The sequence below is a fragment of the Lissotriton helveticus genome, chromosome 8 (genome assembly GCF_964261635.1).
Source record: "Lissotriton helveticus chromosome 8, aLisHel1.1, whole genome shotgun sequence".
NCBI classification, from domain to species: domain Eukaryota; kingdom Metazoa; phylum Chordata; class Amphibia; order Caudata; family Salamandridae; genus Lissotriton; species Lissotriton helveticus.
Window position 1 is genome coordinate 1495667539 of NC_136069.1, and position 144179 is coordinate 1495811717.

Sequence of the window (144179 nt, forward strand, 5' to 3'; positions counted from 1 at the left end):
TGCGCATGCGCATTGAGATAGGTCGCTCGACCTAAAAACAGGACAAGAAACGAGTAGTTTCTTGCCCTGTTTTTCCTTTTCTGTTAGTTTTTCAGCCCTCCATTTCTACGAGCAGAGGAGGCACAAACCGAGAGCAGCATCTTGACAGGCAGCATTGAGGGTAGCGGACTGTGAGCCAGCTGGACAGGAAAACTGTTGCAAGGGGTGCTGGCACGAGGCATGAGGACACGGACGTCACTTCAGCCGCCGCCACCACGCAGAGCTGACCGACACTAACTACTGGTGCGCAGGGGTACTACTCATGAAAAACCTCACGGATCTAGTCTGACACCTGGGGAAATTCAATGGAAAGGAATATGTGGCTAGATATTGTCTCTACCAGATAAGGCGTTACCGAAGGTAAGTAACTTGTTCGACTAGCACAAGATATTTTGCTAATGCTAGATCATCGTGAAACCCATGGCAGGACTAAAAAGGGTGAAGAGTGATAAGTCATTACTGGTGTTAATAAGAGACCAGTAGAGTAGAAAAGCAATGTAGCAGAGAAATGTATCAGTTGCATCAGCAGTTATATCTCACATACAAAAATCAGCTCTCAGTTTAATGGCTCCACAGGAAACTCTGGGATACGCAACAGTTTTTCTAGTTGAGGTACTGCTATGTTAAAATAAGGCTAGAAATGAGAAGAGGACACGTGGGAGATCAGTAGGGAGGTGTTCTGTGCAACAGTTTTTCACTCAATCAGGATGGTGAGCATCTTTCCCAAGGAAGAAGGCATCACCAAGGGAAGCGCTATCTCTTCTTGGGGTGATGCACAAACTCAGCAAGTCTGTAAGGGTAATGGGTATTGCCCTATACGCAAGACATAGCAATAAGTGATGAGAGTGAGGTGGGGCTGTGTTGGACAGGGACACTTTTCAGCCTGACTTTCATTATGATTAATCTTGCAGAACAATCGTATTCCTGTATGCGGTAAATATCTTTGCCAGTCTTCAGCTACTGGTGTCTTCGAATAGGCAAAGGGCAAGCAGAACCGCAAAAGATATGGGAATCACATTGAGCTGTGGTGAGGCACGGCTAGCTTCTATTTTTTAAGCCACCTTGTTCCCACAGATCCTGGTTTCACAAGTCTGACATCAACATGTCAAATACCAACCAGGAAGTATAATTTTTAACGTTTTAGGGCATGAACACAGGCCTTGGAACGTCTGAAAGTGAATGAAAATATTTTGGGATTTACACCAGGAAAATCACCACTGCTGGACTGACTGTTATGGGAGGCGGCTGAAATGATCAATTAGTCATTTGTTTGCTTGAAGTAGGTTTATTCAGATACTCAGTAACAACCTCAACCAAACAGTATCTTTCCTATGTGTCCAGTAGTCTCCCTTCTACTGACCTCAACACATTCTTATCACTTCAAATGGCATTATGTTCTAAGAATGCCACTCATCTCCCACCTTTACAAAAACTAATTATGTATGTAAATATTTACACCAAACATATGTACCTAGAAATAGTACAAAGATAAACAAACATTAATATGAAGTAAATAACTTGTAAAAAAAGAAAGTAATTCCTTCTTATTTGTTATAGTCCTTCACACACTCCTCCTTATACCACTCACCATATCAGTCTTTCCCGACTCAACATTCATCCTCACACTGAACAAGATTCATGAACCGTAATTTCACTACCATGCTCAAATTCTATGATCCTTAGTTTTGATTGCGTTTTTGAACAGTTTTCACAACTATCATTGGTTTCAAGAAATGTTATTATAAAAAGGACCTTTTCTTCGGTTCCTGATTTTTACCATATCAGTAACTCGCACATCAGTGGTCTTGACAGCTATACGTTAGTCAGACTTCTTTCTTTCCATCATTTTTATCTTCCCTGCTTACCCACTCCTCTCTATTCACAACTTCAACATTCGCCCTTATTTTTTTCTCATTTGCCCAAGAGGGACACACCATGGTTGTTGCGTTTCTGGTCCTAAAGAGTTCAAAATATGTTACTCCTCTTGTTGAATGCGATGTTACCCTATCCATCCTTACTTTATTCTTTACTTCATGAGGCCAATTCATACCACATACTAATGACCTCTGAATAGTTTCCTTAATCACTTCATTAAACCTTTAGTCCTTTTCGTTCACCTCAGGATGATATAACACAATCTACTTCTGTCCAGTTCCTCTCTCTCAGAAAAACATCAGTTTCTCTTGAGGCCAGTAGTCTCACTTCAAGTGACCTCACAACATTCATTTCACTAACTAAATTACATTATGTTCTAGACATGCCACAGCAGTGCACTTGCTGGCCATTGCAGCAGCAAGGATTCCCTTGGTCCCTCTGCAGCTTTGGTTAGCGTTATTACTCCACTTTTTTCCTAGTGTTTGCTCAGGAAACCATATTGGAATAGCAGCTTTTTCTCACTTAGATCATCAGAAATATATATATTGCATTTATAGTGCCTTTATGTAAGTGTTAGAGACACTATAGTAGTTTGGGCTTATTTTTTAATATAATTATTTGATTTTATGTAACAATTAGCACAAAAGTTTTTTTAATGCATTTAAATACTTTAAATTTGTTTAAGTATGGGACATGGCTTCGGCGCGAAGCGGAATGGCTGCCTATTGAGGGAGCTCCGCTCGCCGACATAATTATCCTGTAACTTTATCCTTTCTCAGCGCCCCTATACGCCGCAAAATCACCGCGGGACTCGGAGCAGATGGTGCTGAATGTAATTATTGCTCTGGTGTCGGCGGAGCTGGGTCATTGCCGATACACCGGGCTCTATGGGCGGCTGCGGCTGGACGGAGAAAGTGGCGCGGAGCTGGACACGGTCTGGATTTTGAGACCAGGAGCCTGGGACGGATCTCGGCACTTGGCGGTGTGGACGGAGCTGGGGCCCTTGCTGGTGGTAGCTGAGTCGCGAGGTGGTGACTGCGAGCCGCATACCACACGATATAATGTGCGGCCTGGAGTGAGAGAGACGCTGCGGAGGCCGGCGGAGAGAGAGCCTGCTCCAGTTCTCAGCGTGCCTGTCTGGTGATATTGCGTCATGGGAAAATCGGAACACAGGCAGGCCAAGCTCCAATTTGACAATAAGCGCACTACCAGAGCTGCGGACGGAATGGGAGCTCAGAATGACCCGGGAGGCGCTCAGGGCTCGGATGAGACTGCTGCAGATGACACCAGGTCAATCCTGCTGGAACTCCGGGCCGGTATGAAAACAATCGACAGCAAGATAGACGCGCTGGCAGCCGGATTGGACATGGTTAAAAAAAAGGTGGAGAAACACAAACACAGGTTGGATGTTCTGGAGAACCGAGTCTCCGACACACACGATGCCCAGGCTGAATCTAAAACACAGCTGCTGCAAATGGAAAAGATTCTCAATGTTATACGGCTGAAAAATGAGGATTTGGAAGCATGTTCACGACGCAACAACCTACGCATCCTTGGTTTGTCGGAGTCGACGCTCATATCCAAAATGGGGAAATTCATAGAGGAACTGCTGCGTGACCTCTTTGGTTCAGTGTTATCCACTGTGATGATAGTGGAGCGGGCACACCGCTCTCTCGGACCACGACCTAAGCCAGGCACACCACCACGCCCAATTATAGCGCGCCTCCTGAACTACGCAGATAGAGACGCAGTGCTGCGGGAGGCGAGAGCCAAGGACCCGGTTATCTATAAAGGTTACAAGCTGTCATTTTTCCCGGACTATACACCAGGAGTACAGGCGGCACGGAAAGAATTTGTGCCAGTGAAGAAATTGCTGAGAGAAGCCTCTGTCCCATATGCTATGTTTTAACCGGCCAAGCTGAAGATCACACATGAGGAACAGTCCCATTTTTTCACGGACGCAAAATCGGCGCTGAAATTCACTACATATCTGTATGGGAAGACCGAAACAGCCCGTACAGACGGAAATGCCTGTGGTGTCTGGGCTGGATGACGCAGATTAGAGAAACGCGGACGCCCTGCCACGAAGTTGTTGGCTGTGGAAGTGGCTAGATCTACTGAGGGCGTGTTAAGAGCAATATAGGACTGCCTGTGCAGCCTGGTGGGCGTGTGCCCTAGTTGACACTGAACATTGGATGTACCAAAGGTGACTATACTACATATCCAGCAAGGTCTGTAGATGTGAGGCGTATGGGGGGCTGGCTATCGAGATTCGGCGACCGCACCTCGGTGTGGGTACTCGCTGCTGAACCACCTCCCCTAGCGGGTGTTCCCCAACTGTTGAACCTAAATGGTGCTAGATGACATTTTGAGGGTGGGTGCTGGGTTTGTGTTTCGACCTAATTGGGAGGTTGAAGTGGGTGGATGGGGGGGGGTAGAGTTATGGGGGGGATGTTTTTCTTAGCTTTGTTAGTTCACAACACATCTTCTTGCAAGTACATATTGATGGTCGGAATGGCTGTTTTAACTGTGGGGACACTGCATCAGCGAGCACAGCGCTCCTCTGCGACTGTATACACTGATTTGTATCGGAGATGCCCGAGACATAATGGCAAATTACTGCAGGTTCTTAACTTGGAATGTAAGGGGCCTGAATTCACCTGTAAAAGTGAGGCAAGTGTTAGCGTATCTGAATCGTCATATGGTACATGTTGCAATATTGCAGGAGACGCACCTAACACACAGCACGGAGGGTGGTGTGGCAAACAGGTGGGCATGTTTTCGGTTGGCTGCATCGTATTCCTCTTATGCACGAGGGGTTATGATACTGGTCAAGAAAGGAGTGGAATTTCAACCGCTGCATACGTATGCGGATGCAGAGGGTAGATGTGTTATGGTATGTGGCCGGCTTAGTGAAAGATTGCTCACAATAGTAAACATGTATGGCGCTATAATAGATGATACGTCCTGTGTGGCTCGTGTATGCGGAGTGTTGAGAGAGTGGCCGGACACTCCTGTCATTTGGGGGGAGATTTGAATACATATTTGGATGCAGATCTAGACTAGTCTACAACTATGTCCCACCGTACCCCCAATGTTGCTAAGAGTCTACACAGTGCGAAGGAAGAATTTGGCCTTAGGGATGTATGGCGAGTGCGCAACCCTCGGGTGCGGGAGGGTACCCATGAGACACCTGCACACGACAGCTGGTCGAGGCTAGACTATTGACTAGTGGAGACGGAGGTGATAGACTGGGTGAAGGAAGTCCAACCTCTGGCCCGTACATTGTCGGACCACAATCCGGTGCAGCTAGACATCAGCTTTCCGACAGCCGTTCGCCCACCGTTTACATGGCGCTTGCGATCGGAGGCACTGCTAGACCCCATTTACGAAGCGACTGTGAGGGAGGCTATTATACAATATTTTGAGTTAAACAAGGGCTCTGTCGCAGATGCCACTACGTTGTGGGAGGCCTTTAAGGTGACAATTAGGGGGGTCTGCATTGGCACAGCGGCAGGCATATTGAGGGATATACGCCCACAGTTGGGATATAGGGATATAAGCCCACAATTGTAGTTGTGCCCTGCCCTTTTCTTGTTCTGTTTTGGTAGGCGCCTTGACACCTTCGGGTTTTAGTAGCGCAATACAAATTGCCCTCATTCATTCATTCATTCAGGAACACTGAGGACACCTTACGTGCCTTAGAAAGAGATTATGAGACTGAGCCCGAAGCGGACAAGTTAGCTAGATTGCAAGAGCTACTCAAGGAGTTTGGGGAATTAGCAGACACTGAAATAAAATATCTGTCTCGAAGGCACACAGCTAGGCGATATGGGGAGGGAGGCCGACCTGGGCGCACGCTAGTATTTAAGATAAAAGAGCGCAGGGAGCAACCACGGACAGATAGACTTGTGGATGAACTGGGAAGGGAACATCTGGACCAGGGCGATATATTGGATCAATTTTGGGAATTTTATGCTGATTTGTATAGATCGCGAGGTCAGGTGGCGGAAGTTGAGCTGGAACACTACCTGGAAGGCATAGCGTGTGCCTGGTTCTCTGATGCTCACCGTGAATACCTCAGTTTGCAGATAGATGAACAGGATGTAAGGAGTGCGATAGCGGCATTGGCTAATGGGAAGGCGCCGGGTCCGGACGGACTTGCGGTCGAGTTTTTATAAGAAATATGTGGATATCCTAGCGCCTCATCTTCTTGAGATGTATGCGGAGGCCTATGACTCCGGTAAATTACCTCCATCGCTGAGGGAGGCATTGATGATCACCCTCCTCAAAAAAGATAAGCCGCCGGAGAGGTGTGACTCATACTGCCCGCTGTCCGTGCTTAACATAGACGCCAAGATACTGGCGAAGATATTGGCGGCCAGACTCCAGCCTTTGATGCAGAAGTTGGTACTGCCAGACCAATCAGGTTTTATACCTGAGAGATCTACATCCCATAATCTTCGGACAGTTTTCTCTATGTTTCATGGGTTGGAGCCATCTCTGCAGGCGGCGGCTGTGTTCTTGGACACAGCCAAGGCGTTCGACTCGGTTGAGTGGCAGTATTTATATTTCATACTGCGGCGAATGGGGTTTCCTCCGATGTTCTTGCAATGGATCACGGTGCTATATACGAAGCCAAGTGCGCGTGTGCGTATAGGGGGTCTCCAATCAGAGCCAGTGGATATAGGGAGAGGCACGCGCCAGGGATGTCCATTATCGCCATTGATATTTGCCCTAGTACTGGAGCCACTGGTGTACTGGAGCCACTGGTGGTTCGGCAGAGACACCGGGAGGCAGCACTTAATTTTAATCTACGAGGAGGAGCTTCGCGCGCAACCAAGATGGCCGCGTGAGCTTAGGGCTCCCGAGACCCTCGCAACCTCCCGCATCTATCCTGTCTTGCATCCTGTTCTTCATCGATGTTCTCGTGAAGACGAACCACGCGTGAGGCGAAATCTGCATTCAGATTTTGAATCGGACCCCGGGAGCCGGAGTTACGGTGCCTTGAAGATTGTGGCCTACGCCTCCGTGATACCCGGCTGTGGAGTGGCCATGCTACCCGAGCTGTAGTTGAACAACATCGGCCCAAGGGGATTGGTATGACCGGTCCTTTCGTTTTTGCCTTCAAAGTGACCTGTGACTGGGAACGAGCCCGCCCCTGTGCCCACAGACAACTGCCTGGTCACCCACGAATGTGATTCTGTCTGTTTGGCCGGTTTTGGAGAACTTTCGACTTGTGCCCTCTGGCTGGGGCTGCTTTCGCCCGAGGAGGCCAGGGGTCGCCATTGTCCTGCCTTATTTCATCGAGTCACGTTGGTCCATCTCCCCTAATGGCGGGGAAACCGGAGGGTGACAGGCTGAAACCAAAGAACACTCGGCGGGGTGGTTCTACTCAATCTAATAATATGGATCGATATACCCAGGTTAAGGGTTCTCTCGGTGGAGCTGGCCCGAGGGAACCGCCGACTTCGGCGATTGAGCCGACCTTGCAAGATGTCATGGCCGCGATTGATGGAATCAAGTCCTCATTAGGACACCAAATTGAGGCTCTCGCACATAAACTTGACACTGTGGCGATTGATGTCAATCCGATCCGTGCAGATCTGGGCAAAACTAATGAGAAAGTTAAATCTTTGGACATTAAGACATCCAGTCTGACGGGTGATGTCACTGATCTGCAGACAGATGTCCGTAGCTTGAAGACCAACAGCGATCTCATTATATGTCGTCTAGAGGATTATGAAGGAAGGGCTCGGTGGAACAATGTCCGTATCATAGGGGTCCCGGAAAAAGCGGAGCATCCGGCAGCTGACCTCTTTGTTGAGGACTTAATTGTTCGCCATCTTGCACCCAAGGGACTGAGTAAGTTCTTTACGATCGAACGTGCTCACAGAGTTCCGGGTGGCCAACCGAAGTTGGGTGCCCCGCCGCGGCCTATAATAGCCAGAATCCTCAATTTTCGAGACAGGGACGCTATCCTGCAGGCCTCACGGATGGGTGGTCCTACAAAGTTTGAGAACACTACTATCAGCTTCTACCCGGACTTCACCCAATCGGTCCAGAGGCAAAGACTTGGCTTCATGGGTGTGAAGAGAAGATTGCATGACATGGGCCTCAAATATGCCATGCTTTTTCCGGCCAAGTTACGAATTGAACATGCGGAGCGGACTTATTTTTTCGATCGACCGGAGGGGTGGTGGCCGACTGGCTTGACACTATCGAATCAGCCTCCATCGGAGGAACAGTCTGGAGGAGCAGAGGGAGGACCGACAGAACAGGAATAGGCGCCGGCAGATGCTATCCTGGGGTCTCTTGCTGGCCTCGAACTGTGGTTCGATAATCCTGACAATTGACTTGATATATATTTTGGGGGTTGCGGGGTCAGTGGCGGGTATTTTTCCTCCTCTGTGTTTCTTCTTGTAGCTTAGTTAGATGGGGGTCGCCAGGCACACTGCAAGTCTGGGTGGTTTTCTAGTATTACGCAGGGGTGCAGGGTGGGGGGTGTTGTAGCGGATGTTGCTGGGGGGGTTGGGGGTTTTTGTTGGGGAATGTGTGCGTTTCTTTGCAAGGCAATGTATCCATGTCTAGCTTGAACGAGGTTCTGTGTTCTTCCCGGGGTTGGATCCTCTTTCTTTTTCGGGATGGGGGGTAGAGGGCTGAAATTGATGAGTTGGAATGTAAATGGGCTGGGGGATGGGATAAAACTTGTGTTGTGTTGCAACTGTTGAAGCGTCTCTCCCCAGATGTAGTCCTCCTTCAGGAGACGCACTTGATTGGCAATACTTGTCGTGCTATGAACAGGAAGGGGTACCGTTTGGTTGCAGATGCCGGGTTCTCCTCTGGCTCCAGAGGGGTGGGTATCCGGATTAAGAATTCTCTCCCACTCGAAATTGACTCCACGGTCCTCGACGATAGAGGGCGCTATGTTGCTCTTACGGGTAGATGGGAGGGCCGGACCATTTCCCTGGTTTCTGTGTATGTCCCCCCTGGCCTGCAGTCGACTACTTTTGCGGACTTGGGGCAGGTTATCCTAGCTCTCCCCGAGGGGTCGTTGCTCTTAGGTGGTGATTTTAATGCGGTGGTTTCTGGTATGGTGGATCGGCACCCACCCAGGGATCTGAGAGGTGCACAGAACTGGCTATCTGATTTCCTTGATACCCTGGGCCTGGTTGATTGTTGGAGAATGTTACACCCGGCACAGCAGCAGTATACTTTCCATTCTGGTGCGCACGGTAGCCTTCCCAGGATTGACTATGTATTGGTACAGGTGGCACAGGCCCTCTCTGTCACAGAGGTTAAACATTTGTCCCGTGGTATTTCCGATCACTCTCCTTTGTGGTTACGGATGGAGCTGGGCTCTGAGACTGAGGGCCGGGTGGCCCCGATCAACCCCTGGTACCTCCGAAACCCCAAAACTCGTACAGCCTTGGTGAAATCTCTTGACCAGTATTTTTTGGAGAACGAGGTTTCGCTTTCCTCGGCTGTATCTCTTTGGGAGGCTTTCAAGACCATCCTCAGGGGTCAGGCCCTGTCATTAATAGCGGGTGTTAAGAAACAGAGGGATGAGGAAGTGGTTAAGATCGAGACGGAGATAGCGGACTTGGAGCTTGATCTGGAGCGGGGGGTTACCCGTGCTGCAACGCATGTATTACGACTAAAGCAACTTGAATACAGGGCTTTGGTCACTGACGCAGCTAAGGCCATAAGTAGAGAACAACAGGGGCGCCTATATGATGTTGGGGATAAGGCTGGTAAATTAATTGCGTGGTTGGATAAGAAGGATAGAGCTAGTCGGGTGGTGCCTGTGATCGAGACAGCTAGTGGTGCTCGGGTTTCTGACCCTAAAGAGATCGCTCAGCAGTTCGCGGATCATTTCCAGGCGGTGTACTCCTCTGTGTCGGATAGACCAGAGGAAGACTCACATCTCTTGTTACGGGATATATCTTTGCCGCGTCTCTCTGATATTGATAGGGAACAAATGGACGCTGCAATAACAGCTGATGAGGTGGCTCTAGCGATTCGTTCCCTGCGTTTGGGGAAAGCAATGGGTCCCAACGGCCTACCTATTGAACTCTACAAGTTGAAACCTGATAAAATTGCTCCCTATCTGCGAGATATGTTTTTGGAGTCTCGGGAGTGTGGCTCTCTCCCCCGTGATCAGCGGTTAGCGACCATTGTGGTGATTCACAAGGAGGGGAAGCCCAGAGATAGGTGTGCGTCGTACCGTCCCATTTCCTTTTTGAACGCCGAACCTAAGATTCTGGCAAAGGTCCTGGCTAATAGATTGATCACTGTTATTGGTGAGCTGATACATCCTGATCAATCCGGTTTCATCCCGCATAGGAACACCGCCCTAAATCTCAGGCGACTGCATGGTGTTCTCGCGAGAGCATCGACGTTGCGTGAGCCGGCCATCTTAGCATCATTGGATGCCACGATGGCCTTGGACACTGTGGAATGGTCATACTTATGGGCCGCGTTGGATACGTTTGGGTTCGGACCAGGTTTTATTGGTTGGGTTGCTCTACGAGGACCCCCTCGCGCAGATTGTTGTTAATGGCCGTGTCTCTGCTCCGTTTGGTCTCGAGAGGGGAACTCGTCAGGGTTGTCCTTTGTCGCTGCTCCTGTTCGCCCTGGCCCTCGAGCCCCTCGCCGCGTGGATCCGGTGGGAGCCCTCGATGAAGGGTATTCTGTGGTCCTCTGAATTTGAAGATCGTATCTCGCTTTATGCGGATGATATTTTATTGTATCTGACTTCGCCACGAAAATCTTTGATAGTTTTATGCGATGTCTTGAACTCATTTGGTAGGAACTCGGGCCTAATTATTAATTGGACAAAATCCTATTTATACGTCCTTTCGGGTGACGTCCCTCTTCTCCCACGCAACTGTCCCATCCGGATTGCGCAAACGGGGTTTAAATACCTCGGTATTTAGATTTCATTGGACCCTACGATTCGGTACGAGCAGAATCTCCTCCCGCCTTTGTCCAGATTGAAGCAAGATGTCGCGGGTTGGCGTAAGATTCCACTTTCACCTCTTGGTCGTGCTGCCCTCTTTAAAATGATGTCTTTACCTCGTTTTCTCTATGCTCTTCAAAACACTTTCGATATAGTTCCCGCTAGCTATTTTCGAAAAATTGAGGATCTTCAAAGGAAATTGATATGGGACGGTAGACCTCGTATTTCGCTTGCTAAGCTGACGCTCCCGTGGTACGATGGGGGTATTGCTCTCCCGGATATAAAGCGATACTATTGGGCGTCCCAGTTGGGAACTATTAATCATGGCATGTATGGTCCCGACTTGAACCCCGCCTTTGCCATGGATAGGTGGCTTCTGCCCGGTGGCAACTACTATAGGGCGCTATACTCTAAATCGGTGGTCAAGGCTTTGTCGGGACCTACGAAGATAGCAGTACGCCTGTGGCAGGACGCGACCAGCGCGACGGGATAGACGGATCGTTTGACTCGAGCGACCCCGCTTTTTGGTTCTGATAAACTTGGCAAACTATGGAATACCAAGGGGTTCAATAAATGGGACCTCATTGGTATTAGTAAGGTGGGGGACCTCTGGGTTAAGGGTCAGGTAAAATCGTTTCAGTTGTTACAGGAGGAGTGAGAATTAAGTAACTCTGAATACTTCCGTTATATCCAGGTTCGCCACGCTTTGCGGTCGGTTTTCCCGGTCGGGGAGGTAATTCCGGAGTCGTCTCCGCTCGAGGACAGATTGTTGGATGGCTATGTGCCTGATAGCACCATCTCCCTAGTCTATAAAAAACTAATCAATGATAGATCAGACCTCCTATTGCATCTTCGAGACTCGTGGACCCGTGACGGCCTTGAACTGGATGACGAGGACTGGCAATCTGTGATCTTCTCTCCTAAGGAGGTCGCAATCCAGGCTCGACCCCGGTTGGTTCAACTTAAGATTCTGCATAGGATTTATGTCACGGGCCCCCGTTTGGTCCACATGGGTTTTTCTGAGGATGGTCTGTGTAAGCGAGGATGTGGACAGGTGGGGACATTCCTCCATATTATCTGGGAATGTCATGAGATCGCGGCCTTCTGGAGCGAGGTACATGATGTAATGAATGAGGTGACGGGGATTGCCCTCTTGCCAGAGGCTAGACGCTGTTTACTGAATGTTTGGGAACCTACGGATCATAATGTAGCTCAGACACAGTGGGTGACCCTGGGGGCCATGATTGCCAAGAGAGATATTGCTCAATTGTGGGGGTCCCCGAGATCGCCTACGGTTGCGGCATGGAAGGAAAACATGGACTGGTGCATGTTCAGGGAAAAAACAGTGTACTTTCCCCCAGGGCCGACCCCGGAAGTGGTGTAGAGTGTGGGGACCCTGGAATGGCTACCGTGGAGTTTTATGTACGCCACCTGTAGTAGATAACCCGGATGTCCCACTTTCCCCCTGAACCTCCATTCCACTTAATGTACTGTATGTGCCTTGACTTTGCCCTGTCCTCCCCCCTCCCCCTCTCATACATTGATTGCGGACTTCGTTGTATTGCTTTTCCTTCCCCGTCTTGGAATCAGAACGTATGTAATATATTTCTTTGCCTTGCTGTTTATATAAATTTTTCAATAAAAAGAAATATATAAAAAAAAAATAATAATAATCTACGACCGGTGGCCATATCGCTTTATGCTGACGATATGGTTCTGTTTGTTCGGGATCCAGCTAGCTATTTGTCGCCATTGCTTAGAGAATATGTGCGTTTTGGACGCCTGTCTGGTCTCTGTATAAACTGGAATAAATCATTCGTGATTCCGCTGACACCAGCCACAGTTCGTCCCGACTTGGAATTCCCACTGGTATGGACTGCAGACCCGGTGAAATACCTGGCAGTATGGGTTCATCGTGACCCGAAGGTAGTGGTTCGGGAAAATTACGGGTGGGCATATGCTGCATTGGAGAGCCAGGTGGATACCTGGATTGCATTGCCACTGTCGCTGGCAGATCGCATTGCTCTGATAAAAATGGAGATATATTGCCCAGATTCCTCTACCTCTTTCTCAACATCCCAATAGTGCTCACGCTACAATTCTTTAAGTCTCTAAGAAGTCAGTTGATAAGGTTAGCATGGGGGGGGGCAAGCATGCGCGTGTACAATGGACGGTCCTCACGAAGGGATACGAGAGGGGAGGGTTTGAGGCCCCTGATTTTTATGTATATTACCGGAGTGCGCAGGCCCAATACATTTATTACTGATATAGACCACATGCATTCACCCCGCATGTTGCGGTGGAGGAGGGCGATGCGGACCCGATCCCGCTCCACGGTGTGATTACTCACCAAAATCATGATACTCCAAAAACGGAAATTAATGCAGTGGATGCAACCATAGCTGCTTGGTGGAGGATAGGGCACTTAGCGCAGAAGCTTCCGATTTATGCACCATATATGTACCTAGATCATCATGCTGCCCTGTCTGTGACACAGGAGATGCCGTCACTACGCTTACTGCATGAGGCGGGTCTCAGGCATATGTCTGATGTATACCCGAATGGCTCCTTCCTCACACAAGAAGATCTAGATTTTGTTAGCAATCAGTCCCTACTGTTCCGCTTTGCAATACACCGTTTGAGGCATGCGGTCAAAGGGCATTATGACACTTTTCCACAGGAACCCCCGACGTTGGCATCTCTACAATATGCGCTCACTGCACCTAGCAATAAGAGTCTCATATCAAAGCTGTACAAAATGATCAAGGTGGAAAGTGTAAAGGCTCGAGACCGGAGCTGGGAGCGGTGGTCTGAATATTTAGCTGAGCCCATATCGGAGGCGGACTGGAAATACATTTGTGGGCTGACGGGGACACTTAATATGAACGGAAATTTGAGGATTATACATTTCAAGTACATACATCAGGTCTACTACACCCCAACGCGCTTGCATGGCTATGGGTTGCGAGCATCTGCTAGCTGTGTGAGCTGTGGACGAGAAAATGCAGACTTTATGCATCTGGCTTGGGACTGTCAGAAGATATGGGAGTTTTGGGAGAAGGTGGTGAATTGCTTGAATGATATGGTGACGGTGGATCTTCAGTGCACTCCGCTTGTGTGTTTATTATGCTGCGTGCCGCATGTTAAAGGAGTGGTTGGCAAGTTTGTGCGTCTGGCCCTGCTGCTTGCGGCTTGGAGAGTGGCACTCGTGTGGGGGTAGATGCAAACCGAAGGTTAAGTTATGGTTGAAAGACCTGGTGTATTGCAGGGATAATCTCGAGACATATGCTGAAGAATTGCCCACGATCTCGAGGCCCAGGGACATTTGGGAACCACTTCGATTGTATCTGCTCAGTCAAGAGGTGTCGACGGGTGAATAAAAGGGAACGCAGAGGAGTACATTGGCTTTCTGAGTGTTGCTGGGGATTACTGCAGAAGAGGGGCACCACGGTTCGAAATCATGCACTGCAGGAGATGTGAATTGTTTGTTTTTTTTGTTTTCTTTTCCTATTTGTTTAGATGGGTTCTTTTTTACTGGGGGGGTTTGTTCTTGCAGTCGTGGTGAATTGTGCTATGTTATAATCGTGATGAACTGCATTAGTAGGATTGTGGATATTTTGCTGCCCTGTGGTAAAGGCAGATTCATTGCACGACCAGGATGGAATACAGATAAAGGAAAAAAAGATAACGTTTTGCAACATTCATGGTGCACATAAGCGGTTTATTTGATTATAAGAGATCCTGAATTGCCGCCGGACCTCCGGGTTGTCGGCTCAATGGCTGCGTTGCTTTCGAGAGAAATTGCTTCATACATGCTGCCGGCCCCAGGGTTGTAGGCGCAAGGCTGTGTTCCCTGTGCAGGTGCATAATAAAGGTGGTTGGAAGAAAAAAAAAAGAAATGTGTTTAAGTATGCATTTGTTTATGATGGAATGTGTTGCTTTCAGTGAGGGGAGCCCTCTTTTCAGGATGGCTCATGGGTTCAACAAATAGTACCTGCCAGCTGCTGCTCCTAAAAAGTATGCACCTCATGCACTGCAATAGAAGTACTTCCTTGGGGAACACCTCAAAGCCAAAAGCAAGAAGGCGGGAGAGAAGCACCCCTTCGTCAAAAGATCAGCCAAAACGGTACGTAGTCAAATCGAAGAGGCCAAAAACTGGTCTAAAACCAAGTGACTAATTGGCTGATTTAGAATATGTGTGAGGGTACTCTCCTGCAACGGTGATGGAGTACCCTCGCTGCCAAACTGAAGGTCTGCCTACCTTATTTACACTTAGGTAGATCTCAAGTATGGCAGTGAGTAATTACAATCCTCAAAACTCTAAATCAGGACCCAAGTCTACCTGGCTTTAAAACAAAAAAAAAAATGCCCCAAAAATGCATTGAAACATTTATTTCTGGAAATGGAGTCTTCCCTTTACAGAAAGTGTTTTAGGATACTACACTCGGGCTGAGAGATATTAGAATATAAGAAAATGACTGAAAATCATGATGAAGAACCCCAAACCAAGTTAGGGAGATAAATGGATTCTCAGACACCTATTGGTCACTTATTTTTGCCCGGCCAGTTCTGCTTCCTGGGGAGAAACTAAGTAGTACTGTGAAAGTTGCACCTTCATCAATTTCAACTCCTGACAAAGCACACGTCTCATAACTCGATCTAGTTCTTCCCTGGCCTGTAGTGCTACCATACATACTCAATGAATAATTACCAGAATGGCATTTTTGAGGTTTTACTTGGGATCAAAATGGGAAAAAGTGTACATTCCCTAGTGAATGAGAGCATACTGAGACTTTGCTTGTGCCTTTATCGCATTGTGAATCTCTTTGTAATGTGTTAATGAACAGTTTACTATGAGGAATTGTTGGTAATGAACATGAAGACAATTCAATTTTGAGGAAAAACAGACTTTATTTTGCAAAGACAAAAAATATAAAATACAAAAAGACTTTGTGCAGAAATGGAAAAGCAACTAAAGGCTATAAATTCTATAGTTTCAAAAGTTTAGGCGGTTATTTGGGAATTCACGTATATTGTTTAAATTCCATGCCATTCACAAAATGCCAAAAATGCACACTTAAAATTCTAGTGTAATCTGTCAAATTACATCTTCCTGAAAATACACAGATGGTTTAAAACGAGAGGGAGCGAGAGAGAACTTAAGTGAAAAAGTATACAGGAGTAGATCATTTCAGATAGGTTCTCCTTAAGCGTTTTTATTTCTGTATTATTAATCATTGTGTACTCACTTTTACTACTTTATTCATATAGACTATATTAGTCAAACCCATGTCCATAGAGAAAAGACAAATCTTTCATCTGAAAATAAACATCTTGGTTGCCTGCAGGACTTTCTCAATACTTGAAAAAATGCAGCAACATCTTGTCAAAGGTGAAATAATGTCATGACACACATACAGTGAGATAACAATGAAATCATGCATCATAAAGAAACCGATAATATAGGGGTTCATTTTAGGTTCTGAGCTCTGTGATTATGTTATACATGAGTAGCAGAGGGATATTAAATGCCTTAATAGCATTGCCTCATATGTTTCAATGACAGATCAGCATGAAAACGGTACTTGGTCCCAAGTCGTTGCCAAACAATGATTTTGCCTGAAGTGTCTCAAATGGTCAATGTGTGCATGCTTTATACCATATTGTGCTATGTCTGCTGGGGGTATGAGTAGGGTCAAGGAGTGCATCATTAGATTATCAGTAATCATTTTTATGAATAAGCTATCTGATAAATATTTATTTCTGTTCATCACTGGGGATAGTAGCGAAAATTGTGAGCCCTTTTGATAATCCTTCAAATGCCAAGTAGAAGCCGAAAAGAATGTGAAAACTGTGCCCATTTATTCCCTCTTAATTACAGTTACGTTCCGATTTTAAACTTGTCCTGCTATACATCTGTAGGAAGTTATTGAAGATCTGCTTTAATTTGGAGAGTTGAAAATTTCTACAAGGTGCATTCAAATTAGTTTATTGATATATGTATAACAGCCTAAACATTTGATATATGTACATAAAGACACACTTTTTTTTTAAACATAAGAGGTTTTGCAGTCTATGCTAGTCCATTTAGAACTCTAAATTCATGAACCTCTTTGGTTTCCGTATTTGCATGTCATAGTGGCCCTGGTTTCTTGGAATATCAACAGAAATAAAAGAATAAGAATCCCTCAAGAGAAGATACTAAAAAAAACAGCTAATGGTGTCTAATTCGTCTACTGAATGCAAATGTTTTTCTTAGGTTTAAAAGAGAAGAACTCTCAAAATGCTACCCGACTCAGTGAAGGTCGCTCAAAGAAACAGCAAAAAAAATCTTAGATTATGTACGGTTAGATCTTCAGCCAATTATATCAATCTTTATATTTACAGGAGTGCCAGGTAGCAAGGGCATTGATCGCATGCCTGGCTTTGACCTGTGTAAAGAGTACCACAGCGCACCAAGAGACGGATACCTTTCTTTTCCTGTAAAATCATACTGCAGGAAATATTCTACTGACAAACAAAAAGGCCTAGAAAGATTCGGTTCCAATGCTACAGCCCTTAAAATGGCGTACGGGAGCCTACATCAACAGTTGTGTACAGATCGAATTTGAAGAGTCAAGTTTCAGGAGGCCACATTAACATAGTATAGTTATGAAATCTTGATAGCAACAACGATAAAACTAACTAAACAGAAGGTTTAACACCACCACTAATGTGGACCGCCTTGCTGTACGGTTTCCACTGAATCCAAAAGAAAAAACAATAAAGTTGTGAACAATGAAACTAAGTGAAGGGACGTCTATCTCCATCTCTGAAGAAGGAAAAGCATACTCTTATGCTAAGGAAATTATAATATATTTCAAAAGTGCCTGGAAAAAACATTGGTTGTAGTGTGTGCCATATGGCTATCTCACTCACTTAAAGGACACTCTGTTTATGATGCAAACAGGATACGTTTATGGCTCGAAGTCCAGGAGTATTCAGAACTAAAGAGTTTGGACAATCTGTTCAAATGTGTACGTCCCTCATTTCAGAATGGCAGAATGGCATTTCTCAAATATCTGGAATTGAAACAATATAATTACAGAAAGGCATGGGGAAAACCTTAAAACAGGTTAAATGTGTTCGCCATTGTAAAAAAATGTCTTATTGGAAAAAACATATACTGTTGTTATATACGTGATATTAAATACTTTTTTTATTACCTTATTGACTTCACTGAAATAATAATTCAAACTGGACTAATTTCTCAGTAATTTTACCACACAAGTGTCATTTTGAAAACCAAAGCATATAGCAGATCTCCTGGAGTTCATGTTTTCCAAAAGTGCGGGTTCTGAGTCATTCTTCTTTGAAAGTTTTCATACCTAGAAAACAACAAGTTTATTATTGTTATGCACTATATACATGTATTACAGTCCTTGAATGTATGTGTGTTGCATGGTAGCAGATGTAAATAACTGTTTTGCTCTGTTAAGCAAAATATATTTTCACGCACTGTCACACATTCAATGCAGTTCTTATTAATTAATGAAGCAATCAAACGCACAATCATAATTAACAGTGAAACATGTTGTATTAGGAGGAGGACAATTTATGTGAACACGTGCAGCTTACAAGTATTTCACGGCAAAAATCCAATTCCGATGGAAGCCCAGGAAATCAGACTAGCAAAGTAAAGATAAAAACACAACAGCTATAAAACTGTAGGTAAAGGCATGTGTTCCTCAGAATCCAGAATCCAAAATCAAAGTCAGAAGTGAGGAGCGGGTGGGAGTGGCAATGCCACTGTTCCACCATAAAGTATGGAAACCACTCTAGCATGGCCAAGATTCCCTTTTCTAGTGCAACATCGCTTTGGCAGTCGTGTGTTGTGAAGGGAGTTGGCAAGATTTAAACTGTGAAATAAGGAGTGGGTGCACGGAATTGAAGCCAGAAGGATCAGATTCATCCTAGCATCATGATATTTCTTGCAAATATAGCCAAGATGTCAGCAATTAGTAAGTGATGCTTGCAAACACCAACACCACCTGAGCCATTAGTGTGCTTGAGTTGATGCTGAAGTGTGGTATAATCAGTGACCATACTACACTGGTGTCTAAGTGACTCCATCATAAAAGTAATAATAAGTAACAGAAAGAGCACACATTTTTTAAAAAAAATCTGAAATGCAACATTTAGAGAGAGAGACACTGTTGACAAAAACTTGCATTGAAAAATGCTGCTATCGTTCCTTTCCGCAAAGTTAACTCTCCATGCGGTGGGTATCTTGAATGCAGTTCTTCAAGAGTAACCACTTCCAGAATCTTCTGGGAGTGGGTTAGGTATGCCTTTATAGACGTTACTGGTAGGGCCAAAGCACCACAATAGGTACGTCTCAAAGAGAGGAGGTGGCTCTATCTGAAAATGCATTAAGTATAATTTAAAGTTAACAAAATTGAAGGTAGTTGCAATGTGGCCGGGTCTGGTTGCTCAGTGGACTAATGCGTCCATTGCAGGGGCCTGTGTTCGACCTCATGGTCACAGGTTCAAATCCCGGCGGGTCCACTCAGCCTTTCATCCATCTGAGGTCGATAAAATGAGTACCATTGAGTTGGGTAACAATAAACATCTGTTATTCAGCGCCAAAAACACCTACGGGTAATCGTGCGCTTTACAAATACACCGGTTATGTTATCAGGGGGTCTGCAGAGGAAAATAGCAGCAAATGTGAGAGGACTGTTCAGTTACTGCTTACTGCTGTAAAATCCTTGATTTTATGAAAAATAATTTCATCCAAAATTATTTCTTTGATTTCTGGTCTTTTACAAAGATGCAAACACTATGGAATAGTTCAAAATAGTTTGCAAGCATATCTGTGGGCATAATTACAAGTGGCCGGCAGGTTAGGACATGGCCCGTTACTATGAGGCGAACACACCTACCCCACAACACTGTTCATGGTTTACCGGTCACTAAAATGAATCTTGTGTCCTAGCAAAGCAACTAAGGCAAACACAACTTATACTGTAACACAGAATACAAGTTTCACAGTGAACACTTAGATCATGTGCGTAAAGAAAATACAGTAGAAGTCCTGGTAAAAGGGGATGGCTGAAGGGTAATTCAGCGATGGAGAGTACGGAGGAAAAATCTGACACAACTAATGTAAATGACTATGTAGTGCATAAATGAGTAAAAGCCTGGTTCTGATGTCCTTGGGCCAGGCTCGAAGTGTAGAAAGTCTACATACAAAACAAAAATGACTAGATGTAACCGTAGTCATATTTTCCACCCCACAAGGGTTAAAGTTTGAGATAGCACAGCCAGTTATAATTTCCGTAGCCTGTGCTCTCTGGACAGGTGATTTGGTAAATGAACTATTTTGCAGACTATAACAGGCGTACAAGATTAGGAGCACACGATGGCAAAGAATCTCAAAATACCTCAAACCCCTGCATGAGCAGATGTGTGGTGTTGCATACAGTGTTCGTTTGAGTATCTTCTGGGATACTGGGGTGAACATAAACCACTCAGGAACAAATGGGCTTGCTATCACTGAACTTACACTGTCAGATTCCTCTTGATACCACCTTAAGTGATCTCTGGACATTTAAAACAGAGCTGGATTCATTACACCGGCAGCAAACATAGAACAATTGTCTTTTGGACCTTGACATTTCTTCCCAGATCCAAAAAGTTAGCCGTGTTTGGTTAGCGATTTTGAACAAGTCTTTTAGGCATGTAGGGCACAGAGAATCATTAGAGTTGCACTTTAATCATCATATTAGACTGATATAGTTTTCTTCAATAAAGTTACGTTTTTGTTAAGTTTAATGAATGACTGTAAATAGGATGGTTTATAAATACTATAAAAATATAAAATGAAAAGGCCAAAAACTCATCAACACCTTAAGGAGGCTACATACCATAAAGAGGGAATAAGAGGAAGGAATGGAAAAGGAAGGAATGGGTGGCATAACAATGGTGGTCTAAATACAAGTGGAATATCAAAATTCTAGTTCCTATCTTGCAATTAACGTACAATATAAAGTTGTCGATAATGTGCCACAAATACTACACATGGCTTTCTGATTTGAATAGGACTCTTTATTAGAGTCGGTGTGTTTGTGCTTAAATATATTGTAAATTGCAGAATTTTAAACAACTTATATTTGAAGAATCAACAAGGCCAAGTAAGCACTCCGGTATTTGATCAGAGTGCCATCAACTGTCATCCTCACTTTCCTTGGGATTCTCCAAATTGTTGTGTCAGCACTGCGGGTAACTTATCTCAGGTGGGCATGAGGTATGTTTCTGAAGAAGAGACATGGCATAGAAGTAAAAAAGGGACTACAAACCGGATAAACAGACGAGAATATGAAGATGCATAGACCAGAAACTAACCTATTTGCTCTGTTCCTAGGAAGTTCACAAGTTATATAATTATTAATTACTTTCAGGAAACAGCATCCTTTTTGTGCTTCAGTGTTCCACTGAAGACACAGGAACCACCCGAAAAAAGATACCACACCAGCATGGACAAAGAGGCACTCTAAAGGAAATGTTGAGCAACAGCATGCAAGATTAGTATGCCGCACCGTGCACATGTAAATTAGACGGAACAGCTACTGACCCTAGACAGATACCTTTCACATACGGTTTCTCTCATTGTGCCCCTCTCCAATATTCCTAATGATATCATTTCAGAAACATTGAGAACTGCCACCCTCAATTTTCCAGGGATCCTTCAACTTAATGTGTTACTGCTGCTGGTTATTTGGCATTATCATTTATTCGTTCCTTCTCTGCCAGAAGCAGAATCATGCTGAAAGAACTTTACGTGATTATACTCTCCTGAGTACTCAAAGGAATTCAGATCAAGTACAGATCATTGATGGCACGTCAATTCGAACCCCAGGGTGATAACAGCATGGAATGGAAAGCTGAGGGACTGGGGCAGCCACCTGATGTAGCACCTGAGCAGCAGCCTTGGGCGGACCCAGGTGGAGAAGGCAGGCTGTGGTGCTGGCAGGGAGAGCAAGGGTTGGCTGAGCTCAGACTTGGAAACCACAGCAACAAAGCAAAAGAAAGTGCAGCACCTTTCGCTGCATAAGCTGGAGCCCTTACCAGAGGTAACATACACAATCAACACCCAATCACAGAAGAGCATTAGGGAGTTTGTGCTCCGGGAGAGGAAATATTCCTGTGAGCTAAACCACAACCTAAATGACACTTTCACCAAGAAATGGCTGAAGGAGGCTGGTCCAAAGCCAGTCTCCTGTATATTTATTTTCAATATGAAAGCACTGGCAAACAGCAAAGCAATTTTTATCCTTAAATTAACAGTTTTTAACACTATGATTGTTATTTGGGATCAGGGTCACTACTTCCCAATAGTATCCAGAAACTGGGCGGATGATGTTGGGTCATATCTTAGTTGTATGCTAATAATAATTACATCAAGTATTACATGAATGTTTATCCAAATATGCCATTTATCTTCCCTCCACAATTTACAATTCCTTCAATGTGTGCACTGTCAACACTCTTGAGAGACAACCACTATAGCCAGGGCCACTAGAATAATGTAATTCGGAAGCTGTAGCATTTTACTGCACTTCCCACACAATCCACCATCTGCTGCATAATACGCAAATTTCAACAGCCATAAAATACATGTTGGTTCTAACTCACAAAGTTCAAACATTATTCAGAAAGTGCTACAAGGTCTAGTGGAGACCCTTTGCAAAGGTAAACTGGTCACTTCTCAGTAGCTGCAAGATATATTCCGGTGTTAAACTGGTACTAATGAGTATACACATTACCCAGAAGGCATTTGTGTGTGTTAAAAGGACAACTGCAAAATAATACTGCCATAGAATATGCAGTAATAGGCCACAGAATTGGCTTTTCTTGTTGCTTTATTTAGTCCACACTGCTGCAAATGTTGGTTCTCCAAGGCTGCAGAATGTCAACGTCCCCGATTTAAGGACTACAATAGTAGCACCTTGGCCTAGCACTACACATTGAAAGATACTCTGTGTAAGAAGTTGCATCCTTACCATTTTAAAACTACATTTGCAGGGATGAAAACTTCAGAAGGATTTGGTGTCATCTGTGCCTGGGATACAGCAAACGATGTAGCAAAATTGTAGAAGTTGTCCAGCATCTTTTGAGTGAACTGAAAAACAGAATTGGTAAGCCAGTCAGGGCCTTCTTAGCCACACAACAGTATTTACACTTTTTATTATCTATTAGGTTGTATATAATTTAAACTACATGATAATAAAACAAATACTTTTTTACATTACAATCGGCGGTTGCCGTTACTAAAATATTTTGTTGAATGAACTAAAGTAGGTACTCGGTCCCCCAGTATTGTGCATGTAGTCCACACCATACAAACAAAAAGTTATATCCCAGGTGTTGCTAAAAACAAAGGGAGGCCTTTTGCTTTCATCATGAAACATCACTCACATAATTGCCTCACTATAGATAAAAACAGCGACCATAAATACTCGAATACAACCAGTTATGTACAAGCTTTTCACACTGATCTAATATTTCGGCCTAAGGCGGTCTACCAGATGCCAAAAGAGAAACAAATACTGGTTTGACTCTTTGTTAGAAGAAGTGTTTGGTAACAATTCGGTGGTATTTTATGTGTTATCCTCAGCTGTTCTAAAAATATACATCTTGGGCCACAACATAAGCAAGATCGGAGTAGGGCCTCTTTTATGAACAGGCAGCATTAGCTGAGGTAAGCGGTACACTCAAAGAACAGTGTTAAGAAAAGGAATTAGAAAACGGATGTAAGCTGTGAACTAACAAGGCATACATACCAGGGGCACAACTAGACCCAAACTTCGTGGGGAGAGGAGGGGGGGGGCCAAAGGCTCCCAGCCAGGGATGGCCCTAGCACTGGTCGCGCACAATGCAACAGTCTTTTTTGGCACTCCTCCCCCATTTCCTCCTTCTCCATGAATTCCCGCACTACCACTCGCCAACAATGCACCTCATCTCTCTGCAGCCCCTTTCTGACAAACATTTCATTTTTTGATAGGGCTACTCATAGTTTACTCACACTTGGTTCTGTGATCTGCTTGGTACACATTATTTGTAGCAGGCACATTAACCCTCTTCGTTGTGTGGGTGACAGGAGTGCCCTTGTGAGTGCAGGGTGAGCTATGCGACAGTGTGAGAATAGGGTGAGAGGAGTGACTGCAGGGGGAGCGAGATGACCATATGAATTTGGGTGCGGATGTAAGTGCAGAGTGGGACGAATAAATGTATAGACAGTGATGGACTTGTTTGAGTGAGATTGCAGAGTGCGCACTGAGTGGGGCAGGTGAGTGAAGCGTCTCATGGGTGCAGGGTGAGTAGTGTGCTCCTGTGACTGCAGGGTGAGGTACAGGGTGAACAGCGCAAGTGCACTGTGAGTGCAGAGTGAGCGGTGTGCTCATGTGACCGTAGGGTAAGTGTAGGAAGAACAGTGTGAGTTCATGGCGAGTGGCATAAGTGTTGTGTGGTCATTGCGAGTGCATGGTGATCAGTGTGAGTGCATTGTGATCGTTGTGAGTGTGAAAGTGAAGGGCGAGAATGAGGAGTGAGTTGTCTGAATGCAGGGTGAATTCCACTCCCCCCACACCCCCTCCCAAGCCCCACTCTCTCCCCAGTGACCGGTCAGACTCAATTGCCAAGGTAGGTTTGCTTTCTCAGTCCGGCCCCGTTCAGGGATCGAGCGTGGAGGAAATAAATATTGTGCTCATCCTGCAACAAACTTCCTGTCCTGTGATTAGGGTTGTCAGCTCATCATATTGATGTCCCAGACATTACAAAAAGAAACAGTCACCTAAAGTCTATTTTCAGCACTTATCTGTGAATACTTGAAACAGCAAATATAAATAGAAAGCATTTTTAATTGTGTTCTAAGGCTGCCTGAATGATTCATGACTGATAATTAAAGGGAACAAAGACAGAAAAGTCACATTACAGATGAATACATATGATTTTTTTTAGAACCGTAGTTAGTGTCAAGAAGAGGCCTTTGCAGGCTCTTTAAGCAACAGATGGCTGGTATTTTTCTTTTGCCAACCCTACTTTAGGTTTCTTTTCATGAAATGCATTCTCACACTAGGGTAGTAAAAGTAAAATCCAAATATAAGGAATAGGCGAAGTGGGGGCCCAGGGGGTACGGAAACGAGAAAAAAAACAAAGCCATGTTAAATAGTTTACAAAAGTCATGTAAATATGCAAATGGTATTTAAAGACCTGTGAAAAAATAAGGCGCACCGGAGATTAAGGCTCCAGACACTGCCCAGCCGAGCCCACAGCAGCTCGGGTTTAGACACATGACTGGGGGAGGGGAGACTGGAGCCCTTTCAGCGCCATGGGCGTTGCGTGCCTGATACATACAATGCTAATAACTGCATTGTAGAAACTTTGAAAAACAGGCGGTCGCTGGACCTGCGGTATTCTCGCGGAAGCCCGCAAGGATGCTTGTGAGATACCGCGGGATTCAGCGCAGACCTCTGTGTCCGTCTGCAGGAGTCAGTCAGCCCCTCCCCCGTGGTACCATGGGACTCAAATATATATATTTTTTTAAAGCAAAATGTGGGTTGCAAATTTGTTTTTTTGTTTTAAACATTAAGTTGTAACTGACATTTTCAAGTATCACGTCACTTTAACTGTTTTTTCAGGTAATAACTAAGGATATTTTCAATGTTAAGTAAAACATTATTCCATCAACATAAATGGAGGTTCCCCAATACTCTGTGTTACAGGGAGGGGGAAATTCAATCCGAAAAAGAAAGTCCCTGTGAAGGGTAGCAGACAAGGATTGCTGTGGCAGAAACTCAGGGGGGATTTTTTAAAAAAAGTGTGACCTCTAACAGCTATATCACCCAATATCAATATCAAACTCTCTAGGGTATGCAGTACACTATGGCTAAACCAATGATTAATAATGATGCAGAAATTTATAAAAATATGAAAATTTATTCATATGGGCCTCCGACTTGGGTTACAATCTAATACATAATTTAAACATTTTTAAAAAAACATTCCGGATAGCACCACATATAAAAAATCTACAATCAAAGCAAGTTATATTTAAAAAGGTCTTAACAAAAAGTCGACGCGGCGTTTCGGTGTCACTTTATCTTGGCACCTTCATCAGGACATGTAAGACTTTTGACTTTGTATCTGATAATTACGGTTGAGGAAGCTTTTCAATTGCTGTCCGTTTAGCGTACTTTCTCTGGAAATACTCTCGAATCACTATAGGTCAGGTGTTCTAATACGCACCGTACAACTCTTAAATGACTTCGAATTGACAAGGAGGATGAATCACGGAGAAACAGGGAGGCCGAACTGAGGAATTAAGACCTCTAAGCACTGAAGGTTGAGCCTAAACCAGGACAACAGGAAAATTCTGTCCTATCTACACCATATACCAAACAGACTAAGGACACTCACAAGTGAGCTGATCATTACAGCTTGTTGAAACTATCGACATTGATCCCCAAACGGTGGTTTCTCCGTGAAAATTGACAAATAACAAACTCCATCATTTAAGAGTTGTACGGTGCGTATTAGAACACCTGACCTATAGTTATTCGAGAGTATTTCCAGAGAAAGTACGCTAAACGGACAGCAATTGAAAAGCTTCCTCAACCGTAATTATCAGATACAAAGTCAAAAGTCTTACATGTCCTGATGAAGGTGCCAAGATAAAGTGACACCGAAACGCCGCGTCGACTTTTTGTTAAGACCTTTTTAAATATAACTTGCTTTGATTGTAGATTTTTTATATGTGGTGCTATCCGGAATGTTTTTTTAAAAATGTTTAAATTATGTATTAGATTGTAACCCAAGTGGGAGGCCCATATGAATAAATTTTCATATTTTTATAAATTTCTGCATCATTATTAATCATTGGTTTAGCCATAGTGTACTGCATACCCTAGAGAGTTTGATATTGATATTGGGTGATATAGCTGTTAGAGGTCACACTTTTTTAAAAAAATCCCCCCTGAGTTTCTGCCACAGCAATCCTTGTCTGCTACCCTTCACAGGGACTTTCTTTTTCGAAGTAAAACATTATTAACATACCTAGCTAAAACTTCACCTTAACCTTTGGTTGTTTCAGGGAATTTCTAGGATTTTATTATTTCTGAAGTCATATTTTAATACCATATATAATTATGCCAACCTCCGGGTTAGCCAAAGGGCCAATCGCCCCTATGCACCATCCACCATAGATACTTCTGCCCCCTTTCTTTTGGCTGGCCTAAAGACCACTTTAGCTGTTTGCCAGCCTAATGTTTTCCCAAAAATATCACACAAAATGACAGACATATGTAGGGGCTTAAACTAACACTCTTTCGCCACTGGTCTGTTCAAATGTCACTCAAATTATGCTCCCTCCCACCACAGCACAAAGTATAGATCAATGGACAAGCCCAATTCAGCCACTGGATGCTTTCACTCAGAGTGACTGATTTTTGTTCTTGCTTTTGTATAGACAGATCTGTAACTGGGGTGAGTGTCAGAAAAAATGTCAGCGCTCTGTCCATCATCTCCTTGTGTTTGCTTTGTTCGCCTTAAGTTGGCAGGGTATGCCCAGACGTGGGTCCCTTCCTCACTTTGCCACTGGATTCAAGCTAGCCTGGCTGATGAGGGCTGTTAGCCGAAACCGGTCCCAGGATGCTTGTTTCCGGTCCAGGGAAGACATGGCTTGGCAGTTCGGTCTGGACTGTTCCCATGAGGTACAGGGTCAAGACTGATTTGCATATAGCTGTGTCTGAACTGGGGTGGCGAAGTGAGCTAAAGAACGATGATGGATTCAACCCAGATCTGTGGCTAGGGGTGAGGGTCTGAAAAGTTTCAGCGCTCTGCCAATCATCTCCTTGCGTTTGCTATAGATAGATATGCGCATGTTTCCAGGAGTCACTTGCTGTTTTCAGCCTGAAACAAAGCAGAGGTGATTTTTTTTGTACTAATGAATGGTTTAACCCCTTCGCTGCGGGGGTTATTCCCCCGCTGTGCTGGGGGGGGAGGGGGGCGCGCACATCGCCCCCATGCTCATGACGAGCTCAGCTCGTCATGAGCTACGGCGCTCCGGTGCTCATGACGAGCTGAGCTCGTCACAGGTGTATTGACTCCCGTGGAACGCTCAGCACAGCGGGAGAATTCTCCCCGCACCTGAGCGTTCCACAGGCCATGACGAGCTGAGCTCGTCATGAGCACCGGAGCGCCGTGGCTCATGACGAGCTCAGCTTGTCATGAGCGTCGAAGAGGTTAAAGTATATTCTAATTGAAAAAACACAGCACAAATCCTTTTGTACACTCTGCAGCCTAGTGGCCTCCCCACACACTGTGAAAGGCAGTGCTGCTCTAACTGCTGCATTTGCTTCTGCCCCTCCTCCAATGCAAATGTGAACACAACTAGACCCCTTTGATCTTCACCACTGAAGTGGAAACCAGTTTAACTTGCAGGCTGACAATACACCTTGAAAGGTTAACTATTGAACTGTCCAGTTAGTTCACAGATCAGTCAAAGAACCAGATGGCCACCGGCTATATGACCTTGCTGAGGTTTCAGAACCATTCTGGAATGTCCCAGACATTGTAATAATCTCACAAATGTTGTTGACATTACACAACAAAGTCTCAAACGTTTTTGACACACTGGGACTGGGGGAATAAACCTTCTTCCTTATCCCTGCAACTAATGTTGCTGAACATTCAGAAGGGAATTACCCATTTCTCTAAATTCCTCAGCAATTGCTGTACCAGCAAGTCTCTCTGGGCGCAGAAGTTCACGTGCTCCTATGGTGGCACAACGCTTTCTAGATGCCAAGGCTGCTTTGCAGCTGATTCTGCTGAGATGGCTTGAGGGAGTCGCATGTCCTACACAACTAATGTGTCTGCTACTGTTGGCTGTGGCACAGCACTTGATGGGGTACCACTGAGACTGACGCGGCAGTTCGGTCTGCTGCTGGTCATGGGGCATGTGATCTGCATCATCTGCCGCATAGGCAGTAGGCTCTGTTGGCAGAGGTGGAGCATATCTTAAGGGGGATTCACAGGTACCGATGCATGTTTGCACAAGGCACATGGTGAGTTTTCAGGAGGTGAGCCTACATTAAGTTTGCTTAATGCACCATGTTCTATTTGTTATTTACTGAGTGTGAACTAGCATCAGAATATATCTTGACGCCAATAGTTCATTAATATCTCTATGCAGAACAAGTAATAAAACAAGGAGGAGAAAACGAAAAACTGCAAGACAGCTGGTCTTCAGCATTTTCCCAAACTTATGCAGGTCAGATTCGGATCTCAAATGCAACTCCATGGCCTCGTTATAGGATGGTACAACTAAGCAGTGGTTCTTAACGGGGGGGTCCAGACACTCACTGAGGCGGTCTGCAAATAATATATAGAGTAATAAAGCAAATACAAATTTTAAAAAAGCAAAATTGAGAATGTTAACATTTTCTGTAAATGTGAAGGAACTGGAAATTGGAAGCTAAACATTAAGTTAGTATGCTTAGCTTGATTAGCTGGAGTAGGACGTGTACAGCAAATAATATAGTATAGAATGCGTGGTCTCAAAGCACTGACAGAAGAGTGGAAAATGCATTAGGAGAAAAAAGGACAAAGTGATATGCTAGAGTTTAGCATCTCTCCACCTTCTAGAAGTAAAAAAAAGTAAGAGAAAAGTTTTAACTTTCCCATTAAAATACGGTTACATTTTCTATATTGTGATTGTAAATTAAATATTCCCATATATATGCTTTTGTTTCATGCATACGTGTTTCTGTGTTTTGTGTACTGCTTTGAGGTTCAAATTGTAGAAATCACCTATGCCGGGGTCCCCGGCTTCCTATAATGACTCCGTGGCAGGGAGGGGGTCCCCAGAATCCACCAGTGATTCCATGGGGGTCCACAGAAGTCGAAAGGTTAGGATGCGCCACACTACAGTAATACATGCACCTGCTCTGAAGATGGCTGAACCTGTGATGTCGGTGTTTGCTAAGTGAGGCATCACCTTGTTAGACATTCATTCATGAGCTGTGTGGTGGGACATACTGCCCGTCAGTTGCCTTTACTATATTGGTGGAAGGGAGGGTGGGCATTCCCCTGACAACGTGGTTTCACACACAGATATGTCAATGTTGCCTGATCCTGTATGCTTTTGATTGGCAGGCGCTCTCGGTAAGCTCATCCATAGGAGTGGGGAGTTGTTGATGTTTGGTCCAGACCCTTTTCCTACTGCTTCATTTCTTTTGATTCCTTGGTAGGGGAGTGCACGTCGTGTTTTATTACTCCAGCGGTATGTAGGCACTCCTCTGTTTGTGCTCAGATTTACTTGCTGCCCCGAGACTCTCAGGGAGGCCCTGCCGAACGGTTTATCATTTGCACGCACACATTCCTCGAAGAGGAGTTCCAACTCGGTCGGTCAATATCCGCTTCCTTTCCTTCCACCCTCTCCTCTGCAGTCCAGGACTGCTAAATGCAGCTCGCGGTGCAAGCCCGGTTTGTGGTAACTGTCAATGAGGCAGGCAACGTTTAGGACTGCTTCAGAATTGCAATTTGGGATGCCCTGTTTAGAAATTGCGAGTAGATTTCGCAATTTGAGGAATCTGGTGCCGTTTCCCAATGGCAAACTCGTGTGTTCATGCACAAGGTCCTCCTCCTCGTTCCCTAATAAACCTTTACAAAACCCGATTTTGTTGCATGCTACTACCGCAAGAGGGCGATGTAGTTCACTAAATCAATCTATGCCATGCGTTACGGAAGCAGCGTTTCATCTTTCCGCGTTTTTCCAGAAGTGTCATTGGAAAAAAATTAAACAATCAAATATTGTTGCTGAGAGGTGTTTCTCTTACATGGAGGTTTTAGGCCAACACCGTATTATTCAAGGCTTACAATGTAAAAACACTGGATAAATGTGAGCAGGCATTTCTGTTTGTACGTTGTTTCCAGTCTCACGTCTCTACTTCACCCCTCTAAAGAACACTACATCACAATGCATTAACTGTCCACAACACAGCTCCTGCTCCTATCACTCGCTGGCTTTGACCATGTACTGCGCTCAGTTGTCTTTTGGGTGGGTTTGTGCTATAGAACTAGCTCAATTAATCAATTCCTTTCAAAACAATACAGTAAATGCATGAATATCTTAATGAGAACTACCTTAACATAACTAATCATCACTGAAACAAAATAAAATACTAATCTACTATCTTGTCTCCAACTTTGGGTTTCGGAGTAGCGTGCTACGCACCGCAAATCGCTTGAACGCTTAGTCAAGCACAGTAAGTGTTGTTCCAGGTAGGTCTCTCCCCCTCCGCACAGCACCGCCAGTGCCTCCCTGCCCCAGCTGCCGCTGCTGAGGAAGTTCGAGGCCCTCCACCACCCGCAGGCTACCACCTGCGCCTCATCCCTGGTGGCCAGTGGTAGGCCGTAGGTTTGCTCATCCTCCATTGTATTGCCTGTATTTTCTTTCATTGCTCCCGTTGTAGTGACTGCATTTTCATTGTTGGGTCTGTGACTGCTGTTGTCTGTCTCCCCCGCAGCCTGTACGTGGTCTGTGCCCATTCTCTCCGTCTGTTCCCCTCGCCGCCCCCTTTCTCTCTGCCCGGTCTCCCTTCTGCTCCCCTAACTGCCCCGTGTCTCTCTGCCCGGTTTTCCTTCTGCTCCCTCGCGGCCCCCGTGTCTCTCTGCTCGTTTTTGCCTTCTGTTGCTTAGCTGCCCCTGCATATCTGTGACCTTTTTACCTTCTGTGCCACTCGTTTTTTCCCCCGATTGTTGTGACCTTTTTGCCCTCTCGCGACCTTTTGCCTTCTGCGCCACTCGTTTCCCCCCATTTTTTGTGACCTCTCTGCCCTTCTTGGGACCTTTTGCCTTCTGTGCCACTCGTTTCCCCCCGATTTTTGTGACCTTTTTGCCTTCTGTGCCACTCGTTTCCCCCTGTTTTTTGTGACCTTTCTGCCCTTTCTTGTGACCTTTTGCCTTCTGTGCCACTCGTTTCCCCCGGTTTTCTTGTGACCTTTTTGTGACCTTTCTGCCCTCTGTGCCACTTGTTTCCCCTTTAATTGGTGTGCCCTTTTGCCTTCTGTATCCTTCGTCGCCCCTTACCGCCCCCGCCGCTGCGTCCCCTGCGGCTCTGCACCCTGACTGCCCATTCGCTGTCCCCGCCTCCCGGCTGCTCCTCACTCCCACCTCCCCATACATGCTGGCCGCTGCGCGGTCAGGCCGCTTGCGCGCCGAAGGCGCGCCTAAGAACAGTCCGGCTACGCCCGTCCGCGCCTGGACCGCGCCAAGCGCCAGAACCCCTGGCCCCCGCACCCGCTACAAAGCCAGCACTCTGCACGCTCTCAACCCCGGACGAACCCACAACTGCTTCAAGGCCACCCCGAAATGCACACACGTTCCCTTCACATGCCGGAACTGCAGCTACACCAGACACAGAGCCAACGAACCACCCGCCAAGAAAGACCTCAACCTCCCCCGATGCATACTACTGAACACCTGCACCGCACGCAAACACGCCGTCGAGCTCTGGGACCTGCTCAACACAACCTCCCCGGACGTTGCCTTCCTGACAGAGACCTGGTTGAACAACTCCTCCGCACCCGACATCTCCATAGCCATCCCAGACGGCTACAAGATCACCCGCAGAGACCGCACCAACGGAGTCGGAGGAGGAATCGCCATCGTCCACAAGAACAGCATCAGGGTCTCGACTAGCACAGATGATGCGCTCAGCACGGCAGAACACATGCATTTCCAAATCCACACAGACCCCAACTCCACCCTCAGTGGCACCCTCGTCTACCGACCCCCGCTCACAGTTCAGCGACTCCATCGCCGACTTCATCATCACGCACGCCCTGACCTCCAACGACTACATCCTCCTCGGAGACCTGAACTTTCACCTTGAGAACAACAACGACAACAACTCCACAACCCTGATCGAGAACCTCGCCAACCTCGGACTGAGACAGCTCATCACAATGCCCACCCACTCCACCGGCCTTACGCTCGACCCAGTCTTCTCCTCAAGCCTGCACGTCTCAGTCAGCCACACCACCAAACTCCTCTGGACCGACCACCGCTGCATCCACTTCACCTTCCAGAAACCCACCACACATCACCGCACCCAACAGATCCCCCGCCGCCGCTGGAGCAAAATCACCGAAGACCAACTACATGCAAACCTCGCTCTCAGCCCACCCACCAAACCCTCCAACACAGACGACGCTGCCCACAACCTCAGACGCTGGATTCAGGACTGCGCCAACACCCTTGTCCCGCTGAAGAAACCCCCCCCCACAGAGACACCAGCAAGAGGGCCAGCTGGTTCACCCCAGAACTCCTAGATTCCAAGCAAGCCTGCCGGAAACTAGAGAAGAAATAGCACAGTGAACAAACAGCCACGCAGCACACAAGGACGCCGTCCGCAACCACCACCACCTCATGAGGGCTGCCAAGAAGATCTCCTTCAAAGACCGCCTCGACAACAACGCACACGACAGCAAGGAGCTCTTCAACATCCTGAAGGAACTCTCCAACCCCAGCTTGAACACCAACGACATCCCGCTGTCGCAGGCCCTGTGCGACTCCATCGCCACCTTCTTCCACCGCAAGATAGCAGACATCCACGACAGCTTCAACACCCAGACAGGCCCAACAGCCAGCAACACTACAGACCCTCCGCACACCATCGACCCCTTGCTAGCCTGGACCAGCGTGAGCGTCGATGACACCATCAAGACCATGAGCACAATCCACTCCGGCTCTCCGTCAGACCCATTCCCGCACCACGTCTTCAACAAAGCAAGCAGCTCCATCGCACCCCACCTACGCAACGTCATCAATCTCTCCCTTGAGACCACGACCTTCCCTAAGACCTGGAAGCACGCCGAGATCAACGGCCTACTCAAAAAACCCAAGGCAGACCCAAAAGACCTCAAGAACTTCCGACCCATCTCTCTGCTCCCCTTCCCGGCCAAGGTCATCGAGAAAATCGTTAACAGACAGCTAACACAATAGCTCAAAGAGAACAGAATCCTGGACCCTTCCCAGTCAGGGTTCCGTAGCAACCACAGCACCGAGACCGCCCTCTTCGCCGCCACAGACGACATCAGGACCCTGCTAGACAACGGGGAGACTGCAGCACTCATCCTCCTAGACCTCTCTGCCACCTTCGACACAGTCTGCCACCACACACTAGGTGCACGCCTCCACGCCGCAGGGATCCCAGACAAGGCTCTGGAATGGACCACCTCCTTCCTCTCCGGCAGAACCCAGAGCGTCCACCTCGCCCCCTTCCGTTCCAAAGCCTCCGAGATCATCTGCGGCGTACCCCAAGGATCCTCCCTCAGCCCGACACTGTTCAACATTTACATGGCCCCGCTCGCAAACGGCGCCCGACCTCAACATAATCTTAATACGCCGACGACACTCAATTGATCCTCTCCCTCACCAAGGACCCCATCACCGCCAAAGCCAACCTCCACGAAGGAATGAAGGCAGTCGCCAACTGGATGAAGATCAGCCGTCTGCAGCTGATCTCGGACAAGACGGAGGTCCACATCCTCGGCTCCAACCCGTCAGCCTGGGACAACTTTTGGTGGCCAACGGCACTGGGGGCAGCCCCGACCCCCACCGACCACGCACGCAACCTGGGAATCATCCTCGACTCAACGCTCTCTTAATGACCGAGCAAGTCAATGCCGTCTCCTCTCCCTGCTTCAACTCCCTCCGCATGCTCCGCAAGATCTACAGATGGATCCCAACAGATAAAAGAAAGACAGTCACCCAGGCCCTCGTCAGCACCAGACTCGACTACGGAAACGCCCTCTACGCGGAGCCCCGACCAAGCTCATCAATCGACTACAACGCATCCAAAATGCCTCAGCGCGACTGATCCTCGATGTACCACGACACAACCACATAACCCCCCACCTGAGAAACCTGCACTGGCTCCCTGTCAATAAGAGGGTATCCTTCAAGCTCCTCATCCACGCACACAAGGCACTCCACAAGACCGGCCCAGCCTACCTCAACAGACGGCTCTCCTTCTACACCCCCAACCGCCAGCTACGCTTCGCCGACCTCTCACTCGCCACCGTCCAGCGCATCCGAAGAACAACCACCGGCGGGAGATCCTTCTCCCACCTTGCCGCCAAGACATGGAACACCCTCCCACTAAGCCTACGACAGACCCAAGACCTGCTGACCTTCAGGAGGATACTAAAGACCTGGATGTTCGATCAGTAGCGGTACCCACCTCCCCCCAGCGCCTTGAGACCCTCGGGGGTATGTAGTACGCTTAACAAATGCCTGATTGATTGAATACAATTTATCATTGCCATTACATTATATACAAATAGCATCAAAATAAAGTATAAATTCTAATCACCTTTTCTTTTAAATATACAAATGGCCTTGCAGCAGTCTGGGCTAGCGTTTTTCTGAGGTGAGAGCAGTGGTCGAAGTGGGCGGGATCTGAGAGGCACGACATGCCTATAAGTTTTTTGAATTTAAGAAAAACAGTTCCCCAACTTTTTGTGGGAAGACAACCGTACCGGGACGGTTAATTTCAACAGTTGAAGTGCTTAAGTGAAGTGTAATTACAAAAAGGGGGGAATTTTTCGGGGACCGTTTTCTGGCATTACAGCCGTCTTCGGCCCGGCTTGCTTGAATCCTGATGGTGCAATGAGCAAGGGACTCATGTCTGAGCATACCCTTCCACACTCATGGTGACCAAAATAATTACAAAAAGGGGGGCTTAAGTGAAGTGTAAGGCAGAGAGTCTCCTGTGCTGTGACAGCGAGGGAGGGGCAGACAGCTAAACAAACCTTCTGGCCAGGGAGACTGCTTACACGAAAGAAATGTAAATGTGAACAACTAGTCAATCTGCAAATGTAAAGGGTTCTTGGAAGCCAGAATTGGCTTTAATTAACAGAATCACCTGAAAGTTCCTGATAACACAGATTTATTCTTTTTGAGTGGTATTTCAAGGGAGTTACCATCTGAGCTATGAAGGGTGTGCTTTTAAAAGACAGTAATAAAAAAAGAATTGCACTACAGTGTGAGTATTACTAAAATCTATTTTCTTTTTTAAACACTTTTTTTATCTTAAACTTTTTTGAGCATTTTGTAGCAGCCTATCTTATAATGTGTGTAATGCAATTATAAAATAATGACTTTCACATTCACAGTGCTTTCCGTCACAGACTGACCTAGTAGCACTATACATATACAAGTCACTATTCTCCACTGCACCAACCAAATTTCAATTCTGTGGCTCTCTGGTTACACTCACAGACCTTTGCAATGCATTAACTAATAGAGGTTTTCATAATGGACGATGGTGCATTTCCCACATATTAACTTGACTTACATTTAAGCTGTGTGTTATTTTATATGTAGTTAGTTACCTGAAAGTGAAAGACCGAAAAAAGTTACAGAAACACATTTGACCCCGCCCCCATGCACAGCATCACAATTCCGCAACTTTTTTTTTAATGCACTTCGACCGCTGGCTGACTCGGCGGAAAATATAAATATAGATAGTGAATACGAAGTATATAGCTTGGATAGAACAGCATGCATTAGGCCAAGGTGGAGTGTACTCTGAGCAGACTGAGGCTAACCCCACTACAAGTACTCTCCAGGCCTCCCAAAATCATTGTCGTTCAACGGCTCTCTAGTGCCGCTGGTGCTCTTCATGCGCCAGATGCACCATTAATGGCTTCAGGGTGGGGAGCTACTCATATGTCTAGGATACACATGTTTCTGTGTCACTTTTGCTGCTATTTTACCGATGCTGTGGCAACTGATGTCCCCATCAGTGTAGCTCCTTGGTCCATATATAGGGACCATCACTGATATTTTATAGAGTAATGAGCGCACCCAATTGGCACGCAGGACTTGTGGGGGACTTGTTGGATTTATCTGCTCCATATTCTAGTTTTGGAAGGACGCAGGGGACAGATCTCCCCACATTTTAAAGTGGAAAAGAAAATCTCAATAGTGGAAGACCGAGCACGTCTCCCTGAAGACATGTTGCACGTCGCCTAACTCCTTGAAGTCCTCAGTCCTCTAACTTGACCAAATTTTGTGAGGCTCCAATATATTTGTTTTGTTAATTATTTAAGTAACGCCATAGAGGTTGCGCCTCTCCTAAATGGGTCTGTTTGTCAAGCCAGAGGAGCCAGCAACGTAAGGGAAGCAGAAGATGCTATTTTTTTTATGATAATGTTATTGTTGGCTTAGCTGACTTGAGAAAAAGAAAGATGTTAGGGTAGGCTTAACACCGCAATTAAATAATCTGCAAAATGACATCATATTATTCCAGATGTTTTTCTGTTATGGCTGAAGTGCATCTCTAATTAATTTCTGGCTGTTTCCCAGAGAAGCGGGTGCAATGACTTGCCTGTCAAATGACGTGCCAAAGAGGAAAAAAGCAAGCATCCATAGAACAGAAGTAATAAACTGCATAAAAGTGCAGGACTCAGTCTCATAAAATCACTCCAGTGCCTAATTTGTACAATAGTCCTGTGCCTACAGTTTTTCTGCTGCCTACTAATGTCGGGATTACCGAATACCAAGGTTGTGTTTTCTTTGTTCCACTCATGCCTTTTTCTTCCCCCACTATATACTTTCTTTCCCTTTAATTCACTCTAAGTGGTTCTTTTTCCTCCCCATTTTCCCTTTGACATTGTTTTTCAGCCTTTTTCCTCCTTATCCTTTCCTCTCCAAAAAGATTGCTAGAGGGACCGACTTGCAACCATTGATTCAAATTAAGCACTATCACAACCCCTTTCAGAAGACCATATGGCAAGCAGGGTATCTGGGCCCAAATGTGGGGGCTGAGGCCTTTTACTCCCGATGTGTCGGGACCTAATCTACTATGGGTCCTGAGCAACTATGCCAAGTACTACTCCTACCGCACTGGACTCTCAATTGAAGTACAGGTGGAGCATCCCCAGGCTCTTTGTGGGGAGGCAGGTACAAGGTTAGCAAAGGCAGAAGACCAAACAATGACCACCATTAAGTTGATCGTGCATTCCAATACTTACTTTTTGTAAGAAAATAAGTATTTATTACACACACAAAGTCTACTACAGCACACTAAATAAGACACACTACAGTTGGTCAGGGATTCTCCTGGGGGCAGATACGCATACCATAAGCTTGTATGCTGATGATGTGGACCTATCCTTGATGAATCCCGCGTCTTCACTCTTGGCCCTGGTAGATGAATTCAGTTGTTTTAGTGGGGTATCCGGGTTCAAGGTAAACCTTTCTAAGTCACAAATCCTAAATCTCTCAACCACCCCTGATACGGTGGGGGCGTGGACTACTCAATCCCCATTTACCTCGGCCGGTGACCATATATCATACCTAGGTATCTCTCTGCCACGTACTCGCAGGAAAACACGGTTGGCCAACTATGGCCCACTCTAGGAGCAAACTACTAAAACTCTAGCCACATGGACCCAGACAGACCTCTCCTGGGCAGGACGTATTGCTGCAGTAAAGATGACGATCATGCCACCTATACTTTATGTCTTTCAGACTATCCCCCTCTCCCTACCCTCGGCCATCCTACGTAACTTGCAACGAGCTATCAATCGCTTCAAATGGGGCGGGAAGCTGCCACGATTCAGCGCTCATCAGATTAGTAAGCCTAAAGCACGAGGGAGAATGGTGGTACCAGTGGTTTTGAGATACTTTCAAGCGTCCCAACTACACTTTATCTTGGAGTGGAATCGCCCCTCTCCGAGAAGTATTGGTCATTCATGGACCAATCTATCGCAGGGGTGAACAGATCCGGCTTCCTCGTAATCACAGGGCATGGGGGCTCTATTTCTTCCCAATAATGGCAACTACCTTAAAAGACTAGGATGCAACAGCGATCTGCCATGGTTTTACTACATTAGCCTCCCTGATGACCCCGTTAGTAGACAACCCTGACTTCCCTCCTGGATGTAAGCCAAAACCAATTCAGCTGTGGCGTAAGAAGGGCTGCAAGAGGGAAGGCTCACTATTTGATCAGAATGGGATCATTCCCTTCGACCAGCTTCAGCAAGACTATGCAATCCCAGCACCTTATCTCTTGACAAACAATCAGGCACGTCGCAGGGTAACTTCCCCGGATATGAGACCAGGAGACTCCCGTCAATTGACGCACTTCGAAAAGTGACACATCACTTCAAAACGATGTCAAACGCATCATATCAGAACTTTACGTTCTATTCACAACATACGCCACTTGCACAAAATCCAAAGGGCAGCTGAGGTGAGAGGAGGAAATACTGCGCATGATATCCCGGGCACGGAGGCAGCATATAAGGTAGCCTCTTATTGGTACTTAACACGGGCCCGACTGATTTATTGGAATAAAGACCATCTAGCCACTTGCTGGCTTGGGTGCGGGCAGACGGGCTCACTGGTACATTTACTATTGCATTGTCCCAAATTGGTTACATACTGGGAATTGATTCTTCAAGACATAAATGAAGCCTTTAATACGGATACTCCGTGCTTCCGAGCCTATACTCTGCTAGGTCTCCCCTACCCGCTGACCTTTCCCTTGCGCTGCCTAAGAGGAAGGCAGACAGCCTTAGCTCTTAATGCTGAAAGATTAGAACTACTTGCTTACTGGGGTTCCTCAGTGGTTCCAGACCACACTGCATGGTTGGGAAGGCTGGGGACTGTGCTCGCGATAAAGCGCATGTCTATGATGGTGACAATAAAGCTAAAGCATACACAGAACTTTGGGCACCATTTATCACACTGTTAAGCAAAGAATTCAGGAAGGTGACTTGCCCCAGGTTCCTGCAAATCCTACGCCTCACTTCCACTACCCAGGATACGGGCACATAAAGGTGATGTGTGTTTAGGATCTTGTCTGTAGTTAACATTTTAGGTTGTTACAGGACCATATTCGGGTGCAGAGGAGACACAAGTGTTGGGAAGGGGTGGGTGGAGGTTGGGGGTTCTTCTTTCTTGATTATTGGGCTTTTCCCCCCGTTTAACATCCCAGGCTCTCTTTTTCTTTTTTCCCTATTATGTTTCAAAGTCCATGGCGTACATAAGGCAGTTTACTTTCCACTGGTACAAAATCTGATAAGCATGCCACTGATATTTTGAAACTCGCTGCCGGCCTTCGGGTTGTAGGCGCACAGCTGTGTCTCTCTCATATGCATTTAAACACTAAGCCGGCCAGTGGTTGTAGGCATATGCGATGTTATGATATTGTGAAAACGAATAAAAGAATTGTTCCATAAAGTATATACGCATATACAAAATCAAAACTTAAAACAAAAAAAATGGAAATGCTCTGTAAATGTTAAAGAATTTGAAATTGAAGGTTAAAAATTAAGTTAGGATTCTAAGTTTGATTTGTAGAGCAGACCAAGAGCAGCAAATCAAACGCAGGATGGACAATTGGTGGGTTCAATTAAAGTACTAGTAAGTGCCGGCAAAAAGGGAAAGTGCATTTTGTGGAGGAAAAAAAAAAGACAACGGCATAAGCTAAAGTTTAGCCTACAGCTGCGTCTTTGGACATAAAACCAAACTCTGAAAAACTCCAACCGTTCTAATAAAGAACAAGTTACTTACCTTCTGTAATGCTCTTTCTGGCGGATACTCTAACTGCAGATTCCTCATCTTGTGAATATCCCAAGGCGCAAAACTGGATCAGGAGAATTTTCTCAGGAATTCCCACATGTGACCGTAGGTGGTGTCGTGCGGATCCATGTTGGGTTCGTCTCTCACAAGATGTGATATCTAGGCCCTTACATAGCCACCACCTTCGCACATTGACATCAGTTTCTTTCTGATATTGGTCTAAGGCATTTGACACAGTCTCGTCAATAATCAGATTGTGCCAGTGTCTAGATCTCTAGGCTGGAATCTTATTGGTATGGACGAGATGAGTCCATTCCACAGAATGTGCAGGTGAGTGGGTTTGTGAGGATTCTGCAGTTAGAGTATCCACTAGAAACAGAGTTACCAAAGGCAAGTAAACTTTTTTTCTAATGCATATTTCTAAACTCAGATTCCTCACCTAGCGAATGTAAATTAAAGGAGTTCCACCCACAGTGATGGGTCTGTGGAATGGTTCAAAGTAAAAAATCATGCAGGATCAAGCGGGCAAAACGCCCATGTTGACAGACCTGACTGTCAAGGTGGTAATACTTTGTGAACATGGGAACTGATGCCAAAGTAGCTAAGTGCCTGACAAATATCCAGGACAGGCACTCCGCGTTGTAGCAGCCTTGGCCCTAGTAGAGAGGGCCCCTAGGTCTTCTGCAGGCTGCTTCCTGGCCAATGCATTGCATTTCTTAAGGCAGAGATCTATCCAACGTGAGACGTCTGTTTTTACAACGCCTTGCCCTTCTTCGCCTCAGGATAACCCACAAAGAGCTGATGTGCTCTGGTACAATCAATATAAAAACCCTGCTGGGATCCAAACAATAGAGTCTCTATTAATCTTTCGAGGGATGTGACAAAGCAAAGAAGGTCAGAAGTAGGATAGCTTGTCCAATGTAAAACGATGTCACCATGTTTAGTAGGAAGGCAGTTTGAGTTCTAACACCAGTTTGTCCAGAAAAAAGGTGGTATAGGAAGGCTGGACTTAAAGAGCCTTAAATTCACTCACCCATTGTGCAGATACAATCACAACCAGGAAGACCATCTTAAGGGAGTGTAGGTGCAATGGACACCTGTCCTCAAATGGGAGGACTAAATTTAAGTCCCATTGTGGCATCACAAAGGGCATAGGTGGAAACATGTGGAAAACGTTTTAGAAAGCGTATCTCAACCTGTGATTTGAGTAAGAACAGTTGGTGTGCAAACATAAGGAGGCCGAAACGTCCAACAGTTAAACATTAACGGTGCACAGAGCAAGATCATTCTGGGCTAAAAACAACATTTAACAGTTTTCCCTGCAACGGGTCTAACTGACAAGGACATCACCAAGCCACAAACTTTTCCCAGAATCCAGCATAAACAATTTTCATTGTAGGGCATCTGGGCACCGAGAACATCAAATACCTCGGGAGGAAGGTCAAAGAGGATCAATAGTCACCATTCAACGCATGGAGATGCAGGTTGCGCACGCTCAAGTGCAGGATCCTCTCAAAGTGGGAGCCTAACTGGAGGACAGATGCTCAAAGCCCATAAGCTCCGGGTACACAATCTCTAAATTCAGAGCCACTAGAAGGACTTGAGACTGGTTGTTCCTGGTCTTCAGTACTCTGGGCACGAGAGGTAGTGGCAGAAAGGCACACGAGTCCTGTGCTCTATGATCGGCAGAATGAGCCTCAGAACAAGAGCCTTCTTGGGAACCTGAATGAACTTAAGTGGTGACATTGCTCGCTCTGTGGTGTCAGCGAAGAGATCGAGCCAGATGTTGGAAAAAGTCCTGTGTCACTTTCCAGTGTCTCACTCGACCCTCCTCTTAGTGTGTATTCTAATACCAGGTTCCACTGACCATCACCAATCCTAGAATTCAAGCCTCCCTCCACTGCATCCTCGCAAACTGAAGTCCTTTCCTGGAATTGTCTCCCCTGCAAGTGCTTTTCAGTTCTGCCAAGTGCGACGTATCTAGGGTTAGAGGAATGCATTTTTGTCATTTTCACCCTATCACTGCAAACACCCGAGATTGCCACGCAATTAGGCTGACCTACAATGTCGAGTGTGCTTGCGGTGATGCAAGCCTTAGTAATTCATTTTCCTACTGTGTTGGGCTGACAGTGAGATATGGCTACAGCCTGGGTCAACAGTCACGAGAGAAAAAGGAGGTAGAGGTGTTAACCTAGCTGATCAGACAGATCCTTTGTATGTGCAAGCAGTGTGTATGTGCGACCAGAACCATTGTGGCTGTGTGCTTACAGAATTACTGCCTAGGTCTGAACATGAAATGTTCCCAAGTTTATTCTAAAAGTAAGATAACGAGGGAATCGGGAGAGGGATCTTTAAGAATGTTTAAGGAAACAAACAGGAGTGGAAGTTGGCTTGTAAGACCTGATGACCTCAGTGATCGAACTAAATGATATAGCCTGAGGGAAATGCACTATACCACTAGCAAATAAAGATGTGAGGTTGTGTACCTTTATCGAGACCAGATGGTTTCATCTGCAGCATGCCAAGTTATGGTGCAGTTATCTGCAGAAGGATAACAGGTGAATGGACGGTCATTTAAACTTTTAAGGAGAACACATAATTTGTTTTTGAAGAGTACTCCAAAAACTTGGTCACAAGATGAATCTTTCAAAAAAAGTTACTGAATGATAGAACAAGCGAAAGAAACCAAACGAGCAAGTGTTAAGCAGGATACCATGTAAGGTTTGAACTTGAGCTGCCTGAGAGTGTACAGAAACTAAACTGAGGAGCTCTCACCCACCATTAAATTCTATGTTTCTATAATTACCTGGGTGAATGTATCAACTGTTGATACAGCTGCACTGGCAACAGGAGTCTGCTGGGCTAACTGCTCCAATAATTCAACAGAAATTCCAATTTGGGCAACAGATGGCGTTTGAGGAATGTTCATGGCTCCAAATGGATGCTGGCTTCCTTCTCCTAAAACAAATAAGAACATGCTATGTTAGTACAGAGAGGAAAACGGTCTTCATACAAGTCACAAATACAACACTATTTACTTGCTTCCCAAAAGTCTGCCCTCCCTAGCCCTTTATATTCTATCTGCACACTTATAAATGCTGTTGAAAATGCTGGTAAATGCATGAAATGTTAATTGTAAACTTTATCTATTGAAAATAAGTCTTCTATAGTCGTTTCACAGTAGGCAGCAAGCAACAGTACTTTGCAGACACTTTTAATTAACTTAATTAGTGGCAATTTACCACATTTACTCTACAGGTAACTCTTATAACAAGCACTTCAGGCTATCATTTAGCACTAAGCAGGCTTTTTGGACAAGGAAATCTAGCAGGTCAGTGCATTAGAACAGATGGGTGTTTTCAGACTATCAGAGCGGGAAGCACTCTGGGAAACCAGTGGTTTAAGAGTTTAAGTGCTAGCACTATTAAAACGCACTATTCAGATTATGAGAATCAATCAGACGAGAGCACAACTCCGAACAAACAGCAAAACCACCATCAGAGGCACCCTCACCTACAGACCTTTGGGACCCCTCCCTGATTTCTGCAACATCATTTCCGACTTCATCGCCCCTATCGCCATTGGCTTGAATCTGTACATCTTCCTAGGAGACCTCAACACGGCCGACCTCCTAGAAAGTATGACCAACCTCGGACTCAAACTGGTCACCAACCGCACCATATTAAACATGCTCGACCCCATCTTCTCAGCCAGCAATAGAATAAAATACAACCACACAGAGGAGCTCACCTGGACCGACCACCCCTGCATCCACTTAACTTCGGAACCCCCCATTCCCTGCAACACCCTCTCCCCACTGCCAGTGAGACACTGCACAGCTGATCAACGGTATCAGAGCAACAAATGGACCAATGCCCTCAACTCCAGCCAACCCACCACCACCAAAGACACAGAACATGCAGCGAACTACTTTGCAGACTGGATCATAGCGAGCGCTGATGAAGTCGCACCAATGAAACCCACCAAATCCAAGAAACAAACACTAAAATGTGCTTTGGGGTCCCCACTCATGGGTGGAACTATTCAATGCTTAGGATGATCAGTGGAGATCTCCGGATGGAGAACAGATAATCTGCATCGAAGGGCAGGTTGAGCAGGTGTTAATAGACCACCTTAAATGCGGAGTGAGGCACAGCATCCTCTAGATACAGTGTCAGCCGTGCGGAGTGAGGCACAGCATCTTCTAGATGCAGTGTCAGCCGTGTCGAGGGAGTAACTGAAGGTGGTATTGGAAATAGTTTTACCCTCCTGAACTGTTTTCTCCCCCCTTCTTTTTGAATTTCTCCAGCAGATGATAGACTAGCTCCTGCATCTCAGCCCACTAAACCCGGTCATAGTGGGAAAGGAGGCAGATGGAGTTGGCCATCCCCCAGTGGGTAGAGGCACCTACGGCTACCCTTTTATAAGCTGTGCACAGCTTCTTGCTCTCTTTATCGGGCAGGGAGGTGTCACACGTGGTCTGAGCAGAAGCCCACTTGTGTGCTGTATGGAGGACCAGAGTCTGGTGGAGTATGACCCCTGATGTTGACTGGGTAAATGGGAGAAGGTTTGCACTTTTTCTGTACCGTGGTGTTACCAACCTGATCTTGACAGGCCCCTTGAATGTGTTGGGCTGATCTGAACATGCCCATCAACATCGGGAGGAACTGGACGGTACTCTATGACTTATAGAGAGTTTCTATGTGGAAATTATCTGCCTTGTGGCGGACACTGTGGAAAGTGTCTGCCCTTTGGATCACCCTGTAATATGTTGTAGTGTTGTTTGGTAAGAGACAGTAGGAGGTCCACGAGGTGGCCCCCTTGGGGTTCTTGTTCCTAGGTCTGCTATCCCGCTGTCTACTGTCAATGGACTTTGATATCGTGTACACGCTCATGCTGTCTTTGTATGTTTTGTTTATTTCAAATGCCAATAAATTTGATTAGCAAAAAAAAGAGACAGTAGGAAGAGTATTGGTCCAGGTCTGGATCCCCTGGGGTTATAAACTTGGTGGTCGCCAAAAGGTCAGCCTTATAACGGTCAGCAGGGTCAAAGGGACTGCCTTCTCTATAGGCGGAGTGGTGAAACCCCTCTTGTGACTGTGGAGGCAATGAAGGTGGTAACCTGAGAGAGGGTGGCGAGGGGGAGTCTGTGAAGGAGATGGAAAAGGAGGAAGAATTGGAACATAGGGGAAAAGGATGGTGAGCCTATCCTTGTATCTTAGGCTTAGGAGCTGGAGTCGGCTCCAATGCGAGCTGTTTCGGAAAAGTCCATTTTTTATTTCAGAGAAAATCTCCAAGGGCGTGGTTGATGGGAGCTTTGTGGCGATCTTCCCTATCTGGGGGATGGATGAACAGTTGCTTTTGCCTTGCATCCAGCTGCTCCTGTAGTCTCTGTAGGTATGTTTGCTCCTAATCGTCTCAGTCAGCCTCCGTGCCGATGGCAGTTCCAGCATCAGTGGCGACCTCAGATAAGACAGTGGGTTCAGCATCAAGGTCGGCCTTGGTGCCGGCGCCTAGGGTACCTTCTGCTTCAAAGATCTCCAAGCTTGTGGAGGACCTTGGGTCTCGGCGACCCAATAATATAATCCACATTTGTAAAGCTCGAACAATCCCCCGTAAGGGTCTCTAGGCGCTGGGGGCTGTCTGGAAGAATAAGCAAGCTATTGCCCAGAGTCACATGGTGCTGGGCTAGCCTGCCGCCGGAGGGTCAATACCCGGAGCTGGGACCAGCGTCAGTTCTAAAGATGTTCGGAGCGGACTGTAACCCGAAAATGGTAGAGCCCCTAGTCTGTGTGGTGGTGGTAAGATTGGATGCCGGACCCGTTCGGTGGTGGTGCTATGCCTCTGTCTGAGCCCTTCTCTGGGTGTCAACCATACTCCTGACCCTTAGAGAGGTCTTTGTTCAAGGGCTGAGTCAAGGAAAACACCGCCTCTAGGCAGGCTGGGTGGTGGCTGAATCGGTGGAACGCCCGAGGGTCCAGAGTCCTCACCTTCTTCAACGTCAAACTGGGTCTCGACTCTGAAGAGGTCATGGGTGTCGTCGGAGGTTTGCAACCCCATCTTCTGGTCAGCCCACCTTCGTTCTCATAGATAACAGGTGGTCTTTTTCAGGCACATGGTGAGGCAGGCCTGGCACATAGCAGCGTCTTGGTCAGTGGTAGGGGCAGAGATAGGTCACCTAATGGTGATCAGACCACTGATATTTGCCGTGGTTCTGTGGGACAGTAATATAATGGAGTCCGTTCCAGCACCCTGAGTGCATTCTCGGTAGAGAAGCAGTCAAAGATGCAGGCACATGGCCCAGTAGAGGGCCTGAGGCCCTCATGTCAGGAGTCAAGGGTTAAATTGGACAAATGGAATCGAATTTCACTGCGTCGGCCCAAGCAGAAGCATGAAGAATGCGATGAACTCGCAGTCCTGGTAAATCATGTTCAAACCAGATGGAAGAAAAAAAAATAACATGGAGTTGGTGTCTATGTATAATGCCAACTAAGGGAGACGTCAGTGCATTGTGTGATTCAATAGACTTTCTTCGAAGAAAAAACAGCTTGCAAACCCCCAAGTCCAACACTCGCGGACATGATTATGTACAGCAACACATGGTATGAGAACGCATTTTCCCCTGTTAAGAATAAAAATAAATGATGCTTGGAGGTTCTGGAAGGAGCAAGTTAGCTATTCTACACCAACAAATCTGACCTACGTTAGACATTAACTGGAAACCTATACAATACTTTAACACCTAGTCGGGGTAGTAAGTGCTATATAAAAGCAATTTACAATTACAATTTTACTTAAACATAGTGAATACGAGCACTGAAAACAGGACCATCGAAGTTCAATCTTACATACTGAAAGACATTCTAACTACAACAAACAGTATTAACCAGTGGCCAGTTTTAAAAAAGGATCAATGGAAGTTTAGTAAATATAGTAATTATTTTATTGAGAACGATTGCTGCATTATAATGTGAAAAACATAACTGCTTTTAATGATTTTCTAATGAAATTAAAGGCTGGCCACTGAAACCTAAAACTGACATGTATGACTTGTCCGCAGGTATTTGTACGGCCTAGTATGAATTATGGCAACACTTTCCTCACAGGTCTCCTGAAAATCTGGACCGCCCCTAAAAATATATATATATATATATTTTTTTTAAAGCATTGGCATAGCCAATAGCTCTAGCCTTTGGGACCTTATAAGTGTTTAGTAATGCAGCACATTATTCTGGGTGGTTCAATTATAGCTTAATTTCTGAATATGTGTAAGGTTATATGAAGCCCAAATAGGAATGTGCGGAAGCTCACAGCATTGGGAGCAGTGCGGGTAGCTTGCAGTGGTGGTGTAGGGGCAGCCAAGGGAAGCTTGCAGAAGCGAGGGACGTGTGGAAGTTTGAGGCAATGGGAGCAGTGCTGGGTAGCTTGAAGTGGTGTAGGGGCAGTCCAGGGAAGCTTGCAGACAAGGAAGTGGCAGCCTCCATCATGGGCAAAAAATTAAAGGTGCGTCTAAATCGTATAATAGAAGGGGCAGCATTGAAGGGCTCCCATTATATGTCTAATCTACATTAAAAATGAACTCTGAAGGGCTGAAAGTTCTTATTATGTCCTACCAAAGGACTATCCGGAAACATTGAGAGTTCCCTTTCATACGTGCAAGCAAAGGACAGCACAAGACTGCTCAGAATATCCATACAACCAGAAGAGGGTGACTACATTAAAATGCAGGTTCATCCTCAACCCAAAGCACACATCACCGCCTAAACTTTCATCAACAAGTTGATCACATCAGATACATTTTTTTACTGATGTGGCTGGGAGGGGGGGAAACTCCACCGAAAACTTGTGAAATAGCGGTGTCCTATCTAACAACCCTGCAGCAGCCATAATGGTTTGCCCACATTGGATGCTCATAGTCTGCTATTGTCTTATCAGAACAAACGTATGCACAATGCGGGAAAGTCTTGAGCTTCCATTGTGAGCCAGGCAAGTGACTAGTCCATAAATGGCACATATTCATTTCCACGTAGCACACCTATGCTGCTTTCTTTAGCACATACACATATCATTAATTTGACACAAGCTTTGGGAGCTAAGGTTTTGGAAACATCTCATTACCTTGGCGTATACAAACACTTGTGGGCAACTAGATAACTTTGAAATCCTTCAGTCACTAGCATTATATAAGCCATACTGTTAATATAAAATATTACACAAAACAATTTTCTAAAGCAGGGTTGTGCAAAGTAAACAAACAACAGCAAGGGTTCGTATCGTTGGGATTACGGTACATTCCTAAGTATTAGCTGTATGCAGGGAAAAAAAGAACACAAAAAACAGTTTTTCTTCTTCTCCAATCGGCAAATCCACTAGCATGCAATCGCAAGCAGCTACTTATAAACTTAGTAACTGCTCTGTGGTTGCTTAAAGTGCAGTTTATTTTCTTCCAAAAACATTTTATCTGCAGACGCTTTGGGTCTGAGGGGCGCCTGCATGGACATAAACAGTTCTTCGCCTCCCTCAAAGCACAACAGGCTGGAGTGTAAGAAACACAATTACCTCCCCGAAGCACCGCTCCAAAGACTCCATAGATCCCGGCATAATTCCAAAATGCAAATCCTAGTGCGCGAGCCCAGTGCCTCCATTTGGAGTCCAGCAGCCTCCATGAGGAAAGATAACCCACAATCCCGACCGCCCAGGTACGACCCCCGCAGTTGGATGCAAGTACTCTCAAACAAGGGGAGGGAGCGGAGGCAGCAACTTCCGTATGCAGAATACAGAGCATGTGACCCACATTTGATTCTAAAATGTCAGCAACAAGCAGGCAAGAGAAGGAGACAGCTGCAGCCCGAGGTGAGGGGCAGTACTAGGAGAACAGAGAGAGCAGGGGGAGGAGTGCCAGCCAGATAAAGTGTGGCATCCGTGAAATCGGCACTGCGCTGAGCCAGGTAAACGCTCACTGGAATACGAACAAAAAAAAAGTTCCTTAACAAAGTAAAATAGAAAAAAAGTGAAAGCCTACAACTCCTGGGGCAATACTCCAGAGGAGTGAATTACGTGCAAAAAGGAGGTACCAGAAGACAAATTACCCACTGGCAAGCAAGGGATTTTAAAAGACAACTATTTAGACAAATGAAAAGCGATAGGCGGAGTTCAAGCTCACAAAGTCCATACAACAGATAGTCCTGACAGCTCAAACGCGGTCTAGGCTCGACCCAAAAACAGCAGTCAAGCTGAGATGTGTTACCAGCATGTATATAAGGATGCGTAAGGCGAGCTGCAAGTTGAGACGACATGTCAGGACAGACCCAATTAACTGTATGGGTAAAAGAGGGAAAAACAGGAAGGCCAGCGGAAATACTGGCAAAAAGAAGAGAAGCATAAACAAAACCAAAATTAAGGTACATAATACCGGATTCTTGCAACATTCTAGAGATTCCCTGAACATGTGAAAAGGTTTCAAAGACAACAGCCCATTTAAACGAGTATACTATAAAAACCTGACAGACAGACTTCGCAAAAACACAGGGCCTCTTCCACACACTTGGCGGTTGTTAATGAGAAGATTACGGAGACCTTTTTCCAGATATCAAAGTAAGGCTCTCTTATCTTAATCGAACAGTAAAGGCAGTGTCTAACACGCAATAATAGAAAATTGTAATCAGCAAGGTTTGAAGGTGGAAATTTGACAATCTTCTGTTTGCATGCACTAAAGGAGTAACAGCTATAAGGAGAAAAGAGATTATCTTTTCTTGTCAACCTCCTCTATCAATAGAGAATTTTATTATGTCCCCATTTTAAAGGAAAAGATGGCTAAAGCGGGCTTTGCAATAGCAGTTTACCATCTTTCTTTGCTGGTCTCATGTTCAGAGAACAATAATGCTTCTCAGGTTTTCTTAAGAATATCAGGTCTTGAACTGCCATCCACTCTAGCTGTTAAGGAAAAGTAGAAAGCTAAGAATTGTCTGAAAAACCAGTGCATGCATGACAATATTCAACAGAGGCACTACCTATACTATAGTATGAAAAACAGCTCATCGCAGAAAGAACAAATCAGATAGAACAAATTACTCACAGTAGTATGGCTCCCGTGGAAGCCACAATCATCAGGATGCAGCGATTGAGGAATCTCAAACTACCTGGGTGCCCAACCTCGTCATGGCCGCCACACAAATAGATGAAACACCTAGGCTCCTACCTTCTATTTTTCTATTCCTCACCCTTGAAACCCCTCCACCCACACCGGACTCCTCGGACTGGAACTTCGAGCTTACTCTAGCGCGGCTAGGGGTGCTCTCCATCACCCCCCCCCCCCCGGTTCACCCACCATGACATTGATTTTGGGATCTTCCTCCAACCGTTGAGACCTATCTAGCTGACCGATGCCCGGTGGAGCTACCTGTTCGCTAAAGAGGAGATGGGTTGTGGATTTCCCCCTCAGCCATCACCTACCCAGCCGGACCTTGGGCAGACTTTCCTTCGTCTCTCTGTCATATTCTCCCCCTACCCTTTTTCCCTTCCCCCTATCCTTCTACGCTACACTTTTCTCGTCTTCCTATGCTCTTTAAATTGTTTTGCTTTTTAACCTAGAACTTGCTATTTGGCCTTGGCCCGGTGGAGCTACCCGATAGCTAAAGAGGAGATGGGCCGTGACTTCCCCCTAAGCCGTCATCTACCCAGCCAGACTTGGGGCAGGTTTCCCTTCGTCTCACCGTAATTTCTTCCTCCTACTCTTTCATCCTACCCTTCTACTCTCCATTTATCTCATCTCCTATGCTCTTTTAATGTTTTACTAGAAACGTATGTAACCTGTTAACTGATGTAATTTTGTAGCTTTGTGGCTCTTCATGTAATGCGATCTGATACCTCCAGGTCTAGCCAGTGCTATATAAAACTCAAATACCAAATAAAATAGTCATTGTTACTCCTCATAATAACTTATTTTTTCACAACTTGTGTTTCTTCAAACGGACAGAGCTTGGTTCCACTACCTAACCAAATGTGTGTCACCCTTCAGCAGTCCTAAACCACATATGTGTCTCTCCAAATAAAACGTTTTTCAGCTCATATGACCGGAACAGGGTAAACAGATTAGTACCATGCAGAAGGACTCGTGCTAGGCTAGTTCAGAAGAAAGCGTGTGTTGAGGTCTACGACTAAATGTCCTTAACACGAAGTACTTCAAACTAAACATGTGCCACATTCAATCTCCTGGGATAGGAAGGGAGCATGAGCTTTAGCACCCAACATTAAGGCATCTGCACATACTAGCACTATCTGGTACTCAGTTCCCAGATGCAACAAATTGACAAATTAGTTGCATGATAAGGGGATCCTAGGACAACGTACTTGTGTTATTACAGGGTGAAAAATGTCCTTACACATGAATACCAATGCACAATCCTGTTCCTAAACTTAATACATAGTGGACAGCGGCAGTTCAGACTGTCAGATAACATCAGCTAGAGTTGTGTTTTAACAAGACGTGGCTAAAATGGCCTGAATTTAGAATACAGGCCTAGAATATAGTGTTTGCAAAATTCAAACAAGTAACTCACATCACTTCACAATCCACAACCATCCTCAACCTACCCTGCGAAGAAACTGGAACAAAATCACCATCGACCAGATCTCCTCATCGCTTCTCCTAAACCCCCCCCGCCCACTCCTCAAACCCCAACCAAGCAGCCACTAATCTCACCCAATGGCTATCCAACAGCGCCGACATCCTAGCACCGTTGAAAAAACGTCAAAGCAAACTAGGCAGCAAAAACGCCTCTTGGTTCAACGATGATCTTAAGAAATCTAAGAAACTCTGTCGATCCCTTGAGAAGGCCTGGAAAAAAGACCCAAACACCAGCACCAGAGACGCCTTCAAAAACGCCACCCGCATACACCACCAACTAATCCGATCTGCCAAGAAAGCCGCATTCAAAGATCGTCTAGATAACAACGCCCACAACAGCAAGGAACTATTCAACATCGTCAAAGAATTTACCAACCCTTCAGCCAACTCCAACGACATCACCCCCTCCCAAGCCCTCTGCGACTCCCTAGCTTCCTTCTTCCACAACAAAATCGCAGACATCCACAACAGCTTCGACAACCGACCCGGAGACCTACCCACCCAACCTTCCGCAGGACCTTCACCCCCCTTGAACATCCTTAACGACTGGAACCCAATCTCCACCGAGAACACCATCCGCCTGATGAACTCCATCCACTCAGGATCCCCAACTGACCCATGCCCTCACCATATCTTCAACAAAGCAGACTCCATCATAGCACCACACCTCCGAGATGTCATCAACTGCTCCCTCAACTCCGCCACCTTCCCGGAAAGCTGGAAACACGCAGAACTCAGCGCCCTTCTGAAAAAACCCACAGCCGACCCCACCGAACTCAAAAACTACCGCCCCATCTCGCTCCTTCCATTCCAGGCCAAAGTCATTGAGAAAGCTGTCAACAACCAGCTCGCCGCCTTCCTCGAAACCAACAAATCACTCGACTCCTCACAGTCTGGCTTCCGAGCCAAACACAGCACTGAGACCGCCCTCATCGCAGCCACAGACGACATTCAAACTCTACTGGACAATGGAGACACAGTCGCCCTCATCCTCCTCGACCTCTCCGCTGCCTTCGACACAGTCTGTCATAGCACCCTTCTACAGCGCCTCAGAAATGTCGGAATCCAAGGAAAAGCACTGGAATGGATCACCTCGTTCCTCACCGGAAGAACCCAAAGAGTCCGCCTCCCACCATTCAAGTCAGAGGCCTCTGAAGTCATCTGCGGCGTTCCACAAGGATCGTCACTCAGCCCCACCCTCTTCAACGTATACATGAGCCCCCTTGCGGCCATCGCTCGCCAACACAATCTCAACATCATCTCCTACGCTGATGACACTCAACTGATCCTCTCACTTACCAAAGACCCTAACACCGCCAAAACCAACTTACACGAAGGAATGAAAGAAGTAGCCGAATGGATGAAGCACAGCCGTCTGAAACTGAATTCAGACAAAACAGAAGTCCTCATCTTAGGCACCTCCCCCTCCGCCTGGGACGACTCTTGGTGGCCAGAGGCCCTCGGAAAAGCACCCATCCCGACGGACCACGCACGGAACCTGGGCGTCATCCTGGACTCCTCACTCTCGATGACCAAACAAGTCAACGCCGTTTCATCTTCTTGCTTCAACATTCTTCGCATGCTCAAAAAAACATTTCGCTGGATCCCCACCGAAACTAGAAAAACGGTCACCCACGCACTGGTCACGAGCCGCCTGGACTATGGAAACACCCTATACGCCGGTACCACCGCTAAACTCCAGAAAAAACTCCAACGCATCCAGAACGCATCAGCCAGGCTCATACTAGACATCCCGCGTAAAGAACACATCTCTGGCCACCTGAAAAACCTCCACTGGCTCCCCATACATAAGAGGATAACGTTCCGCCTCCTCACCCACGCACACAAAGCACTCTACGAACTTGGACCCGAATGCCTCAACACACGACTGTCCTTCTACACCCCCACCCGTCAGCTACGATCCTCCAACCAAGCCCTGGCCACTGTTCCTCGCATCAACAAAACCACCATGGGAGGTAGATCCTTCTCCTACCTGGCAGCTAAAACCTGGAACTCACTTCCCACTCACCTTCGCCTTACTCAGAACCACCTAGCATTCAGAAAGCAACTCAAAACTTGGATATTCGACAAGTAATTCCCCACCCTCCCTCAAGCGCCTTGAGACCCTATGGGTATGTAGCGCGCTATACAAATCTATTGACTTGACTTGACTTGACTTGTATTGCAGTTAATTTGGATGGAATATTGCCTCAAAAGCCATGCATGTTGCCTGGACTATAACTTTGTAAGATATTAAGGCATTAGGCTGGTGTTGTACACTGAATGGTTTAGCACTCTTAAATATAGGTCTATACGAAGAAAGATGGACTACACAATCTAGAATAACTAGGATGTATACAAACACAAGCTGTGAAGTAGTTTGTATCTTTCAAGAAATATAGTCAAAGTAAGCAGAAATGTCATAACTGAGCAAGCTACTTATCTTCTGTCAACAATTATTATCGTTTTATCGTAACCGTAGGTGGGGGTACCACAATTTACCTCTTTTTTTTTTTTCACAATACATTTTTATTGATTGATCAGGTAAAAGCATATATGCGGCTCTCCACAATCAGATCACCACCAAATATTGTGACACGTTTCAGTATTATTGCATAGCCTAATCAATGAAGAGGAAAATAAGAACCACCCCCCCCACCTCCACCCCCTTACCCCAACCACCCAACTTCCCGTCTACCCACCCCTTATCCCTCCCTAATCCCATGCACGTGATCACATTAAGCCTTCAGCACTTGGTCGTAGTGTGCCCGGTATGGCGCACCGCCCTAGGCCCGAGGGTCCTCCTCCACCTGTAGTCCATCCTCCTGTTCTGCCGGAGGGTCCAGAGGCAACCCCCTATACTCCGCCCACCTTTTCCAGATTTTATAGTGCTTACGGGGGCATCCTCTGGCCTCAAACACTGGGCGCTCCAGCCCCATAAAGTAGTCCAGGCCAGCCTTCCATGCACACAGTGGGGGGGCTCGCACTCCCTTCCATGCTCGTGCGTGCCAGGTCCCTTTTTGCAACGACCAGACCCAGTAACAATAGATGGCGCTTGTATATATTTCCTCCTACACCTTCCAATACATGGAGGAGCCCTAATCTGGGGGTGCGGGGAAGATCCCACCCCAATACCTCTTACAAACAACTCCATACACCACTCCAGAATCTGGTCAGGCCAGCACAAGACCACACAGTGTGCAGCAGCGTACCCCTCTCAACTCCACAGCGCAGGCACTCCGGAGACACAATCAGGCCCGCCTTCCACAACCATTCCCGGGTGTAATAGGCCCTGTGTAAGTATTTGAACTGGATGAGCCTGAGTCGTATCGCTATGGCAGTCCCTCTTGGGGACTCTAGTGCCTCCCTCCAATCACCATCATCTAAAGGTCCAACGTCTTTCTCCCAGGCATCTTTATGGGGAAGTAGGGAGGAGGAGCAGTGCGTGGCTAGCGTCTGATAGATTCGGGACACTTTCTTATCGCCGAGGTCTCCCATGAAGACTTTCGCCTCCACTGGGCTGAATTCCGGTAATGACTCCAAGCCCGCAATGCTAGGCGCTAGCGCATGACGGAACTGTAGATAGCGAAAGAATTGGGTCTTGGGCATTTGGAACTCGGTACTGAGCTCCTGGAAGGATTTGAGGGTGACCCCGGTCATTACATGTCCTAGCGACGAGATCCCGATGGCGTCCCACCCACCGAACCCCGTCAACGAGGCCAGCCCGGGGAGCCTCCCGTTCTTCCACAGCGGAGTCTCTGCTGTTAATCTGCCCCACCAGCCCATGCGGCGCAGCGCCTGTCGCCATATAACAAAGACCACTCGCGTGGTACATGGCAGCTTTCGCCGTAGCTTGGCCGAGTATAGGATCGTGTGTAACGTGTTATCACCCATCAGCGAGCGCTCTAGGGCGTATGCTGGGTCTCCTCTGTCCCCATACCACCATTCGTTAAGTACCAGCAAGTGGGAGGCCTGATAAGACAATAGGTCCGACGTGGCCAGGCCACCACAATACGTGGACAGGAAGCACGTCCGCAGCGCCACCCTGGCTGCCCCTCCAGCCCACAGGAAACGGCTCAAGACAGAATTAACCTGCCGAAACCATTGGGGAGCGATAAGGTGGGGGTGATTCTGCAGCTGGTATAAGAGGCGCGGGTTGCGACCATTTTGCAGATCGCAGATCTACCAAAAATAGTAAGAGGCATCCGAGACCACGTTTTAACATCCGTCTGGACCCTTTCCCACACCGGTACCACGTTGCGTTCCCAAGCAACGTCCGCGGACTCGGAGAGGAACACTCCTAGGTACTTTAATCCCCCGGCCGCCACCTGCAACGTTGATGCCCAAGGGTCCGCCACTACCCCAACACCCACAGGGTGGACTTACGCGGGTTTAGACAAAGGCCCGATACCTCCCCGAAGATACGCATTATCTCAAAGACTCGGGGGCCCGATCTGTGTAAATCTGTAAGGAAGAAGAGGACATCGTCTGCATATAGTGCAATTCTGTCGGTGAGGTTTCCACCCCACTCAAAGCCCCGCATCTGCGCGTCGATGCGTACCCAAGAGGCCAGGGGCTCCATAGCTAGTGCAAATAAATACGGGGAGAGCGGGCACCCCTGTCGGGTCCCCCGGCCGATTGGAAACCTCTCGGAGACCGCCCCGGAGACACGTACAGATGCCGTGATATCGGTATAGAGCAGTTTGAAGTAGTAGATAAACACCGGGCCCAGGTTGAGGCGGGGCAGGAGCGCGAACATGTATGTCCAACTGACCGAATCAAAGGCTCTATCTATATCCGCTAGTAGTAGGGCCGCCAGTTCTCCCTTGGCCCCAACAGCATCAACCGCCGCCTGCGCCCGCCTGATATTGTGCCGCGTCGCCCTATTTGGCATGAAACCAGCCTGGTCCGGGTGGACCAGGGCAGTCACGTACGGAGAAGGCGGTTCGCCAAGGCCTTAGCCAGCAGCTTAGCCCCGATATTGAGTAAGGAGATTGGGCGATAGGAGTCCGGCCTGTCTGGGGGCCTGCCAGGCTTTTGAAAGACCACAACTTCGGCGTGCCGCCAGTCAGCTGGCAGTCTACCCTGCGATCGCGCCGCCTCAAGTGCGGTCCGGTAATGGGACCCCATTTGGAGGTGGAATGTCTTATAAAATTCACACGGGAAGCCGCTTGGCCCAGGCGCCTTCCCTGTGTTGAGCTGTCCCAACGCGTCTCCCAGTTCCTCTGCCGTCAGGGGATGGTCTAGCGCTGTTCTGGTTTCATCTGAGACCGCCTTCGGAGGTAAGTCCGCAATGAATTTATCAATCGCGTCCGCCGATAGGTAATCCCGCGGAGCATATTGCTCCCTATAATAGTGGGCGAAGCTCGCCGCCAGTGCAGCCGGGTCCATGATCGCCACACCATCCCCATCGGTGAGACCCGGTAGCGTAAGCGGTTGGAGGGTATGCTGACATAACCTATGGAGCATGGTACAGGACTTATCCCCCCACTGATAGACTCTACTCCGCGTGGCCAGCCACGCTTGTCTAGCCTCGTCTAGTAACACAGACGCATATGACTGCTGTGCCTGCAGGAGCAACCTCACCGCCACCTCATCCCCCCCTCCCCGGCACTGCTGTTCTAGAGTTTCCACCTGCGCGGCCGCCTCAGTGATGGCCTCTCGTCGTTGTCGACGGGCCGCCGCACACCATGCAATGTCTATCCCTCTTATGGTGGGCTTCATGGCTTCCCAGACCACGACTGCATCTATATCCTCCACCAGATTCTCCTGCCAATAATGTGCAATCGCACCCCGCAGGTGCTGGACGTAGTCGGCCTGCTGAAGGTGCCACGAGGACATCCTCCACCGGAACGGCTGACGTTTCTTATGCAGCCCAACCCTGACGGCCACCGGGGAATGGTCAGACAACCCTCTAGGTAAGATTCCCGCCTCCCCCACTCTGTTCAGGAACGCATTGGGCACAAATATATAGTCCAGTCGCGAGAATGAACCATGCACCGCCGAAACATACGTATATTCTCGCACTTTGGGATGCATATGTCGCCACACATCCACCCAGCCCATTCCTTCCACCATTACATTCAACCGGGTAGGGGCAGCAGCTGTCAGCATCCCCTGCAATCTCCGACGGTCCATACACACATCCATTACCTCATTCCAATCACCCCCCAGCACTGCCAAGGACTCCGGGATGTCCGCCCACACCGCAAACAACTTCTCAGACAAGGCCCATTGCAATGGAGGAGGGGCATAGATACTTCCAAAAACTACTGGTTCAGAACCCACCATACCCTTGATAAAAATGTATCGACCCTGTGGGTCAGACCACTGTCTCTCATGGATGTAGGCCAACCTGCGATGTACCAAAACAGCAACCCCTCTGGACCCCCTAGAAAATCCGGCATGATAGACTTGCTGATAGCCAAATCTCTGCAGGCTAAGCACTTTCGTTCCCATCATGTGTATTTCTTGCAACAACAGTACATCCGCAGCCTCCCTCTTCCCCCATCGTAAAATCGCCCCTCGTTTGATCTTGTCGAGCATCCCCCTTACATTCCAGGATATCACACGCATGGACTCTCTGGGGAGCCCTGGAAGCGGCGCGTCAGCCATAGTCGAATGGAACGAACCCAGCGGGCCCCCGGAGCCACGCCCAAGCACCCCGCACAGTCATTGGCAAAGCATTAGAAATCACGTGCAATCCCCCCATCCACCCCTGCGCCCCCCAACAACAACCTCCCCACCCACCTTGTCCCAAACCAGACCCCCCCATTCCCACCCCCTCTTCGCCCCTTGCCCCCCACCCCTATACCTCATAGAACACTGAAGTATCTGTCGCAGCATGGGCAACCTCGGGCCCAAAACAGAGCGCCCAAGGCCAACGATACCAATGGATCCCAACTACCCCTGCAAACAATAGGAACCCCCCTCCCCTAGACAACTCCCACTAACGTAGGAGGCAAGTAGCCCCTATATAGGAGCACCCCGAACCCCTCCCGCCAACGCCACACAATGGTATACGAACAAACAAGTCATGGCTGTATACGCAGCAGTCAATCATCAATCCAGTAGAATACAGCGATACAGCCCCTCTCAGTCGGAGCTCACGGCATCTGCAGCAGGGCCTATGTCCCCACAGTCTCTCAGCGGCCCTTTCCAGAATGATCGGAGTCGGTAGGCGCAGCAGTGGGAGACCCACTTCGAGAAGCAGAGCGTTTCCGCGATCGAGACCTTCTATTCCTTTTGGTTCGGGCAGTCTGGTCCCCTCGGTCCTGCGACGGGTCCCTCGAGAGTCCCGGGTTCAAACACCTCCTTATTTTTTTGCTCATATTTATGGTTTATATATTCAGATTTCTGTGGTGTCTGACCACCTGACCCTTCTTTTATGTTCCAGGAATGTTAGTCCTCAAAAGCAGTTTCTTCTGCCCATATGATACAAGCATTTGCAATGCAATAGGTCTCGCATTTACGCGAGTTTGACCTATTGGCATTGTAAATGACAATGACTTTTATTTATGTTTCAGAAACCAAAACCTAAATAAAAGGCAATGTCATTTACAATAAAAATAGCTCAAACATTGCAAATGCTTGTTAAAAACTGTCTTCAGACGTTGCCACCATTTTCTGTGTCTCAAATTTCTTAATAACTGCTTTAAAGCTAAGACTTACCAAGGGCACTTGAAAGGAGAAGATTCTTTTTTAAGGTTGTTTTATAGTCTCTGACCACTTTTTTTAATCAGATTTTTCCTTTTTATTTTAAATTGTTGTGGTGGTAACCCTCCTTTATGACCTTAGTTTAATGTGGTTTTGATGAAATTGTATCTTTTATGGACCTACTTTATAAGCCGAATAAAGATTATTATTATTATTAAATGTCATTTACTATGTTTTTCATATCTCAATATTTGCCAATATTCTTTCGACTTCACGTTGTCTCTAGTCTTACTCTGTGCACTGCCCCATTGCTCTTTCAGGTGCTTTTTGATGATGATAATAATAGATTGGTCTTATGTAGCCCTTGTTACCACATATTTGGAATTTATAAAACAATAATAACAGGTGTTACAATCCCCTACCTCACTGGTACTCTTCCTACCTCTGCGACCTTCGGGCTTCAGACACATCTCAGCAGCTAGTGCTAAAATGTGTTGAGCTACCCCAGTGGCACTACAAAAAGTATTACTCAAAATAAAAACAAATCTATTATTACAAAGAGAGCTAATGCCCTGTCAACCCTTCGCTGCTTTGTAGATTATCAACCAATTCAGTTTTGAAACAGATATATTACTAATTCAGATTACAGATTCCGAAAAGCATTTTCGTGCCTGCTTATCCCCACTTGTGGTATACTCAATCCTATTATCCCACCTGCTTTTAGTTACTCAGCAGTGGAACAAAGTTTCTCAATCTTTGAGTTGCAGCTGCCGTTTTGTGTTTGCTCCATGGTAGCACACCTTTCTGTTCCTAGTCCCAAGTTTTCTTGACACAAGTTAGGACATTTGGGGATTCATACATTATTTATTGCTTCTATTCAAAGTGAACAAACTCACTTAATAAGAAGGAAAGTGCAAGAGAGGGACCTGGTAACCGGTCGGTGACTGCACAGCTGAGAAAATCAGGACGCAATAGGACCCCACGGCACCCAAACTGACATGCTGGGCCATACCACTTTTGGAGTGGTGATGGTAAGGGCTTGAATTGAAGGGCTAAACTAGTGTTGGAGCAGCATGGCGTGAGGCAAGCTCCGCAAAAATGAAAGATGTAAAAGTGGGTGTGGTCGGTCATCCTGTCAAACGTGCGTATGCAGCAGAAATGCACGAATACCTCACAGGTGGTGACTTACTTGCACGTGTGGTACGGTCGGACAACTCTAGTGCTATTGTGTTTCCCAGCTCCGCGTCTAAACAGCACACCGATTCGTTTTTTTTCCCCTTTTCATCGCATTGTGGAACTAGAAGTAATGTTGGTCCCACTTTAAAATGAGCAGTAGAAGTCCTAGAATGAAAAGGGAAAAGCTGGACTGGATGAGCTGCTTACAAAGGGACCTGGAAAACGCGAGTGTTCCCGTCTGAAGGAGCCTTCACTGGAACGGGTTCTGTGGCCTCCAGCAGAAATCTCAAATTTCCCGATCCAAGTGTGAGTATTTCATTCACACTCCAGCTTTTGGCTTTCCTTTTGGAATCTATAATGATATAAATGGGACTACGAATACCAGAATGTACAGCCAAAGCCTGACTTGGATAAGCTCCTTGGCAGCTCGCGAGCTCTGCAGTGCCTGCACCCACATGCATCGTCACGGATAGGAAACAATGGCCGCCTCTCACAGTCACTCTCGTTAACCGAAGCCTCACCTCTCTCCTCGTGCTCTTTACATAACCTGACCTGAAACTAAACAAGCCAATTACATCTGTTTTCTTTCTACTCATGTGTTTCTAGTATGGACACCAAGACGGTTTTTAACAAAGGGTGGATTCCCATGAACTACCGGCTTTTATTAGCATCTGGTTCCTATTAGGGATGAACGAATAAAAGACGAGTGATAGAGCCGGCGGTGTGTTCCTACACGCCGCGTTTCTCACTCAGCCACCCATGTGTTTCAATTTACCAATCAACCCATAGAGCCCCGCCCTCCAATAAACTGCATTCCATAACTCGCATACTTCTGATTATTTTGATAAACGTAGCATTTCATAGATAACAAGCTCAAAGGAGAAGCGTTTGGATTGCCAATTCGCTTCTCGAGGAAAAGTGGCCTTGGTGCTCCGCTCTGAGACTTTGTCTCCTCAAGTGTTTGCGTTGCCCTCACCTGCAATTGTTCTGTGCAGGCTGAACTCAGCCTTTTGTCTACACAAAGCTGCTGACTCAGTATTTTCAACCCTGTGTATTATGGCAGAGGGCGACTGCTTCATCCCTGGCAATCACTTCTGGAAAGCAGCCTTACCTGCCGCAACAAGCTCCACTCATCAAGCCGCTCTTCACGTCACGAGTGAAGAGCACCATGAATGGTTCGGGAGCACCCTTCATGAAAACACTATTTTAGGAGGTACTGATCCGCTAGGAAATCCCCACCCCCATCTGCCACCCCATGGGACCAAGTGCTCTCCAAGAACAAAAAGCCCTGTAAAACCAGTGGTGCGTGCGCCCCACAGAGGAGAGGAACGCAGCAATCTAAACCAGTGGTGAGCGCGCGCAACACAGAGGAGCGGGACGAGGGAGCCTGACGTCTGTGCCGCGCGCTGATGCGCGTCCTAGACACGGACGGGAATTGGCGGAGCAAAGGCAGGACATGCACCTGCCCCTACCCAATTGCGTGCCTTTTTCTTTTTTTTTAAAGCACGCTACAGCCAATGCCAGTCTACAAAAGCGAAACCACACGCACGAGCGTGTGGTTAGTTTTCTGAAGCCCATACAAGAGGTCTCGCGCTGCAAGAGCAGCGCTGCGCACTGCTACGCTAGGCACGAGACCTAAAAAAGCAATGGAGGAACATTAATGAGCGCAAAAGCCCATGCAGTGATGCACACTTGTTTACAAAAAGGAAGCTGTAACCCAGAAAATTAAGACACCTATGTGTTCACCACATTGGATTCACTATTTAGGTTTATTCCAAGAAAAGTTCACAATAATGCCACAATCTGAAGTCGTTTTTACCTTCCTTCATCATAGGTCTTAGACAGCGGACATGAAACATGCCCGAGACATGTTCCGCTGTCTCAGACAAGTTTCGATCAGATTCCTGCTCTGGGAGAAAGGAATTAAAGTAAATGAGAGAAACTATTTAGAGGGTTTAAGGTTTGAATTCCATGGATGGAGGCGGGGGGCCTACAAAACATACAGAAAGGCAACAGCATGCCAGTGGACAAAATCCCCTGAAAGTTAAAACAGTGTGGTTCTATGCTTAACACAGTCTAACAAATTCACTGGACACACTGCAAGAGGGAAGACACAATATACCCTACCTTACTTCTCTATTAGATATATGATTTATAACAATCAGTACAAAAAAAACCTGCATATTTTGTTAGCACTGGGAAAAGTACGTTTTTGTCTATTTTGGGGTATAGGCAGTTGAATAAACACTGATAAGCACCGATTTCAAAAGGTTTGGAAAACACAGAGAAAAAACACAACTGAAATCCACCAAAAATAAACACTGAATACAGAACAGCCTAGCAATTTGTTTCCCTTTCAAGGAGGGTAAGGTGAACGGCTGCTTGTTGGAAAGGCTTACAATACTGCATGTTGGGAACCAAGAGATTTGGGTATTGAATATTAACTCATGGTCACCAAGAACACTCTCTCAGTAATTGTTTAATTTGGGGCAATGCCAAAGGGGTGGAGCAGTGGATATGCATTCCTGCACCCTTTTTCAGTATTCCGATTTCTCTGGGTGCCAGGTGTGTATTCTGGCAGAAGTAAGGTATACAAGAGTTTGTAGGTTTTGCAGAGCATTTCTTTTTGTAAAAAGCCATTTCTCAAAAGTTGTCAGTGGTCTTCATACCTATTTCTGCTTTCACGGTTTTGTTGTTGTCCGAGTGGCTGCACATAATGCATTCTTCTTGGTTACTGGTAGAGCCTACTCTAACTTAAGCTGTTCAAATGGGAGGAGCCCTTCTTGATCACAGAGGCTGCCTGTACTCTTATACCCCAGTTCTTGCCATTTGATAAAGTCTTCTACTTCAAGGGCTGGGGGAAAATCTGGGTTACTCAAATTGGGTTGATGTGAGTAAAATATGTAAGACCTCATCTTTTCGCCACCCTGTCTCAAACTGCCAATGCAGCTGTTGTAGCTGGGGAAGAGTACAGTTCCCAGTATCCCAACGTTCTGTGTTTACTATCTAACAATGGGACTTTCCAGAAAAGGATTTCTGCCACCAACTAGTCCACCAAGCAACAGCGCCTTTCTGACTCATCTTTGTCCCGTTCCACGAGGTATCTTAACTGGGCTGCTGGGAAGTATTGTGCGACCAAACCCTCCATCCTCTGGAGGGTTTGGTCGCACAATACTTCCCAGTGGGATGCATGGGACAAATATTAAAAGATGAATAGTATTTTAGGAAGGATGTTAATTTTAAATCATAGCTATCGTGCCTAGCTATATTGTTGCCATGCACAGTAGTCTTTGCATACAGTGTGGAAAAGATTGTTGTAGCGAAGGGAAACAGTGGACGGCAAAGATGTAATTATCTCTTCTCCTATTAGCAGCCGTGGCTGTTTGGACCAGGCTGTGGATGCTTGGCCCATTCGATTGGGATTTGGGGGATGAAGCGAGTCGTGTTCCTGCGGGACAAAGAGATTAATTATTTGTGATATTTTGAGGGTCAGGAAAAAGGCTGAGACGTCCCCAGAATGTGTTATCTCCTCAACCAGGGCTGGGAGAGATTGGGTCAGGTTAAGGAGGACCACTAAAACATCACCCACAAATAGACTTAATGTGTGTGTCTGTACCGATCTTAACTCCTGTGACGTTTGCACTTGCTCTCTCCGCCAATGGCTTCATAGAGAGGGCAAATGGCAAGTGAGGGAGTAGGAAGTCTTGTTTTGTCCATCTTTGTATGTGGAGGGTGTCCGATGGGGTTTTATTTGTGCTTGATCGATCTGTGGGATTGTTGTACTGATAGAAAAAACATCTGTAAAATGCACTGCCAAATCCAAACACTTTGAGGATTTCTATTAAATATGGCTAGTATATATTAATCGAACCCTTTTTAGGTGTCAATGACTAATAGCAATACATTTTCTTGAGTACTTTGAACCTTTTTAGGTCTCGTGACCTACAATGCACGCAAGCGCATTTGGGATCGAGAATTCAAGTGCTCGATCGACTAGTGAAACCACTGCGGTTTCTTCACAGTGCATGTGAGGTCACGTGGCCACAAAAGCGGGTCACGTGACCACACAAGCACGCGCATCTCCCTATTCCGCCTGCATCAACTTCTCCTCCCGTCGCTCGTATTCCCGCCCCCCCACCAGGCTCTCCCGCGCTCCGGCCTCCGAGAGCTTCAAAGCTTCCCCGCCCACTGCTTCACACTTCACGGCCGGCAGGCCGTGAGATCCATTCCTTGCTTCCCGCGCTCCGGCCTCCGAGAGCTTCAAAGCTTCAAAGCTTCCCCGCCCATATGCATATGTAAATCCATCTCACCGCCTGGTATTAGCTATGATTTACATTCTCTGTCTGCTTTATGATGAGTTGGCAGTTTTATGCTGAGAGCTGTGGATTAAGGGTGGGTGTGTTTTAAGAGACGTTAAAATAACAGCATTACTATTTCAAAATAAAGAACTCTGCCAATATATACAAATGTGATTTAAAGTGTAACACATCTTCCAGCTATTTTACTAGATTTTTAATACTAGTACAATTCTGTGTAAAAACGCTAGTAGTCTTTTGTAGCTAACAATACTGGAATTAAACAATTACTATAGCTTACCAAAAAAATTAAAATCAACATTTTCTGTCACTTTGGTTACGAGAATGTTCCACTTTCTAAGTGTGGGTTCTGGTGCAAGTTTTTTTTTAAAGTGATGTCACCATTTCAAATATGGCTGCTTAATTCACAGTAGTAAACCAATCAATCGAGAGAGAGGTAGACAATCTGCTTACACGGGAATCCGTTTGCCTTTCTTGCACCCATAGGCAATGTGGCATGAAGCACTCTTCAAATTTAGGGGCAACATCTAGAGCATATTTAGGGTCCCTGCAATTATTTGTCAATTTGGGGTCAAAATATGCGAAAGTGTCCACAAAACTACGAGGCAAAAAAAGACAAATAAAGCTGCAAGATGTGGCACAATCTGAGGCAGTATTATTCTGTTATTTGTTACTTCGACAACTATTTGCGAAAGTTAAAACTATTGGCATTGTAAATGACAAAGCTATTAATTTTGCTATTTTCAAAACCAACACATAAATAAAAGATTTGTCATTTAAAATACCAATAGCTCAAACTTTCCTAATGCGAGACCTATTGCATTGCAAATGCTTGTTAATGAACAGTAGTCTTTTCGTATTATCAAATCATCTTTTAGGGATAAATCAAACTATATCATGGTCTATTAGGCTGGGCATGTAAGGGTTCAATTGTTGGACTAGGATTCCGGAGAATAATTTTACATCTATGTCGAGCGAAGAGATCGGCCAGTTTTGGGATAACCAAATTGTTGCTTCTAGAATGGTGTTAGCATTGAATTGTCTATGAAAGAATTGTACAATGAGTTCTACAACCAGTTCAAAAGTATGATAGAATGTTTTCTGCGTTATGAAGCCATCTGAACAGAGTGACTTCCGAGTTTGTAGTTTGGCTCTGGAAGATATGTCTTGTCCGCTCTTATCGGCCTTTCTAGGATAGGATCTCACCTTGTAATTATGTGATTACATGTGCCTGCTCTAGATATTCCTTGATTTTCCAAGTGGATTTACTTTCTGCTGTGTACAGGGCTTTTTAAAATGTTATTTTTTTATTTATTGTATTTCAAAAAGTAAACACACGAAATGCATTATAGTAACCGAATGTACAGATTGATTCCCGCCCGTCGTTTCCTGTGCCATTTTCCTTACTTCCATGCCCCCAATGCCCCTCCCAGGACCTTCCTAATAGAGGCCACAGCGCAGTCGCACTGCGGGTGGCACACCAAAGGCAAGCCTGTCTGTGTTGTCCACACCATGCGCCAGGAACCCTGTCCCTCCAGACTCCCACAGGTACTCCACCGCAGAACCCTGTGCCCTGGTCGCAACAACTGCTGTCTCGCCTCACCGCGATACACAACGGGACCGTTCACCTACCTCCGAGGCCAGTTCACCTAAATCGGCCACCCTCACAGAAGCCGGGGCCACGGACTCTCCGCCCTATACCACTCCCCTGGAACCACTCAGATGCCTACTGATCAACACCAGATTGCTGTGCAAGCATGCCACTGATGCCTGGGACACCATCTCCACCCTCGCCCCAACATGACCTTTATCACAGAGAAATGGCTCACCCCTGCAGAGGCCCCCGTACATAGCCTCCGCACACCCAACGGCTACAAGATAAAACACTAGGATCGCACCAACAGACACAGACGTGGCATCGACATAGTGCACAAGGATTCAATCATCTGCACCACCACCAAAGACGAAACCACGACGATCATGAAGCACCTGAACTTCCAACTCCACACCGACAACAAAACCACCATCACATGCAACTACTTGGCCTCAACAACTCCATCACAGAAATTCAGAATTTCGCTCGCCATTGAATCCGACCACTGTCTTCCTGGGAGACCTCAACTTCCACCTGGATGACCCCCCACACACCAACTATACGGACCTCCTGGAACGAAAGGACAACATCGGTCTCACTCAGCTGGTCTCAGACCCCATGCTTAGAGCAGGACTCATGCTGGACCCTATCTTCACGTCTATCAACAAGTCAGATACAGCCACACCACGGAACTCGTCTGGTCCGGCCATTCCATTGTCCACTTCACCATTGGTGGACCACCCTGCGCCACCCCCAACCCCTACAGTGCCCCCTTCCACAGCTGGACCAAAGTCACACAGCACCAATGGACTGATTCCCTCAGAATCACCCAGCCTGACATCTCCACCAACTTGAATCAGGCAGTAGAGAACTTCAACATTTGGATCACCAGCGCAGCCGATCGAGTGGCCCCTACCTAACCAGTTAAAACGCACAGATCCACCAAAGGAGCCAGCTGGTAGACCCCAGAACTCAGTGTGCTGAAATGCTGATGCAAACAACTAGAAAGGAGATGGGGCGTCAGTGCGACACTGAGGAGCCCATTTTCAAGTCTGCTCTCAACAACTACCACCACTCAACTTAAAGTTGAGAAAAAGGAGGCCCTGTCAAACTGCATTGAAGCCAGCGCCAACCAGACCAAGGAACTCTTCACAATCCTTCACCTGCCCATCAGCCACAGAAAACTCTGTCCCCTCCTCACAGGAACTCTGCACGCTCTAGCAGACCACTTCCACAACAAGATAGCCATGATATACAGAAGCTTCGATCCCTAATCTACTGACCTCCTCAGCCTTCCCCCCTCTCACGACGGCAGCCAGCAGTCACCCGCTCAACACACAGGCACAACTCAACACACCGAAAACTACAGCCATATTGAACTCTACCCACTCAGGAGCACACTCCAACCCACGCTCCCATACATTTTTCAAGCTTGGAAGTAACAAGATCAGCCACTAGCTCACCACCATCCATCGCCACAGCCACCTTTCACGATGTCTGGAAACACTCAAAGGTCAGACCCCTTCTCAAGAAACCCTTTGCATACCCGAGCGATCTCCAGAACTACTGTACATCTCACTGCTTCCTCGGATGCTTGTTTCCGTTCTGGGAAGGACATGGCTTTTGTAGTTCGGACTTGACTGTTCCCATGGGGCACAGGGTCAGCGCTGATTTGCATATCGCCATTGTCTAACCCAGGGTGGTGTGGAGTGGAAAAACGATGGATTTGGGCCCAGATCTTTGGACTGGGGTGAATGTGTGACATTGATCCACATTCTGTCCATCACTGTTGTGTTTGCAATTACCGCTCTAAGTGTACTGGGGATGCTCAGACGTGAGTCCCAGGCACTCCACACCACTGGAATCAAGCTAGCCGGGCTGATGAGAGGTGTTACCTCGAAACCGGGCCGGTCCTCGGATGCTTGTTTCCGTTCTGGGAAGGACATGGCTTTTGTAGTTCGGACTGGACTGTTCCCATGGGGCACAGGGTCAGCGCTGATTTGCATATCGCCATTGTCTAAGCCAGGGTGGTGTGGAGTGGAAAAACGATGGATTTGGGCCCAGATCTTTGGACTGGGGTGAATGTGTGACATTGATCCACATTCTGTCCATCACTGTTGTGTTTGCAAGGTCCTGGAGAAGGCCATCAACCTGCAACTCACCGAACACCCAGAGAGAAAGAACCTGTTTGACCCCTCCCAATCAGGTTTTAGAGCCAACCGCAGCAAAGAGACAGCCCTGATTGATGCGACAGACGACATCCCCACCCTAATCGACAGATGACAATCGGCCACCCAGATCCTTCGCGACCTCTCCACAGCCTTCGACACCCTCTCCCACCAAGCACTCTAACAACTACACCAGAATCAAAGACAACTCTCTCGGATGGAATCATTCCTCACGGGGGTTCACCCAGAGAATACGCACCCCACCCTACACCTCATATCGCAAGCGCATCATCTGCGATGTCCTTCAAGGTTCATCCCTCAGTCCAACCCTTTTCAACATCTGCCTGCCACCGCTAGCAGACATCATGACAACCCAAGACATCAACATCATCTACGCAGACAACACCCTACTCGTCCTCTCGCTCTCAGCAGACCCCACCACGACCAAGTCCGACTTTCACAACTGCATGAAAATCGTTTCAACCTGGATGAAGGACAACTGCCTGAAGCTCAAAACCAAAGTGCTGACTTTCAGCAACCACCCTTTCCTCTGGAACGGCTCCTGGGGTCCATCAGAACTTAGACTCACTCCCATTCTGACACAGCATGCCTGCACCCCGGCATCACCCTGAACAGTGAACTCACCAAGGTCAACGCAGTCTCCTCAGCCTGTTTCCACACTGTCCACAGAATCTTAAAATGGCTCCCCATCAACAAAACAGTGATGCAAGACCTCATCACCAGCCATCTGGACAATTACAACGCACTCTATGCGTTCAACACTGGCGAACTCTGAGAAGACTACAGACGATCCAGAACGCAGCAGCCAGACTGATCCTCAACTTGCCCAAAAGCACCCACATCACCCAACACCCGAGAGACCTCCACTGAATCCCCATGCAGGAAAGATTCCAATTTAAACTACTGACCCACACCTACAAAGCCCTCCATGACCTAGGGCCTGCATACATAAACCACCGTGAAAAACCTCTGTTCACCTCACCCTCAGATAGACATTGTGCATCCGCCGCTGCCACACCGGAGGATGCTCCTTCTCCCACCTAGCTGACAAGTCCGGGAAAGCCCTTCCCTTCCCACTACACCTCTGAACTTCACCCTCGCTGACAGGATTCATGAAGGGACTCTAGACCTGGCTCTGCAACTGAAACCTTAAGCCAAGTGTCTAGATATCCTCACAGCTGATAATCTGTGTTATACAAGTAGCCCATGATTGATTGAAAAGGGGCACTGGGCCCGGTTACTCAGGACCCATAGTAGGCTGGGCACCAGGACATCAGAAGTAGAAGTCAAACACAACGGTTTAGGCCCAGTAGTCCCTATGACTCTCTGAAAGGGATTCTAACACCCCCTGCCACTAATAAACCAGTTTCTTACAAATAATTATTCTTTTTACTAAGTCTTGAGTCTGAATGATGTGATCTCCCAGTTGTTTCCATCGCTCCACAAAATTCTAGGAACTGTGAAATTGTAGGTTGAGTGATATGGAGGCATAATCCGATAGCAAAATGTCTTCATTATCCTCCTATTACTCTGCCCTGAATTTGTGGGAGTACCCAAAACAAAAAGTCCAGCCGACCTAAACTGCAGTGTGAGGCAGAGAAATGTGTAGTTTCATTGCACCCGAACTCTGCTGTACCATCAACTGCTCCATCATGTCCGCAGCCTTCCCAGAAGACTGGAAGGATACAGAGATCAACCCCCTGCTGAAGAAACCTTATGCCAACCCGACTGACCTCAAGAACTACAGACGTATCTCTCTGCTCCCCTTCCTAGCCAAAGTCATCGATAAATCCATTGACCCCTATCTCTCCGAGTTCATCTAAACAAACAACATCCTGGACCTCTCTCAATTGGGCTTCAGAAGCAACCAAAGCACTGAGACTGCTCTCCTCGCCACTACATACAAAATCTGCACCCTCCACAACTGAGGCGCGACTGCTGCCCTCCTCCTCCTGGACCTCTCAGCAGCCTTCGACACAGTCTCCCACCACACCCTCTGCGCAAGACTCCACAATGCCGGCATCCGTGACAAAACCCTAGAATGGATCCGCTCCTTCCTCACCATCCGAACGCAGAGTTAGACTTCCACCGTTCAACTCAGAACACACAAAGATCAGCAGCAAAGTACCTCAGGGCTCTGTGCTTGAGCCTCGCCCTCTTCAGCATCTACATGGCCCGCTTACAGCCATCGTCAAAACCCAAAGAAGCAACATCGTCTCCTACGCCGACGTCACCCAGCTGATTCTCCCCCTCACAGACGAACCCACAGCTGCCAAGGGCAACTTCCACAACAGGATGAAAGCAGTTGCCACCTGGATGAAGGACATCTGCCTCAGGCTTAACTCAGACAAGACTGAAGTCCTCATTCTGGGCTCCTCCTCGTCTGCCTAGAACAACTCTTGGTGGCACACACCCGTTGGAATCCCCCCCACGGACCATGCATGAAACCTCGGTATCGTCCTGGAATCCTCGCTCTCAATGAACCACCAAATCAACACGGTTTCATCCTCCTGCTTCCACAGGCTTCACCTCCTTCATAAGATCTTCAAGTGGATCCCCCCCTAGTCCAGGAAAATGGCCACCCATGTGCTCGTCAGCAGCAGACTCTACTACGGTAATGCACTCTACCCCAGCACCAATCAAAAAACTGCAGACCATCTAGAACGCCTCCCCCAGACTCATACTTAACATCCCACATCACATCATCACCGGCCACCTGAGAGACCTTCACTGGCTATCAACAAAAGAATCTCCTTCAAGCTTCTCAAGCACGCCTACAAAGGTCTCCACAACGCCGGACCTGCATACCTCAACCACTATACTCTCCTTCTACACTCCCACCAGATATCTCCGCTCAACTGGCCCTGGCCACTATTCCATGGATTCGCAAGACCACGGCTGGAGGAAGATCCTTCTCTTACCTTGCTGCGAAGACCTGGAACTCCCTCTGCCCCTCAGGCAATCACCCTCGCTGCAGCAAATTCAGGATGGACTTCAAGACCTGGCTCTTCAACTGAACGGCAAACCCCCCCCACCCCCCGCCCCCCCACTCAGCACCTTGAGACTTTCACGAGTGAGTAGTCACGCTTTAGAAGATTACGGATTGATTGTAGTCTTGTTGAGTTCGCCTAACATCCTCTAATACTACCTCTTTTAGCCAAAGGTTCCCACCTTTAGTAATTGCAGCAAACCCGGTTATTGTCCACACCAAACTGAAGTTCCCCACATTAGTATCCCTTTGTCTGGTTACTGTAAAATATTGGATAGTACTTGTTTCCGAACAGTTCTTGCTCTTTGTTGTAGGCATATAGATTTACAAGGGTGAATGTTATTGCTTCTTGAATCAAACAAAATGTTCATACTGTTTCTCGTACCTCGACTCTCGCTTACCTGTCAGTATATTGGATAGCTACTCCTTCCTTTTTCCCAAGGCCTGAAAACATACTGCCTTGGAACCGATCTCAATCCATGCCAATCTTCTAAAAGTAAATGTCTCTATCAGACGAGGCAGATGTCAAAACCTGAATTATGTAACATAGATGGAACCTTTAGCTGCTTTGGCATTGTACTAAGGCACAAGATGTTTAAACGTCTTCATGTTTCATTACCTAGTTCAGGACAGACTTCCTCTTTTAGTTCTTTTTTTAACTCTTTTTATTGGCATTTCAATACAAAATGCATACAGAACACTGCTATTCAAGGACAATCCCATAAATCTCTTTGACATTGTCACACAGATTTTCCTCTTGAGCGATGTTGAAGGTGGACTTCTTCCATCAATATCTCCTGAGGTGTAAGCTGGTGCTTCTCTGTGATGAGCTTTATGATTTTCGATATCAGGGAAGTCCTGAATGCACCTTGCTTATGTCACTAAGCGCAGGTACTGAAATTGATCACTCCACTGAATGATCGTTCAAAAAATGGTGATTCCACCTATATCAACTGTCTCTTTCCCTCAGGCAGTCTATTATAGACCAAATCTCTTTAAACTTTTGACCTGACCTCATGAATAAGTTAGAATAGAGTAAAATCGTGTGACCTTCAAAGCCAACCAAGCATTTGCCTCCAGATCTTCCATGATATCCTCCTTAATGTTGAAGTTGTGGACGCAGGTGAGGTCTGGGGCCTGCTTCCTAGGTTGATCGACCCACCTGCTCAGTGTGTTCTGTCTAGTTTGATTTTAGCAGTTTCTCCTTCAGGAAGTACATGTCAGAAGAGTTGTATTCGAGAACACTAGAGGGATTGAGAGGAGACTGGCCGTCCCAGCATATGTCCTCCTTCTAAATACACAAACTGCAATCAGAATGTGCAGAGTGTGAAGAGTTGTATTACCTAGTCTTCCATGTTTGACTCTTCGTTTCAATGGTAGCCCTCAAATTCTTATGTTTTGTCTACGAGGCAAAATTTTCAAGTCTTCTGTGTGTACCTGCAAGTCACTGTACTGCTCTATCATTTCTAGGATTTCATAATGGAGTATTTCCAGCTTCTCATTCTCCCAAGCGCTGGTTGAGCCTTCAAATGGGGATATGTATTCCAATGTCCTTTAGATTGTGTATATTTTTGTATAAATAAATGGTCTAGTTAAGAGAACTTCCTCTGCATTTGTATCCGGCAGTGGTACTGTCATAGGTGCGGAGTGTTAGACTGTCTGGTTTGGGTATCGCAGATCTGGTTAGCAGGTCTGTAAGGTTTACCTCATTCTTATGTTTTGCAGGGGCCACTGTTTTTGCTTTTGATTCCTTGGTATTGCACTGTTCGCATTTGATTACACTCATGATTCCAGGTATTGCAGGTCAAGTTGATTAACTTTCAAAGAGAAGGGTCTTCTCCTTTATTAGTCTGCCTATATTTTGGCCCCTTGAGATTTTTGATTTAGATATGAGGGCATATTTAACCTTGCGATGCTTGCATGATCCCAGCAGGCTTGTCTTTATGGTGCTAGACTGGAAGTGCAGTTGCTTCAGTGTGCTGCTCTTTATTCTTTCACCCCTCCTCATGGGTGTGTTGGTTTGTGGCCCCATTGATGTAGATCTATAGAGCTTTCCCTTCATTGTAACATGGCCACAGTCCTGGCTCCCAGTAAAGTGGCCATATTTGTTCACCACCAGTGGCGTCCCAGAAGAACTTGCTCCTTCACCCTGACATACTTTACTCTGTGCCTCGTGCCCTTCGGGCTGAAATGTGGTGGGTGCCATAATGCCAATTTTGAATGTTTGTAAGAGGCTTTTCTAATGTACTCTCTTCTCTCACTCAGAATTTGTCTCAGTGTCTGAGAGGGGCTTGCTTTCTGGGTTCTGTAACTGGTACTTGTTGGTGGGAGGCAATATGTTTTAAGTTAAGGAGGCCTTGGTATCTTACAGGGACATACCCCCCACTGCTGTTCCGTCCTGCCTGTTACTCCATTTTGCTACCTTCTTCCACATCTCCTGTCTTACCACCTTGTCTCGTCCGTTTCCTCCGAGTTCCCATGCCTTGGCCCATGCTCACTTTTACTGTGGTCCGCATCTGCCCAGCGACAACCATCTCTATATAGTCGCTCACTTCCAGTTAGTCTTGTGCTTCTCACAGGGGCCTCAACTACAAAGCAGGCACTGCTTAGTCTTTCTCAGCCCCGTCTACTATCTCACAATGACCCGTTGAACATGCCCTTCTCGTGTTTTAGTTTTTATTATTTTTAGCCGCCATTGTTGGTATATCATGGCCAGCTCTCACCTCTAAATATCATTCTGATCGAGGTAATTATTTGTCACCCCACCAAAGCTAATTTGCTTGTCCATCTGGTTTTTGATTACTTTGTGGCTCTGATAGCTCAGGACTACTGCTTCTTTGTGCCAGCCGTGGGCGGAGGTGCAGCAGACACACCCTCCCTGGTCACCGTCAATGCAACACTCCCGAACTTGATCTTCAAATGAAGCCAGCTCCCTTTGTACTCCTTTCTCATTTTGCCCACATGAGAAAACAGAAGGACCCAATACCCCAACCATCTTACTTGATAATACAAAAATACTGACAAATCACAACTTCATTGCAGCCCTGAGCCTGCACCACTTTCGCTACACAGAAATGCCCCCAGTATATCCACAAATGACATAGCTGTTCCTTTGTAGACAAAAACATTTCTTGTGCCTGTAAACCACCTTATGGACCACCTTATGTGCCATACAGTAAAGAAGGGCTGCAATGATATCCAGTAAGTTCATATCTTTTTTAAATGATCAGCAGAGTCCTCTTCCCATCTGAGTGTATGCCTGGAAACAGCAGGATACAGATCCCTCAGGAAGACCTCTCTTTATATCACTTTGGCAAGAGTGTGTTTTCTTAAGGCCTGCAGAGCGTAGCACCACAATCACTGACCATCTGGAACCAGATCCAATGTGGCAGTGATGGAGCGGGATAGAAAACAGAATTCTGTTTAAACCCGTGAAGTCACACTTCCATAAATAAATTAATAATGCTAACAATTTGTGCTGTGTGTATAATAATTCAACCTAGTTTAAAGTTACATTACATTACAGAACACGTGGGAAACTAATATGTGTGCTCATAAATGTGCATTATGTTGCATTCTTATGTATGTGGAAAATAATAAATTAATTTTGTCTATTGTCATGTCATAACTAATAGCAGCTGTTTTTGAAATAATGGCATGTGCTTATTTTGCTTCCCTTGTCTATGTGATGTCATTTCTACTATTCTAGGTGCACATAAGGCTTTATGGATTTATGAAGACTGGTAGATATAAAATGCTGCTTTATTTGTGCTTTACTGCTAGGTAATTTAGACTAATGGGTTAATTATTAGCAATGATGGGAGGCAACAGAACAAACTGTATTTCTTTCACTAATTATCCTTTTTGTTTGTTTATATAATAGTTTTACAAGTGAAGCTTAGAGATGACTGCAGGAAAATAGTACCCTTTTAAAAGTGGCGCAGGGACAGTGGCGCAGAAAATTGACGCTTTCTGAAAGAGGCCTAATGATGAAAATGGCTCAAGTGAAAATAATTCTGAGAAGGATGGAAAAGGCCTCTGAGCTTTTATTTTGAAAGGTTTTGGATTGAACTGCTAAAAAGATGACTTTTTGGAGAAATTTGCTAACGTTTGCTAACGTGCCACGGGAGTTCAGAGCTGACTAGCTCAAGGTTAAAAGGAAGCTGTCGCTACAAAATGTAGCAGCCTAAGGAAGAACTGCCAAGACTTCTAAATGAACAATGGACTAGTGAATTTGCCCGGGCATGTAAGAAGGAGGTGTCACAGTTTACTGTGGTACGAGGTGGCTCAGCCAATGGAGAATTAGAATTCGTCTGCTGGAATGTGAAAAATAGTTAGCTCAGCTAAAATTAGAGTATAAGAATAGGTTCAGAGAACACATAGTTGGCTTACGCTCGAGAAATCTGGAGGACGATGTTATGCTGATGGACTTTACACGTGAGGACAGGAGTTTTTATTAATTACTTTATTACTAGGTGATGAGGGTAGAGACAGAGATATAGTTAGGATTTTGGAAAATGCTTAATTTTACTTATTCCTGCTATTGAAAAATAATTCTTGATTTATGCTCTTTTTATTAATACTGAATAAATCTTTCTTTATGACATTTTCTAATGCTTGTTTAATAAAATACCAAAACCTAAGTTTTTCTAGATGTGTTAAAATAAACTTTCTAAAATGACAAGCTGGTCTTGATTATTGCAGATAGTTTAAACAACTATATTTAGATCTTATCGCCTCATGATTCAGGCGCTCTATTGTTGATATGGGCCTAGTGTTGTATTGTAAGTTTGTTGGTAGTAGATAGTGTCATTTGTGCAATATATTTTGGTGAGAGCGCTGGATCAATTTCTGGTAGCCATCGGACGGTTTATATATGTTGTTTTTGACATACATGTTACATGCATGATACATATATGTTGGTAAAATCATAGGATTAAGTTTTAACACATGTTGTTTGTTTATTTTGTGCTATGTGTGTACCGGTACAAAAACTGTGTGATGAGAAGGTAGTCATGCAGAATATCTGATCTGTTTCTGTGATATCGCCGAGTATCACTGTTGGTATCGCCGTGTACCAGAAGTATTGTCGCCGTGCAATACAGTGTTGTCGCCGTGCAACACAGTTTTAGGGCTAGGTGTGAATCTTGTAATAGTGAGGGTTTTCTAAGAAATTAGAGCAGCATGAGAATAGGGACAAAGCGCCTTCCATAAAACTCACTGTGATAAGAGTATTAGTTATATTCAAGCTTGAGTGAAGGGCAGGGTAATGTCGGTGCATGATTATCTATAAACAGGTTAGAGTCCTGTACGGGTACATGTTTTATATCTATAAACAGGTGAGAGCCCTGTACGGATAACGGTGTTATTTTGCTAACGGTGCATGATTTCTATAAACAGGTGAGAGTCCTGTACGGATTTCATGTGTGTCTGAAGTTAGGGAATTTTCAGTGTGAAAGTGCGTGATTGTTTTGTAAGGTATGTTCAAGTGGAACTCTTAGATACTGTCACTTCGCGGTGCGTTCAGAGGAAAATGAGTTCATATTCTTACGTGTTAGAAGGGTAGGGTAAGAGTTGCTCTACTGGCAAATGTAAATTATCCTTAGTGTGAATAGCGCCGACTATTCCGAAGTGTGGATACTTGAATGTATGTAAACTATCCTAATTAGAGAAGCAGACAGATGAGTTTCGTTTTATGTATTCACTAAAATGTACCAAAAGTAATTCTAAGGTACTTAGGAAAGTTTAGGATAAAGTCTGTACCATTCTAAGACTTTATAAAGTATGTGCAGTGTTTAAATACATTTAAAAGCTCTGCACGTTAATAAAATTCAATTCAAAAGTGTTCAGCATAGTTGAAAAGTATAAAAAGGTGAACTGTGCTATTTTAAAACATTCAAGAGCATTTTGGAATGTTCTGTGTTAATTAGGCTATAATTAAGATATTCCACGTTGTTAAACATTTTAAATAAGTAAAAAGCGAACAGAATTAAATTTATAAACATTCCTCGCTTTAATTGTAATAATAAATCGTTCTCCGTAGTTTAAATCCATTAAAAAGTGCCCCGATCGAAAATTGTAAGGGAGGGGCTGTTTTAGGAGTGAGAGCGTGTGGGGAGAGACAGAAGCTGCAGCAGCTGCCTACGTCAGAATTGCCGCGCTCGGATTGGCTAGAGCGTCAGCATTGTTAATGAAAAGCTGCTCTCGGATTGGTTGAGGCGTCGTTATACAGTAACTAACTAAGCCTTCACTTTTGTTGGCTTCGTTTTAATTATATTACTAAATTAAAAACTGATGTATGTGACAAGCGCGCTGTACAAAGAATAAAAACAGCTGTCAAACAATCAGAAAGCGAATCAAAAAGCGTCACAATAAAGTATCATTCCGACTAATTAAAGTGTCTGGTGCGTCAGGGCAAGGGAACGCTCTAATTGGCTGAAGCATTCAACAAATAATGGCCAAGCCGTGCTGAAAATGAATTAAAAGAATTTTCAACAGCACTGAATTTGAATGAAAACGCGTTGACTTTTCTAGTTATTTACTTTAAGTGTCCCCAATGTAGTCTTTTCCTTTATTTTGGCAACGCTATTGTAAAATAAATGCATTTTGTGAAGGAGGGGGGCTGCTAAGGAGCGAGTGGGAGAGAGAGCTGCCTGCAGCGGCCGTCCACGTCATAGATAGAGCCGCGCTCCTATTGGGCGAGGCTCCGTGAGCCCCGCTCTGATTGGGCGAGGCTCTCCCATTTGGTAATACATGGTCTGGAGTGTCTTGAGGCTGCCTCGCTCTGACTTGTTAAAGTTTTCAGAGTGTCAGAACAAGGTAGCGCTGTCATTAGATTAAGTGCTATTGACATTTCAAAATAGTTATCTGCATTTATGAGTGTCCCCGTTTAAATTCCTGTCCTCATCACAGATCGAAAATGTTATGAACTCGTCCCCATTATTATCTAATTACTAGATGGGTTAATGTCTCAAAAAGAAGTGTGTTACAGCAAATATATGTAACGAGTGTTGCTGCATTGCAACTTGTTTAGAGCGCGAGAAAAAATCATTGGGCGAGGCTCGTCCTTGCTTGGCTTTGAAATATTCATGAAGAGGCTGCGCTGTGATTGGCCGAGCATTTCAGCCACTGTGCTGTGATTGGCTGAGCTCGTGAAGGCCGCGTTCTGATTGGCTGTGGGCGCCGTGTTGTGATTTGCTGAAAAGCGTTTTAATGTTTAGATGTGGTTGCGCGTGATTAGTTAATGCGCACCACCACCATAGTAATACAAAATAGTTTATAAAAATTGCAGAGTTTGTTTAGAAAAGTCCCCGTTTTTATTATAACCGTGTGATTGGAAGACACTGAGCTCTCATTGGTTAAGAACGCCGTCGCGTCATAGGCAGACCCGCGCTGTGATTGGGCGAGGCTCCGTGAGCTGTGCTCTGTTTGGATGAGGCTTCGTAGATGGATGTACGAGTAATAAATATTTGTTATTGCTTCTGGTGGGTGGTTTGAATGTATATTGGCCCTGGGTATTCTATATAGTAGCGCGTGTGGAGGGAAACTGACTGTGGCTGTGAAGAGTGCGCTTCATAGAAAGAGAGATGCCTTGTTGTTTCAGCGCGTCTTGGAGGAGTTGTACACCAATTGGCTATTGACGCGTAGCGTCACTGAAGCGCTGTGCACCTATTGGTTAGTGACGCTTGGTGTCACAGGAAGAGCCGCGACCTGATTGGTTGAGGCTTTGTGATGCAACCGGATTGGTTGAGGCTCGGGTGGGCACTATAATTGAATGTTAAGGAGTTGCCTGTCGGCCGAGGAGTGGGAATTTAAAGCGCTGTGATCGCGTTAGTGTGTGCTGATATTTGTGGGAGCATTGAAAGGCTGAGGAGGCATAAGGTTGCAGATAATAAAGTGAAAGAGGATGATAAGCTAAACTAAGTGCAATAGAAGGCAGTTTTAGCGCTGAATATTACAGGGAGTGGTCTGAGGTTTTTGCAGCAGTATCATTTATATAAAATAAAAGGGAAAAACGAAAATTCTCAAAATTAATGTACAAATGTATTAAAATTATGCCAAGTAACATTTAAAGTGTTGAATAAATGTTTTATATTGCTGTTTTGCAAATACAGAATTTTTCCCAGGTTTATTAAAATTAAGATACAGAAAATTAAGGCAAAACAAGTTAGGTTTCTTTTTCCACAGGTATATGTTGCAGAAGGTGTGTAAGTGAAAAATAAGTACATTTAAAACACATGTGATTATATGTTGGTATTATTATAAATAAAAATTTTGCGTTGCTACTGTTTTTGCAAATTGATATTTTTCTTTACAGGTTAATTAAATTTAGTAATACAGGTAAATTAGGAGAAATATTAAATTGACCAAATTATAAGATTATTCTACACCTGATAGTATTTAATTAATTAATTGATCAGCAAACGCTGCAAGGCAAATTAAGAGAGTACGTTTACCAAATTAATTAAATAAAATGTCTTCCTTGTATAAGAAAATGAAAAAGGTTGTTGCTAAATGTGAGAGCAAATTAAAAATTCCAAAATTAGCGAAAATAAATAATAAAGGTGTCAGAGTAGAAAATATAGATCAGTGTAAAATTGATGTTGTAAATATGGATCAGAACAGAAATTCACGAAGACCCCTAGAACAGGTTAATGCAACGTCAAAAGTGTCAGATCAGACTGATAAAGTGCCAGCTCAGACTTCTACTAAAATTGACGTGACAGTAAAGCATGATGAAATGCTTAGTACTTCTGGAATTAATATTCCTGATCATGTAAATTCATCAAATGATTTGAAGGAGTCCATGAAAATTATGGAAACAGAGATAGTTCCTGTGCTTGGAAAGGATGAAATTAATTCCGCAATTTTAAAGGTTCCATTACCTGAAAAGGTTTATTCTATTGTACTTGAGATTGAACTAGTAGGGATCAAAACTCAGCAAGAAACAGAGATGACTTCAGTTCTGGTAAGTGAGAAGTCTGACATTGACCTAATTGAATTGACACAGTCAGACGAGTCAAAATTATGGTCAAATGAAAAGGAAATTGAGATAAGTGAGCTGAATGAACAGCTACAAATACAGCGACAGGTAATGGTTCAGCAGAATGACATGGCTTCATTGCCATTGCAAATTTTTATTAATGAACAGTCAGAGAAAACAGATACAGGATTAATTAATGAACAAGAAAACAGTCTAAAAAGATTAAATACACTTCCAGAATTTTGGAATAAAAATAATGTTCTTTTGAGTGAAGACATTAAAGTAAAGGATGCAATTGATCAACAGATTGAAACATTGACTTCTACAGGTTTACTTTTCAGAAATACAAATTTAATTAAAAGGTTGATTGATGATATTCAATTGGCAGAAAAGTTTGCTGTCGTGATATGTGCAGCATACAAAATGAATGATGAACATGCTTTGAGTTCACTAATACTAACATCTGTAGTTGAAACATGGCAGGTGGTCAAAGACTTACAAGATGAAGCAACTCATGAGGAGAAAAACACATGGTTGAGAAACACATGGTTGAGTACAGATTTTAAACAGCGAGATGAGGATGAGATTTTGTCACACAAAGATGGTAGAGTAGTTTTACCAAATAGCATGATTACTGGCATGGACAGAATGTACCATAGATTTGTGGAATTTCTTTACCAGAGGTGTCTGATTTGTCAGCAAGTGAACACAATTAAGAGAATAGTTGTGGGAATGGGAACAGAATTACAGGAGAGTGGTTCATTGACCAGATTACAAATGGATTTCTGTGAGATAGCACTGCATGATAAATTGTGCTACATTTTTGTGATTTTTTGTTTGATTACAAAATGGGTTGAAACATTTCAGATGCGACATGATGATGAAATTACTGCTGAAAATTTATCAGATGGCAAAAGACATATTGAAAACAGACTGCTCCATTGTACAGATAGAATAGAAATTTCAAATGTTGAGGAGCATGAGAATGTTACTATAAAAGACAGAGATGCAAAAATGTGCCTAGCTGCAGGTACAAAGTGGACAGATGTTCTTCCACTTGTTTTGATGTTTCTGAGAGATACTACTGATAAAAAGACAGATTTAAGTCCACGTGAGATTAAGATGGACAAGGTCATGAGACAGACATTCATACCAGAGAAGAGAATGATGACTATCAATGATGGCATCAATTTGAAGAACTGCAGAAATTTATCAGATGAAATGATCTCTGTGTTTGATGAAGATGAAACTGAAGTGCAAACAAGAGAAAAAGAGCAAGTACTTGATCTGTTACCAGGTAAAAGGATCAGGAAAAAGGTTCGTCTAAAAAGAAATTCTCTAGTGCCAAGGTGGCAGAAAAGGAGGCCAGTCAGTCTTGTCACAACAAATGCAGAGAAGTGCAAAAGACTGAAGAGGTGGATTGACACTGGCCATACTTTTCGTGTAACTACACCTGAAAATCCTGATGAGGATAGTGTCACAACTGCTGATTCAGATTCTGAAGAAGAGCCTGAAGAGAATCCAGATCTTGAAGATCGACAAGTTGGTCGACATCTGGAGAACATGAATAGAAAACAAGCCTTGATTGAAGAAGACTTGAAAGTTATAACTGAAGACTCAGAAAATGATGGAAATCTGCCAGATAAAGAAGCAGAAGAAGAATGTGATCAGATTGTGATTCAAGACCAGGAGAGTATTGAAAAGCAGAAAAGTAGCTCTGAAAGCAGGAACAGGAATTCTGAAACTGGGAAGTTGAAGGTAATTGAAGAAGAAAATGAATTGCCAAGTACCAGCTACAAAGATGACGTTCCTAACGGAGTGAAGTCGCTGAGTAAAGAAGTACCTGAGTCCAGAATGAAAATGTCTGACACTGAAACTGATGAGAATGATGAAGATTCTCAAATGAGAAAATTCAGAAAAGGAGCTTGGAGAACAGAATGTAAAGTGACCAAGCAAAAGAAGAAATTACTAAGAAAAAGTGATAACTGGCCAGAAGAAAATGAAGGCCTAAAATTCAAATTGAGATACAGATCAAAGAAACGGATTGAGGCAGGAAAGAAAATAGAAGTGATACCTGTAATGGAGGTAAATAATCATAGTCAGAAAGAGATTGAAAACAAAAGTGACAATGATTGAGGTACATACCTGTTAAATTTTTTTAGGTTTTCTGTTTTTGGCATAAGGCTGAAGAAATCTTGTTAGATGACACAAGGTCGAAGAAATACTGTTAGCTGAAAAATTAATTTGTGACATTAGGTCGAAGAAAAACTGTTAGAAGGTTTAAAGAGTATAAAAAAAATTTAAAAAAAATTTGAAAAAGGGGGGTGTTAGAAATTTTTAGAAAATTTAGGTAACATTTTTAAAATTGTTGTTTTATTTTTCTTTGCAAGCTTAATGAAAATACATTCAACAAGCTCAAGATGCTTAATTTTAAAAATGTTGTAAGATGTCTCTGATATATATGCTCCTAATAATTCTGCTTTGGTTAATTTAGGTTGTTATTGTTCTTTGAGAAATTAATAAGGAGAAGTTTAAAGTTAATATGACAAGCAAGATACTGACATTTTATTAGTTATAGTTTTTGCAACACTTTTATTGAAGCTTAGTTGTATGTTACACAAGAAAAAGAAATAGAACTAGAGGGGTTTCTTAAAACTCAATATGAGAATTGTAGATAAACTGATGAGATAAGTCTTTAGAAATACTAACACAGGTGAAATTGAATCATGTTCATCTTAGATAAAATCTTTGCTAAAATATTGAGTGGTGGTGTGGTGATTTGTTAATCACCAGATGAGGGAGTTGATGGAGCGGGATAGAAAACAGAATTCTGTTTAAACCCGTGAAGTCACACTTCCATAAATAAATTAATAATGCTAACAATTTGTGCTGTGTGTATAATAATTCAACCTAGTTTAAAGTTACATTACATTACAGAACACGTGGGAAACTAATATGTGTGCTCATAAATGTGCATTATGTTGCATTCTTATGTATGTGGAAAATAATAAATTAATTTTGTCTATTGTCATGTCATAACTAATAGCAGCTGTTTTTGAAATAATGGCATGTGCTTATTTTGCTTCCCTTGTCTATGTGATGTCATTTCTACTATTCTAGGTGCACATAAGGCTTTATGGATTTATGAAGACTGGTAGATATAAAATGCTGCTTTATTTGTGCTTTACTGCTAGGTAATTTAGACTAATGGGTTAATTATTAGCAATGATGGGAGGCAACAGAACAAACTGTATTTCTTTCACTAAGTATCCTTTTTGTTTGTTTATATAATAGTTTTACAAGTGAAGCTTAGAGATGACTGCAGGAAAATAGTACCCTTTTAAAAGTGGCGCAGGGACAGTGGCGCAGAAAATTGACGCTTTCTGAAAGAGGCCTAATGATGAAAATGGCTCAAGTGAAAATAATTCTGAGAAGGATGGAAAAGGCCTCTGAGCTTTTATTTTGAAAGGTTTTGGATTGAACTGCTAAAAAGATGACTTTTGGGAGAAATTTGCTAACGTTTGCTAACGTGCCACGGGAGTTCAGAGCTGACTAGCTCAAGGTTAAAAGGAAGCTGTCGCTACAAAATGTAGCAGCCTAAGGAAGAACTGCCAAGACTTCTAAATGAACAATGGACTAGTGAATTTGCCCGGGCATGTAAGAAGGAGGTGTCACAGTTTACTGTGGTACGAGGTGGCTCAGCCAATGGAGAATTAGAATTCGTCTGCTGGAATGTGAAAAATAGTTAGCTCAGCTAAAATTAGAGTATAAGAATAGGTTCAGAGAACACATAGTTGGCTTACGCTCGAGAAATCTGGGGGACGATGTTATGCTGATGGACTTTACACGTGAGGACAGGAGTTTTTATTAATTACTTTATTACTAGGTGATGAGGGTAGAGACAGAGATATAGTTAGGATTTTGGAAAATGCTTAATTTTACTTATTCCTGCTATTGAAAAATAATTCTTGATTTATGCTCTTTTTATTAATACTGAATAAATCTTTCTTTATGACATTTTCTAATGCTTGTTTAATAAAATACCAAAACCTAAGTTTTTCTTGATGTGTTAAAATAAACTTTCTAAAATGACAAGCTGGTCTTGATTATTGCAGATAGTTTAAACAACTATATTTAGATCTTATCGCCTCATGATTCAGGCGCTCTATTGTTGATATGGGCCTAGTGTTGTATTGTAAGTTTGTTGGTAGTAGATAGTGTCATTTGTGCAATATATTTTGGTGAGAGCGCTGGATCAGCAGCTTCTCGGGGGAACCCTGAAACTCTGAAGCAGCAGAGAGCACTTGCTTGCCAATCAGTTTAATAAAAACCCTCTTCTTCACATACAGGACAAATGCAAAGATCATGAAAGAGACCCATGAGACACTCACTCTCATACATATCCTTAGGTTGTCTAAAATGCATCCATTATGGTCGGCTTCAGCATACGCTCCACAGAACATTATTTGAACTAAATATTTCAGGAGCAGGTCGTGCCTGAATTAACTCGTTCCAGTTCCTCCAGATGCATATTTGCTTTCCCGAGGACCAGTTCAAAACCCGCACTCTTTCTACAAAGCCATCCAATTTGACTGTACAGCAGGAGCACTGTTGATATGGCCAGAGTTATAGTAGGACTGCTGTGAAGCACAGTGACAAACAGGAGCAGAGTTCGCTCACCACTCATGACTTCACCTCCTCCTCTATCAGCAGACCATTGTGTGCAGAATCGTAATGCACCTTGCATGGCAGAGGACCCGGTGATTGAAATAATTTCTGTGCAGGTTCTTTCTTCTGCCTGCCATTTCTATCAGTCCTCGGCGCAGGAGATGTCGCCTCATTCTCCAGCAGAATGTGGGTGTTGTTCAGTGAAGCACAACACTGCAATATAAGGCAAAGAAATGTGCCTTTCAATTGTCAACCACGACTACAAGTTCAGGTTGACCCATTCAGTTATCTGAAGGCTGCTGCAGCGTGATCAGTGTTGAACCATAGATGATTAAGGACCAGTGGTTTTTGAAGGCTGTTTCTTCCTGTGCGTTGCAATTTCACTAATTCCAGAAGGACGTGGTAGACTTTAGTATGTGGAAATAGTTAAAAGCTGTGTCTTCTACCCTTCTCTCCCAGTGGGTTTCACTTCCACAGCGCCCTGTGAGGATCATCAACTATCAGCTCAACTGGTGTTCCAACAGCCACTCAAACCCAAGGATGTCTCATACCAGAAGAAAACCTCTGCATCTAATCTCAACCTGTTTATATGATTAGCTGTTCCCCAGGATGATCTTTCCTTCCCAGCTCCGCTTTGCCCACCTCTTAACGATTGAGCCCTCTCCTCAACCCAAGCTGCTTCATCTCACCATGCTATTTATGGTAACCTTCCACTTCCTGCTAACTTTTAAGCTCCTTTCAACTTCCACATGTCTTATCATAAGCCATCTGCCATCTTGCACTGCCCTCCATCCTTCTCCTATGTCTAAGTCTCACATAACGTTGCACTCCATTCTACACTGTCCCCTTCCCATCTACTTCTCCGCTCTACCCCACCTACATCTCCAAGCATCCTTCCCGTTCTAATTGCTGTCTTCTCCTTACCCTGCGCATTTCCTCCAACCCCGTTTAATCCCTCTGCTGCCCAAATGCGTACTCCTTAACTATTAGCCTACCTCTACCAACTCTAATATACTCTTCCCCGACTCCTCTCCTCCTACGCTGCCAAACTCTGCTGCCCTCATCTAACAAACTCCATCTCTCCAAACCATGATCAAGTCTTGTACACTCCTCGTACTCTGCAACTCCTTCCTTCCTTGCCTCTAACCAGCTCCTATTTACTTCTCAGGTTTCCTAATCGTCTAACTTACTACTCCCCTGCCTACTCTATCCTTCTCACCCTGCTTTTCTAATGCCCAGGTCCCTCTTATTTTCTCCTTCTCTGCTAACTTTGTCTAAGCCATGTACACTTACACCAAGCCTTCTCCACTGTCTGGTACCGTGCCACCAACTGACTCCATCCTCCGACATAAGTTTCCTCTCCCCACAAGCCACTCTTTCCCTTTCCTACATCCACCATCTACTTCTCCCTCTTCCCCTCTATACTGCCCAGACTTCTGCAACCATCTTTACCCCTAAAATTCATCCTCTCCCACCTTCCCATCAACTCCCACACTGTCCACTCCCTACCCCTGGTTCTTCTACAACTTAACTCTTCCATGCAACTATTTTGTCCGACTCTACACCTACCTTGCAGAACACTCTTCCTCCTAAACCCAGCATACTTCTCAGGCATCTCATCCACTGCCACCATTTGGAAATTACAGACTATATCAAACTACTGAGTCCTCCCAAATTAAATACACCTCGCTCCTCCTTGCACAAACTTACAAATGAATGTGATGATCTTATTCTGCATCACCCCTTTCCCTACACCCCACCATCTATTAAACCTCCTCTTTTTGCTCTCATTATGGGTACACGTTTCCTTCCACACCTTCTAATACTTCTAGTTTTTCTTCTATCAGTAATCAAGATCAATCACCTCTACACAATTGGTTCCTTATCACGAAGCACCTCCACCTTGCAAAGCTGCACCCTTTTAAGTACACAAGTAAATAAGAACTGTTTAAGATCATAAGAGACACGCCGATCTAGAAACAATTCTCACTTCAATAAGAAGCCTTTTGAGAGTACTCAGATGAGGTAATGTGATCACACCATTCAGGACTTGAAACTAATCTTGCTATGGTGTGGACAGCAGCCCTCAGAGGAGCTAGGTGTTTTTCGGGAAAAACCTTAAGTTCTGTTTGATAAAACCAATTACTTTTTTAAAGTCCAATTCTGGTATAACGAGTTTAGCACCTTGAAATAGAGCTGTACTTTTCAAACTTGTATCTAGAACGAGGCCCATCAAGTTTGAGAATTAAAAGATTTCTGTATTAAAAGTTCCAAGTAAAGTTTAAAAGAACGAAAATAAAGAAAAACTCTACATATTTCACACACAAAATATTTCAGCAGCACTAAAACCAATAAGTCTCGGTTATTCAAAGTCTTTATGGAAGAGGGAAAATAACAAAACGTCTTTAATGTGTCCGTCTTCTGCTTACCAGATTTTAGACCAGAGATCTTAAAAATGGCACTTGGTTTCTCATTGGTGATGAATCCTAGGAGCTGCCACACAGGTATCCCACTCTGGTCAGGGTATGATATATAGACTGATCCCCCCATTCCATCAGGGAAAGGTATTGTTCCCAGCATGAAAACCACAACATGGTTGATGTTCTCATAATCCGGCAAATTAAAAACAAACTTGTCCTCGGCGACTTGCTGTACAGCAGTCTGCACCTGGGGAAAGAGGCAAGAAACATTTTGATTTAGAGCATCTATTGTTTAGAATACATTAAAAAAAAAAAAGAAGAAAAACTATGTTGCTGCCTCGTCCTAAAAACTCACAGTTGAGTCACTTAGTCTCCACAGTTCTGAGGCGAAGATGGTCCAGTTACAAAACATTTTCTCTCAGGGAACAAACAAAGACAAACTTTGCCTATTAAACAAAGGGGTAGGGGGCATCAACAGTCACCAGGTATTTGGCTGAAGAGTTGCAATGTTACAGTATGCAGCTCCGATTAAATGCTTTTATACTTAACTATTTAAATCCAAGTAATAAAAGCTGCCGAGGCAAATGCCAACGCAGATACAAAAAAACAATTTAGTGCCAAAAATTGCATATTACAACTATTTTGATTTTGTGCTGATTATCTCAAGTGGTTTATGTCAATACGCACTATACCTATGTTGACTTCTAGAGGTTGTTTAGTGGCAGAGATGGCAGCAAGGATCTTGTCTGGTTTATCTGATACCATTGGATTTGCAAGCTCTTGGGTGCCCTCATGACATGGATTGTTGCTTTAGGTTTCTCTATCTTGTACTTTGGTGTCTACTGGTCACCCAAACACAGGGTCGGATAGGCCAATCGGGCCTGAGTGAGAGCAGAGGGCCGGTTTCTTTAGGGCCTCTGACTACTGCCCACAGTGCTCTACTGACCCCCTTCCCCCCCCCAGCCCCAACGCCACACCTTCCTGCCAGGCAATTGTCATATGAGGCAAGCAGGAGCAGGTAGGTAGGCTCAAGACGCATAGTGCTATGTTGAGAGGAGGGGCGGGCAGGAATGCTTGCGCTTGCAGCGGCATCGTTAGGTGGCCAGTATTGAGGCCTTGACACACTCACATCGGCCCATGTGTGCCGGTCCGCCCTAGAAGCAGTGCACTTCCTCTGCCCCTCCTCACCAGCTGTGAAACTGAGGCCATGGTGTGGGGAGGGAGGGAGAAGTGTGAAGATGCTAAGAGGCCAGGTGATGTTGTGATCTTTGCAACATTTTTCCTCACCCTCCTTCCTCCCCTCCACATGGCTGGCCCAGAAGCGGTGTCCTGTACCTGACCCGACCCCATTGGGGTTTCACGTTCAGCCCATGGTGTGTGGGGGCAAGAGGGTTGTGTGCAGAGGTCTTGCTGAGAGGTCTGGTGTTGCTTTGCTCCCGCTGGACCATTCTCACCTCGGCCCCCATGACAAATTTTACCAGAACAAATTCAGAATAATTCAGTGAGGCCGGCCCGGATCCCAGGGCCAGCTCAATAACAGCTGCCGGATCCGTGATCCGGCAGGATCCCCCTCTTATCCTGCACTGTACCAAACTCTGTGTTACTCATTTATCAACCTCAGTACTATGAAAGGCTGAGTGTACTGGTCAGAGATTAAATCGGTGACCACAAGATCAAACACTGATCCCTGCAGTGCATGCATTAGCCCATGCATCACCAGACTATGCTACTCATCACGAGACTCTGCTCATGCTGCGGTGATGTTATTAGAAGAAAGACTTCTCTAAGCATTAAAGTGTAGTTGGTAGCCGACGCCAGTCAAACCAGGAAAGAGCAGAAGCCTTTCTACACTCACTGCCTGTCACCTTGAGATGGACGTACCTGACCCACCCATTGCCTCAGTGACCTGCTGAAGGCTGAGTCCACAGCTGCCTACTACCCAGTGTCTTGACACCTCACCTACAGGCTGCTTTTCACACAATCCCAGCTCAAACTTGGTTGATGATCTGACTCTCCCAAGCTTTTCCTTCTTGGAACCCTTACATAGCACTACCTGCCCAGCCCCTAAGTTGCCATCTTCACCAGCTAAGCAGGACTGGAAACAAGGAAGAAAGCAATCAACGTTTTCTCAAATATGACCAATGCTGAAATGCCTTGTACTGTCTGCCAGTTGCACCCGTTTCTAAACCAGCACTGTCAGCTACTGCTGTTGTTTGTCCAGGATGGTGACATGACAATTTTCACTGGCAAGGCCCCTCTTCCTGCTCTCGAGGACTAGAAAAAAGGGATGTATATTTGAACTCTTATGATCCTTAAGAATATGGATCGAATAAAGTGATTGGATGATGATGACTAGAAAAAGGTAAGGCTGTTTGAAGGGTTTGGATGTTAAATGTTTTAATGGCTGATTTTAAACTTTTACTTACAAACATCGAGCATGTATTATGGAGATTACTCCAGATAATGTGTCCTACTTCTAATTTTAAATCACATTTGCCTCTGAGCGCCTATGCCAGCCATTAGACATATTTACTGACTCAGGCTACAGAGAGGGTAGGCATATCAACCAAAAAATTTTTGTGAAAGGTTGTACTCCATGAATGTGGGCCACTGTTTTGAGGATGCCCGGGCTGACTTTTGGTCCCAATCCGACCCTGCCTGTGCCAGGGCACAAAACAGAGCCATTAGGGACCCATTTTGAGATCCGGCCCACTTAAAGCCCTGGTTGTTATGAGGATACCCAGAACAACAACATGTACCCTCTGGACATCCAAACTGGATAATTAATCTTACACTTCCTCCAGGTAGTTAGATTAGCTTTAGCGCAGATGGGGAACAACCAATAGACCCTACAATTAATCAATTTTGGGGAAATGTATGGTCCATTTATGAGATGTGAAATATATTGGCAGACGTTCACAAGAGTATATACACGTCTGACCGAGTGTGGCTCCCATTTGTTACTCGTATGAAAAGATCTCATGCGTTGGGAGGAGACCCTGCAGTAATGTCTGACATGATGCACCACTCTCGAATATCCAAAATTCCTCCCAACCGAGATAATATTGATATTGTTACTCCTTTGGGGATAGAGGCAGCAAGGAGGTGCGAACAAGCAAAATAACCATAAGAAGAATGGTACCACCCAGATATGGTCAATAGGTGATGCTATTATCAGATACATGTTGAACTTGTATCTGCACATGCCACCCACTGAACTCAAACTGCAAAACAGTAGTCAAACGGCAAATAAATGTAACTTAACTTTCCAATTAACAGGTTTTGTACAATAAATGCTTAACATGTCTCTTCCTTTTGTCAGAAGCTGTTAAAAACATCTCAGTTACAAAGCAGGCATGGTGGCGGACTTACCTGACCTGCATACCCCACTGTTGAAGTTACCAGCGAAGTCAGATGACAAACCATGAAAATTGTAGTCTCAGGTATGAGTATATTATGCATTGGCAACACGTTCTAGGATACCTTAAATTCTTAATAATGTGATTTCATCCACAAACTGATTTGGCAGCTGTGTAACCGCCAGTTACCCTTTAATGCATCAGGTTGTGATGGCCATTGCTATACCTATCGAGTAACCCGTTTGATCATTTCATTGTATTAACTGAATTTTGTCAGCTACCCGTCGTTGCCTAATGTATATTCCACAAGTATGCTGTGCATTAACTGAAAGAATTATTCATCAAAGAGGAGGGATGAGGAATTCCTGTCCAGTTCAGTTCCCCAAGGACAACATTCTAAAAATCAATCAGAAAAGGACACTGGTATCTACAATAACCATTGGTTATCTTTGACAACCCTCATAGACGCTGAAGATTGTAACGATGCGGTGTATTTGTTTTTCCGTCCCTCATCTAGCGTCATGGCATAGTCATTGGGTGGTCAAAAGTATAGTATGCCTGCCTCACCCGAGGCAACCTCTGGAGAATGTAGAAGTGTCCGGAGATATAAAGACACCTCCAGAGGGATGATGTCCAAAAGCCAAACTTCGAGGGTGAATTAAAAAACAGTTATTCACCAAATTAACAGCTTTATTAGAAAAGGTGAGTACTGTTAATAAAATAATAGGGTATATTCGATAATCGAGTTACTGGATTATCATATATGACATTATAAAGGTCGACATGTTTCAGCTCCTGTTGGCCCAGCCGGGTCTAAAGAGCTTTCGTCAGGACAATAACAAAGGGAGGGGTACTTACACAACTTGTGTAGTATTCTTGTACTTACAGGGAATCACAAATTCATTTTCCTGTGTATTGGGAACAAGAACAAAAACATCATACTGTACACATACGAAAATACATCTGGCAAAAATTTCTTGTGAAAACGTATTCATTAATTTCCACAGCCTGTAGCAAATATTGTAGTAAATAGGTGCTACTTTTTTAGTTGTGCATGGTACTGAATGCACTAAAGCTAATGGGAGCAGTGAAGAGGGGGAAAACGGGGTCAGGGTCTCAATCGAAAAGTAAACACTCTAACTTGAATAGGACGCTATAGTGCTTAATCACTAAAATGACGATTAGATTTTAGCAGTATCAACGTGCATAATTTCTGGTTATGTTATCTATTATGTCATCTGCTAAAACAGTTTCCAGGTGCATATTCATTTTTTGGGGTTTCTCCAATAAACAGATATTGTGTATGTTGTTAACGGACTGCATATATATGTACAATATACCAAAGACAACTAGGGGGTGGTGATTACATCTCCCAAGGTGCTAAAAAACAGTTGACTTTAAATGGTCTCTAAACCCTTGTGCGTGTGGCAACAAATGAATGTTGGAAAAACCAACACGAACGTTTTTAATCAAGAATGACAACAAATGGAAGTACCTGGTAGCTGGGAGAATTACTCCTCTTCAGGGCGCATAAAGTCGCTATTAATCATGGTTTAGACTGAAGGGGGATATTAAGAACAGTATGTAAATACCGGAGTGAGGCTCTCAAACGCAGCGAATGCACGCGCTCGGTAGCGCCTCTCTCTTACCCACGTGGAGTCTCAGAACTTCCTGTGCTGACTCTGCCCCTGGAAGCAACGGGCGCGGTCAGTTCGTCTCATCTATAGGCTCTGCGAATAGACATAGTGGAGGTCTATCAACAGGAAAACAGACTCTCGTCACGTTACTAAATTGAGTTGCTTCGTATGCGAGAATAGTATGTGCATTGATGTAAATTGTAAGTATGTGCATTGATCTCGTCGGAAGAGTTTAGTAAAAGCACTTTAGTCGCCTCAAATGTGCCATTAATATTATTATGGTCGAAAAAATGTTTGATAAATGCACTTTAGTGGCCTAAAAAGTGCCAATGTGTATATTGACATTCATATATGTGAGGAAGGCTTTACTCGAGGTATTTCTAGACTATAGGTAGTTTTTTGTAGAGAACCTGTGTGGGCTGAGCTGCACCTTGCTCAGAAGGTATCAGATTTTGGGGGTATATAGTCCAATGACTAGGTACTGAAAAACAGTTACAGAGCTATATGTATTGGTTCTGTTGCAAGGAATAAATGGGGAATCAGTAAAAATGGTGCCAAGGAATATTATCGTTCATTCCCGACACATGTGTTTTGAGACGATTCACCCATCTTTGTTCCTTTTCAAACAGAATTTGTTCAGCATTGGTGTCTTTATCATAGAGCATCTCGAGGACGGTCCATCTGAGATCGCCACATACTTAAAATGTACATCAATGCACATACTATTCTCGCATACGAAGCAACTCAATTTAGTAACATGACGAGAGTCTGTTTTCCTGTTGATAGACCACCACTATGTCTATTCGCAGAGCCTATAGATGAGACGAACTGACCGCGCCCGTTGCTTCCAGGGGCAGAGTCAGCACAGGAAGTTCTGAGACTCCACGTGGGTAAGAGAAAGACGCTACCGAGCGCGTGCATTCGCTGCGTTTGAGAGCCTCACTCCGGTATTTACATACTGTTCTTAATATCCCCCTTCAGTCTAAACCATGATTAATAGCGACTTTATGCGCCCTGAAGAGGAGTAATTCTCCCAGCTACCGGCTACTTCCATTTGTTGTCATTCTTGATTAAAAACGTTCGTGTTGGTTTTTCCAACATTCATTTGTTGCCACACGCACAAGGGTTTAGAGACCATTTAAAGTCAACTGTTTTTAGCACCTTGGGAGATGTAATCACCACCCCCTAGTTGTCTTTGGTATATTGTACATATATATGCAGTCCGTTAACAACATACACAATATCTGTTTATTGGAGAAACCCCAAAAAATGAATATGCACCTGGAAACTGTTTTAGCAGATGGCATAATAGATAACATAACCAGAAATTATGCACATTGATACTGCTAAAATCTAATCGTCATTTTAGTGATTAAGCACTATAGCGTCCTATTCAAGTTAGAGTGTTTACTTTTCGATTGAGACCCTGACCCCGTTTTCCCCCTCTTCACTGCTCCCATTAGCTTTAGTGCATTCAGTACCATGCACAACTAAAAAAGTAGCACCTATTTACTACAATATTTGCTACAGGCTGTGGAAATTAATGAATACGTTTTCACAAGAAATTTTTGCCAGATGTATTTTCGTATGTGTACAGTATGATGTTTTTGTTCTTGTTCCCAATACACAGGAAAATGAATTTGTGATTCCCTGTAAGTACAAGAATACTACACAAGTTGTGTAAGTACCCCTCCCTTTGTTATTGTCCTGACGAAAGCTCTTTAGACCCGGCTGGGCCAACAGGAGCTGAAACATGTCGACCTTTATAATGTCATATATGATAATCCAGTAACTCGATTATCGAATATACCCTATTATTTTATTAACAGTACTCACCTTTTCTAATAAAGCTGTTAATTTGGTGAATAACTGTTTTTTAATTCACCCTCGAAGTTTGGCTTTTGGACATCATCCCTCTGGAGGTGTCTTTATATCTCCGGACACTTCTACATTCTCCAGAGGTTGCCTCGGGTGAGGCAGGCATACTATACTTTTGACCACCCAATGACTATGCCATGACGCTAGATGAGGGGCGGAAAAACAAATACACCGCATCGTTACAATCTTCAGTGTCTATGAGGGTTGTCAAAGATAACCAATGGTTATTGTAGATACCAGTGTCCTTTTCTGATTGATTATTTAACTGAAAGAATGTCTGGCCCCACAGAGGCATTTGTATTGATGTCTATACACCTGTTTAATAAAACCCATAAAACGTATGTTAAAAAAAATAGCAGCTCGTGTGCCGGGACAAAAGTGTTAATTTACAGCACTTATCAGAGACACTGCCCAGAAGCCCATGCCTGCTGCAAGAACCGCACACCGCACAGTCACTGCTTGTCATGGTGTCTCTATGTTGGTGTTGTCGGTTCTTGTTCTAGTATATGTGCGTTTGTTCAATTGATGGTTAATCTGGCATGGCTGCATTGGTACCATCAGTGCTAACCAGGGTTTGTCTTTATATCTGGGCAGTCAGCGTTTGTATCAGTGTCTCATTTTATAGTTGCAACTAATAATTGTATTTGTGTTTCTCTGTTTTTATCATATCAGTGATTGCCCTGGTATTTCTCAGTTTTCGATATACGGCACTTGTGATGACAACGCTGCATTGGCACAGTGGTGAAGCTGGTTGCGTCCTCTCCCTGAGCTTGTGTAGTATATGCATACGCACGCTGGGACTTCCGTGCGTTGATGCAATCAGAGGTTGTCCTCTTTTGTTGCATGCTTGTGAACAGATGAGTGTCACACTGCCGCTTCAGCATGGCTTGCGGTCTGCGGCTGTGTCTGCCTCCCTGTGTTGATGTAGTCACAGTGTGCTCGGGAGTATTTCACGGTTGGTCGAATGCCAGTATTTATCACGCTGCCCCTCTGTGTTATGTTTTGTTGTGTTAGTCTGCCAGCCTTAACCCTCATGTGTCGGTTTTGGAGCAGGAAGTGCTTGTATTCGTATCTCTCGGATTGGTAAAAGTTAGTACTTGTCCTGTTCTAGCACGAGCCCACCCGCCTTTCCTTCCCTGCGCAAGTCAATGAGCATTCAATGTTCAAACCCTTTGGACTACTAAAACTCAACTGGCACAACTTCGCAGAGTAAACTTCGGAGTTTAACCCACCTCTCTCGGAGTATTCTTTTAAGCCTACTTCTGAAGTACATACTCAGCTAACTCATGACGAGAACCCCCACCCATAGCTTTTTTGCGTCGAATCTCCAGAGTTGGACAAGTATTGGCATTGGAGTGTCCAATTTCTTCACCAATAAATAACCTTCATCGCTGGTCTATATAACCATCACTACAGCGCTGCGGTACTGCACTGTCCGGTACTATGGCCAGTATTTGAAGTTAAATGGTTCTGTCCATAAATATGTACAGAAGTGCACTGGGGTAGCCGGTGCATACTTGGTATCTCTCCGTGTTGGACTGTCTGCAAATGCTCCTTGTGTGTCATGTTGTTGTGGTGCAGTGTCAGAGCTCGCCCTGATGTCTCTTTGTGCTAGTGCAATCATTGCTCCCGCAGTTTTCTATTTGTGTTACATAAGTCGCTAGTTTTACAGATGCAATTCTGGGTTGGTGGAGCAATGTTTGTCATCGTGTCTCTTTGTGTCAATTAACTGGACATGTGCTGATAAGCGTGTGCACAGGTATTTTGTGCCAGTTCACTTGTTAGTGTTGGTAACATGTCGCCAGTGTTTGCCCTGCCGGGCGTTTCGACCCGTTAGTGCTTGTCCTTGTTTCTGTGTCGAGTCAGTCAAAGGATGATTATCTGTGAAAAATCCCACAGGATTTTTCCCATACGTGCCGATTAGTTACCTAGTTATGATTCGAATGACTTTACTACCTTTACATTTGCAATGGTTTTTTTATCTCTTCCTTGTGTGACTTTATAACTTGTACATTTGCAATTTTTTTTCTGTTTGTATCTTTTATGTAACGCATGTAATCCTAAATCCTTATGTATCGCAACTGGTTCTTATGTAAAGCGCTCTGACACCTTCGGGTAATGTTTGCGCTATATAAAATCGCATTAAATAAAAATAAAAAAAAATAAAAAAAGAAGATTAAGCACGCTGCGACTTGTACGCGAACGTGTTTAATAGGACAGTGAAACTACAGCTCCCAGCAAGCCCACAGCCGTTTGCGGAACAACAACTGTCAAAGAGTCACCCGCCTAAAATAAGTGTGATGTTGGCCTAGTTAGTGTTTCTCGTCGTGCCCGTGCTGCTGTGCAGGTCGGTACTAGGTGTCTGTGAGTTGGTCGTGCAGTCAGCGCTTGTCACTGTTGGTTATATAAACCCCGTCCTCCAACCCTGCTTCCCCAGGTCTCTCACCAGTCTTCCGGCTACCAGACAGCCGAACATGCCTGCAGCTGTTCTTGCAAGATTGTGCTCGGCTGTCAACCCAGAGATCCACCGGAGGTACCACAGAAGTTTCCAGAACGGGCAGTCATCTAAGGCCGCCCCCACCATCTGCAGGAAACCGTGGCATTATAACCGGAAATGCTCTCGTTGGTTGGCAATTAAGATACATGGTTGGCACATAAGGGTCGTTCATTGGTTGCCAATGTTCAAGGCTAACGGTGATTGGATGGCCGTAGCTTATTTTCTCACCGAGGGCGGAAGCAGACCTTTGTGTACATATCAAAGGGGCGGGGTTAAATGCTCGTAGTGGGCGGAGCAAACTCTTCCGTGTAGTGCTTTTGTCTACTCTCTCTTGCCCCATCCCCTCATTTGCAACAAACGGTTGTTTCTGTTTGTAGGGTTGCTGTTCGCCAATTTCGTTTTTACACGAGACCCAAGTGTCTTACGGAGTAGAAAGACATCGATGGTTCGCGTAACAACATTTTTTTTTGTTCCACGGAACATTACTGCTTTTTAATCATGCACGTTTTATTTGGTCAGGGCACATCTAGTGCTACTCCTGTTGTTGTGCACAACGCTGTCAAAGGTTTCAGATTGCTTATGTGTGTTTGTGACATTTTCATGGTTTCAGTGTACTTATGAGCAGAGCTTTAAGTGGAATGGAAAACGGAGGGGGGGGGTCTTTCAAAGGGGCGTGGCCGATATAATTAAGGGCTTGACTTAAAACACTTATGCTATATATCTGTGCTTAGCGTAGTGGGCTTTCTTGGCTTGTATTTTACTGCTACTGTCATTATATCAAGATATATAATACAAGTTACATTGAGTCAAGTTACATTACACCTACAACAAGCCAGGACTGTTAGGATTAGTTGCATAAGATGAAAAACCAACAACTATGGCTTGCCTGTATATAATCAAAATTCTTCTGTGCTGAAATGATGAGATTGTGAAAGAACTCTAACGAGTCTCTTTGAAGTTACATAAAAGGCAGTGAAGGGTGGTACTGCTGCAGTTAACACAAGGAGACAAAGACTTTACAGATCTCCTCCTAACCGTAGCTGTGAAATTAATCCTCTAAAACTGGAAAGACACTAGGAAGGTCAACTTCAAGAGCTGGCTAAATTGGATAACCTACCTGAGGGGTGCAGACAGCAGAACCCTAGGGAACTATCCAGGGAGGCACCCCAAAAGAGAGCTATGGCACTCACTAGATGTCTTTCTGGGATCTCACAAGCCACCGTAGATAACCAAACACACAATCAACCACAAACCCCTGAACAGTGATCTACCCACCGGAGCACAGGAACAGTGACTTCTTACTCACCCAGACCACCACCCCTCTCAATCTCCAATTTCATTTCCTTCTTGCTTCCTTCTACCTCTTTCTTACTTACCTTTCTGTAAGACAATGCAGGGTAACCTAAAGATTAAAAGAGAAAATGTTCCAACAACGAGCGAGAACAAAAAGCCATTGTGTAACAGAGAACCACTGGGAAAAACCCGCACTGTTCTTATGATGTCTGTATTTTGTATAAAAATCTCAATAAAAATCTTGTGAAATAAAAAAAATAAAAAAAATTTCACCCTGAGGGTGAGGGCAAAATGCAGAGCCCACAAGGGACCTTTCTCAGCACCTGCTTTTTAGAACGACTAGTGCAGAGCCCCAGCAGGGTCTGGCACACTTAAGCCCTGCTGGGTTGCAAGGGGCGACGGCAGCCACCGCTCTACTACAGATGTATTAAGTAGAGCAGCCTGTAAAGTAACTATGATTTTAAACGTTATTTGTGTATTCTTATGTTACCAATAGGTATGTACAGTGTTGGTATTTTAAAAGATCTCGGTGTTTAAAGACTATGGTCTAAATAAACAGAGTTTCTCTCTCTCTCCCTGCTTATGAGTGACATTCAACAACCAAATGTGTGACATTTGGAGTGACACCTTTTTCGCAAGCAAACTCAAACAATGAAGTCCATGGAAATAGATCAATAATATCAGAAATTACACCAATTTAAGCAAAAAGAAACTAAGATCTTGAAACTGCTGCAAAGCACCTTGAATGGAAGGGCACTTCCATTTTGTTGATGCCGGGTACTTGGAGCCACTGATTGTGGCGTATTTGTTCTCCAACTGACAGGACCTTCCCCTCCCTAAAAATAACTAATTTTCTTCAAAAGACAAGTAAAAACCCGAATTTTCGTGTCATGTCTGGTTCTTTTCACATTTACAGTGTTAGTTTATACATGACAATAGAGTGCCAGCAGAGGGCCGGTTTTTTAGGGCCTCTGACTACTGCCCACAGTGCCCTCCTGTCCCCCCCACCAGCCCCACCACCACGCCTACCTGTCCAGGCCATTGCCATATGGGGCAGCAGGAGCAGGTAGGCTCGAGACGCATAGTGCTATCTTTAGACAAGGGGCGGGCTGGAATGCTTGGGCTTGCAGCGGCATCGTTAGGTGGCCAGTATTGAGGCTTGGACACCTTCACCTTGGCCCATGTGGGCCGGCCCGCCCTAGAAGCAGTACACTTCCTCTGCCCCTCCACACCAGCTGCTACACTGAGGCCATGCTGAGGGGAGGGGAGGGAGGGGGTAGTGTGAAGATGCTAAGAGGCCAGGTGATGTTGTGACCTTTCCAACATTTCTCCTCACCCTCCTTCCTCCCCTTCATGTGGCTGGCTCAGAAGCTGTGGCCTGAACCTGATCCCGACCCCACTGGGGTTTCACGTTCAGCCCATGGTGAGTTGGGGAAGGGGGTTGTGTGCCAAGGTCCCGCTGGGCCAGTCTCACCTCGGCCCCCATGGGGCCAGCTTGCCACACTCCTCCGCCAGGCCTTCACACTTAGGTCATGGGGGAGCACAAAAGATTGAGATGCCCTTCTGGAAGGTCAGGTGTTGTGGCCCTTTTCACCTCAGATTGCCCAGCCTAAATTGTATTATTTAATTTACTAGCATATGCCAGTTTTTCAGAGAGCGGCATGCCCTTGCTGGAGAGATGTGTTCTTTCTAGTCACAGTTTTGATTCATCATAAGTTAGCACATGTGATTAGTGTGCCTGCTGCTACAAAGAGTAAAAGTCCACATTTGTAAAGCGCACAATCACCCGTAAGGGTCTCTAGGCGCTGGGGGGCCGTCGGGAAGATTAAGCGAGCTATTGCCCAGAGTCACATGGTGCTGGGCTGACCTGCCGCCGGAGCCGGGGATCGAACCGTGGTCTCCAGATTCTGGAGTCAGTCGCGCTGGCCGCAGAGCCACACCTCTTCCATCAAGAGCAATGTGTAGCTTGCAGATCACGGATATATTTTATGTAGGTAGCTCAGTGAGTTACTTCTTTTCTCATGGAGGTCCTTTTGTTACGTGCAGTGCGTAAATTATGGTAAGGGTCATTGCAAATATGCGACAGGAAAGGACCTAATTATGAGGCAAGAAAATGCAAATTATGGTGCACAGTGTGGTACATTTTGTCATAGTATTGCTTCATTTTTTTGTCTCATTTTTAAACATTGTAAACCTGTCTGGGCAAATGTGTCACCTTATTAGTTGCAGCTTTACAACAAATGACTGCGAGAATACAACTGTGAGATGAGCAGTCAGCCTTTGCAAAGAGCCTTCCAATGAGCAAGAACACTTCTTGCGATGTTTTTGGTAACCTTTAAGCCATCGAGTTAGAAAAACTTTTTGGGGTAAAATCTTCAAAATATGCAGCGAATGATGGATTAAATAACAAATACGGAAAATTCATAATTATGGGGGAAATGCAGCAGCCACTGAATCGCATAAGTCCAGTGGCTCTAGATATAATCCTTCCACTGCAGCACAGTGAGCTATGAACCAGCATCAAGAAGTTGCATGCAAAGTACAAAGCATGGATTTAGATTTTTTTTTTTTAAATCAGTCTTTCTTTATTCTGAGATTGCTAAAAAGGGTTATTTGGGTAGTAATAAAGTTTCATTAGTGCAGGCAACCCCAACCACTGTGCGATGTTTTAAATTGTCTGTATTTCTCCAGACCAGGTACTCTTAACATAGGATGGCAACCAATATAGAAGATATCTGACTTTTACATCTTGTAATGCTCATTGTTTTATGTAATTTCTAATGTATTGATTTACACACTTGAATGATTCATTCTCTGTGTCAAATATATGAGTGGGATGCAAATCTCTCTGACTCCCTACACTGTGACAAATCTCTCTACAAAAGAAATAAAATAAAATAAATATAGATATATATGTATGCCGCTTACTACAGGGGCTGAACAAAGTCAATAACCGATCTCCAAATTGTAGTTTCTCTTAAGCATTTGTGAAGTGACAACAAACTGCGCACCCTTAGATCCCTCCATTGCACTGGCATCTAGGTGTTAAGCTCTAGATGGCTCCCAACCACGATGAGATGCCAATAAAAGGAGGGGTGATGGGCCTTTAAGTGAGGCCTTTCTGATTGGGCATGCTGGACATGAAAATAAGAAACCTCCTTCACCCACTGCAGACTGCTCCTCTAAACGGAAAGCTGACATCCTGCAAGCACTGCTGAATGTGTTCCAGCATTGGCAAATTTTACCAGAACAAATTCAGAATAATTCAGTGGGGTCAGTCAAGATCCCAGGGCCAGCTCAATAACAGCTGCCGGATCCATGATCCGACAGGATCCCCCCCCCTCTTTTCCTGCACTGTACCTGAACTGACAGGACCTTCCCCTCCCCAAAAATAACGAATTTTCTTCAAATGAATTTTCATGTCATGGCTAGTTCTTTTCACATTTACAGTGTTAGTTTATACATGCCAATAGATTTGATTCAAATGGGAAATTCCCGATTTTTTAAGTAAATAAATGTCTTTATTTTAGATGTCCCTGTCTAAAATTGCCTTTGCTTCAATAGAAGTCAATGGGTAAAATCAATCCACCCAATTTTGTTTCAAAATTCTCCCACTTACCTGCTCTAAAATGTTGGCATGTATGTGCAGTCCTACATTTTTGTCTTTAAATTCTTGCACATCTAAGATGCGCTTGGAATGGTGTAAGCAAAACTACGAGTTATTCTAGAATGCTAAGAAAGTCCCAATGCAAGCTGAATGAATTACGTTCTCCTGGCATGCGGCAGTTTCAACAATACAAAAGCTGTTGTTTCTTTGCTTACTAAACATTTAGTTAGCAAATATTTGCAAAGAAAACAGAAGAGTGAAAACCATAAGCTTGCCCGGCTTTCCGCGGCATGTTCTGTGGGATTGTGAGGCACTTTGAGAAAGTATGTCGCCGCAAGCAGAAGAGACCGGCAGTCAAGTATGTAGCACAGGAGTCAGAAGCAGAAGGAGACGGCGAAGAAGAAGAGGATAACGTGTTGTGCATAGAAGAACACATACTGGGCATCGACTGCACCCGCTCCAAGAAACCACTATGTGACCTGGTCATAGGAGAAGTACAGATTAAGATGGTGGCGGATTCAGGGTCCCTGTATATCATAATACAACGCATGGTGTAGGATGAACGCTTCAAATACCGCCTAGGACCTCACCTGGAACCTCCAGATATTCGACCAGTCACATTCACTGGAGAGCCCATCCCTATGGTAGGGTATCGAGTCCTGAAATTTGAGTTTAAGGATCACAGTGCAGAATGCAAGCTATACGTGGCTGAAAAAGGTCCTTCAGTTCTAGGATGGGTGGACCAAGGCGACTTAGGCATACAGCTGAACAAGGGAGGCACCACACAAGTTCTGATGACCAGCCTGGAACAACAGCCTGACGTCACCAGAATGAAGGAAGATTTTCCCACAGTGTTCGGGGGCAGAGTCGGAAAATTGACAAAATTTACGCACAAAATTGACCTCAAGGCCGACGCCAAACCGGTGTGCCACAAAGTGAGAAACATACCGTTGGCAATCAGAGAGGTGGTGCAACAGGAATTACAGAGGCTGGAAGACAATGGCATCATTGAGCCGATAAATAGTGCTGAGTGGCTGGCACCGCTGGTGGTGGCGATGAAACCCAATGGCAAGGTCCGCCTATGCGTAGACTTGAGGGAATTGAATAAGAACATAATAGTTGAAAAGTTCCCGCTACCAAGAATAGACGAGATGCTGGCAAAAACAAAGGGAGTGAGATGGTTTTCCACCATCGACCTCACCTCGGCATACCATCAAATAGCCCTACACCACACGTGACACAAGCTGACATCTTTCATAACGCCGTTTGGATGCTACCAGTTCCGCCGGATGCTGTTTGGACTAGCATCGGCAGCGGCCATATTCCAGAAGCTTATGCACAAGCTGTTCAAGAACATGGACGGAGTACAGTACTTCCAAGATGACATCTTGGTGATGGGCAAGAATCAAGCAGACCACAACAGAAAGCTGTCCCTTGTTTTGTATGTCTTGGAACGAAATGGGCTCACAGCAGAATGGGAGGAGTGCCGATTCGAAATGTCGTCTGTCACCTACTTGGGCCATGAGATCAGTGATCACGGCATCACGCCCAAACACGCCAACGACAAAGCTAAATGTGATGCACCCCCACCGAATAGCAAGTAAGATCATTCTTAGGGATGGCCGAATTTTATAGTAAATTTGTGCAGCACTTCGCCACCAAGACACACCACTTGTGCCAACTCCTACGAGACAAAACATCCTTCGGGTGGACGGAAGAGACACGAAGAATTTCAGAGGATCAAGGAGGACATTAGCACGGCAGTCCCTCTACAGGGTTTCGATCAACAAGGAAAATCTATACTAACAACAGATGCAAGTGAAAAGGGACTGGGAGCAGTCCTGATGCAGGAGATGAAGAACAGGGAAATGGCCACCATCAGCTTCGCGTCCAGGTCCCTGTCACCCACAGAGCAGAGGTTCAGCGTAATAGAAAAAGAGATGTTAGCTGCAGTCTGGGCCATGGAGAAGTTCTGCCAATGCCTCTGGGGCACGAGATTCAGGCTCAGGGCAGACCACAAGCCACTGGTCAAAGTACTCGCGTCCAGTGGACATGCAAATGCTACCCCGCGCATTGCTAAGATGACACTGAAGTTGTTGGACTACAGGTACGACGTTGAATACATCCCGGGGACAAGGAACAAAGTAGCCGACTATCTCAGCCGAGCTTCAGCCATGGAGGAGGCTCCACACTACTCCGAAGAAGATGATGTCAGCGTCGCGTTCATGGAAGATCATGAAAAAGTAATAAGCGTGAAAGAGTGGAAGGAAGCCTATGAGAATGATTCTGACATCATGGAGGTTAAGCGATTCATACTGCAAGGACGGTCGGAAAAGAGACACTTGAAAGCAGAGCACAGGAAGTTCTTTGAGGTGCGGGACGAATTATCTATTGGAGACCAGGGGACCTTCCTATTGAGAGGAGATAAAGTAGTTCCTCCCACTTCCTTGGTGCCGCACTTACTCGCCATCCTACATGAAGGGCACCTAGGCATCGTGAAAACAAAGCTGAGAGCGAAAAAGATGTACTGGTGGCCGGCAATGGATAACCAGATTGAAAAGCATGTTCGTGAATGTGAACAGTGCCAAAATGCAGATAAGTCACAAACTTTGATGCGCCCCTCATTGGGGAAGTTCGACAACCCCTCTAATCCATGGGAAGAGTTGTCGATAGACATCCTTGGTCCAGAGTTGGATGCACAGGGAGTCCTGAAATATGTAGTGGTACTCATGGACAGGTATTCCAAGTGGCCAGAGATAGACATCCAAGAGGAAATGGACACGGAGAATGTGCTGAAGTTCCTTACCGCCACCTTCCTCAGGGAAGGTATTCCACGCTCCATTCTGAGTGACAATGGACCCCAGTTCACGTCGGAAAAATGGAACAACTACATGGGAAGAAACAGCATTAAGATTAAGCACACTTCAATAGATCACCTGGCAGGCAATGGCTTAGCCGAAAGATTTAAGAGTCCTCATGGGCTCCATACAATCTGCGATTGGAGCAGGAAAGGACTGGGAAAAGGAAGTGAGGAGTACGTTGTGGGCCTACAGGATCACCCCTACCTGCACAGGATACAGTCCTTTCAAAATCCCAAGATGTCGTGACCCTTTCACTAAGGACAATCTCACGTGGAAGAAACATACCATCACAAGCAAATGGTCCCCTGCGGTAGTCCACCACAATTTGGAAAGAGCACAGAAAATATACACAGAACACTTCAACAAAAGGCGTAATGTGAGAGAGACAGAGTTAGAGAGAGGAGAGTCAAACTGGCTCAGTTAAGAAGAAAAGCAGACAGCAAGTTCAGGGCGCCCTTGTAAGTAAAGGAAGTATATAACTGAGCCGCCTTGCTGAGTGATGGGAAAGTTTGGTACCAGGATCGGATGTCCAAGTGCAACAAGATACTGCAGTGGATCAAAAAAGAAGACTCGCAGGCTGAACACCATCATGATCAACAAAATGACATTGTCCCGGCGAGGGCAGATGAGGTGAACTCTGGAGTAGGAGAGAGAGAAGAAGAGTTGGAAAAAGGGGGTAGTCAAGTCGATCGGGAACATCCGGGAAGCCCAGGCGAAACACCTCTGAGGGAAAATCCCATGGGCGCTGAAAGAATGGGATTACGAACTCCTGGGGAAAGTACTGAGAGTCCCTCCGTTACCCCAGTGAGACGTACCCGTGCTGGGAGAACTGTGATAAGACCTGCAAAGTACAAAGACTATGAGATGGGTGATGTGAATGGACTGGCAGGCAGATAGACGTTGAGACTTATTTCCTTCGTTTGTCAATCTATAAAGAGGGGAGATATGTAGTGTTGCGCTCTAGTCGTTACACAGCGACGTAGAGCGTAACCGCCATTTTGCAGACAGAGCGTTCAGCCCGCAAAGAGCGCAGACGTGTTACCGGCACTCTCCTAGTGTATTTGAATAAAAGTATTTACTTACCTGCAACCTGTTCCGAGCAAGTCATTTGAGGAAACCGATACATTACAGGAACATGGAAAATGTCTCACACTATGAGGGACACAGTCGGAATTCAGGCAGAATGAAAACACTGCATCTCCCTCAACTTATTCCAGTAGTCCACATCCATATCTTCCTTTTTAGCTTTGAAAGGTGAGAAAAAGAAGAATGGGATGAAATAGAAAGGAGAGAGGGAAACATTTAAACTGGCTGAAATCATAGGTTCAGTAGAGAAAAGAGGCAACAGCAGGGTCCTAGGAAGAAAAGGAAAAAAATGGAGAGAAAAGTGACAGAAAGCTGGAGCATCAGGGGCAATCAGGGCTTTAAATGGAAATATAAAAGTGCAGGTACTCACTATTTAGACTACCTATTTGCTTTGCAGAAGTGCTGCACTGAGAAATGTAGGTACTCTCCCTTTCATATCAAAGAAGTGCAGGTACTCCATACCCATACCGGACAGTACCTGCCCATTTAATACACACGGAGGGCAATGAACGTTTTTTCTTCTTCTGGGATTGAAGTTTCTGTTTCACTTTGTTCTCTAGAATCCAAACCTGCGACTTAAGAGTCCATCTCAGATAAAACTTTACATGGTTCTCTATGTAGTATCCTAAATGTGAAGAATTCCAGGTAAGTGTGTCTCTTTGCACGGCTGTGATCATCAAACCCAGAAATGTCAGTGACTACATGTGGCTTGGGATCAAAGTTAGGGTCATCCTTGCAACTCCCAGATTTGAGGACGAGTAGACTTCCTTAAGTGACATGTCAATATTTTTGCATCTTCTCTTTTGCGTCTTTATGTATTACCAGAGTTACCCCAATGTCAGAGTTTTTCTCTATGTAAGAGACAGCAGTACAGATATTTCTCCCAAACGTTTGCTTAGCAGGAGGCCTGTGGTATTGTGAGGAGAGTCACAGTAAACACATTACATTTGGCACAATGCTTTAGAAATGGAGTAGTTGGTGATCCTTGCAACTGAAGCGTTTTTTTAAATGTCGCCATGCATTGCTCCACAATTCTCTTAGCTTGAGCCAACAATGGTTTTATTTTCCAGTGTCTGAAACCCAAGAGGTTGCAAAATCCTGAAACTCCCACTAAAGAAAGCAAGCAATTGTCTGACTTTACTATCTTGAGAATACCAAATGGGGGAAAGATCTTATTGAGAGACAATATGGTTACTTCAGAAGTAGAGCTAGGAACGGCCAAGGTCCATCTCCTTGGCAAATCGTGAATACTCTTCAATGGCAAACACCAGATGTTGGTCAGTTTCAATAGGTCCAAAGAAATCAATTGCCACCTAACTCCATACCTGTGTGGGTAATCGTGGCAATTATAGAAGATCACTCTTTGCTAACAGTCTAACAAACATTGCATATATTTCGTTTTTGTTTTCACATGTTTATCTATTGAAGGAAACCATGCTTTCCGTCTAAGCAGCCTTAAGAAGCCACTATATGCCCTCACAAGCAAGAATTATTACATGGTCTTGAAATGAGAAAGGGGTAATTATGGGTGTACCTTAGAGTATTAATCCATTTTTAAGATATGCATTTTCCCATCGGACATGATGAGAAGCTTTAATATCTTTCAGTTTGCTTCACAGATACTATTATTCTCTCCCTTTTTGTGGCACCAAGAGGTTTGCTAAAATGCACTGGGTAGGGTCTTGTAGTGAGACATGAATCAACTCCCTCTTCTTTATTGTTTGTGATCTTGATTTCTTTACAACATATCTGAGATACTCTATAGTAACCGAGGGAGGTACAAAACACTCAAGAGAAAACGGAGAAAAAAGCAGGCTATTCGTACCACGCCAATGGAGTATCCTGAGCATGAAGGGCCTGATTACGAGTTTGGTGGTCCTCCTGTAGGGATCACCAGCGCAGCACCCACTGTAAGTGCTCCAAGTCCGTGGTGCACCCGCCTGCCATATTCTGAGCAGAATCCTGGATAGGCGGGTGGTGCAGCGGTGGGCCCATGACGGCGACATGCTTTGGCTGATGATTACAACCAGCATTAATGCAGCCACCGTGGACAGCTGCCAAGTCGTGTGCACTGTGTGGCATGCACCATGTCGTGCATACAACATGGTGCACATAGGAGCATTGACTTGTTGGGGCACATTTTGTGCCCCCTGCTCCGACCCCAATGGGCAGATTTGCCCAGGGGCCCTGTTGGGGGCCCCTTTCCAACAAGCATTTCATGGCAGGCTCACTGCCATGAAATGTTTGGTGGAAAGGCAGGTCATAATTCACTTGGTGGTGCCGGCATTGGTTCTGTCACAAATTCAGCCTCCAGTCCGCACCGGCACAGTGGAAGGATCCTGGCTGTGGTCCTGTCACAGTCTGACCACCACACTCTTAATGGAACAGGTGGACCTGCAGGGGTGGTGGTGGTCGGACCACCACCGCTAGTACGGCAGTCCCATGACAGCCATACTCGTAATAAGGCCCGAAGTCTTGTATGCATAGACTCTTGTTCTGCTGGGCATTTTTGTTTTGGGATTACCAAAGATAGTTAGCCTGGTGCAGTGATCACAGTGAAGGATTTGCTATAAAGAAAGAGGTGAAAATACTCACAGGGCCATACCACTACAAGACTCTCCTTTTCTGCTTGAGAGGAGGCCATCTCTGGCTTAGTGAGACTGACTGCAAGTTGTGTCTGAGACTTTCTTGGTGCTTCGTGGTCACCATCTCTTTGTGATAGAATCTCTCCCAAACCTGCAGGGCTGGAATCAGTGATGAATTCAGAGGACATAGCTGGGGTAAAGTAGGCCAGGTTTTCAGCATTTGTGATGCTGGCACAAATGCATTGGGAGGTTATTTTTCATGTTCTGATCTCTTGAAAATTGGTCCTGTCCTGGGTAAGTCCCTCAGTGGTGCACTGATAGATTTAAAGTCTAGTTGGGCTAGTATATATATGGACCAGTAGTAGCTGGTTACACCTATAAATAAGTGAAGAAAAGGCATCTCCCATTGCCTTCAATAAATTAACGAGGGGGGTATAAGAAAATACTATTGGACGGCTGTGGTAGTTAACGAATAGACACCTTCTTCACAAGAGGGGCCAGCCCTAAGGAATGACAAGCACGCAACGGGGCCCAGGGGATAATCTGCAGTCCTCTATAGAGACAAACACTTTAAAGAAATACATGTAAACACAATATCAGTGCTTAAAGCGTGGAGGGAGGCAAATAATTCTTAGGACAGAAGGGATTCCTGATGAATAAATCACCACTTTGGGACAGTGATGCTTTAGTAGAAGTTGAAGGTCTTCCTACGGTGGGATCACACAGGAATAAGTAAGGTAAGCAACCCGTGGAAGGGAAGAGAACCAGTTGCTTTGACTTCACTTCAGGGAGGGTACCAGCTGGCAGACACAGTGGCCTATAGGTAAATTCAAATCTTCTATGCTCTAGCAACTCACATCACTGTGGGCTTGGTTATAGAGGACTTTTCCCCAGTGGAGGAAAAGGTCCTCTCTGAACTGCTATAAAAAATGCTATCTTCATTGATCTACAAAAAATAGTCAACAACTCCCAAAACCTTCGGAGGAGTTGGTAAATGACAGGGAGAGAGAAGAGAGATCTAGGTGAACTGTAAGAGGAAGAATGGGAGGAGGCCTTAAGAACCATGAGGAAATTGGCAATCAGGGCATGGTTCCAACTGATACAGATAAGGAATCCTGTATAGCACAAGTGAAATATTATTGAGAACGGGGAAGATTGACACAAGCAGATGCAACTAAATGGGCTCCTATACACATGCATTATGGTCTTGCTGCCTTATACAACACTTTGGGGCAGTTGGAAAGGTTTGAGGCTAGTCATAGGCTTGTAAAAAGATGGAGCACCTACATTATTACTACTCAATCCATGGGGGAACGAGGGCCCACTGAAATATGCCAAATAACTAGGCAACCTTACTTTAATCGTGCCATTGAGAAACATGGGCAGAAGTTGAGAAGCAAATAGAGCGAGCTTCAGATGAGGGGCTAGAGCTTTCTGGTAAGGATGATGCCTTTGTCCTAAATATGAATCTGTGAAAGACTGAGGTGGTTTAAAATGGAAGGGTATATCTTCAAATCCGTGAATTCGGAAGATTATGACAAGGTAGCATAGCGCTGCGCGCTTCCTATACTGAATTGCTGTTTTAAAAATTTACCTGTTTGCTATTTGTGTTATTTTCGTTTTTCTTACCCTGTTTTTAAAGTAGGGATTCCTTGCTCCCCTCACTCACACTGTAATCGGCTTTCACTGCTGTTTGGAGCGGGTCCGGTTCCTGGGGTGGGGTTACTACTTCTTCAGCCGCCATCTTTGAGTGGGGTTGTTTATCCAGGCGCCATTACCTGAGAGCGCTCTAGTGCGCAGGCTCCACAGAGGGACACCTACTTAAGGCGACCTGTATCGGGGGTCTGCCTTGACAAGGTAGCATACCGCCGCTTAGCGCTGCGCGCTTCCTATACTGAATTGCTGTTTTAAAAATGTGCCTGTTTGCTATTTGTGTTATTTTCGTTTTTCTTACCCTGTTTTTAAAGTAGGGATTCCTTGCTCCCCTCACTCACACTGTAATCGGCTTTCACCGCTGTTTGGAGCGGGTCCGGTTCCTGGGGTGGGGTTACTACTTCTTCAGCCGCCATCTTTGAGTGGGGTTGCTTATCCAGGCGCCATTACCTGAGAGCGCTCTAGTGCGCAGGCTCCACAGAGGGACACCTACTAAAGGCGACCTGTATCGGGGGTCTGCCTTGACAAGGTAGCATACCGCCGCTTAGCGCTGCGCGCTTCCTATACTGAATTGCTGATTTAAAAATTTACCTGTTTGCTATTTGTGTTATTTTCGTTTTTCTTACCCTGTTTTTAAAGTAGGGATTCCTTGCTCCCCTCACTCACACTGTAATCGGCCTTCACCGCTGTTTGGAGCCGGTCCGGTTCCTGGGGTGGGGTTACTACTTCTTCAGCCGCCATCTTTGAGTGGGGTTGTTTATCCAGGCGCCATTACCTGAGAGCGCTCTAGTGCGCAGGCTCCACAGAGGGACACCTACTTAATGCTCCCTCCGGAGCGCAGCGGTATCGCGCAGCGGGCGCGCCTTCGCTTAGCCTGAGTCTTGCCAGAGTCCTGCCCGTCTGCGCCCGTCTGCGCCCGTCCGCGGCCGGACGTGCCGGATGTGCCGATCATGGCTGAGCTCGGCCCTGCTAGGAGAACGGTGAGTGCGTTGATCTGCTACTCTAGAGATGATTTACTATCCCTTAGACAGCAGGTTGCCAGTTGTGATGCGGTTCCTGTGAGCCCATTGTGTGGCCCTTACCAATGTGTATGTGGTAGGTGGGCGCTTTGTACTCCTGCTCTTCCGAGCTCTATGGGTAAACTGTCAGCACCCAGGAGTAAATGTATCCCACGCACACTTAGTATTTGGAACCTTAATGTCAGGTCACTGGTGAATCACTACCAGGCTGTCTACGACTTGATTAAGGATGAGTCACCCGATATTTTCTGTATTACTGAGACCTGGCTGCAGGAGGCTGATACAGCTATCCTCAACCTGGCCTTTCCACCTGAATATACGGTGTACACGCTTAATCGCCCTACTAGAGGGGGGGGGATAGCGCTTGCTGTCAGATCCTGCTATCCCTGCGTCTGGAGAGGTTTAAAAATTGTGGGCTGTGAAAGTGCCTCTTTCCAGATCTCTATTAGCCCCCAGTTTTCTTTCTCCGGCTTGGTAATCTACCGTCCTCCGGGTAGTGACGTGGCGTTTAGGGAGGCTCTTCCAGAGGCTATAGGTATGCTGGCCGTGGGCTGTGCTAATTTTTCCATTCTAGGGGACCTGAATCTTCATTTTGAGAGTCCGACCACCCCGGCTGTCAGTAGTACTCTGGCCGATCTGGAAGCCTTCCAACTGTCCCAACGGGTTTTCCTCCCCACTCACGTGGGAGGCCATACTTTGGACCCCTTCTTTTCCAACCTCACAGAGGCTAGGGTTTTAACTCCTACCCCTCTTGCCTGGACGGACCATTTTTTGGTCAGGATCCAGTGCCAACTGTACGAGCCCCCCTCTAAACCCATGGCCAGAGTCGTCCCGAGGCGACACTGGAACAAACTCAGATTAGAGGATCTGTACCGTACTCTGTCTGAGGACCCACTCGGCCCGTTTGATAATGTGGAAATGGGCTACAACCTCTTCTGTGAGTGGATCACTCGTGCCTTGGATTCTATCATTCCGGTGACCCTGAGCAAATGTAGCTCAAGGGACCCTAGTCCCTGGTACGATGGCTCTTTACGTACTTTAAAGAGTGCGTGCAGACGCGCTGAAAGAGAGTGGCGGAAAGCCTATGACACTGGTAAAAAAGTGTCATATCTCACCACTATCAAATCTTACCATCGAGCGGTCTGCAGAGCGCGTGCGGCTTTTTACTCCTTCGAGTTCCGCAACAGCCTTAACCCTTCCAAAGCGATCTTTAAGGCTCTCAAAGATCTGATGGCAAAAAAAGCCCCTATTAATGATTTGGGTTCGGTTGCACAGTGTGAGGCCTTGGCGAATTTCTTCGTGGAGAAGGTCCAAGTCATCCGCCGTACTTTTTCCACTTCCACACTGGATGTCGGACCTTCCCTTAGGCCAGAGGAACACATGGCCTTGCATACTCTCCCTTGCCTATCGTCTGAGAGTTTTAATCAACTGGCCCAACATATTAAGTCCGGTTCTCCAGCAGATCCGTTGAGACCAGCTCTTTTTAGGGACCCGTTGTCTATCGATTTTTTGCCGGTGCGCTCCCTGATTAACCTTTCGCTTTCCACTGGTATGGTTCCTGTTAATTGGAAGCATGCGGTGGTTACGCCCATTTTGAAGAAGCCTGGTTTAGATCCTCTTAAACCAGAGAACCACCGCCCGATATCGCTTCTCCCGTGGCCGGCGAAAGTCGTGGAGGCACATGTGAACAGAGTCCTTTCTGACCACCTTTTGCGGGCAAACATCTTAGACCCTACGCAGAATGGCTTCCGTGCTGACCACAGCACGGAGACAGCTCTTCTTTATATGGTGGAACATCTGCGCATGGTGTTAGATTCGGGTCAAACGGCGGCGCTTGTTTTATTAGATCTTAGCGCCGCCTTTGACACCGTCTCTCATAATATTCTTCTCCAGCGCCTGGAAGAAGCTGGTATCACAGGGACTGCCCTCCAGTGGTTCCGTTCCTTTCTTGCCGATCGTACTTTTTGCGTAGCCATTCCACTCCACCAGTCCAAATTCCATGCGCTGGACCAGGGGGTCCCCCAGGGATCCTCGCTGAGCCCCACGTTATTCAATCTGTACGTGAGGCCGCTGGCGGATGTCGTCAGACAGTGGGGCCTGACTATGGTCTCATATGCCGACGACACTCAGCTGGCGGTCACGCTCAGCGGGGACTCTGACTTGGATGCCCCTAGGTTCCAGAATGGGCTGAGGGCACTTGCCAGCTGGATGAATTCCAACCATCTCCAGTTGAACGCAAAAAAACCTGAGATTATGGTCATCGGCAAGAAATCGGAACTATGGGGCGACATTTGGTGGCCTCCGGAATTGGGACCTACCCCGACTCCGGCAATGGAGACAAAAAATCTTGGAGTGTGGCTAGATCCCGCCCTTAGCTTTGTCTCCCATACCAAGAGAACAGCCGCCAGTTGTTTTGGCATTTTGCGAGGACTAAGACCAGCCTTGAAGTTTTTTGATGCCGCAACCAGGCAACTGGTGTTGCAGGCGATGGTGATCTCTCGGCTGGATTATGCCAGTTCTCTTTTGGTAGGGGTGAACCAAGCTGAAATTACACGTCTGCAACGGGTGCAGAACGCGGCAGCCAGAGCTGTGGTTGGTCTGCCCAGGTTTTGTTCCGCTGCCAATACTCTGAAGTCTCTGCATTGGCTTCCAGTCAAGCAGAGGATTCAGTTTAAAGTGCTCTGTTTGTCCTATAAAATCTTTAAGGGCTCGTCGGCCCTGATTCTTACGAATCTCTTGACGCCTTATGTCCCTGCCCGCGCCCTGAGATCCTTAGGCCAGGATCTCGCAGTTGTCCCTCGGTTCAAGCTTAGCCGAGCTGGAGGCCGCTCATTTCGAGTTCGGGCTGCAGCCCTTTGGAATTCTCTTCCTTTAAAGATATACGTGCGTCTGATAATCTCTTTTTATTTCGTAGGGCCATCAAGACTTTTTTATTTTCTTAAGCCTGTTCCTTTCTAGTCTGCTGTCTTTTTAGTTGTGTTGTGTTGGTTACCTTGTCAGGCGCCAGGACGCCCCTTTGCTGGGGCAGCTGTGCGCCGAATAAATGTCCATAACATAATGTAGGGCTTCCACCTAGAGTTCTATGGTACCCCACTACAGACAACTCACCCCAAATCTCTCTATTTCTCTTCAACAGAAATTATAGATAATGAAGTGGATCACTAACAGGATATTAGAACAAAAAATATCATGTGGATATAATATAATGTAAAAAATATCGAGACGGTAAGTGCAAATAGGTAAATATAGTGGGTCTAAATATTGTGTCAAAAATATCGAGGTCAAAAATATTGTGACTGCAAGTTTCTATAGGTAAGGATAATTTTATTATATGGTTATGCACAAATTATAACTATTCGCAAAGCCCCTATTTACACAGGTTATAATTTGTGTGCTATATAGTTTTAGCAGTAAAATTGTATGTCTGTCCAAATTTGGTGGCCATTCAATGGAGAACGTAGTGTCTGTAAAAGATAATGCGCTACCTCACAATGTTTTAGGTACATTAAAAAAAAATCACTCGCCTCATGTCTATTAAAGGTTGGATGTGAATGTTTGTTTTTCTAAAAAGTGTGTCATGGTTCTAAAAGGTTTGGAAACCACTGCCTAAAAGCTTTCGGCAAGCTAAAAGTAACTTTTCTAAAGTAACTTTTCTGTAATAGTTAATAAAATCCAATGTTAACATTACATTGGATTTTCTTTAACTATTAAAAAAGAATCCTTGAAATATTTTTCTAGCTTCTACCAATCTGAAATTAGCATTTTAAGGGAAGACAATGTAATTCAGCATTTCCCTATGGAAGCAGCCAACCTTGCTACAGTGAACATTGTTTTTATGCTTTTCATCAGAAGGACATGTGGGATATTAAACTTCTACATGCCATACTTTAAAGTACCATGCATCCTACCCTATGGGCAAAATGACCTACCTTAGGGCTGGCATATTAGACATTTTAGGCCTGTCAAAAGGGTTTACTTTGACAGGTCAATTTGCCAGTTTAAGACTACACAGCCAGGCTAAAGTGGTAGGTCTGGAGACAAGCTCGACTCTATCATTGTAGTGGTTGGCACAAGGGATGCTGAAGCCCACTAGGGACATTCAACTTACAGGTCATGGGTATATTTTAAACCATATATTAAGGGGTTATAGGTAAGATACCATTCAATGCTAAGATTTTCTTTTTGTTGCTAATGCAAAGAAAGCATTTTTTTCATTTCAACTTTTAAACCATTTTTTACTGGTTGATGTATTTTCCCACTCCATTAAGTGTAACAGTAGGGAAAGTGTTGCATAGTGGGTGGGTAAAAATTACTATTCCCACTCCAGTGAGTGCAACAGTAGAGATAGTGTTGGATAGCGGGTGGGTAAAAATTACTAATCCCACTCCAGCAAATGCAACAGTAGGGAAAGTGTTGGATAGCGGTGGAAATAATTTACTATTCCCACTCCACCAAGTATAATAGTAAGGAAAGTGCTGGATAGTGCAGGGGATTCATTTAGTATTCCCACTCTTGCAATTTAATTAACACTAACAATTAATTAAAAAAAATTACCTGCCACCATATTCCCTATAAACGTCAGTACCAATATTGTAAAATATTAATAAATTAGCATAATTATCAATAAACTATGAATAAAATGATCCATCAAATAAATTCCCACAATTAACACTACAAAATAACTTTAAATACATACTATATAAAAAATATTAAAAATGGTAATAAAAATCAAATTACTTCTACCCTACTCCTCTATCAACCCTCAACCCACTCCTAAAAATAAAGTACACAATTAACATATTAACAAATTAATTATTAATTAATATCAAATCAATAACTAATAACTTTTTCAACACAATTAACATACTTACCAATAATTATGAATCGATTTATAATTAAATAACAAATTAACACAAATATAAATTATTAAATACAAATATCATAATTAATTAATTTCAATTAAATTCCTTCCTACCCTAGTCCCCTATAAACCCACAAACCGCTATGGAACTAAACTATGCAAAAATGATTTAACATAAAATTCCTTACTTAAAACATACATTACAAAAATAATATATACTTTTAACACATACTAACACTTAAAACACTAAAAAAATCTACATTTTTAACAATATAACTATATATTACTAACTTTGATATTAAAAAAAAACAATATTTCTTACCTGCATTTCGATATTCTGCACCACTATATTTTTGAAAGTGGATATGTCCTCTCAATATTTAAAATTCGATATTTTGTCATCTCAATATTTAAAATTCAATATTTTGACTGTTTACCTTTTACAATATATCATAGTTACATTTTGATAGTATTTACGTTGTCCTTGGATTATTTTGTTGTTGATTTTCTGTGTTTTTCTTATTTTTAGCTTGCTTTAGTATTCTTTAGTCTTGGTATCTCTTTTTTGGAGATTGATTTATAAAATAATTATTAGTGCTTAATCTTTATAATTAATTTTTGAAAAGTGTGCTAGTCTAATTTTAACTTTTATTATTTTCTGCTTGCTTTGTTCGTTGAGGTCTTTTCTGTTCAGTTTGGTGCAGTCTTTCTCTGTTGATATTTGGTAGGGTAGCGTCTCCTTCACAGCTGGCTTCTTGTGGAGCAGTTTGTTGCATATTTTCTTTCTCTATTTATATTCTTCTTTAATTAAAAAGTTGTTTCTATTTTTTGGCAGTTTTATTTTAAATTTCCTTAATTAAATGTTTTGTTAACATTCATTTTTTTATTTACCTTATAAGGTGTTCCCTAAATAAGTATTTTTGTTTGTTTGTTTAAATGTGTGTATATTCTTTATTTGGTTATAATTGCATTTCTTGTATTTATTTTTGTTCGCAATATATTTTATAATCATGTTTTAGTTAGTCTCATTAGTTTTAATGTGGAAAAATATTATTGGTCTCTATAGATATGTTTTTGATATTTATGTGCGTTTCTATATTTTTTGTGTCAATATTTTCATAGTGAATAGTATAGTATTTTTCTTTGAATGGCAATATTAAGGTTTCCAAGATAGATTTTCTGGAGGTTGACTTGCTGAGCTGGTAACCCAGCTGTTGCCTGCTGGATGTCACTCAGTGCGGTCACTGCAGCTACCACATTAGGAAGCAAATTGCTTGACTTAAGCATTTACGACTATGAAATGGTTCTGAATTCTACTGTAGCTTCAATAGGTGTTTAAATATTCAATGGGGAAGAAACAGAAAAGCTGGGAGGGGAGGAGGAGCAACCTGAGAGCAAAGAGGATTGGAATTTGAGGGGGGTGCACATAAAAGAGCAAAGAAAACATGTGCATGGAGTGGGGATAGAAAAAATATTTTGCTGAATGTAAGGAGTGGAAGAAAACAAGTGGCCCAATCAAAAGAATGATGAAGTAGCTATGCTCCAGACACTAGACAAACACATAATGAGATGCAAAACCATTGACTAAAAAAGCTAGCAAATAAAACTGACAAGAAAGCAAACCAAAGGAAAGCAATGGGATGTCTCAAAGTCCACTGTAATTATTGGTATGGTACACAATGGCTCTTCAACAATAGACAGCCAAAAGCTGCCTGTAGATCCAACTTAAAACATTGCCGGGCTGATACCCATCTGTCTAGGTTGCATATTGAAAACATGTTAGTTACATTTACTGAATGATTCAAGAGGAAACAGTGTAGCAGGGTTTCTGTTCTCCCACAGAACTGTGCGTGCACAGAGGATTGGAACCTCAGCGAATTAGGGTGACCCAAAACTCACCTTAGTACCCAACAAACCCCTTACCGAGCTAGCTACAGTGTCTCATTGGTCATAACAAACTCCCAATGTTTAGACAAACCAGAACATGAGCTTACAATACCTCAGGTTACGTGGAACACATGAGCACTCTTTCGTTATATAATCATTTCAAACCAGAACATGGAGTAAATGAGGACACGTGCACATTTGAAATATTTATTTACTAATGCCGTCTTCTCAGGCGCAGTATCTTAGATAATACAAGGAAACATATTATCAGAAGCAAAGTTATCAGCATAGTTACTAGTCCATAGAAAGCAAATGGTGACAGCATGTTAACATGCTGAAATGAATAAGAGTTAACAACACTTATTTCTCACCCTCCCTAACACACATATTATATTAATAGCTAAGAAGGTCTCTTTGGGTTTGAATTAGGGCGGGCCCATACCTCATGATCCTAGAATGAAGCGATCACATCAGCATACACCAGCTCTCTCTGCATGCGAACAGCATCAAGTGTGTTTGTGTGCTTCAAGCAAAGCAATATAAAACCCGCCTAAAACCCCAAGTTGGCAAAAGCTGCACTTATGTTATGTCTACGAAGGCGCGAAGATCAGACCTCATAACAATTCAGTATCATGTTGTTCCTGAAGCTTCAGCACTCTCTGTACAGACATAGTTTATTAAGCAAAGCCGATATCAGAGTAATAACATATTATTCTCATGTAAACCACAACGAACTACTAGGTTGAAAGCTAAATCAACAATTAAGTGTCGTGTGCAGAAGTAGCAAAAGGAAAAATGGCGTTTAAACATGTAATGTGCCTATGCTAACGTAACGCATTATAAAGATATACAGTAGCTATATGACACCCCCCCATGATCCGAGGACGGATAAGATAAGATAAGGGCAACTTCATGAAAGCAGAGTTCAAGAACCATGAACAACCTTATAATTATAAAAAACCGCAGTAATCAAATCAAAATATAAAAAATGTCAATTTCAGAATTCCACAGCACTCAAGCCAATAGGACTGGGAGGTGAAAAAATGTCAAAAAGTGGGGCATCATCATAAACCAATAAGGTTCATCAAGGCAAGACCGAATATGCAAAATATGCAGCAACAGCCTCCAACAGGAAATCACCGTCTTCATCCGAAAACAGTTCAGCCATCCAATTCAAAAGAGGAAAAGAACAAACGTGTTCTCCCAATACTGGAGCCTCTATTACCATCAGAGGACAACTCGGTGGGTTTTCAAGAAAGCTCATTGCCAAGAAATCCTGCGCTGCTGTAAGAATGTTCCAAGGACCCATTAGTCCATGCATCGCTGCTAAGGCCATAATCCTGTCGCCAGTACAAACCAACTCGTGAGTAACGATGGGACTCATCAGCTGATTAAAGTCAACTTCAGGAGAAACCGGTCCGCAGAGACACAAATCAATGGCACAGTCAAAACCACCGCGCCTCCGGCCTGGTTGCCCCCTCGCTCCTCCACGCTCCTGCTTCAGAGACCCCTGCAGTGCCAGACCTTTCCTACGCCGAGAGCAGCGCCCCAGCCGCCGCAGGGCCGCCCGCTCCAACCGATCCCGTTTCCCGTCGCTTCCTGCCGGCGCCCTCGCCCCCTCGCCACACGATTGGTGGACGTGACCCCGCCTCCCAGCTGACCCGCCCTCCCGGCTCCCCTCTTATGTCGCCCCCTCAGCGACCGCGCAGCGGACGCGCACAGCGGGAGCACCGATTGAGCACCGAAGATGCGCCAAAGGTAAGCCCGTCTGCGCCCGTCCGCGCCTGGCCCACGCCCAGCGCCAGGACCCCTGGCCCCCACCGCCGGAAGCCGACCAGACGGACCTACGACGCCACCGAACTCATCGCTCTCAACACCGGCCGAACCCCGGGTTGCTACCGAGCCACACCGAGACGCACCCACGGACCCTTCATCTGCAACGCCTGCAAGTTCACCTGCAACCGGACCGGCTCCACTCCGCCAGCGCTCAAGACCTCGACGAGCAGCAACAGCAACCACCTGAAGGGCATCCTGCTCAACACCCGCTCCGTCCACAGACACGCCGTCGAGCTCTGGAACCTGCTCGACACCACAGACCCAGACGTCGCCTTCCTCACGGAAACCTGGATGAACGACTCCTCAGCGCCCGACATCGCCATCGCCATCCCGGACGGCTACAAGATCATCCGGAGGGACCGCATCAACCAGACTGGAGGAGGCATCGCCATCATCCACAGGAACACCATCCGCATCACGACCGACACCGACGACACTTTCGCACCCGCCGAACACCTGCACTTCCAGATCCACGTCAACCCCAAGACCACCCTCAGGGGCACCCTGATCTACCGTCCCCCGGGACCCCGCACACAATTCAGCGAAGACATCGCCGACTTCATCAGCCCGCACGCCCTCCCCTCCGCTGACTACATCCTCCTCCGGGACCTCAACTTCCACCTGGAGAACAACAACGACCGCAACACCACCACCCTGCTGGACAACCTCACCAACCTCGGACTCAAGCAACTGGTGACCACCCCCACCCACTACGCCGGACACACACTCGACCCGATCTTCTCTTCCAGCAAAGACATCGCCTTCAGCCACGCCACGGAACTCAACTGGACGGACCACAGCTGCGTCCACTTCAGCTACAGAAAAACCACGCTCCACCATCACCAGCAACAGGCTCCCCGCAGAAGCTGGAACAAGATCACTGCAGACCAGCTCGCCACTTCCCTGAACAAGAACCATCCCACCAGCACAACGAACCCCAGCCAAGCGGCCACCAACCTCACGAAATGGATCAGCGACTGCGCAGACGACCTCGCCCCGCTGAAGACCCCGCCGAGTAGACCCGGAAGCAAGAAAGCCCCATGGTTCAACGACGAACTCAAGAGCTCCAAGAAGAACTGCAGAGCACTCGAGAAAACCTGGCGCAGAGACCCAACACCGGACAACATGACTGACCTCAAGCTCGCCACCCGAAAACACCACCAGATGATCCACGCCACCAAGAAAACCGCATTCAAGGAACGTCTGGACAACAACGCACACAACAGCAAGGAACTCTTCAACATCGTGAAAGAGCTCTCCAACCCCAACGCCGGAAACAACGACATCACCCTTTCGCAAGACCTCTGCAACTCCCTCGCCTCCTACTTCCACAACAAGATCGCGGACATACACAACAGCTTCAGCACTCACCCGACGCACGCCACGACCGAACCACCGCCCCCCACCACCACCCTCCGTGCCTGGACCCCGATCAGCACCGAAGACACCATCCGCACGATGAACTCCATCCACTCCGGATCTCCGACCGACCCCTGCCCCCACCACGTCTTCAACAAGGCCGACGCTGTCATCGCACCCCACCTGCGGGACATCATCAACACCTCCTTCGACACCGCTACCTTCCCGGAGAGCTGGAAGCATGCCAAACTCAGCGCTCTACTCAAGAAACCATCAGCCGACCCCACCGACCTCAAGAACTACCGCCCCATCTCGCTGCTCCCGTTCCCGGCTAAAGTCATCGAGAAGACCGTCAACAAGCAACTGGCCGCCTTCCTCGAGACAAACAGCTCCCTCGACCTCTCGCAGTCTGGCTTCCGGGCCAACCACAGCACCGAGACCGCCTTGATCGCAGCTACAGATGACATCCGAGCCCTGCTTGACAACGGAGAAACAGCGGCCCTCATCCTCCTGGACCTCTCCGCGGCCTTCGACACTGTCTGCCATCGTACCCTAGTACAGCGCCTCAGCAACGTCGGAATCCAGGAGAAGGCACTGGAGTGGATCACCTCCTTCCTCGCCGGAAGGACACAGAGAGTCCGCCTCCCTCCGTTCAGATCAGAAGCCACCGAAGTCATCTGCGGCGTCCCTCAAGGCTCCTCGCTCAGCCCAACACTCTTCAACGTCTACATGAGCCCCCTGGCAGCCATCGCACGCCAGCACAACCTGAACATCATCTCCTACGCCGACGACACCCAGCTGATCCTCTCCCTCACTAACGACCCCGCCACCGCCAGAGCCAACCTGCACGAAGGGATGAGCCAAATAGATGTCGAACAGCCGCCTGAAACTGAACTCAGACAAGACGGAAGTCCTCATCCTGGGATCCTCACCCTCCGCCTGGGACGACTCCTGGTGGCCCCCCGCCCTGGGCAGCGCACCCAAACCAACTGACCACGCACGCAACCTGGGCTTCATCCTGGACTCCTCCCTCTCCATGACCAGACAAGTCAACGCCGTCTCCTCGTCGTGCTTCAACATCTTGCGCATGCTACGCAAGATCTTCCGATGGATCCCCACCGAGACCAGGAAGACGGTCACCCAGGCCCTCGTCACCAGCCGACTGGACTACGGCAACTCCCTCTACGCCGGAACCACCGCCAAACTCCAGAAAAGACTCCAGCGGATCCAGAACACCTCAGCACGACTCATCCTGGACATCCCCCGCCACATCTCCGGACACCTGAGAGACCTGCACTGGCTCCCGGTCAACAAGAGAATCACCTTCCGGCTCCTCACCCACGCACACAAAGCCCTACACAACCAAGGACCAGGATACCTCAACAGCCGCCTCAACTTCTACGCTCCCAAACGCCAGCTTCGATCGACCAGCCACGCCCTCGCCACCGTCCCCCGCATCCGAAGAGCCACCACTGGAGGAAGGTCCTTCTCCTACCTGGCCGCCAAGACTTGGAACTCCCTTCCGATCCACCTCCGCCTGACCCAGGACCACCTCACCTTCAGGAAACAGCTCAAGACCTGGCTGTTCGAGCAGTAGCGGACCCCCTCCCCCCAGCGCCTTGAGACCCTCCGGGTGAGTAGTGCGCTATACAAATGCGGTGATTGATTGATTGATTGATTGCTTAGGCAATGAAACACAGGCTGGGCACAGGTGAAGTAGGAAAATCGAAACGATAATCCATATGCCGTGCTTAAAATCGCAAGCGGCAGCGTGCCATAATATTCAAGCATCCGGTTGCGAAACAGCGCCAGGAGGGGCTGGTCTGCTCCTTCCACATGTGGGGCATCCATATTTAAGGAAGCAAATAATCACTAGAACGGCTGCCGCTAGTGCCAGGATAACCGGGAATCCACCAAACAAACTCGAAAAAATGGAATGGAAGAAAGCAGGGATGACTCCAAAGATTTTTTCAAATGAAGTTACAAGACCACTGCTAACAGATTTAAAAAAATGCGCCAGGCCAGTTGTGGAGGACGCGTTAAAGATAGAATGTACCATCTCGCTGAAATGCAACGGTAAATCAGTGTTTAAAAGAGCCTGAACTTCAGTACGGGTATTAGCTATGTGAAGAACGAAAGTTTCCCTAGCCGAACTCAAGGCCACTTCTTTCTGGGACAATAGAGCCCTTATTCTGCTCATGCCGCTGAATTCTGCTTTCAAGGTTGGATGCGTGGCCAGATGGAAACATCCCTATTTTCATGCGTGGGTGGGTACAGAACATTTCTGCAGCAAACTACACGCTCAGTTACGGTTACCACATAAGCTACACCTTCAATCAATCCGCAACAATCTTCATTATTTAAAAGCAAATAACTTCCGTTTCCCAGCAAGGTGAAAGTCGAGGTGATTGCAGGAACCGGAGTCCCTTTTAAAACACAGGCTAAGTTCGGCCGGTCTTGGTTACAAGAACCGTGCAATTGTATATGCCTACACATTAGCGAATGGTCTGGTGTTTCTGTACACTCCTCCCCATTCAGATAAACCTCCTGTCTGTCTTTCAAACATCTATAAGTGAAAGGAAGGGCCCAGACTTCATGGAGAAATGCACTACCTAAAGGCTCATAGCGACCTATTGCAACATATCGCATACAATTTGTAAACTTATACAAAGCAAAAGGTAATGTTATTAAACCGTGGATAAGCCACGTTGCATCGTTGGCCTCTGCCACAGAAAAAGGCAAGGACTCCAATCTTTCAATATGTAACATAGAAAATGAAGCATCTCGCATGGAGAGTAAGCGCTGCTTGTCAGTCAAATTAAAGGGGGCAAAGAGAGAAGAAACATTCATGTAGGTCCATGGCACCTTGCCAGCTTTCAACGTTTGAAGGGTCCATGCAAATTGCATGATAGAACGCAATTGATTCTGACCATGGTACAACACAGACACTTCATCATGCACAATATCCACTACAGAAGACACAATATTATCTAAAGTGTAAATGCGGGAAGAAAGCATGTTAATACTATTATCTACCACAGCAAGCACCTTTTCTAGATTGGCCTGATCTATAGCTCTAAGGCGTGTCGCAGCCTCAATCTGTGATGTCTTCCAGATTTCATTGTAAACAGCATATATCCATCTCTTTGATCTACCACTAGCCGGGCCCTTAATGAAATCATTCAAATCTACATCATCATTCAGCTTTGCACGATGTAATTTAACTGCAGACAATGTTGAATGTTTCAGCCAATTCTGACACAATGTGCCCACAGAGTAAGTCGTGACAGAATGCTCAGTTTCAAAACGTGGATCAGGTCTGACCTGTGTAAAGCCATCAGATAAACCTAGAAAACGGTGCTGGCATGAATCAGCACTTCTGTGCCACATCAGCCAACCTTTCGGATCCATACTGGATATGTTAAAGGATAAATTCAGCAATAGGGTTTGCAAGTCCCTAATCGAAAACTGAGTATAATTACTCCAGCCAGAATATTCTTCTAACTCTGGGATGGTTGGAGAATTCAATTTTTTAGAAGTAGCCAATCCAAAGCACGTCGTTTGTGAAATAGAGAAATTCAAAAACAACATTTGATTCGGGATGAGACAAGCACGGTGCAAAGCCTCAGTGCCTTGTACCTGCCAACTCTTGGAACCCCAAACTGATTTTAAGTCAATAGATTCTTTCCATAATACATAGCCGCCAATAGCCAGCTGATCAAGAAAGAACTTCGAATACAACAATTTGGTATTGGTAAGTCTAACCTTGGATATAGGCTTCTGTGTCATTTTGAAATAAAAGGACTCGGGATTAGACTGATTGAAGTCAGTAAAATAAGTGTACTTTTTTAAATAAGTACTCGAACTGCCTTGTTTAGGAGCTGGGCAATGCTCCCATTGTGTAAAATTTACAGTATTCCTTCTGGATGCTGTTTTATGTAAGAAGTGATTGGCAAAATGTTGAAAGCAAAACAAATCACCATAATTAGCAGATTCTAAGTACAAATCCTCAGCATCAAAGGCAGCATAGTATTTCAAATCAGAAAACAAAGACTCTACGGCCTGAACATCCCAATCATCAGAACGTATGTTTTGTTTCACTACATCCCCCATGTTAACTCTAAGCACATTGGGGACATTAACAACCTCGGTAGGGCCATGAATTTGAAACCTAACGGCATCCCACACTATCCCATCAAGGACAGGCCAAGCAGTGATGTTAACAAATGTCAAGTCTCTTTTCAATCTGTGTGCAGAATGCGATGAGGAAAGGGGGGCCAAAGTTCCATTTAGATGTCGAATGCATGTTCTTTCTTCGACATAGTGTCCATTCATAAGTCGGAAAAAATAAAACACAAAACCAATTGACATAAAAAGGTAAATTGAAAAAAGCACCAGCCAAATATATGTCCAAGGGGGAATCAAAAAATGTTTTTTAAATAAGGTGGCATAAACTGCAAAACGTAAGGTTCTTTTCGAATCATTGGAAACAGTGTCAAAAGAAAATCTGGATTCTGTGGCCAAACGTGTTAGCAGGTCAGGCATGGACAAATCAGTGGGGTAAGTGTAGTCTATTTCAGCAAGGTCTGAACCGGGCAAAGTACTTAATAAAGGACTGGAAATAGCAGGCAACTTGTTTGCCACTTCAGTTTCATGATCAGAAGTAGTGGGCAAAACTGAATTTCTCACAATGGAAGGACAGGAAACAGCCGGTGTCATGCTAAGAAAAATCGGCCACTCTGTGTATCTTGACATTGTCAATGGAGATAAACCTGTTTTCCTTACGACCAGGAAGTGGTGGTAAAATGACTGTTCTTGTGTCCTTCACGCCAAGCACTGGAACCGGAGCTCGATAGGAAGGACCAAATTCTTTCTTGTTGTCGATCTTCTCTCGAACCAGTTCTCCAACTTGGGGTAGCCAGCCGACTACCGGGATCTGCAACGCAACATCCGACGTGGAGGGCAAATGTTCCTTCGCAAGACTGTCTCTGGTCTTTTGTAGATCCTGTAATACATTACAATGTTCATCTACGTCAAAGGTAGTGGCACGAGCCACGCAGTCTAGACCGTCAAGGTCAGGGACAAACATCTTGATGCCAAAGAGCATTTCGTATGGGGTCCGCCCACCCAGAGACCTTCTAGGGAGATTATTAAGAGCACGCTGCACGCCATAGAGGTGGGCTAGCCAGTTTCTGCCAGTGCCTATAACTCGAGCTGTCAAAGATTGCTTTAAATCACGGTTCATTCGCTCCACTATACTGTTACCCTCAGGTCTGTAGGGAGACGAAAACTTGACTTGGACCCCCATCGAAGTCATGGCATCCTTATACGCCTTAGAGGCGAAAGCCGGACCCTGATCCGAATGGAAGGTACCACAGGCAAAAATCCCTACAAAGATGCGCAAATCTCTAATGACAGTCCGTGAATCAGCGCTGCGATGGGGCCAGACCCACACAAAGCGTGTGCATGAATCAACTGCTACTAAGATGTACTTATATGCAGTATCAGATGAAAAAGGACCGCAGTGATCTAAGTAAACACAACCCAGCGGTTTATTAGAAATGTACAACTGTGTCTGTGGCGGACACGCAGCAGTCGAAGGTTTAATCTGCTGACAAATGTCACAAAGAAGGACATAATCACGCGTCTGTTTGTACAGTCCCCGCCACCAGAAACGTTGTTGTAATTGAGTTACAGTGGCTGAGACGCCCGCATGCGCAGACGCCACACCTTCATGAGCCGCTGTAATCAAGTCAGCCCTGCGATCCGAGTTGGGAATCAAACGTTCCCCAACATCAGGAATTTTCACAAAAGGAACCTTTTCGGGACTTAAGTGGTATGTGTACTTCGAAGGGAACCCCGTAGGATGTTTACCTCCCTTCTCAGTGGCAGCAACAGCCGCCAAGATGTCACTATCAATTTTACTTTTGGACCGTGTAGCTGCTGCAACTAAGTATGTAGACACCGCTGATTTCACTGCTTCATCAGCAAGCGAGTTACCGACAGCGTGGACTCCAACACGCTGGTGGCCAAGAGTATGAATTACAAAAACGAGCGGCAACGTAGCCTTAAGCTCCGCCACTCGAACCCAGATCATCTTGTGTTTTATTGTGCTACCCTTGGAATCACGAAATGAATTCTGAATCCAAAAGAACAAGTTTTCATTGTAAGACTGGACACAGTAGAAAGAATCACTTACAATAAGAGTAGTAACACTAGGATCAGCGTACTCCAACGCTAGTAAGAGAGCACGAAGCTCTGCCAATTGTGCGGTGCAATCGCCCAGTGGCAGTGTGTGCACTTCCCTGGATATGAACTCATCGTCCAACATAGCACCGACCACAATGGCGCATGCGGAAACGTAGGCATGTTTAGAGCCATGCGCAACCTGCGCCGAACCATCAGTGTAAATGATGCAATGGAAGTCCTCCAAAGGTCACATAGCCAGAGGAGCAGGATGAACAAACTCATACTGCAAGTACTCTTGCGACCGCAACGAGGCGTCAAAAATAAACGTGACATCCGTGGACGTCAAGGACGCAGCCCACTGAATCCACCGAGGGTGCAAAGCTTTTGAATTTGGTACACTGGCTTTCGTGACTGCCTCCAAATGAGGACAGGGTGTAACAACCAACATGCGTTTCCCCTGTGACATAGCCCGTTCCTTAAGAATAGCCATCTGCACAGCTGTTAAAACCTTTTCCACAGTGGGAAACCGCATCTCAGCCGAAGTGTACAAGTGTGACTTGTAAGCAATAGGTACTGTGTCTCCTTCATTAAAAGTGAGGTACGTGAAACCCACTGTCCCCGGTATTATTCTTATCACCAGGTTGGTATGGTTATCACGAGTCAGTACGAACTTAGAAGCGAGCAGATCAGCCTGCAAGGACTGCAAGATGGCTGAATGCTCAGGCAGCCAGCATGATTTGGAAAAAGTTGGTTGTATCAAAGCATACAAAGGCTTGATACGCTGGGCATATTCCGGAATGTATGTCCTCCCGAAATTCAAAAAGCCCAGTAAAGACTGTAATTTTTTCAGTGTTGTAGGAGCGCGCAACTGGGCGCATTTCTCCAAGAAGTGTGGAGCCAAACCTCTACCTTCATTGTTGAGCTCATAGCCCAGAAACAACACTGTGTGCTCAGCAATGTGCGATTTTGCAAAGTTGAATTTGTAACCCATGTCTGCAAAGTTACAAATAATAGAATTTACACGACACAGATTCTCCCAAATTTCGTCGTCTGTGAGATATATGTCATCCACATACGAACAAGCATCCGGGTCGAGAGCCTCCAAAATAGAGACTATGCGTGCCGTAAAGATACCAGGACTATTCTTATAGCCCATTGGGAGACGTCGGAATTGTTTTTGGACTCCAGCGCATGTAAAACTGGTCCATTGGGAGCTAAAGCTGTCCAATCTGTGGGCATAGAAACCGTTGGATATGTCAAGCGTTGTTTTAAAACGCTTACGCACTAGACTATCCACTAGTGCAGAGCCGTGAGTATTCTGTACTGCACAGTTACGGCAATGCGAGTTCAAATGCCGGTAATCCAATACCAAACGATACGATCCGTCAGGCTTGGTCACAGTAAAAAGAGGATTATTCATCGGTGACACATACGTTTCAATAACACCCTGATATTCCAATTGTTCAAGGATTTCCGCGACGGAAGCCTTGGCTTCACGCCGAATGGGATATTGAGGTTGAGGCTGCGGCTGAGACCGCAAAGGAATTTCGTGGCATGGGGACAATTTATCCCAACCACATTGGTTACGGTACAGAGCCGGTGCAAGAGCCCGAGCCCACTCTTCTGCAAAATGCTGCGCATGCTCTTTCGAGACAGTGTTCGCGAAACTGGGGAGGATTACCTCCTTCCCTCGCGTCGCCACGAGCACAAAAGGTGGGGGCCAGTCAGCCTCCGAAAGCAAAATATCATACGTAGAAGAAAGATTTTCCCAAAATACCCCTTTGACGGTACGCTGTATGTCACCTTCAATTAACAGGACAATTTCATAAAGTCTTTCAGGGGGAGCAAGTCTCGTATCGGCTGTTTCTATTACAACGTAGACATCAGTCGCTGTCACCCTCAGTAGTGGACGCAGCGCCTCTCTCACTATGGTAATCTCCGCCGCGCTGTCCAGCAAGGTCAGAGCCCACGTCAGATTCCGAAGCCGCGTTCTCACTATCTGTGGCATATCGATGCGCTGTTAAGGCCGCGACTTTCTTTTTCGCAAACTGCGGTCTCTTTGGCGTAGAATCCTCCTGCTTCGCTGCGCCGTCTGTCTGGCGGGACTGGCCACGTCCTTGTTGGCCACCACGTCCCCTACCGCCTCCTCCTCCACCGGTCGTCGGGGCCGATGAGTCCTGAAAGAAACGAGGAGAGCGTTGTTCAGAAACCTGAAATCGATCAGGTGATTTAATCATCGCGCGATCGCGCAAATCATACTCTCTCTGTCGGCGCAGGAACTTGCGGCGTAGGATAAGAATCCTGAGTCTGCTGTTGTTGCTTCCCCTGTTTCTGTTTTTGAGGCCAATTTTGTTTTTTGGACTGGGCTGGACATCTGCTGTAGCAGGCTGCCCTTGTGGTTGTTTCTTCTCCTTGATAGGAAAATATTTAGACCTTTACTTGTGCGACCTATAGTTTTATATGCGGCCACAACAATCTTCGCTAACTGTCGGGGTTTTTCGGCATCGGGTAGAGCAGCCAAAGCATTCGACACCTGAAAGTTCACCGCATCTCCCTTTATATTGGAGAGGATGAGATCGCTAACAATCTCAAAAGAACCACACAGGCGCATACCCAATTCAACCACTGCTTCCGGTCCGTGATCATCCTGAACACGCTTAACGATCGTAGGCAGTACGGACATAGACGGGGTGCCGAAACACCTCGTATAAACGGCCGCAAAAGTTTTCCCCCAACTTTCACAGTCAACGAGTTCAGGAGTTAAATCCTTAGGCAAAGTAATCGTCAACATTCTATGTTTATCAGCAGGAGTAGAATTCGGAAACACAGCCTCCAGTTGGTCAAATTTCTCGGCAAGCCAGAAAGGGAAATCATCTTTATCATCGGGTCGCTTACTAAAAACCAAATTGACCATAACCGGATTAAGTCTTAAACCGCCATGTTCCGTTTGAACGGCCGGACCCCCCGGGGGACCTCCCGGGAGATGACGACCTATGTATTGCACTAATGCACGAATCATGGCAATCGAGACAACATGTAGTCTGCGAATATCCGCTAAGGGACAAGCGCCGTGATTCGGGTGCGGGGTGAATCCACCCAATGCAGGCCAATTTGTGCCTGGAATGGACAATGGACCTAACCTCGCAGCGGACAAAGGGTGGGGTAGGGCGCCATCAAACCAAACGCGATGCTGCCAATGATCAATAGGTATTTCCAGTGCCCTGTACGGTGTATATTTAGCCAGTACAGGTGAGGGTGTGGAACACACCAGAATTTGCGTCCACTCCCGGAAACGTTACCCACGAATAAAACAGTTCGAATGGGTACGCCGGATCTGCACACACCACCAAAATCACAGCCAAGCCATCTAACGGGACTTGGTAAGCCTGTAAATGGTTGCGCACCGCAATGCGACTATGCTGCGGGATGGCCACAGCCTGCGCCATGATTGCACCGGAATAACTGAAAAAACAAAGGAAACTTTGTAGCACAACTGGGTAGTAATTCAAAGAAACCTTTTTAGATAGAATCAAGCTTGAAAAGACCTATTTCAAAAAATAGGTAGGTTTCACCGACACCACCGTTTTCCGGAAACGACAGTGAAGGGGTTAAGGTTTGAACGATATACTACTCGAGTGTCACGATATAAGTCCACCAACGTATGGGCGCCTTGTAGCAGGGTTTCTGTTCTCCCACAGAACTGTGCACAGAGGATTGGAACCTCAGCGAATTAGGGTGACCCAAAACTCACCTTAGTACCCAACAAACCCCTTACCGAGCTAGCTACAGGGTCTCATTGGTCATAACAAACTCTCAATGTTTAGACAAACCAGAACATGAGCTTACAATACCTCAGGTTACGTGGAACACATGAGCACTCTTTCGTTATATAATCATTTCAAACCAGAACATGGAGTAAATGAGGACACGTGCACATTTGAAATATTTATTTACTAATGCCGTCTTCTCAGGCGCAGTATCTTAGATAATACAAGGAATCATATTATCAGAAGCAAAGTTATCAGCATAGTTACTAGTCCATAGAAAGCAAATGGTGACAGCATGTTAACATGCTGAAATGAATAAGAGTTAACAACACTTATTTCTCACCCTCCCTAACACACATATTATATTAATAGCTAAGAAGGTCTCTTTGGGTTTGAATTAGGGCGGGCCCATACCTCAGGATCCTAGAATGAAGAGATGACATCAGCATACACCAGCTCTCTCTGCATGCGAACAGCATCAAGTGTGTTTGTGTGCTTCAAGCAAAGCAATATAAAACCCGCCTAAAACCCAAAGTTGGCAGAAGCTGCACTTATGTTATGTCTACGAAGGCGCGAAGATCAGACCTCATAACAATTCAGTATCATGTTGTTCCTGAAGCTTCAGCACTCTCTGTACAGACATAGTTTATTAAGCAAAGCCGATATCAGAGTAATAACATATTATTCTCATGTAAACCACAACGAACTACTAGGTTGAAAGCTAACTCAACAATTAAGTGTCGTGTGCAGAAGTAGCAAAAGGAAAAATGGCGTTTAAACATGTAATGTGCCTATGCTAACTTAACGCATTATAAAGATATACAGTAGCTATATGACAACAGGATCTTAAAGGTCATGCTAGCTGAGGGGCTGTTGCAAACTCATGCCTGCTAACAGTTTGTGAGGGCTTGAAAAAATTAGCTCTACCAGATTGAAATAAGATCACACAAAAATCCATCTGTGCTACATTGTTACAAAGTGCCAATCTAATTCGTTGATGAACTTATATTGTAGTATTTATATCCCAAATATGAATTCAATAAAGTTGCGACATTTTTCCGTCATGTATCACATACCATTAACTACAATAATCACCCGACCTAACAAACTGTCAACTATCTTTAAATGGCATACTCTCATTGCATTTGTGATTTACTTATATACTGCCACTGTTCCAATGTATAAACAGAATATGAAAGTGATTCCATCAAACAGGATTACTATACGATTGGTGTATGAAGGGCGTGGCTGACACCTTTTTGTTATAGGGATCCTGAATTATTTTTGGCATGGGTATGAGAGAACGTATTCCAATGAAAACAATGGTAGAACATTTGTACTTTTGGAATATGAAATTTTGTGATTGTGAATCAAGAAGCAGGCCAACCTCTTTACATTGTTATTTGATGATTATGTATTTTGTTTTTAATTGTGAAAGGAATAAGATGCTTATATGAATTTGTATCAAGCATTTCCTGTAGTTAAAGGATTAATTTCACATGTTTTGTGTCATACATTGGTGTATTTCACCGTAATGGTGATAAGCCTTTAAATGGTGTTATTTAAAAGTTGTGGCATGTGGCAGTTTTAATGATCAAAATAGTTTTCAAACTGATTTTCTGAACATTTTTTTAGGTTCCTTAATGACAGCCCTGAGGAAGACCGCCATGTTGATTGGGACAAAACGTGTTGGCTGTATCTTTTATCCTGCTGCAAATATGAAAGATATTTTTAAAACATACTGTGTGTTCTCGACTCATGACACCTCAGGATAATGTTGTTGAATCTTATGGCTGGACCATATGTTATGTTAAAATTTATTTATTAAGCACACATACGCCCGTAGGCTTCATGGCGCTGTCGGAAGAGAACATAACACAAAAATAATACGCTAGAAGTAAGCCTGTTTGAAAAGCCAAGTCTTAAGAGAGTGTCTGAAGGTAAGGAGGTCTGGACTCTGCCTTACAGGCAGTGGTAGTGAATTCCAAAGGGTGGCTGCAAGATGGCGAAGTGTGGCTCAGGGGTTAGAGGCAGCATACCCGGAAGCTGAGATCGGTCCTGGACCAGGGTTCAATTCCCCGCCTCGGCGGGTCTTGGGCTAAAAATTCCACGGACTCGATAATTCTCGCCCCGGTGCCTCCTCGACTCATGGGTTCGCACTCTGCGACTCTGGGCAATAGCTTGCTTAATCTCCACAACGGCCCCTCGCGGCGGGATGCCTGACTTTCACCTTGTGGATACCCTGCTATCTCACAGGGGAATATCAGGACGGGTTCCCTAAGCAAGCGCCGGGACACCCACTGCGGGTAGCTGTGCGCTATATAAGCTCAACTACATTTACATGGTCAAAGCAGCTACCACCCAGGTGTTCTTTCTTAAAAGTCGGAACAACTAAAAGAGCTTTGTGAGCAGAACGGAGATTTAGTGAGGGATTATACCTAGAGACAAGTTTCTTAATACATTTTGGGCCTGTATTCTGTAGGGCTTTAAAGGTAATACATCCAGTTTTGAACGCAACCCTTTGCATCATAGGTAGCCAATGTAATATTTCCAGACCAGGTCTAATAGGCTGCCATTTCGGTTGTTTACAAATAAGCCTGGCTGCTTGGTTTTGAACAAGTTGAAGTCTTTTTAACAGGCCTGCTGGAAGTCCCAAATAGAGACTGTTAGAAAAATCCAGTCGGGAAAGAACAAGGGCAATAATGACCTGGGTAAGAGCAGATTGCGTTAGGAACTGGGCTATTTTCTTAAGTTGAAAAAAACTGGCAGAGACTACTGTTCCAACTTGTCCTTTCATTGAGAGATCTGCACTGAGCGTGACCCCCAAACTTTTAACCGAGAGCGATTTAGTGGGTGGGACCCCCATATTAGGTGACAAAAACATGGGCCCCAACTTAATTCGCTTTTCCCAGGCAAGATCAGTTCTGTCTTGCCTGGGTTAAGTTTTAGATGGTTAAGGTTCATCCACCTCTGTATGTGTGTCATAGTGTTCTGGAATTCTGTCACAGAATCTGCAGTATTAAGGGGGAAGACAAGTTGGAGATCATCCGCATAAATATAAATAGTAACTTTAGAGTTCCTTAAAGAATATAGTAGTGGGTAAAGATTAAATAATAAAGGTGATAATGAGGATCCTTGAGGGACCCCACAAGTAGTGGGAATTCTGGGAGCTATGAGGGTTATTGTACATGCGGTGAGCCTTTTAATTTTTTATTGCTTTTATTTGTGCTTGGGTTTTTGTTATGGTTAACCCAGAACAGTAGAGCACCCACTCTTGAGGAACGTCTTTATGTGCAAAGACACACATCACTACCGTCCAAAATCATAGTTATATGTAAACAATGATAACTTGGTGCAGAATATGCATCAATTCTGTAAAAGTTAAATGTCATATATGATCTGCAGTGTATCTTTAAATTACTCACCGAATAACATGTATGGCTCCGGAGAGCAGCATTATGCTCTGCATAGGCCACAGTTTCAAAACCACTGCAGTGCACACGAGACTGAAAAGTCCTTCACCACGTTTGAAACTTTATATTATTTATTATCTTAGTCACCCCTGTGTCTTGTAAACCTACACACGTTTACTTAATATATAAATTAGGGACATATTAAATATTAAGAAAAAGCATGTCGCCCCAGAGAGCAGTTGCCAAAAGCGGTTTGTCAAAGGGTAGGCCTGACTACATTTTCCCTGAGCAGGGATGACTGAAATAAAAACACTATTTAATATCTTAGTCTGGGGAAATAGTAAAAATGAAACTTCCAATAGGACAAGGAAGGCTGAAGTGCTGTCAACAGTGATGACTTAGCATGGATTAATTATAAGGAATGTTTCAGGTTTCAAGTTCATTTCATTATTGCTCGGTGAATTAAAACCATTGCAAAAAAATTAAATATTGAAAGGCAATTAAAAAATTCAATATTAAATAGTACCATGTCTCAATTTACAATATCAGCTACAACAGATGTAAATAAGATAAAATATGGCTGCTGAACAAGTAGGTAAACAAATAAAGTCAATCGATAAGGATTTATAAAGCGTGGCAAATCCTCCGTGTGGGTCTCAAGGCGCTGGAGTTGCTAGCTGCTTTGGAGAGAAAGTATCAAAAAACTAGGAAAAAGCAGGAGAAAGCACACAGAAAACCAGGAGAGAGGAAGGAGAAAGCAGTAAAAAATTTGGCAAAAGCAGAATAAAAGCACTCACAAAAACAGAGGAAAAGGCCAAAGAAAGCAGTACAAAACGAGGCAAAAGCAGGAAAAAAAGCTCAGAAAAACAGGGGAGAGAAAGGAGAAAGCAAGAAAAACAAGCACTGGCGTTGCCAATAGGTTTCGCATTTGGAAAGTTGGAGCTATTGGTTTTTGTAAATGACATTTTATATTTATATATCGTTATTGGCATTGTCAATAACAATATATAAATATAAAATGTCATTTACAAAACCAATAGCTCCAACTTTCCAAATGCGAAACCTATTGGCAACGCCAGTGCTTGTTGTATGTGTAAATAAGTTTGTGTTGGTCAGAGGGGGGTGGGGCAGACAGATATTTGAGGTTGTGGGAGAACACATTTGGCTACTATATGGCTCCTCATACAGGTTCTCAAGCTGGCACTGCCTTTATTTTACATTTTGTTAATTTGTTAAGTGCCACATGTCACCTTCTTGTTACTACGGAGTACTGATCTTTGAGCCTGTCTGTTGAACCTTCTTACTTCGCTATTGTCTCTTGTTATGGTAGGTGGCTGTGCACGTACTTATAGGTCTGTTGTGTGTAATGCCAATGCTGGATAGAGTTTTGGTTATTAGGAAGAGCTGTAACCCTTCTGAAGGCCATTGTCGGGTTTTCACGCTCCTCGGGGCATTAGTGGCAGCTTCCGAAGGTTTTGGTTGTGTTTTTCCTTTTTTGGAGGGTTGAGGTAGAGCACAGCTTAATTTGTGCCCGTGCTCGCTCATGGCATTGTCAGTCTTTCTTTAAAAAAGCGCATGAGCAAATTGTTTATCAATTCAATACACTATTACGAAAACAGTAATATGAAGGTGGTCAGGCGACTCTTACAATTTTGGGTCACCTAGTGTTGTCAGAGTTGTTACATTTGTACAACTGTAATGGTAAGCAGGTATTGTTTTTTAGGTCTCGCCTGTCGATGCGCATGCGCATCGAGCTTGCGAGACTATGGGGGCTTATCCACTCTTTATCCAACTTGCAAGGAATCGTGGCGATTCCTTGCAGTGCCCGTGACTTTTAAGCTCAATGCGCATGTGCATTGAGCTTAAAAGCGCGTGCACAGCCGCCCGCATTCCTCCGACACCTTTGAAGTGAAGCTTAGCTTCACTTCAAAGGCCCGGCTTCTTCACACCCACATGCCGCTCTGCCCCGCTCCGCCCCCTCCCCTGAGTCATCCTGCCTGCCCAGACTTCTCCTCCCCCCTACTTACATCCCGCTTTCACTTGTTAACTTTACCGCTGTCCGGGTGGTTCCATGTTATTTCTTTAACTACCTGCTCGTGACTGCCCGTCCTCGTGCTGGCACTGTGCTTTCCTCTGTGAACTTTAGGACTTCTCCATATAACTGTGGCATTCCAGAAATTCGTCATTGGAACGCAACGTGCAACGCATTGACCCGACGTTGCTCTTTGATTGCGCACCTAGAAACCTTGACGCGCAAACCAGCTTCATTCTCCTTGGCTGACACACCCAGCAGCCTTTACAGACGGACAACAGCGTGTACAACAGCTTTGTGCCAATACTAACGTGCACACCAGCTTTGTGTCCATTTTATGTACACAGCAGCTCCATGCTCTATCGCTCACGCGCACAGCGACGCTGTGTGCACTTTAATGCTCATTCGCTGGCACGCACAGCACATTTGTGCAAGTATTTGCATGTCTACCCTGCAATCCTTTCGCTGATACGCACAGCTTGATTTTAAAATTGTGTGTATAAGTTACAGTTCACTCGCTGATGCACACAGCAACTCCGCGGCGCTGACGCGCACAGTTGGATTTTAAATTGCGTGCCTACTTTACAGTTTACTCACTGATGCGCACAGCAGCTCCATGCTTTCTTGCAGACTCGCACAGCAGTGCCCAGTGCAGACTTTTACGTTCTTTCGCTGACACGCAGAGCACTTTTGTACAAGTATTTGGTCGTCTACCCTGCAATCTTTTCGCTGATACGCACATCTTGATTTTAAAACTGCGTGTCTAGTTTACAGTTCACTCGCTGATGCGCACAGCAACTCTGCTGACGCGTTTAGCTGGATTTTAAATTGCGTGCCTACAGTACAATCGCACAACACTTTAGTACAAGTATTGCGTGTCTACTCTGCAATCTTTTCGCTGATGCGCACAGCAACTCTGAGTGCAGTCTCTTTCAATCGCTGACACACACAGCACGTTCCCATCTAATTGTGTGTATACAGTACAACATATTATATCCTATGTCTTCATTAACAATATAGTGTATCTGTACTGAATATATATCCAGCATTTCAGACTGCATTTCAGAGCTTTTAGAAATGTTTATGGCTTTTTTTTTTTTAAATTCTTTAGCATTGGCTACAGGAAACAAAAATGCTAAAGATTTACAAAAAAAACCCATAAACAATTCTAAAAGCACTAACTCTAATGCTGCGAGACCTATTGCATTTCCAATGCTTGTTTTACCTTCCTTCTAACTGCGCCTTTCAGAAATGTAAGATGACTTAGCTACAGATTTTCAAGACGCTGACGAACAATGTAGAGAAGAGTGGTGGGCGAGAGACAGACGACTGTAACGCAGGCACGGGGGTTGTGAGACACGGAGGCAGCGTGAGACCACATACCATGTATGTTACACACATATTCCCGTAGGTCTGTATTACACAGACAGGGGGTGGGTGGTCTGTGAGAGAGAGCCTGTGTTAGGCGTGGGAGAATGAGTTAGACAGAGTGGTAGGAAAGGAGGTGGGAGGTGCACGGCCGTGCTAATTACAACACACGGCGAGAGCAAATGGAAGAGACACAGGACAGAATAAGGAAGGAAGGGAGACAGCGGAGCGTGAGGGGGCAATAAATAGACTAGGAAGATAAAAAGACGGAGAGAGGGATGGGGTATGTAGCGACGTAAAGAAGGAATAAACAAGCATTGGAAATGCAATAGGTCTTGCATTAGAAAAGTTGGAGTTATTGGTCTTGTAAATAACATATTTTATTTATTTGTTGGTTTTTAAAATTGCTAAATTGATGGCTTTGTCATTTACAATGCCAATAGTTATAACTTTCGCGAATGTGACACCTATAGCATTCGGAATGCAACATGTTTTGTATTTACGTGACTTAGATGGCAGCTCTGGTCGTTAGGCCACATCTCTAGAGAGCAGGAGAGTGCAGCAGGGGAGAGAAGCACAGCAATGCAATAGGTCTCGCATTAGGAAAGTTTGAGCTATTGGTATTGTAAAGCACACATTTTTTATTTATGTGCTTGTTTTGAAAATAGCGAAATTAATAGCTTTGTTATTTACAATGCCAATAGTTTTATCTTTCGCAAATGTGACACCTATTGTAACACAATATGTGTTGTGAGGGTGGGTGAGGTTGAGGGTGAGGGGTTGAGGGTGAGTGAGGGTGAGGGTGAGGGGTTGAGGGTGAGTGAGGGTGAGGGGTTGAGGGTGAGTGAGGGTGAGGGGTTGAGGGTGAGTGAGGGTGAGGGTGAGTGAGGGTGAGGGTGAGTGAGGGTGAGGAGTTGAGGGTGAATGAGGGTGAGGGGTTGAGGGTGAGGGGTTGATGGTGAGGGTGGGTGAGTGAGGGTGGGTGAGTGAGGGTGGGTGAGTGAGGGTGGGTGGGTGAGGGTGAGTGAGGGTGAGTGAGGGTGAGTGAGGGTGAGTGAGGGTGAGTGAGGGTGAGTGAGGGTGAGTGAGGGTGAGTGAGGGTGAGTGAGGGTGAGTGAGGGTGAGTGAGTGAGGGTGAGTGAGTGAGGGTGAGTGAGTGAGGGTGAGTGAGTGAGGGTGAGTGAGTGAGGGTGAGTGAGTGAGGGTGAGTGAGTGAGTGAGGGTGAGTGAGTGAGTGAGGGTGAGTGAGGGTGAGTGAGGGTGAGTGAGTGAGGGTGAGTGAGGGTGAGTGAGTGAGGGTGAGTGAGGGTGAGTGAGGGTGAGTGAGGGTGAGGGTGAGTGAGGGTGAGTGAGGGTGAGGGTGAGTGAGGGTGAGTGAGGGTGAGGGTGAGTGAGGGTGAGTGAGGGTGAGGGTGAGTGAGGGTGAGTGAGGGTGAGGGTGAGGGTGAGGGAGGGTGAGTGAGGGTGGGTGAGGGTGGGTGGGGGTGGGTGAGTGAGGGTGGGTGAGTGAGGGTGAGTGAGGGTGAGTGAGGATAAGTGAGGGTGAGTGAGTGAGGGTGAGTGAGGGTGAGTGAGTGAGGGTGAGTGAGGGTGAGTGAGGGTGAGTGAGGGTGAGTGAGGGTGAGTGAGGGTGAGTGAGGGTGAGTGAGGGTGAGTGAGGGTGAGTGAGGGTGAGTGAGGGTGAGGGTGAGTGAGGGTGAGTGAGGGTGAGGGTGAGTGAGGGTGAGTGAGGGTGAGGGTGAGTGAGGGTGAGGGGTTGAGGGTGAATGAGGGTGAGGGTGAGGGGTTGATGGTGAGGGTGGGTGAGTGAGGGTGAGTGAGGGTGGGTGAGTGAGGGTGGGTGGGTGAGGGTGGGTGAGGGTGAGTGAGGGTGAGTGAGGGTGAGTGAGGGTGAGTGAGGGTGAGTGAGGGTGAGTGAGGGTGAGTGAGGGTGAGTGAGGGTGAGTGAGGGTGAGTGAGGGTGAGTGAGGGTGAGTGAGGGTGAGTGAGGGTGAGGGTGAGTGAGGGTGAGTGAGGGTGAGTGAGGGTGAGTGAGGGTGAGTGAGGGTGAGTGAGGGTGAGTGAGGGTGAGTGAGGGTGAGTGAGGGTGAGTGAGGGTGAGTGAGGGTGAGTGAGGGTGAGTGAGTGAGGGTAAGTGAGGGTGAGTGAGTGAGGGTGAGTGAGGGTGAGTGAGTGAGGGTGAGTGAGTGAGGGTGAGTGAGGGTGAGTGAGGGTGAGTGAGGGTGAGTGAGGGTGAGTGAGTGAGGGTGAGTGAGTGAGGGTGAGGGTGAGTGAGGGTGAGGGTGAGTGAGGGTGAGGGTGAGTGAGGGTGAGGGGTTGAGGGTGAATGAGGGTGAGGGGTTGAGGGGTTGAGGGTGAGGGGTTGATGGTGAGGGTGGGTGAGTGAGGGTGAGTGAGGGTGGGTGAGTAAGGGTGGGTGAGTGAGGGTGGGTGAGTGAGGGTGGGTGAGTGAGGGTGGGTGAGTGAGGGTGGGTGAGTGAGGGTGGGTGAGTGAGGGTGGGTGAGTGAGGGTGGGTGAGTGAGGGTGGGTGAGTGAGGGTGGGTGAGTGAGGGTGAGTGAGGGTGAGTGAGGGTGAGTGAGGGTGAGTGAGGGTGAGTGAGGGTGAGTGAGTGAGGGTGAGTGAGGGTGAGTGAGGGTGAGTGAGGGTGAGTGAGTGAGGGTGAGTGAGTGAGGGTGAGGGTGAGGGTGGGTGAGGGTGAGGGTGAGTGAGGGTGAGTGAGGGTGAGGGTGAGTGAGGGTGAGGGTGAGTGAGGGTGAGTGAGGGTGAGTGAGGGTGAGTGAGGGTGAGTGAGGGTGAGTGAGGGTGAGTGAGGGTGAGTGAGGGTGAGTGAGTGAGGGTAAGTGAGGGTGAGTGAGTGAGGGTGAGTGAGGGTGAGTGAGTGAGGGTGAGTGAGGGTGAGTGAGTGAGGGTGAGTGAGGGTGAGTGAGGGTGAGTGAGGGAGGGTGAGTGAGTGAGGGTGAGGGTGAGTGAGGGTGAGGGTGAGTGAGGGTGAGGGTGAGTGAGGGTGAGGGGTTGAGGGTGAATGAGGGTGAGGGGTTGAGGGGTTGAGGGTGAGGGGTTGAGGGTGAGGGGTTGATGGTGAGGGTGGGTGAGTGAGGGTGAGTGAGGGTGGGTGAGTAAGGGTGGGTGAGTGAGGGTGGGTGAGTGAGGGTGGGTGAGTGAGGGTGGGTGAGTGAGGGTGGGTGAGTGAGGGTGGGTGGGTGAGTGAGGGTGGGTGAGTGAGGGTGGGTGAGTGAGGGTGGGTGAGTGAGGGTGAGTGAGGGTGAGTGAGTGAGGGTGAGTGAGGGTGAGTGAGTGAGGGTGAGTGAGGGTGAGTGAGGGTGAGTGAGGGTGAGTGAGTGAGGGTGAGTGAGTGTGAGGGTGGGTGAGGGTGAGTGAGGGTGAGGGTGAGTGAGGGTGAGGGGTTGAGGGTGAATGAGGGGTTGAGGGTGAATGAGGGGTTGAGGGTGAGGGGTTGATGGTGAGGGTGGGTGAGTGAGGGTGAGTGAGGGTGGGTGAGTGAGGGTGGGTGAGTGAGGGTGGGTGAGGGTGGGTGAGTGAGGGTGAGTGAGTGAGGGTGAGTGAGGGTGAGTGAGTGAGGGTGAGTGAGGGTGAGTGAGGGTGAGTGAGGGTGAGTGAGGGTGGGGGTGAGGGGTTGAGGGTGAGTGAGGGTGAGGGGTTGAGGGTGAGTGAGGGTGAGGGGTTGAGGGTGAGTGAGGGTGAGTGAGGGTGAGGGGTTGAGGGTGAGTGAGGGTGAGTGAGGGTGAGTGAGGGTGAGGGTGAGTGAGGGTGAGGGTGAGTGAGGGTGAGTGAGGGATTATCAGGATACACTCCAGGAGCACCATAAAGTCACACATAATCATACCGTTACATGCCGCTCATCCAAACCAGTACAAGACTACCGCACACAGAGGCAAATTTGTATCAGCCCTGTCCTTGTTTGTCCAAAGTTGTAGCCGTCCGATCCACTAAGAACCAGACCGCGAAGAACCGAAGGCATAGAAGAGGGAGATCAGACGGCAGTCCAGATAAGACACGTGGAATAAAACACGGAAGATCCAGGAAAGTCATGGAACATCGCACACAATGCAGGCACAGTTTCAGGAACAGTTCAAGAGAGGCCGACCCAGCTGGGTTGGCACAGGAGCCATGGCCGGTCAGTCGAGGCGAAAAGAGGCAGGAAGAGTCATCGAGTCCAGGCCAGACGGAATTCGGCCCCCGGACCAGCGGCAAAGGAGACAGCACAGGACGATGAAGGGCAACGGAACTCCGCACACCCACAGACGCGGCTGTCGCCGGGGCCATATTTCCTAGGATAGTTCCAGCCGCACCCTGCAACGGTGAAGCCACACCCGGTTTTGGGGGCCCGAACGGCCCGAAGAGAGGATCCACCTCCAGGGTGAAGACGGGTGCAGCCACAGAAGCTCGCCAGGAGTGCAGGGCGTCCATGATATCCTTAAGTGTAGGAAAACCTTTACAGTATCCGGCACCCGGGCCATGCGGCGGGCCTCCAGCGCTCATCCAGGCCCGGCTGAGACACTCAGGGTCGGCCGCCATCTTGGAAGCCCGGCGAGGCCGCGGCGGCCGTCAACCTCCGTCGGGGCAGCAGCGAGGCAAATGAAGACCAGCCGACCGGCGGCAGGGCACCCCGGGGCAGGAAGGGGGGCCACCAGAAGATGGGGAATCGCCGGCTCCACCAGTGCCGCCGGTCCCGTTCTCCGAGTCCGGGCGGAGGAAATCAAAATGGCCGGACCGGAGAACAAAGGGGGAGCAAGCCAGATGTACGAGTAGCCCCGTCAATGGAAGGCAGCGCCTTCACCCAAGGCCCCCGGCCCACCGGAGCCGGCCAGCAAGCACAGCCGGCCTACACGCACAACGGCCTCCAGGATCACGTCCACTGCGCCATCAAGGGCCGATCATCGTGCTCCGTCCCGTCCGGGCGCCGCCGAGAAGGTCCAGGCCAGCCCGCCCCGGAGGCCCCGAAGCGAGCGGGAGCGCCGCACAGGATCCACGGCACCCAGGACCACCGGAGCAAAAGGTGAGTGCCTGCAAGGCGTCTTAGCACTACAGCACAGCAAAAAGGGCTTCCCGGGGCAGGATAACGGCAGGATAGATGATAAAAACAGGCAGGCGAACGGAGCCGAGCTAAAACGCGGCCATCTCGGACGCGAGCTTGGCTCCTCCCCCTCACTTCATTCATGAAGGCATCAACGGCAGACTCTTAGCATGTCGGTAAATTCCTGGATGGATTTAAACAAGATGTGAGCGTGTACGTGAATGCAGAGTGCGCTCTCTCTAGCACGATCGAACAGATCCTCATAACTTGCCTGTTTCCAGAAGCTTGAGCAAGTCAAATTTCAGTCCGGCGTGCACGATTCACTGCGTCTCAGAAATGCGGAAGTTTAACAAAGCTCGCATCGGACCTAACTTGTAGATTCAGATAATGTAAGGGGGGCATTGCATCATGGTACTAGTAGTCTAACAACTGGCCAGAATGATTGAAATTAAGGAAACAAGCTATGGCATCATACCGAGAGTCAAACATGGAATTCTAAGCTCCTGACACCAACAAACTTACCACGATTAAACTGCGGGTAGGGAGACAAGGGAAGCCGGATGGGGGCGGGAGAGCCTGGTGGGGGGGGCGGGAATGCGTGCGAGGGGAGAAGTGTGGCAGGCAGATGCGCGGAGGGAAGCCGGATGGGGCGGGAGAGCCTGGTGGGGGCAGGCGGATTAGAGAGATATAGATGGGTGAGGGAGGGGAAAGGACGAAGCGTCCAAGTAGATTTCTTTAATTAGGAATGCACCCGCTTTGTGAGCGTTCCTGCTGTAGGTGAGAGAGGGGGTGAGGAGGGGGAATGGAGATGAGCATATTTAA

General features: G+C 45.7%; 1 protein-coding gene across 1 annotated transcript; it reads right to left on the reverse strand.

Annotated features, from left to right (window-relative positions):
- Window positions 1-15767: 15767 nt before the first annotated feature.
- Window positions 15768-97643, reverse strand: HIKESHI (heat shock protein nuclear import factor hikeshi). The gene is made up of 5 exons (XM_078658442.1): window positions 97454-97643; window positions 88143-88380; window positions 43323-43474; window positions 22921-23039; window positions 15768-18243 (listed from the first exon to the last, which is right to left on the reverse strand). The coding sequence occupies exons 1-5, from the start codon at window positions 97589-97591 to the stop codon at window positions 18189-18191; spliced, it is 702 nt and encodes a 233-aa protein (XP_078514568.1). The 5' UTR covers window positions 97592-97643; the 3' UTR covers window positions 15768-18188.
- Between the last annotated feature and the right edge of the window lie 46536 nt (window positions 97644-144179).

Coding starts and splice junctions, on each gene's coding strand:
- HIKESHI (XM_078658442.1), bottom strand. CDS start 97,591: ATGGTGGGGGCGGCCTTAGATGACTGCCCGTTCTGGAAACTTCTGTGG. Junction 23,040..43,322: donor CAGTTGATACATTCACCCAG/GTAATTATAGAA, acceptor TCTGTTTTTCAG/TTCACTCAAAAGATGCTGGA. Junction 18,244..22,920: donor GCAAATGTAGTTTTAAAATG/GTAAGGATGCAA, acceptor GTTGTTTTCTAG/GTATGAAAACTTTCAAAGAA.